Below are 122,429 nucleotides of genomic sequence, written 5' to 3' on the forward strand. Positions count from 1 at the left end.
CAGTGTTTTGTGTCGTGGTAGCATGCTTCTTTAAATGTGAGGGGAACAAGGAAAAAGAAGTCATAAGAAACACCTGCCCAGGTAGAGATCTAGCAAAGGGTAGAGAATTGAGGAGACTAAAGAAGAGGAAGCCCAATGCAGGGGGCAAATACGAGACAAGGAGATGCATAGAAAAAGGAGTGTGAATATTCTCAGAGAGCAGAAACCCACACAAGATGACAGCCAAGAGAAGGACTGGCCTGTGGCACCAAGACTATAGACACAGTTGTAAGAATAAGCTCTTTGAGTTAAAAACTACAAAATGCATAAAAAGAATGTAAGAGTGTAAGCAAACAGTAAGACACAAAAAGGTCGCTCGAGGCTGGCCTGGGTTGATAGCCTCCAAAACATTACAGAGTACCCGTGTCTCATTAAAAAAAATAGTCTAAAAAGATCTACTTTTTCCTGTGATTATCAGGGGAGCGCGCGAACGCAGTCCCCCGCTACCACAAATTATGCCGTCGAGTTTCCCGCATTTGGGGAAATCGCAGGGGTCAGCACACCCCAAGTGCAATGGGTGGGCCTCGCCCTGGGAAAACCACCTATGTGATCATGGTATCTCCCCTGCCAGGTAAGTATGCTTTTCTAAACACCACACCCGACTGAGACACACCAGCCCTGCGCTCTAAACACAGGGTCACTTCGCTGCGCGCGCTCCACGGCCTCCCCCGACGCGCGCCCGATTACTCGGCCCCAGTGCCATCCGGGAACACTAGGTCCCTCCCACGTGAACCACGCCAAATCCCTCTCGTTTCCACGGCGAGTGCAGACTCGGCAGCCCCTGCGCGCCCCTTATCTGCATAGACCACGCCCATACCTATGACCTCACGGAGGAAGTCCCTGCTCTTCCATTTGTCCCCGCCAATAAATGCACCCGCCACCTGGGAGTTTGGAACGTCACACTGCCACGCCCCCATGGAACCTAATCTGCATAGACCACGCCCCAACTTTACCCAGGTCCTCATTGGAACCTCCCTGATCTGCTACATTCCCATAAAGGTTCTAAGTATGTGATCTCTGTGTTCAAAGCCACAAGGTCTCATTGTGGTCAGAGGAATATCAACTATCGACTGAACAGCAGATAAGAGATTTCTTTAACGAGCCTGACATGGATGGCTCACTAGTTCCTGTCCAAGTCACCGGCCAACCAGCTTTGATATTGACTGAGAAGGGTGTTCAAGCCAAATTTCGACCAATTCTCCCAAAGACTTTTTAAAGAAACGGGAGAGAGGTAGAGAGATGCCTCAGTGGTTGTGGTCCAGAGAATCTATTGACTGCTATGGAGAGTTTGGGTCCCCAGCATTCATTCTGGCTGCTCACAACCCTTAATAATTCCACCTCCGGGGACTCTAGTGCTTCCGGTCTTCCATGGGAGCCTGCGCTCGTGTCCACACATAATTTAGAAAGCGAGTGTGGTGTGTGAGAGAGGTTCTCTCATTGCTGTTAGGCTGAGAAAGCCTAGCGCTCTGGGCGTCTGGGTAAGCACACCAAAGCCCAGGCTAAACAGTGAGAGCTGACTGTGCATGTCAGAAATCCCAGTGCGCTGGTGGCTAAGGAAGGAAGACTGGGAGGTAGAAGCTAGCTCGGCTTTTATGCGTTTGCCTAGCTCCAAATCAAACAGTTCAGACCAGATATAAACAAAACCAGAGACTTTACCAATCATAAAGGACTCACTAGGTAGATTCCACTCTGACCAGTCAAACGTAACTTTGTTTCCTTTTGTTTCCCATGATCTATTTATGGATTCCTCTCCTTCCTATCCCTCAAAAGTGTAAAATTGCTTTCATTCTGCCAGAATTATAAATAAGAGAGTGATCAAAGAATTTTTAATTAAAACCGAAATGAACACTGACTTATCTTTAACAACTCAAGGCTGACTGGAGACTGTTCCTGCAATATGCACACATTACTATTTTGAGATAGAATATTGATTTTTATCTATGTGTTTTATGAGGCCTTGGGTACATATAACCTATGGTCCTCCTGTAAGTGATTTGGATACCTTTGGATAGTATCAACTTTAAGGAATGAAAATTTTTAGTTATGATAAGGGAATTGGAATGGAACCAATGGCCAACTATCAGAAAATACTTTTTAAATGTCAGAGCCCTGTCTTCTGTCTTGGCCAGAGCAAATGGATTTCAGGGAAACACGATCTAGTTTGAGTGGCTTATAACCATACACATCTCTCTCTGATCCTTATTTTGTTCAATAAATATGCATGATGTTTGTTTGTTTTTGCAGGAAAAGCTTAACCAAAACGAAGCACACACGTGTAATATGAAGAAATGCATGATGGTCCCTCCAGACATTCCTATCGTAGGCTTACATTTGTACATTAGAGATGGGTGGTGTGGCCCCCGAGTCTGGGCTGCATTCCTCTAATTGGGACTCGGAATCCGGGCTATTTCTGGTGTTGGAGGGGCTCCAAGAAGGCCATCGCAAGGATGCATCATGGTGTGAAACATCATAGGTGCCAGTCGTCCAAGGGAGAGGAGAGGAGTCCTAGATACAACCCTTTCATCACTGAGCGTCCTTGGAGGAAGAGGGATAGTATGACGGGCAAAAGAAATAAACACCTTTGCTTTTAAAAACTTCATCTCAGGACAGAGTGTGGTAAATAAAGGGAGAATATGTTGCTTTTGACAGGGGCTCTTATTTGGTTTCATGCCCATAGGAGATTTAACTTTAGTTTCTCAATTCCTGAGACACAGATAAAAACACAAAACAAATAAGAAAAATGGATAAATACTCTCTTACAGAACCAACAGGATGATCCATAGGCAGGAAGTGTATGGGTTCCATGGTGTAATGGTTAGCACTCTGGACTCTGAATCCAGCGATCCGAGTTCAAATCTCGGTGGGACCTTTCCTCTTTAGGCGCAGTGCTCATTTTCTTTCCATTTCTTTGCTGTGGTCACCCAAGACTAGGTTCAGCTGCTCCTTCCAGGCGAAGATCTACGTTCACTTCGGTGAGCTGGGGCCGGGTGGTCCAAGGTCAGTGGACACCGAGACAGCTGCCGCACATCAGCTCCATCCCTCATCGAGGTTTGAGAGCGGTCTTACCTTTTGCTCCTGTGGCTTCGGCGCTGGGGAGGGTGAGGTTGCTTGGCAGCGCGCTGGCAGAAACTCCTGTTGCTGGCGGGGCTGCAGAACGTCGGGTGGAAAACGGGAAATCCAGTAACAGCAGTGAAACGACTGCAGGAGCGGGATGAGATTTCAAAGCAAGAACTAGAACCTGAGGAATGCAGGCATCCCGGCTCCGGAACAGGCTCGCAGGCACTGGGAGAGAATCGCAAATTGTAAAAAGTCAAAAGAAATATGAATCGTTTAAAAAGACTGAATGCAAAACCAAGTGACAAGTATAAAACTCTCCCAGATCCCCTCATGATCCACCTGCCTACTCAGTAGGATTTATCTCAACAACTGCGCTCCCAACATTTTCATTTCAAACAAAGTTCTTTCTGGATCTGTGCTCTCAATAAACGTTCCTCTCACTTGTCCCACATCCATCTCGTACCCCCACCCCAACCCCAGGGCCACTCAATTAAAAAAATACATTTGACAAGTACACAAAGAACACCCGTATTCCCACAATTTACTATGGATACCTTGACATCTTTCTCGTCTGATCTAGTTTTAAACCACCCAGACTATTGGCTTCGATCATCAATTTGACTGGATTATTTAGAAACCTAGGAGTGCTGAGATGCGTCTGTCTACCAGTGGGACCATTTCCAGAAAAGGCTGCGTCTTAGTTAGGTCCCAATAAAATTTGAGTATTCAATATCAGGCAGAAACCACGTTTATGAAACGAGTTGGGTGAACTGGAAAACCAGCCATTCTTATAGGTTTTTTTTGTTTGTTTATTGATTTATTTTACAGAGACAGATATTTTTCTAATATCACAAATCCCACAGGGTTTTCTTTGCTGTTTTTATTTTTTAAATGCGAGAATATGTTGTCCCAGAAGAGTAAACCGGACAACTGTCATTGATAGTGATGGATTTTGTCATCCCTTCAATCACCATCATCAGACGTCCATGATTATCATGTGCTATGTTATGCATCCTGCAAAGACAGATTCTTCACATTTGACAGAAAATACCTGGGTGAAAATGTCCGCGAAATGTTTAATGGATGACTTTTAGTGTGTAGAAGACAACTTCGCACAGAAAAATAGGTCAATTGTGCCCTAGGAAGCGGCAACTCCTTTCGCAACGACTCACCTGGGACCGGGGGGGGGGGGGGCGGGAACATTCAGGAAGAAGGCGGGTGGGCAGGATCTCTTGGTGCAAGGCCCTCCGGTCCTCCTCTTGGAGACGGGAGCGAGCTGATGGCTTTCTAGATTCAAGTCTCTGACTGACGCTCAGTTGGAATTGAGCTCCTAGGACACTCTGCAGTCCCCGGCGCTCATGTGGTCTCAGAATGGTCTGACTCTGTTGCGGTTCACGGACTGAAGCGGCTTTGTGTTCATACTCGATCTCATCAACTTTTACATGACCATCGCTTGGTGGACATTTGGAAACTGTGGCTGAAGGCGATCCCTGAGACACCGGAAGGGCAGAGGGCCATGAAGCTTGGTCCCCGCTGTCTGAAGGCTGCAGTTGTTTGCAGATCATACCTTCTGGAATGACATACTCTGTGGGCACTGACCAACAACGCGTCTCAACTAATTTGGTAGTAGGCGATTATTTTCCCACATTTTCTTCATCTTCCTGATGTTACGACTTTTGACATTACTCCCACAGGTTCCAAAGTTTTATTAACGTTTAGAAAAGTTGCCCCACGTCACACCCCTTCCGCGCCACGTGTGTCATTTCTATTTCTCTCTTCAAGTGCACTAACTTTCTGTCATTTCCATCACGTAATCAAATTGATTGTAACTGTTTCTGGAATATTTCTACAGACCCAGCATTTAGTTCCTCGTTGTTCCTATCGCCAAGATTCTCTATTTTAAAATTGATTACAGCTATAGTTCCCTTTATATTCTCTTTCGTTGTGTAGGACTGAACCCAGAGCCTTGTGGATGCTAGCCAAGCTGTGATAGGCTGAATGGGGGCAGCGGAGAGAGGGCAGACACAGAGAAGGGATGCTCAGTGTCAGGGCAAACAAGCTTAGGGTTTTAGCTGGTACCCTGGGAGACAGAAAGGGGAGGGGGCCAGTTAGGCTTCTTGAATTAGAACTCAGAAACGGGAAAGGTTTAACAGAATATCAGGGCCCTGGAGAGTCTGAAGTAAGGGCATCCCAGGGAATAGGCCAATTTCTCCTTTCCTGAAAGATGTTAGTATCCTGATTGTCTAAACTTTGAACTCTTCCATGGTTGAGTTTACAAAACACATTTTCCTGACCAGGAACCAAACGTGAGCCACAGCAGCGAAAGTGCCAAATCCTAGCCACTAGACCAGGGAACAGACTTTGTTTTTTCCTTTTAACCAGACACTTTTAAATAGAGCTGTTCAGGGACTGTTCTGGGTGATCAAACCCTTCCTTTGTCACTCACCTTCCTGAAGTGACCTTGTCTGTGACTGGAGCTTGTTGGCATTCTAACACCATTAGTCACCAGCACATTATCATCACAAAATCGTTTATGCCTGCAAAACTCCATTCAAGTACACTGTAGATTCTTACTTGCAGTAGTTCACAAAGACAAAACACTTGAGTCATATCTCTCTCTCTCTCTCTCTCTCTCTCTCTCTCTCTCTCTCTCTCTCTCTCCTGAAAATGGACTTGTCACTTTCCAGAATTCAGTTAATTTTAGTTTCTCTGTATTTCAAGCGATGGCAACACGCTTTTGATCCCAGCACTTAGAGGTTGGTGTGAGTGTGAGGTCAGCCTGGTCTACAAAGTGAGCTATAGCACAGAGAAACCCTGTCTCTGAAAACCAAAAGGAAAACAGAAAAAAAAAGGGTATGAAAGAGCATTGTAAACAGTAGGCCAGTATAAGAGACCTAAAAACTAGTAGCTGAGGATATTGAATAGACTGAAGGAGAAGAAAAAAATTTTAAGGACCAGTGATTGAAAATTTTCCAAATGTAATGAGGGTTATTATTATTATTTTGGCTTTTCGAGACAGGGTTTGGTTTCTCTGTATTGTCTTGGAGGCTGTCCTGGAACTCGCTCAGTAGACCAGGCAGAGGCAGATCCACCTGCCTCTGCCTCCCAAGTGCTGGGATTAAAGGTGTGCGCCACCAACGCCCGGCTTGTAATGAGGATTATTAATTCACCTAAGGATTTAAACAACCCCACTCACTAGACGGGGAAAACCACATCTGGGCACATAGAATTATATGGCTAAACCCTATTGGTAAGGAAAACAAATCTCAAAATGAGTGGAGGGATAAGTGGTGGTACACACACAAAACACAGAGATCAGCGGCCTGCCTGCCTTTAGAGGACACAGAGATCAGCGGCCTGCCTGCCTTTAGAGGACACAGAGATCAGCGGCCTGCCTGCCTTTAGAGGACACAGAGAGAGAACAGCGGCCTTTAGAGGACACAGAGAGAGAACAGCGGCCTGCCTGCCTTTAGAGGACAGAGAGAGAGATCAGCGGCCTTTAGAGGACACAGAGAGAGATCAGCAGCCTGCCTGCCTTTAGAGGACACAGAGATCAGCGGCCTGCTTGCCTTTTGAGGGCTGGGGAGGGGCGTCAAGGCGGGGCCTCTCTCTGCAGATGCCAGAAGAGCCAGCAGCCCCTCTGCACCACACACGGACAGGATCGGAGTGACGGTGACACCGACACGCTCCTAGACGTGAATCTGTATGCATACTAAGAATGAGGAGCATTGTAAACGGTGTCCGTGCTGGACATCAATGCAAATAAAATGGCAAGCATGGCGTCTCCATTCTTGCTATTTCCACTCCCTTAAAAAATGTCCGACTTTAAACAAAAGTAATAAAGGTGGATTGCAAATCCTTAAAGAAAAAATACATATGCATAATGCAATAACTACTAAGTCGTTTGAGTCACTAAGGACTCAATAAAAACAGGGAAAGAATTACAACTAATAAGCAAAAGAGACAATTGATTTTGTTGTTTTTAATTTAATCGCTAGCATTGAACACTTGTTCTTCAGGACTCTGTCCTATAGAAGCGCTTGCACAAGCGACCGCAGACGTGTGCACAAGAATAACTGTTATTATTTTTAACTATGAAACACGAGACCAAATGTCAAAAGTCTATGTAAGACAGACAGATATTAGCAGGAAGGAAGTCTTACCAAATACTATTTTTGGTTTTACCTGCTCACACAACTTAGTTAAGGACCTGAAGAGAAATTTGCTTAACCTTATTCTGTTCGGAAAACAAGGCCATGAACGCTCTGTTCCAAGAGCAGAACAGATTTTAGGAATTCACAGTGGAAAAAGAGGAGCTAACTCTCAGTGAGAGCTTGCACGTCCCCGGGTGGGCTCGAACCACCAACCTTTCGGTTAACAGCCGAACGCGCTGACCGATTGCGCCACGGAGACACTGGCCACTGGAGCCTACTCATCTCTATAAGAAACAAGTCACCTGCCTCCGGCTAGGCGCCGCGTTTCCTCCCTGCGCATGCTCCGCCGCTCTCGCCAGGATCTCGGCGGGAGGTAAGGCTGCTTCTGACCGCCTGGATTAAAAGGAAACCCAAAGATCCTCCTGGAGTTAGTCCCAGTGGGTCCAGGCGAGGGCATCGCGCTACCAGGTCTCAGATCCGGACCGACGTAACCATGGACACACACTGAAACACCACTAGGCAGCCTAAGTCACTTTGGGTGGCTTTTTTTTTTTTAACAGTTTTAAATCTACTTTGCTGTGGAACAGCTGCAGAGCCTCGTTCCCCCCCCCCCGGTGTCTTCCTTTTCTTCTTCCCGTCCGAACACATTTCTCTGGGCCTGGCCGGGGCCTCCGACCCACTTTTCCCTCTTCTTTTCACGACTTCCCCTTAACCCTCTCTCCCTCTCCCAGCTCCCACCACCCTACCGGCCGCAGCCGAGTCTGGCTGGAGGGCGACAGGAGGGGAGTGAGGGTGGGGGTAGGGACGGACGGACGGACGGACGGCACCGTGTCAGGGTGCTGGTCAGGAGAAACCTTGGATTTTCTGTGCGTCTTCCTTAAGCAGAAAGTAGCACACACTGTGCCAGCTCTCCGGGCTCCTGAATGAAGAGCAGGGAGAGGGGAGCGCTCCTGAGAGACTGCGCATGCTTCGCTCTTCCGCTTCAAAAGGAAGAGCGGTTGAGGGTGAGGTGATGATAAAAAAGGAAGAAAAAAGTCTCACTACATGGTATTGGTCTTGAGTTCGGGAGACTATAGGAACATCGAGAGAGACGTGGGGAGAAAGCTGACATGCCCAGCATAGATTTTTGTTGTTTTGTCTTTTCTTTTGACTGGTTTTGAACTCACCGACCTGTCTCCCGAGTGCTGGAATTAAGGGAATGAGCCACTACGTCCACACTAGCGGCTCGTCAGCTTCTGGCTCTGGCGCAGAGCCCGCCGGGTGGAGGCTCGCACTGGGTGAGTGCCTCGGCTGGACCAGACTACAGACCTCGTCGTTGGGCTTGACCCTGGGACTGAGCTCACTCGCCCGGCGCCGCATTCTTTCGAAGGGAACTGGCAGATGATGCTGCACCCAGATTTTCCCAGGCAGCGCTCTGCCCTGGAGCCGAGCTGGAGAGACTGACCCGGCAGAAGCCTGCCGAGCAGCGCCCCTCCCCGAGCCAGACAGACACACAGACCTAGCTCCACCTGACCGCTGGGTGGGGCAGCCAGAGAGGACCCTAACAGTGTGTGGCTGCAGTCCGCCGATGCCTTGAATTGCGCCGCGGAAATGCCCGCGTTTGGAGAACCCGCGGGGTCAGCGTCTCGGGAGTGCAGCGGTGTGAGTCTCACCCAGGAGCAACACCTTGCCGGTCGCTGGTGTCTCCAAAGCCAGCAGAAAAGCTGTGGTGGTGGCTTTCAAAGCCGCTTCTGTCGTCACGCTCCCTGAAGACCACGGCCCTCCGCCCACCCCAGACGTCGTCATAACTCCACGTTGCTCTGCGCGGAGACTGCCGTGACCGTCGAGCCCATCTCCTTTTAGGTGGGGCTCGGGACGCAAAGCTCCGTCCTGCGCCGTGTCCGCACACGCCGACCTCGGCACCTCCTCCCTCTAGACCCATCCTAACGCCTCTCACCGGACTGAAGTCCGCTAAGGACCCGAACTTCCCGCAGTGCTGGGCCAGCGGAGTTTCAGCTCAGGCTGCCATAGCAAAACATCAAAGCTTACACTTTAAACGGATGGAACGGCTTCTTGTACACCAGCTGTGGTTCCCATTCCCAGCCCGCCCCGAGGAGGGAGGGACAGATCCCTGGGCAGCCTTGGGGGCGAAGGGGAGCCAGGCCTTTCGCAAATGCATTTGGGTCCATAAAACCTGCAGTAGGAAGAGGAGAGAGAGGGAGAGAGGGAGAGAGGGAGAGAGGGAGAGAGGGAGAGAGGGAGAGAGAGAGAGAGAGAGAGAGAGAGAGAGAGAGAGAGAGAGAGAGAGAGAGAGAGAGACGGCTTTACCTTAGCGTGTAATTTCAGTTAAAAATAACTATTTGTTTCCGCCCGGTTTCGAACCGGGGACCTTTCGCGTGTGAGGCGAACGTGATAACCACTACACTACGGAAACCACACGCCTGGACAGTCTTTGAGAAACTTTGGGAAAACTGCACCTCCGATCTGCGTCAGTTTCTAACAGATGAAATCCAAAGGCATTTTAAATCGTAACACAAGCGAGCCCCGGGGCACACCAGCGACCCTTCAGGCAGGCGGCGGCGTCCTGTCTTCCAAGTCTGCCCAGGTGAACGCGCAGGCCCCGGGGCGGCCGCAGGGTGACTACTCACTCCCCAACGTTCTTGACCCTGGAACTAAGTGCGCCCGTTCCACCCAGAGGCCCCGCTCGCTCCTCTGCTCCTGGGCCCTGGCCTCTCAAGCCCTTATCTAGCTTTTAGTGTCTCCACCAGGGGGGCCACTCGGGTTTCGGCTGCGGTCTGAGTCTGTGCAACTCAAAATCCAGTACTTAATCACCTTACAAGTTATTTATTTTATTTTTAACACCAAATATCAAGCCAGCCCAAGTCCCGCGCCCGCAGCCTGGATTGTACTGGTTTGAGGACCCCGCCGCCAGGTCAGGTATAAATCCCTGGGAGACTTTGGGATCCCTAACGCGCACTTCAGAGCTTCTTTGGTTTGAGGTTCTTTTTCAACAGCCTTAGTTTATTCCTTACAAAATCGGAAGCACCTTTGTTGTTGTTATTTTCCTGTTCAACAGGTTATAAATGAAGCGCGAATTTTAACCCAGTACAGTTCACCTTACAGCAATTACTGCCAGAAGGGGGAAAGGTGCTGAGGAGGCTGAGTGGATTAATCATCTGATGATGAGTTTCTCGTTCCAGTTTCTCCAATCCTGTTTTCCGGGGTGGGGGGCGCCTTGTCCTCCTCTGTAGCCAAAGAGACTTCCTGGTAGTTTAAATGGAGAATGTTGAGGGACTTTTCTCTCCTACCCTTTGTAGAGAGTGTCTCTCCACGTCCGCACCCACCTAGAGAGGTCTCATCTTCAGTCGCACCTAGATCCTTTTGGGTTCAACAAAGACAAAGCAGGTGGCAGATGTCTAGCCAGGCAACTGAGCGGGAAGGGTAGTAGCCCCGAAGACCAGACTGTCAAGGGCGTCCCCTTGGCGCCGTCTCTGCTGGCTGGAACCGCAGCGGCGTGCAGTTCTGCTCCAGAGAGGAGCGGCTTTATGAACCTCTGCCCTTCTCTTGCTGGTTCTAGGCAACAGAGCCAGCAAATCAAAGAAAACGGTAACGACAGACCAATGCAACGACTTCCAGGCTAAATGTAGACTCTGGTTAAACTGATCTCTAGTGCCTTTTCCAGCCTTTGCTCAAAATTAGAGTTCACAAAAGGAGGTCTACACACTTGATTGGAAACACTCTGAGGAAAACAGAGGCGCCTAGTACTGTCACAGAAACTCAAGAAGAAGGGGCGGGGCGTCCAGGACTGGAAGAGTGGTGAAGCTTGGAGATCGGTTCAGGGTCCTGCAGCTTTGCAAACCTCGATGCAGCTTTCTATCCTGGCTGTCTCAGCCCTGCTTCCTCCAGACTCCTTCAAGATGTAGGAGGTTCCTGAGGTCTGCAAGGCCCGCCCCTTCTCACTTTGGTTAATGCTCTTGCTCCTCTCGCTGCCCCCATCCTTAGTGACCTTGCAGAGGCAGGCGGAGTTCCAGGTCAGTTGTGAGATGTGTCCCGGACAAAGCAACACCCTCTGGCCAGTGTGGACACTCCCAATCTAATGTATCAGACGGACTGTCTCAGAAGCAGGGGAATTTGAAAACTGTCTTACCCAAACTTGGCAAAGTTCATCAATCTCTTTAAGTTTATCTCCTGCTAGTCCGGTTAAGGATAACACGTCCAAGATCAGCGGTTGAGGTGGGGGCAGTACTTTGCCCAAGAGGCCAGTAGCCTAGGAGAGAACCAACTCCACATGGAGCCTGATCAGTGCCATCATACTCTCGGGAATAGCTCAGTGCTGTCAAGAGCAATTGTATCTCACGTCAACAGAGTACTAAATTATTAAAACATTTAAATGCCATATTCTGCAGGTCTTTGAAGTGTTTGAAGATCAAATATCTATGACCAACCTCATAGGTATAAGAAGCATGGGTAACTATAATCTGTAATTCTCAGAAACATAATTGTTCAATGGCTGAAGCTTTTCAAAAAACAATTAAAAATGATGTGTAGCAAGGACAATGGCTTCAAAATGTAACTATACCTGTCTATCTCTAACTATCTCAACAACAGAGGCAGAACTGAAAAGTCTTGACTAGAGGTAGAACTGTATAGTGTAACATGATAAAATATCCTAAATTGTATCAATATGCAAAATATCTTAAGCATATGTAGAAGCATACGTACAAAGAATGTGATAAAGATAGTTTTATATGTGTGCAAAACATTGTAAACAGAAAGAGGACCCTACACAGTATGACAAAAATAATATACAAGTTATCTAAGACAGGAATATGAGGTTAATTTCACATAAGTTTCAACATACAAGGATCTAACAATATAAGTTATCTATTGCTAATAGTTGCTAAAAATAGTTCACAAGAAGATGCGTTAATCTACCTATATGCCATCCCATCCATATGCTTCCTATCCAAACCCTTAAACTTCTCTAAAAGAGATGCTGGAGTCTGACCATCACCTTCCATACAACCCTATGAAGGTGATAATTATCCCTTTTTTCAGAGACAAAGAAAAATTCCCTTAAAGCCAACAGTAGGGAAATGGGGCACTGTTTTCTTAAAATTACTTCCTGCTGCAATGGAGCAATCGTGACTCTATGGGATCCTGTAGGAAAAAAAGCAAAAAACTAAAGCGATGGTTAAGTCTCAGGAGGACGAGCTGTAACGTTTGTAGTTGGTCTCTGAGTGGCAGGTGATACTTGTCTGAAGTTCTAATGTGGCCAGAGTGTTATAAGAAGGCATACCATCTCAGATAACTAATCCGGAATTGTCTAGAGCAGTTCTAGTCCCAAACCCATCCTTGAGTGGTGTTTACTAGTTCAACGACATCAAGTTGAATCAAGTGGAATAGATAGATGTAGTGGGGCCCCATCTTCTTTCCGGAGATTTCAAAGACTGCTGTTAGGAAAATTTATTGTTCACTGTGGAAGACTTAAACACTAATATCTGTTGGGGAAGTCTTATGTCAATAAAGTACTGTTGAGCCTATAGGGAACCAAGATGGGAGGGACTAGGAGTCCAGGAGAACTCTGGGTAGGAGAAACACAAGAGAGTCGACATGTGACGCCATGGGGGTAGGAAGCCGGGAACTATTCTCTGGTAAGAAACATACTTAGATTAACAATTATGGGGTAATTACTTAAGGCAGAGCTAGCCAGTAAGGGACAAGCAAGGCCAACAGCTTCATAATTAATATAGCCTCCTGTGTGTTTATTTGGGACTCATGCGGATCTCGAAACAGGCTCGCGAGGCAGAGCCCAGGTGACTGGCGGGGGATAAACCAAAGCGGCTAGCAAGGAAAAAGCTTCTCTTAACATAATGGTTGTCAGGAGTGGGATTGAATTTCCACGCAAAACAACAAAAGCTTTAAAGGAATTTTAGAAACAGAAGAACGGAGAGAAGCATAGATTTTGGTAGCAGCATTTTCTCAGGTGTGCTCTGTTTTGCTAGCAACAAGCCGAGATTCACGTGGCTCGCTTACCGGAGTCTTCCTGACTCGGCATAAAAAGAAAAAGAAAAAAAAAAACCAACAAGGTTGTTTTAAGAGACTCTGCTAACAATTAAAAGGTGTGTACGTACAGCTGGAAGTGGCAGCTTTTGCTGGATGTCAGCATGGACTGAGGCGGTAAGCTGGAGTCATGCTTACGCCCGCCATCTTGACGGAAAAACCGGCAGTTTAAACTGCCGCGGTTTTAACAGATAAGACACGTGGCCAGAAAAACATAAAGATTTACAGTAAAGTCAGACTTGGATAAAGAAAAATCTCTAAAGGTTTACAGTGTGTTTAAAAATATACGTGAGATTGAGAGAGAAAATGAAACGACAAAGTGGTATATAAATACAAAAGCCGGCATTGTGGTGGCGCACGCCAGTAGGATTTACTCCAGAGGCAGAGGCAGGCAGATTTCCAAAGAGAAATCCTGTCTCAAAGAAAAATAAATAAAAGTAAAATAAATAAAGTAATAATAGATAAATAAATAAGCCACGTAAAGATGGAAAATACACAGAGAGTCTGGATACTGTACGCTATTGTGTTTTTCAGTTTTTTGCTTGCTCAGGAAGGAACTGCTACTAAAGTACACTTGATTATAAATGCTGCTAAATTAATACAACTTATATCTTTTGAAAATACCTTGACTTCAAAATTTAAGCATAAGGATATGTTACTCGGAAAAGGAGTTTTTATTTATGTTTCTACAGAAAATGAAAAGCTAAGGATTCCTTCCAGGCTTTTGTGGTTTGATGAACCAAGACCCCCGGAAGCAGTGGACCAGGTGTTCCAACAATCGAAACAGCTGAAGATGATGCAGTCTTACAGACCCTGAAAATATGGACTTATACTGGTTTCTGAGTTTTGTCATGATCCCCATGGTGTGAACAGCGCCCCCTTCCAGCAGGAAGCAGTTTGGAATGAGCGACGTCCCAATTCCCATCTTGTTTATAAATCTTTGTTTTCATTTAAATGGGATTGTTTATAATTGGCTAATGATCACAGCCAATCTTTTTAATGGTAAAAAGGGGAATTATGGTATGGGTATTGTTTTTCATTTATTGATACAAATTCAAGGTCAATTTTGTGATGCTTATATTTCTCCTCTTGATTAAGTATTGTGCTTATACTGATCTTTTAAAATGTAATGCATAATTGAATACAGACTATAGATAGTTACTTATAATAGAATTTATAGTTAGGTAAGTTAGGTGTTCTAGATATACAGAAATATATTTGAGATAGATAGACAGTCTTCAAACCTCTCAAAGACCTTCAGAACATGGCATTTAAAATGGTTTAGGGTTTTTCTTGACAATGAGAAATGTCTGCTCCTGGCAGCACCAATTACGTCTGAGAGGAAGATGGGCATCGAAGAAACTTGTTATGGAGTTTGCTTTCAACATGGCAAGATTAGCCATTTGGGCAAGAAACTGCTCTTGCCTAGACTGTTTGACTATTGTTGTATAATCTGGACATGCAGGACCCATAGGAATGTGACTGCTGAACTAAGTCTTACAGGGTTCCTGCTGCATGAAAGAGTCTACGGGACTTTCTGCAGGACACAGAAAAATGACTGACAGACTGCTGATGCAGATGGACAGTTTGAAATTTCCTGCTTTGCTGAGAAGTGTTCCAGATACATTGTGGCCTATGGGCTGAAGATGGATGCCCCAACGTTACAGAGGAACTTCGGGTGACTGTCCAGGCAGTAAGATATCTCTGTCAATCCTAGTGTTTATATATTATCCTTCTGTGGTCTTTGATAGAGTTGAAGACAGATAGCTATAATTATAGTTTTCCTTAGTTATGATAAGAGATAAGCTACATATAGAACTTTAGACTCACAAGGATGGGATGGATGATATTTTCTTTAGATCTTGCTAAATGTTAATAGACAAAATGTTGTAACTGTGTTCTTACTTGATAACTGTTCTGTCATATACAATTTGACTATGTTAAAGTTAAGACCTTTCTTTTTGTTTAAACAGAAAAGAGGAGATGTTGGGGAAGTCTTATGTCAATAAAGTACTGTTGAGCCTATAGGGAACCAAGATGGGAGGGACTAGGAGTCCAGGAGAACTCTGGGTAGGAGAAACACAAGAGAGTCGACATGTGACGCCATGGGGGTAGGAAGCCGGGAACTATTCTCTGGTAAGAAACATACTTAGATTAACAATTATGGGGTAATTACTTAAGGCAGAGCTAGCCAGTAAGGGACAAGCAAGGCCAACAGCTTCATAATTAATATAGCCTCCTGTGTGTTTATTTGGGACTCATGCGGATCTCGAAACAGGCTCGCGAGGCAGAGCCCAGGTGACTGGCGGGGGATAAACCAAAGCGGCTAGCAAGGAAAAAGCTTCTCTTAACAAATATCAGCACAGAAAGTTTAACTTATATAGGTATGGATACTGGGAAAGACAACAACAAGTATGAAAATAAGTATGAGGGAAATTAGGATTTTTGACAGATAACAAGAGTTTTGACAATACTAGCCCCTAGATTTTGTTCTCTTCTGTTTTACACCAGTTGTCTTTTTGATATGAGACAGAAACTGAACTTTCTTTTAACAACATGATTGAATTTAGAGAAGGAGAGTCAAATCCAACTCCAAAGCCAGCTTTGATTTTTATGTAAATTGGGACTATGACTGGGAAGTAAGGAGATATAGGTGTTTAGGTAAAGAGATTCTACCCTGAATAGATATTGGTACCATAAGTCAGATTCTTCTTTGTTGAAGATTCTTTCTGGATAGCTGTCCTTTCTTCTTTAGGCATCTACATGTCTGATGTCCTTTGGCTTCTTGAAGATATGTGTTTTCTGTTTTCCTGTAAAGACAAGAACAAAACATTCCTGATGGGGGGTGTCCTTCTGTTTATTTGTTTCTCTTATTGGTTTATGAATAAAACACTGTTTGGTCAATAGCCAGCAGAGGCAGGAAGACAGGCAGGACTAGCAGACAAAAAGAATTCTGGGAGAATAGGCAGAGAGGGCACCGAAGGAGACTCCAAGTAGAGACTGGGAGGATAGGATGTGCCAGGCATTCTCCAGTAAGATAAGGCCATGCAGAAATACATAGATTAGCAGTTATGGGTTAATAATTAAGATAATGCAGTGTCCTTCCTGCATGTAGAGCAGGGGAAGGGCTGGTCCAGCAGGCCTATTCCCAGGGGCTGAGCAGGATGGTGAGTATCGACGACTCAGACCCTCCCCCCATTAGTTACTGGAGAGAAAAACACACACTGAGTCAGGAGTCTGTCAAAGCAGGATCTCGATTTACTCCAACAGGCTTATATAGGACTGAGGTAGGGGATGGGAATCTTAGGATAGGGTAAGGTGATGTGAGGAGTTAAGGGCCAATAGTATTCCACCAAGCAGGCAGGTAGCTAGGCAGGGGGCAATCTTGCATCAGATCTGGCTGAGTCAGCCCCACGTGGAGGTTACAGGTTAGAGACAGGTCGCTAAACTCAAGTCAGGCTCAGGAGCTTACACTGGGCCTCACACCCAAGCCTTTCTTAGGCCCCACAGATAAAGCTAGAGCTAGCCAATAAGAAGTCCTGTCTGTGTCTATTTTTCTTATTTTCATTTATATGTTTGTCTAAGGATTGTACCTTATCAATCCACTTTTCATATTAGGCACAAAAAAAGCACTTTGGCTGTTAAGGATAAAATATGAATCACCAGACTGATAGTAATTATAATTGATATTAGGTCACTTTCAGTTATGTCATTTATCTTTTCATTTTCTGCTTCTATTTTCAAGCCATCTAAAGTAATACTCTACAGAGTCCCTAACCCCTGTATTATATTTCTCATCCTTAACCTGGGAAAGATTTTTCCTTTTAATATTACTTAACTCCTTGAGGACATCCTAGGAGTCTTATCAAATCTGATGTCTTCTCTGTTTGATATTGGCATGGTTTCTCTATCTGTGTGGTCGTGCCACACATTGGAGCACCAAAATTTTATTTACTAAATCTCAATCATTCAATTACCAGTAAAGACTAGGGAGCCAGATGCTGAGGTGAAAACCTGCAAGCTCAGAGAGGCAGAGAAAGTACCCAGCTGACCTTCCTCTTCATCTGACATTCCAGCCAGAGAGCTTTCTCCTCTGCTGTCTCAAACAAAACTGCAACTGGCGGTCCCTCCCTCCTATTTCCTGTACATCTCTCTCTCCATCCTCTGACTTCCTCTCCTCTCTGTGGCTTTTTCCTGTGGTTGACTTTATTTAACCCTATTTACAGTATTCAAGCAGAAAGCTCTTGGGTTAAAGATGTGTGCTAGGGCTGAGCCACAGCACAGGGGGCTCTCCAGGAAATAACCCAATCTCGGGGTTCCCAGTGTCATCAAATATCCTGCAGCATTAGGTCAGTCTTTAGCTGAGGAGCCTTTGTTCCCACCTGTGCTGGTAGTGAGAGTGTTGAGACTTTAGGATCAGTTCTCTCTAAACACAGAAGGATGGATCAAGTCGGCTTCTGAGGACCTTCATGTGGTCGGAACTGAGGCATTCCTTGGTTGGAATTGTCTTTGCCTGACTTCTTTTGTTACTCCTGAGTCTTTTGTTACTCCACAGTCTTTGAGCTTCCAGGCTCAGGAGCAGGAGGACTGAGGGCGGTCTCAGGTTGGGTCACTGGGTCATGGCTCTGCTAAGTGGCCGCCCAGCTCCAGCCCTGCATCTTTGGAGGCCAGCCTTCTCACTGTCCTCCACCCCTGCTTTATGTCTCATATCCACTTAGGAGGGAGTGCATACCATGCTTGTCTTTCTGGGTCTGGGTTACCTCACTCAGGATGATTTTTTTCTAGTGTTATCATTTGCCTGCAAATTTCAAGATGTCATTTTTTTAACCACTAAGTAGTACTCCACTGTGTAAGTGTACCACATTTTCTTTATCCATTCTTCAGTTGAGGGGCATCTAGGTTGTTTCCAGGCTCTGGTTATTATGAACAAAGCTGCTATGAACATAGCTGAGCAAGGTCCTTGTGATATGATTGAGCATCCTTTGGGCATAAGCTCAAGAGAGGTAACGCAGATGCAGAGACAGCTAAGCACCAAGCCGAGCTCCTGGAGTGGCCAGGGGTTGGCACTGAGACACTGTTCCTAAAGATTAGCGGTGGATTCAGTGTCTTCCACGGCTTCCCACATCTTCCCACCCCTGACATCCACGACCACACAGAGAAACCCCTGACATCCATGACCACACAGAGAAACCCCTGACATCCATGACCACACAGAGAAACCCCTGACATCCATGACCACACAGAGAAACCCCTGACATCCATGACCACACAGAGAAACCCCTGACATCCATGACCACACAGAGAAACCCCTGACATCCATGACCACACAGAGAAACCCCTGACATCCATGACCACACAGAGAAACCCCTGACATCCATGACCACACAGAGAAACCCCTGACATCCATGACCACACAGAGAAACCCCTGACATCCATGACCACACAGAGAAACCCCTGACATCCATGACCACACAGAGAAACCCCTGACATCCATGACCACACAGAGAAACCCCTGACATCCATGACCACACAGAGAAACCCCTGACATCCATGACCACACAGAGAAACCCCTGAAATCCTGTTGGGCCTAAGAAAGGCTCAGATGTGAGGCCCACTGTAACCTCCTAAACTGGCTAGAGTTTATTGACCTGTCTCTAACTTGTAACCTCCAGGTGGGAGTGACTCAGCCAGACCTGATGCAAGATTTCCCCCTGCCTAGCTACCTGCCTGCTTGGTCGAATACTATTGGCCCTTAACTCCTCACATCACCTTACCCTATCCCAAGATTCCCATCCCCTACAGTCCTATATAAGTTCCTGTCTGGCTAACTGACCAGCCAGGCTATAACTAGAAGGCACTTGCTCAGCTTGGAAGGGAGGGAGAGAGAGATTGAGAGAGAGAGAGAGAGAGAGAGAGAGAGAGAGAGAGAGAGAGAGAGAGAGAGAGAGAGAGAGAGAGAATGTGTGTGTCTAGGTTAATGCATGCCAAGGCAACCATGAAAAAGTCACAGGACAGTATTTGGGAGCTGGTTTTGGCCTACCCCCTTTTGAGGCAGGGTCTCTCTTATCTGTTTTTTTTTTTTTTTTACTGTGCACTCCAGGCTAGCTGGCTTATGGGCTTCTAAGTGATTCTCCTGTCAGCTTTGATTACAGATGCTTGCTACCCCATGTAGCAGTTTTTTTTACTTGGATTCTGGATCAAGCATGGCGACTGCTTTCACGTGATGGGCCATCTTATTGGCCCACACTCTCAACTACTGTGCATCCGTTTTCATCTACTCCAGTACAAGGGCCTTTGACACTCACAAATCCACAAAAAATAATTTATTAATAAATGCTAGCAGATCACTCTGCGCCTTCAGCGTCCTTGACTTCTTCACTCTCTTCTGCATCAGTGGCCGATGCTTTCCGGGCTGGCGCCACCACCGCGACCACGTCTTCCATGACCTCCCTGGAAGAAGCACTTTCCACACAAATGTAAAGTTCAGACTTTAAAGTTATAATTCTCAGGGCCTAGGGAAACTCCAGCCTGGCACGCTGGTGTGGCAGCTACCTGTAATTCCCACTCCCACAGGCAGATATAGGATTGCCCGAGGACAAGCTGCATAATGAGGCTAGTCTTATTACTGAGCTCTGGATTTGATTAATCCTGATTCAGGGAATGAGATAGAAGAACTATCTAGATATCTGACATCATCCTCCAGTCTCCATAATCATTCACACACGTACATGTACCCTTACACATGCAAACATACATATCCACCACATGTAAACACACAGCACACACTCAAGACACACATGGAAGTAGGAAAAAGGTTAAATTTAATAAAATGGCATGGCATTTACAGCTCTACTTTATTTGACAATTAATAAATACCTTTATAACATGCCTTACTGCTGTCACTGTTATTGTCACCTCCTCCTCTTCCTCCTCCTCCTCCTCCTCCTCCTTCTCTTTGGTATTAAACACAGGCCTTGTACTCTGCCACTGAGATATATCCCTAAGCTTTGGCTGTTGTTTTAGTTTGGTTTTTGTTTTTAGACAGAGACTCACTCTATAACCTAGACTGACTTGTCATTTCTCTTAATATTCTCCAGAAGAATTGCAGTTTTAATCAGAGATTTTGCTCATTCTAAATTGCATTTATTCTGAGATACTGTCCATCTCCATTGCTATTATAAGTGGGAACTTGCTTAGTTTGTATTGGAGATAGATGAGAAATTCACTGGGCTTGGTATCCTGATCTCTTTTACTATGTGACTAGTGTTGGGTCCTCTTATTCTAGTGAAATATTAGTTGATTGTCTTGGACTTTTTTGGTGTTCACTGTTTCAGATACTAAAAATAATAGTTGTGTTCCGCCGGGTGTTGGTGGCGCACACCTTTAATCCCAGCACTCGGGAGGCAGAGGCAGGCGGATCTCTGTGAGTTTGAGGCCAGCCTGGTCTACAGAGTGAGTTCCAGGACAGCCTCCAAAGCCACAGAGAAACCCTGTCTCGAAAAACCAGAAAAAAAAATAGTTGTGTTCCTTTCTCCTCAGTAGCGTGTTTATTTTCCTTATCACATTTCAGGACCTCACCAAGAGACAAATGCTTTGTAGCTGTGGTAAGAGCATTCTGTTCTTGCTCTTCTGGTAGATACTTTGATGAAGTCAAAGATACTTCTTCCTTTGACTTTTAAGAGTTTCTATCAGGATTTGTTGGATGTTATGTAAAACAGTGAATACACAGTATTAGGTACCAGCTACCTGAGAGACCCTAAGGAGTTACAGAAGAGAATAATAGCAGGTAGATGTCAACTAGGAAAAGGATTGCATATAGATGAGACAGAAGCCACTGTGATAATCAGGATCATGTTTTCTTCCAAAACAGATTCATTCTCACAGAGCAGCAAGAAAGCGAGATGAAGAAAAGTCCACAGGGTAAATACAAAATTAGCAATTGTTCAAGGAGAACCCGAGGGCTAGCAGAGATCTTGGGCTTCATTGGGAAAACTCAGAAAGAATGTTATTTCCCCTGATGTCTTGCCTGACTCCCCAAAGAGGCAGATGTATCCAGGCCTAGCAAGGGGGCCTCCAAGTGCCACCATTTCGTTAAGGAGAGAAGGTTAGGCCATGCCTGTTCTGCTGTTGGTAGCATCAGGGCCACTATGTAGCCAAGGCTGGCCCCAAACTCTTGTTTCAGTCTCCCGAGTACGGAATCATATGATCCACCATGTCCTGCCAGTGGAGCCCTTTAAACGTCTCACAACTCACTCATCAGAGGCAGTCTGCAGGGTGCAATCCGTGAGTCTGTGCGCTGTGCTGTGCCCTTGGAGGATGAAGCAGCTAAGCAAGCAGGGGTGGCCCCTCCTCTCCTCAGCAAGACTGCATGTGAGAGTTGTTCTGAAGGACAGCAAAATGCTCCCGCCCAGGGTGGCTTCTTCAAAGGGATAAGTTTGTTCAGTGGAATAAGCGGGGTTATTGTCATGTCCACACTTTGCTATTCTCTAGGACAAGCCACATACAAAGATCTCCCCAGGGGCATCGTGGGGCCCTTAAAGCAGACGTGGAAAATTCCTGGAAGCCAGGCATGCATGGAATTGTTCTTAAGTCCCAGTGCTAGGGTGATTTTTGCTATGGGGAGAGCCAAGATGTCCTCCAGAGAGACACACAAAACAATGACACAGTCACTAACTGTCTTCTGCAGGTGTTTTCCTCCAAGGGGTAAGAAATGCTACAAGGACAGTGAGAGTTGGGTAAGCCTGAGACTCAGGGCTGCGGCTGGAGAAGGGGGTGGGGTGTTAGCATATCTAATGTCTCCTTTTCTGTTTCCTCGGAAGGGTTTTTCTTGCTAAGGTGGCCATTATGGCTTAGGGATATGTACAGGCCTCTTCGAGACACAGCAAGAAAAACATGACCCAGGATCTACAGGACAAGGAGTCCTCTGGCGAGGAGGAGATCTTCAGTAAGGATGTACCAGGGTAAACATCTGGCACAAATGAGGAGCTAAGGGCAACTTGCTCAGTTCTAAGTGTGAAAGTATCTTTGACTTCATCAAAGTATCTACCAGAAGAGCAAGAACAGAATGCCTCTTACCACAGCTACAAAGCATTTGTCTCTTGGTGAGGTCCTGAAATGTGATAAGGAAAATAAACACGCTACTGAGGAGAAAGGAACACAACTATTATTTTTAGTATCTGAAACAGTGAACACCAAAAAAGTCCAAGACAATCAACTAATATTTCACTAGAATAAGAGGACCCAACACTAGTCACATAGTAAAAGAGATCAGGATACCAAGCCCAGTGAATTTCTCATCTATCTCCAATACAAACTAAGCAAGTTCCCACTTATAATAGCAATGGAGATGGACAGTATCTCAGAATAAATGCAATTTAGAATGAGCAAAATCTCTGATTAAAACTGCAATTCTTCTGGAGAATATTAAGAGAAATGACAAGTCAGTCTAGGTTATAGAGTGAGTCTCTGTCTAAAAACAAAAACCAAACTAAAACAACAGCCAAAGCTTAGGGATATATCTCAGTGGCAGAGTACAAGGCCTGTGTTTAATACCAAAGAGAAGGAGGAGGAGGAGGAGGAGGAGGAAGAGGAGGAGGTGACAATAACAGTGACAGCAGTAAGGCATGTTATAAAGGTATTTATTAATTGTCAAATAAAGTAGAGCTGTAAATGCCATGCCATTTTATTAAATTTAACCTTTTTCCTACTTCCATGTGTGTCTTGAGTGTGTGCTGTGTGTTTACATGTGGTGGATATGTATGTTTGCATGTGTAAGGGTACATGTACGTGTGTGAATGATTATGGAGACTGGAGGATGATGTCAGATATCTAGATAGTTCTTCTATCTCATTCCCTGAATCAGGATTAATCAAATCCAGAGCTCAGTAATAAGACTAGCCTCATTATGCAGCTTGTCCTCGGGCAATCCTATATCTGCCTGTGGGAGTGGGAATTACAGGTAGCTGCCACACCAGCGTGCCAGGCTGGAGTTTCCCTAGGCCCTGAGAATTATAACTTTAAAGTCTGAACTTTACATTTGTGTGGAAAGTGCTTTAACCACTGACCCATCTCCTCAGTCCTAATATCTAATGTCTTCTTTCTGTTTCCTTCCTTCCTCCCTTCCTCCCTTCCTCCCTTCCTCCCTTCCTCCCTTCCTCCCTTCCTCCCTTCCTTCCTTCCTTCCTTCCTTCCTTCCTTCCTTCCTTCCTTCCTTCCTTCCTTCCTTCCTTCCTGTCTCTCTCTGAGAGACATTTGGTAGGGAAACTTTAAGGATAGTTACACAACATAAGGAAAAACAGATCAGCGATCAGGAGCTTGCCCTACCAAACCAATGGGAGTTATCCAGCAATGTGGGGTTCAGTTAATGGTGTGATTCTTGTGCTGGTACAGGAACAACAGTAGAATCAGGATAAAGCATCCAGATGGAGATAAATGTATCTTAGACAAGTGAAGAAAGAGTCAATCATCCACTATAAATTGTTTCAAATCTAGATATTCTTGTGGGGGAAGAATACTCCCTAATTCAACCATATCACCCCAAAATGAAATAAATTCTAGACAGAATAAGAGACTGGAGAGATGGCTTAGAAGTTAAAAGCACCGACTGCCCTTCCAGAAGACCTGTGGAATATTTCTATACATTGTATGAATATATGTGGATGTAAGTGGTTTAATAAAGATACTAGCTGGCGGTGGGCCAGTGGTGCAATGGATAACGCGTCTGACTACGGATCAGAAGATTCTAGGTTCGACTCCTGGCTGGCTCGACCTGAAAATTTTGCCGGGCGTTGGTGGCGCGAGTTTGAGGCCAGCCTGGTCTACAGCACGAGTTCCAGGAGAAAAAAAAAAAAAAAAGAAGCCAGCTGGCCAATAGTTGAACAGAATAAAGTTAGGCAGGAGAGCCTAACTGAGAATACAGGGAAGAAGGACAGAGTTAGTAACAGGGAAGGACAGAGTTAGTAGCTTCCATATTTATAAAAGATCATACTGGACCCAGTGTGTTACATGCTTTATTATTGTGCATTTTATTATTATATTCAGTGTTTTAGGTCTGCTTCAGTCTCTAAACTTAGAAACACAATGGAAGCTAGGTATGGTAGCAAACATATTTAATCCCAGTACTGGGAAGCAGGGACTGCGAGTTCCGGGCCAGGCTGGTTTGCTTGGGAATTGCAGGAATCCAAGGCTACATAGGAAAACAAAACAACACAACACAACAAAATACACACAAACGCAGTGGGAATCGCTATCTTGGCTGGGTTAAAGTTATAGATCTGGAGTGGGAGCCCCTGGTCTTTCTGCTTAAATGACCGAGAAGGTGGGGTCCCCACGTTCCGGCACTGTCCTCACCTGATTTGGTTCCGGACCCTTCTGTTCGCCTGGGGCTTCTGTGCTACCACTGATGTAGTTCTCAGTTTTTCACGGGTCTGTATCCCAGTCAGTCCTTGAATTCTTGCTCGCTGAGAAGCTTCACAGGAGGCTGTTCTGGAGATAAGATTGGTACAGGACAGTTGCACACTGGGGTTAGAGCAGTGCATCTTCAAAGTCCGGATAAAACGTGAGAGATAAGCCTTCTCACGCTGTTGCTGGGGATGAGGGGCCACAGCTGCTGGCTTACCTGAGATTCAAAGTATTAACCCTGTGACATCAGCAGTGGGTAAGCAAATTCTCTGAAGTGGTCGTGTGAGTCAGACCCCAAGATGAAGTCTAACTGTGGCTTTCTGGTTTTTTGAACAGTTGGAATTAAATCAGATGGAGGCACATTAGATTCTACAGCAGGATTCTCAGGGGGGTGTATTTTCTGATGCAGTTTCTTCAGGTACAATGATAGTTGGTTTGAGGATGTTTTCTTCACTATTATCTGTTGCATCTGGTTTTCTTCAAGAGGTTTTTCTGCAGGAGGTTCTGAAGCAGCATATGATTCTGGAAAAGGCTTTTCTATGTAACTCATGTCTCCTGCAGATGAAAAGACCTCTCATGCAGGGGAATTTACCAGGCTTCTCACAGCAGAGGATGGTGGACTCTTCGTAATCAACTGGAAATGAGATTTTTTTCTTCTTAAGGTTTTAATGTCTCTTTTCAGACTAGGGTTAGACCCCATCATTCTTTTCACATTGGCATTTGCCCTTTCTAAAACAAAAATGGTGTAAGACAAGTCTTTTCGTCTGTCTATGAACTCAGGTAGGGAATTTGTAGTGGGAGCTTTGTCCACCAGGGATGGTTCTGGGGAAGAAGACATTGCCTCCCCGGGTTCCTTTGGGAGCACCGGCTCTGACTGGAAGGAACTTGCCCCTAACTTGCTGGGCTTCTGCTCCATACTGAACTGCTGCAGCTCTGTGATGGGTGGGCCCCTGAGCTGCCCATCTTTGGTGATGTTCTCCACAGATGTCTGGATGCTCTGCTTACTCCACAGGCTCTTGCCACTCACTTCCTTGAAGTGCCTTTTCTGTATGCTTCCTGTCCCCTTGAGCACTGTCCATCCTGTGGAGCCCTTTCTCTGCTTCTCAGCCTCTGCAAGACTGTCTTCCTCTGTGTGGGCAGCTCCCATCTCTTTTCAACTCTTCACCATTTAAATTCGGGGAGCCAAGCAGTTAGACTGCTGCATAAGCATGACAGTTTTCTTTCTTTCTAATCGCATCCATTTCTGCATCTAACAAACTCTCTAGAAAACAAAGCTTATTCGGTTTATTTTTGTAAGCCAATTTACTCACCTTTGGTACAGGGTTAAGAACAAGTCTCCTTGAATCATTTTTGTAGGGTCCCAGTGAATTATCTGCATTTTGTACACTAGAAAACAGCAGTTTAATGAACGGTATGTTGATATTACATCTTCCAGATTTCCCCCTGAGAAATATGGCAGTATGTAATTTAGGGCACTAATAACATCGTTTTTATCGTTAAAGTCGAATTGTTCATTCATGAAAGCCTGAAGAACTAAGATCATCTTTTTCTGAATGGCCCCTTTCTGGTTCAATATTGAGATTGATGATTGGTACTGGTGCTCTCCTGGGCCTGCAACACCTTCATGAATGGTCCTTCTGGGTCCTCTATAGATGCTTCAACTGTCAAAGATGAATAGATTGCTTTGGATCAGAGGATACTGGCAGCTCTTCCCCAGTCCACAGCCTACCAAATAAATTAGGGGCCAGCAAATACTCGATGGAGTGCCCATTAGTGGAGAGAAAAATAAACCCAGATTTAAACCCATGAAATGGCAATGACAACTAGAGAGGACAGTGCCAGCTAAGTGGCTGCTCAGAACATTCTACAGCAAGCACACAGGGTGTCTATGGAGAGCTGCTCATGTTCAGGCCTCAGTGCAAGCTCAAGGCTGAAATACAGGGTCTCACTAAGTTGCCCATTGGCCTTGGAATGGGTTCTGCATTTGTCTCAGCCTCCTGAATGCTGGCATTACCACCATGGTCACCACACTCAACTTAGAAAAACACTTTAAAAATCATATGATACCAGACATGGTGGCATTCACCTTTGATCCCGACCAAAAAAATTTTTTCCAGTGACAGGCAGATCTGTGTGAGTTCAAGGCCAGCCTGGAATATCCAGCAAGTACTGGACCAGCCAAGCCAACATAATGAGACCCCCGCCTCAACAAACATTAATTAAAATCATACAAGTGATCTGTGGATAGAAAAATTTGAGGCTGAGCACAAATACAGAGATGGCCAATCTAGGCATGTTCCATTAGGAAAGCCAGGTGGCCCTCGCTGCTTCTAGAACCAGAAGTTCTTGGATTCTAAATAAAAGGGCATCACAATGTTAAAAACATCACAGAAGAGAACCAAACAAAGCTAGCTGCACCTGCTTTATTGGTCAGGGGTGCTTGAGACCACACGCATAAAGCCATCTATGGATGGCAGTGCCATAGATAAGTGACCACTGAACTGAGGTACCAAGCACAGTGGATATAGTTCACAGAGGGTGAACATTTATGTCACCCTCCTGTTTCACTCCATCTCTTGCTCTTTTGTGTATGGCACACTTTTTATATGTATATGCTTTTGTTTCTTCAAGACAGGGTTTTACTGTGTGGCCCTGGCTGTCCTAGAACTCACTTTGTAGACCAGGCTGGCCTTGAACACACAGAGATCCCCTTGCCTCTGCCTCCCCAATGCTGGGATTAAAGGCATGCACCACCATCACCACCTGGCTAATATGCACATACCTTTAAAGGATTCATTTTACGTGTGTTTGAGTGTTTTGCCTGTGTTTACGTATGTGTACCTCATGTGTGCCTAGCCCTCAGAGGTTTAGTTAGTGAATGGTAGGGGATTTCTGATATGCTCAATTACAATACATGTTTTCAGATGTATCTTTACTTTTCTAGTCTGGGTTTCACTGTGTAGTCCTGGTTGGCCTGGAACTAACTAAGAATACCTCTTAAGCATCATTTGAAATATCTGTTTCTGACATGGGCATGTTGCAATATTTATAGGTGTCAAATATTTTTAAAAATATGTCTGGAAAGATATAGACCAAATTCACAGTAGTGGTTACCTGTCCTAGTTAGTTTTTTTTCAACTTGACACAAACTAGGGTCATCTGTAAAGAGGGGATTTCAGTTGAGAAAATGTCCCCACTGTGGGCAGCTGGGACACGTTCTTGATTATTGATGTGTGAGGCCCAGCCTGCTTTGGGTGGTGCCTCCCTGGGCAGGTGGTGCTGGAATGTGTGGGAGGCAAAGCAGCCAAGCCAGGCGGAGCCACCAGTAAGCAGGGTTCTTCCAAGGCTTCTGCCTCGGTTCCTGCCTCTGGGTTCCTGTCTTACGTCCCTGTCCCGACTCCTCTTCATGATGAATTACAGCTGTAAGATGAAATAAAGTCTTCCTTCCCTCTCTCAGTTGCTTTTGTTCATCATAGCAAAACAAAACTAATACATTACCTCACAGGTGAAAAATTAGAACACAAGAAAGGTTTCTCTAGACCCGAATATTTAATTTATATCCATTAAGAATGTAATTGTAGGCCAGGTGTAGTTCGGAAATATTAAGCTGCACAAAATAGGCATGTCCTACGATATTTCACTGAGGAAGAAATCACTTACATGAGAAGCCAAGAAAGCTGAAAACCAAAGGTCCCCACACTGCTCTCCAGGGTGAAACTGGAACTAAAAGAGTCTCCTCTTCCTAGCTCTTTTGTCCCCTGTACGTTCTACATACCTGTGACCACACCCAAATGGGCGTGGTCAGTGCTAAGGGTACACGGATCTCTCCCTACACAGGTGCGATGTATGTAAACTTAAGTCAAATCACAATTCATCCCTCACACCCAAAGTTTTCCATAACTGCACAGCCTGCTACAATGGTTAAATGTTCATCACCAGTTCAGCCTACAGAGTCACCTAAGGAGACTATAGCTCAATCGTCAGTACATTTTTTTTTTTTTTTGGTTTTTCGAGACAGGGTTTCTCTGTGCTTTGGAGGCTGTCCTGGAACTAGCTCTTATAGACCAGGCTGGTCTCGAACTCACAAAGATCCGCCTGTCTCTGCCTCCTGAGTGCTGGGATTAAAGGCGTGCACCACCAACGCCCAGCTCTTCAGTACATTTTGAAGTGAGAGATCTAGTTCATGATCCATCCCAGCATCCAAACTACACATTTCACCATCCCAACAGTTATTCAACTGGAGATTACACATTCCACCATCCCAACAACTCCTAAGAGACTACATGTTCCACTGTCCCAACAACTACTCAACCAGAGACTACACGTTCCACCATCCCAACAACTACTCAACCAAAGACTACACATTCTACAGTCCCAAATAAACACACAGGAGGCTATATTATGAAGCTGTTGGCCTTGCTTGTTTCTTACTGGCTAGCTCTGACTTAAGAATTACCCCATAATTGTTAATCTAAGTATTTCTCTTACTGGAGAAGTTTCCGGCATTCTTATCCCTGTGGCAGTTACATCTTGACTCTCTGTGTTTCTCCTACCCAGAGTCCTCCTGGACTCCTAGTCCCACCTATTGCTTTCCTATTGGCCAATAGGGCTTTATTCAACAACCAATAAGAGACAGATATCAGAATGACATCTCCCATCAGAGGATTCTGGAGTTGGAACTTGTAGTCTCTTGCTCAATGGAGCACTGACTTCTTCATAGGGCTTTGTAAGTAGGGCCGGAACTTCTAGCTGGCTCCCAGAAGTTCCAAGCTCTTCAGGAAGTTCTGCAATCTCAACTGGGGCCTCTTGTTGTGTTGATGAAGTTTCCAGCTCCTCAGAGAGCTCTGGGGTTGGAAATCAGGACTCTGGCTTCCTTGTGGAGTCATTTTTGTTGGTCATATGCTAATGTAGAATAGTGGACTGCTGACTCTAGGTGCATGCTCAGAGGTGTCTTTGAAAGAAAGAAAACTGTCCGTCACTCCCGAGGTGGGGAGAACATTTGGGAGGGAGTGGAGGACCCCAGGTAAACAAAGCCCCTGTATCTTCCTGGGATTTACGAGCTTGGGGAGGTTTGGGCGGGTTGAGTGTTGCCAAGACCAGAGCTCGTGGGCATCCAAGGCTCTGAGGGCAACCGAACTGGGCTCTGGACCTGCTTCCCAATGGGATCCGCCTGGGTCATCACCAGCAAAAGTCGTCCAGTGAGGAGAAGACTTGGGGCGCAGAAGCAGAAGCTCAGTGGAGTCATGACCTGTAAGGACATGGCATGCAGGATGGAGGCGACTCACAGTGCTGCAGTGCACTGGCGGGGAGAAACTGGAGGAAAGGCCTCTGACCTCAGGGAGCCTTGGCAACTAACTGGGCGCCTTGCCCCGCCCGGCGGCCTTGCCCCGCCCTTTATGACAGAATTCCTTTGTTACTAAAGCGTCATTGAGTGGATTCTGCACTATGAAGAGAACCTCCTACATGACAGGACCTAAGTTTCCCTTACTCAGGCTGAAAAGAACACCGATTTCTTCGGGGTCTACCCTAACCCCGGATTTAGGTCTCAGTCCTGGGTGGTCCTTACCCAGCAGCCCTTTGTTTTTGTGAGACAGAGCTTCCAAAGACAGTCCAGGCAGGGCCGGGCGTGGACTCAAAAGTGCCTGCCCAGGTCCAGGCTCTTTATCTCTTTTTTCAATCACAAACAATCCCACGGTATTAACATTAAAGTAGACCAAAAGTTTGTTGGTGTTTTGGAATGAAGAATAAATTTGTTCACTTGATGAAGTTGTGATTCTTTGCTTGTCTAAAACACCTGATGGTCTAGTAAGGAGCTGAATGATATGAAGAAACCGGTCTAGATCTAGCTACCTAAAACTAGTTGAAATAACATTAACTTGATAAGTGAGGTTATCAGAAGAGATTGCCGCAGGTTCGTATGACCACATGAACAGAATCCAGAAGAAAGAAAAGGTCTCTCCACTCCCTGGAGAAAGGAGATGCCACTGCAGGAGGGAAAGGAAGGCCCACGCTCGTTCTAAAGCAGAGTCAGCTGTCAAGCATAGTGGCTCGAGCCTACAAGCCCACACAGGCAGGTCTACTTAGAGAGTACCTGTACCAAAATAAACAAATCATAGAAGGCAAGGAAATGAACACAAATGAGTAGTCAAGTAAAACCGTGAGTTTTAGAGTTGTTACTCTCAGAAGAATGTTTATAGGGAAGTACGTTTTGAAAGTCAGTGATAAAACGATTGCTATTCTTGGCTCGCTATATTTTATAAAGGTAGAAAGAAATCCTGAAATGAAAGCATTAGTTATCTAGTAACCCTTACTGTGAGCTTTAAAAAACACACTCATCTGTATTGCAAGTTTCAGGTGGAACTAGAGTACCTTCAGCGAAAATGTCTATCTTTGCCACAGCAAATATCAGGGGAGAGCGCGAACGCAGTCCCCCACTACCACAAATTATGCAGTCGAGTTTCCCGCATTTGGGGAAATCGCAGGGGTCAGCACACCCCAAGTGCAATGGGTGGGCCTCGCCCTGGGAAAACCACCTACATGATCATGGTATCTCCCCTGCCAGGTAAGTATGCTTTCCCCAACACCACACCCGACTCAGACACACCGGCCCTGCGCTCTCAACACACGGTCACTTCCACGCGCGCGCTACACGGCCTCCACCCACGCGCGCCCCAGCCTTGCGCTACGCCCACACCCGCCGCCCCGCGCTCCCTCCCACGCCGCGCGCGAAAGCCCTCGAGTTCCCGCAGCGAGTGCGGACTCAGCAGCCCCTGCGCGACCGTCATCTGCATAGACCACGCCTCCGACTCGCACCCCTCCCTTGGTCCAGTTGGTTCAGTGAACTTTCTTGCTCAAGGAGAGTTGCAGGACCAGAGACAAATCATCCCGAATTATCTAGAACCCCTAAAGGGCCGATGGTTGCCCACCCCTATTGCCTAACAGCCTTGTCACTGGAGTTGGTGTGAACGGACAGACCCGTCTTCCGCAGTCGTCGGGCAGCTCGGGAGCCAGCCCTAAGCAGAGAGGGATCTCCTCGCTTCTCTTCGCTTCGCTACATCCTCACTACCGCATGTCGCCACCACTGCACTTTAAGGGCTCCTGGAGTATGGTTTTCTCTGTTCTCTTCTACAGAAAGACCACGCAACTGACACCAAGTCGGGCAGGGTATTTGGGGTGACCCAGTCTGGGATCCACTATGCCCTCTCTGGACCTCCCCAGGCTCCTTTGCCCTCTCTGGACCTCCCCAGGCTCCTGCATGTATGTCGTGCACACACACACACACATACGCATACACTCAGGCACAAACACATATTCACAAAATAAATAAGCATTCTCTTTTCTGTGTTGTGTCTGGGGGGGAGGGGCAGGTGTATGCGCCACGACTCCAAAGTGGAGGCCAGCAGACGGTTTGTGACAGATCTCTTTCTACCTCGGACTCCATGGAATCTCAGAGCTGATGGCAACTGCCCTTACCTTTATGTCATCTCTCTGACCCCTTAAAATCTTTGTCTGTCTGACTTTGTCTGTCTCTCTGAAACAGGGTCTCTCAACACAACCCTGGCTGTGCTGTGCCTTGAACTCACAGAGATCCTCCTACCTCTGCCTCCTCCCCAGTGCTGCAATTAAAGGTGCGCACCACCACACCATGTTTTTTTTTTTAAAGCATTTTAATTTTTTAAAATTCAGAGTCTTGCTGGGCTGTGGTGATTCATGCCTTTAATCCCAGCACTCAGGAGGCAGAGACAGAAGGATTTCTGTGAGTTTGAAGCCAGCCTGGACTACAGAGAGAGTTTCAGGACAGCTAGGTCTACACAAAGAAACCCTGTCCCGGAAAGCAACAACAAAAGTTACAAATTTGTCTGTCTCTGTGGGTGTGTGAATGCCGGTGAGTCAATGCTAGAAGTGTGTCTGGGATTAGAGGTGTGCACCACCATGCAGGGCTCCCAGTGAGCTAGCTTTCACGTCTTAACCAGTAAAGGGCAACTTCACTTAGACAACTTTGCTATTGCTTGGTGAGGTAACACTTGAGTTGCTTTATTTGTTATTTAGAGAAAAAAAAGAGCAAGAGAGCTATTAAGTTCTACTTTAGAATTAGCTAGGGCTAAAGAGGTGGCTGAGTTGTTAGGAGTGCTTGCTGTTTTTGCAGAGGACCAGAGTTTGGTCCAGTGTCCAACATATCCATCTGCTCACACGCACCAGTACCTGAAGCTACAGAGCATCCAACACCTTCTGACCTCTGCGGGATCCTGCATGCACACACAAATTTTTTTATTTTATTTTTTTGGTTTTTCGAGACAGGGTTTCTCTGTATTGTTTTGGAGGCTGTCCTGGAACTCACTCTGTAGACCAGGCTGGCCTCGAACTCACGGAGTTCAGCCTGCCTCTGCCTCCCGAGTGCTGGGATAAAAGGTGTGCGCCACCAACGCCCGGCGCACACACAAATATTAAAGAGGATTATGAATGAGAGCAGAAAATATCCTCAGACAGTAAAAGCTGGTGAAGTCAAGAATCCTGGACGGAGGCGAGTGTGGGGCACAGGACTCCCCAGTACTCCAGAGGCAGAAGCAGGCAGATCTCTGAGATCAGCTTGCTCTACTAATGCAATCTGCACTGCTTTGTGATTGGATGAAGAAATGACAGACACACATACAGAAAAGTTGGGATCAGATGGGTAGGCACTGACGGATGAAGGCAGAGTTTAACTGAGTTCACCAGACCCAAGATAAATGACAAATAGGTGTTTATCTGGGGAGCAACTTACACAGATAAGAGTAAATAACCTCCATGGCCTTCCTGCTCCTGAAGATGCAGTCTGTGTCCTTCCAATGCTCTCATGACCCAAGAGAGAGCCAGCCCCCAGCTCCTCTACCTTAAAGGGGTCATGTCCACACCTGAAACCACGCCCAAAGGGTGTGGCCACTACTACAAGTTCACCGGCAAGGCAAGATGCCACTACGGATGGAAACAAGCCCGAAGCCTGGCGACTCAGCCCACTGTTATACACAGTAGAAGGAGGACTCAGGCTTGTTATATACAACTGAAAAGGCGGGTTAGTTTGTGTCAGTAGGGGATCTCTGTAGGGAGCAATGTCAGGCTGCAGTCATCAGGGAGGAGGAAGCGGTGGTTGAGAGAGTTCCTACACACACTCTCAGCATCCCCACTCTGACCATGTGAAAGCCTTGTTATTTCCGTGGATTTGAAGCACTGGAGTACTTGACACGGCTGCGACCATGACTTCATCTGCTCCCCACAGTCTACAAGTCAAGTTGGAGGTCAGCCAGGGTTACATTGACACTCTGTATCAATGTATCCTGCCCATGGTGGCATACACCTTTGACCCCAGTGCTTGGGAGGCAGAGGCAGGTGGATCTCTGAATTTGAGGTCAGCCTGGTCTACAGAGTGAGTTCCAGGGCTACAGAGAGAAACCCTGTCTTGAAAAACGGAAAAAAAAATATTGTGGATGGGTTCCTTATTGTGACAGTTAGGGTTTTGTTTGTTTTAGACAAGAGCTCCCTCTGTAGCTCAGGTTGTCTGTCCTTGGGCCTGCAGTCCTCCTGCCTCAGACTCCTAAGTGCTTGGATAATAGGTAGTACTCAGCTTATAGGTGTGTGCCACACCCCAGCCCGTGTTAGGTTCTGAAAAGAAGCCAGGCATGGTGGCACACCCCTCTATTCCCAGTACTCTGAAAGTGGAGGCAGGAGGATCACGGATTTGAGGTTGCCTGCATCCTAAAGTGAGATGGCTTTTTTTTGGAGTGGGGGTGGGGGAGTTGGGTAGAGTCCTTGCCTGTTCTGTACATGCTTTGGATTTAATCCCCAGCATAGCAAGAAAGAAAAACTTCTTTGTATTTTAGAAATTAGAATAGGCAGGTGTCTGTGTCCATGGTCCAGGTGACTCCTGGTTCTGTGAGCATCAGGAAGTCATTTGATTACTCATGATAGAGCTTGAATCGTAAGTGTCTCTCAAAAGCCCTGTTTAAAAGCCTTAGTCCCAGCTTTGTGTTACAGGAGACTTGAGGGTCCATGGTCATTGGATATGTACTTTTGGTGGGGCTATTGGAATCTCAACCCCATTCTCGCCTCTCTTTTTTGCTTCCAGATCATGAGATAAGGTTTTGTTCAAACACACCCTTCCACTAAGGTGTGCCTCTGCCCCACCATGGAAAACTTGAGAGCAATAGGTCTACCAGATCATAAACAAACTTTCCAAACCTGTGAGTCAGACTAAACTTTCTTCCCTCAAAAACTAATTTATATTCCTCCAGTGGAAAAAAGCAAAATTAATGGATACTCTGAGAGAACTAAATGTATACTAATAACTAAGCCTTCATTCAAATTGTAATTGTTACACAAAAGATTGTTAATTCTTCACTTCCATACTGCCCAAAGGCTTCATTTTATTCTCTGGAGACCCCTGTGTCAGACCACATATTCACTGCCACGTAATGGCAGAATATCTCTTCCTCCTTTCTGCAGCCCATTTAAGCAATTGTAAAAAATCATCTAACCCTGAGACCTTCACTGTAAGGGAGCCAGGGACACTTAACCTTTCTGCTAGAGTTCTTAGGAAGAAGGTTGTGAATGGCACCCGCTCGTGTTATGGATCTGTACTGACACCTACTGGCCCAAAGGATTTTTATCCAATATTAGATAAAATGTGAAACATTTTCAACACAGCAGAGCCAAACACCAAAAATAAAACGTAACAAATACCTCAGAACGAATCAACTACCAAACAAAACAGACCCATAGACTGCAGTTAGCTGCCATGTGTCTGTCACCTAGCAGAAAATGGAACACTGCTAACCACTGCACAGCAGAGAGCATCCCTGATGCTCATTCCACAAAATAAAACCAGAAGTCCACATGCACTCCACTGATGGGAGATGAAGAATTGACAGTGTACACATAGAGATAAAAAGTTGTTTCTGGGTGGAGGTGGTGGTGCACACCTTTAATCCCAGCACTCAGGGAGCAGAGGCAGGTGGATCTCTGTGAGTTCGAGGCCAGCCTGGTCTACTGAGCAAGTTCCAGGACAGCCAGGGCTGCACAGAGAAACCCTGTCTCGAATAAATAAATGAATAAGTAAATACATATATAAATGCAAAAAATAATAAACCTGTAGAGCTGGAGTGAACAGCTAAAGGAATGGACCCTGTGGAGCTGTTTCTGTACCAGCTGTCAAAGGTGTGGGCTTCTATTGACGGTCCATGCCTCAGATGGACAATTCACACAGAAAAAACACTTTATGTTTCCCTAGGACAGTATCCGCTTTATGTGCCAACCTGGCTAGGTCACAGTACATAGATATTTGGTCTAACAAGATGCTGGATGTTTTTGACAAAGGTATATTTAGCTAACTTACTTTTTTCTTACTTTTGTTGTTGTTATTTTGTTTGTTTGTTTTGAGACAGGGTCCCGCTACATGGTCCTGGCTTGTCTAAGCTCACTATGTAGACCAGGCAAAGGTGTGTTTTTAAATGAGATTAATTTTTAAATTAGTAAATGCTGAATGAAGCCGTTGGGATGTTCTTTGGCCCGCCATCCAGCTCCCAAATAAAGGCACAGAGACTTACTGTGGATGCTCAGCCTTAGCTTAGACTTATAAAACTTAATTTAACTGTTTCAATCCACCTACTTTTTGCCTCAGGGCCTTTAACTTTCTTTCACTCCGTGTGTCCTGCTTTCCTGCTTCCTCTGTGTCTGGCTGGCTGTCCCTAGCATCTCTTTTTCTTTCTACCTTGGGTCTAAATTTCTCCTCCTACTTACTCTCCCTGCCTGGAAATCCCACCTATACCTTCTCCCTTGCTATTGGCCATTCAGCTTTTCATTAGACCAGTCAGGTGCCTTTGACAGGCAAGCCAAAACAACAACATATCTTTACACAATTAAACAAATATTCTGCAACATTCATCCAATCACTTGAAGGCCATGAAAAAAGAGGGAATATATATTTAACATTACATTACTAGTCCTAGAAGATGCATTTAAACCAAAACTCGGGCTGGAGAGATGGCTCAGAGGTTAAGAGCACTGACTGTTCTTCCAGAGGTCCTGAGTTCAATTCCCAGCAACCACATAGTGGCTCACAACCACCTTGAATGAGATCTGGTGCTCTCCGCTGGCCTGTAGGCAGAAGAATGTATACACAATAAATAAATAAAATATTTAAAAAAAAAATAAACCAAAACTCTTCTGGAGCTCACTTGCCAGATCACACACAGCCAATTTGGGACTTGCTGAGCTTGCACAATTATGTGAACCAATCTCTTAAAAATAAATATTGAAGCCGGGCGTTGGTGGTGCACGCCTTTAATCCCAGCACTCGGGAGGCAGAGGCAGGCGGATCTCTGTGAGTTCAAGACCAGCCTGGACTACCAAGCGAGTTCCAGGACAGCCTCCAAAGCCACAGAGAAACCCTGTCTTGAAAAACCAAAAATAAATAAATAAATAAATATTGATTGATGATCGTGTAGATAGATAGAGGCTGCTTCTGCTCCTCTGTTATACTGATTCACTCTTGTCATCGGCAGGAGAGAGAGGAGGCACAAACACCAGGGGTCAGTGACCACATACCTTGAAGATGTAGCCGATGGGCAGGCAGGGAGATACCCTACTCAGTTCTCGTAGTGTGCTGTGCCTTCCCCCACTTCAAAGAAGAGTGACACTGTCGTAGAAGACCGACACTGTCGTAGAACGCCATTCCTAGATGCATAGGAAGCAGGTTGCTGGCCTAGAAGGAGTCACAGATTTTTTTTTTGATTTAACAAAAAAAAAAATGGAATACAAAGTGACACCACATCGATGGAAAAATAAATGTATAAGGTTTGTTACTGAGAAGTACATATGCTATAATCCCTGTGGCATAGCATTTGCAAGCCTAGGGCTCCGTCTCCTAGAAACACTGTACAATTGGCAGGCAGTATTAGTACAAGAATGGCTGCTGTAGCACTGTGTATGAGCCTAAAATGACGGAAATAGCTTAATTTTAAAAGCAACGTGTATAGGAATAGATAACAGCATGACAGAGGAAGAAGAGACACAGAGCTACCAGTCTTTAAAAGCCATTTGTGTGTGTGCACAGATGTCCATAGGGGACAGGCACTGGTGGGCTTTCTGGATAATAGCATAGTAAACTGTTTGGCATAGATGCTGGGATCCAAACTTGGGTCCTCTGCAAGAGCAACACACATCCTTACCCATTCGGCCATAACTCAAGTCTTCAAGTGACTTACGTCAAGTGCAGGGGTCAGCCATGGGCTCAGGAATATTAGTCAAGCATGATAATGATGAACTTTGCCTTTCCTGGTAGCATTATAGGATGGAGCAGTTATTAAAGTCCTGTAGATAATGTAGTATGTATTATTATATTCACATTACAGTTGACAGAAAAACCAAAAACAAAATATTACTGGTACAGAACATTTAATCTTTTTGGAGACTGAAAAGGGTTCCCTCAGAAGAGAGCTCAGTTTACAGCAATCTCGTTTTCCAGAACATTTTTTCTTAGAATAAGAAAGAGGCCACAAAATCAGGCAAGTAAATTAATAGGGAAATTTTAACCATTATAGACTTTAACATAAAAGCCACATATCGTCCCTGGGTGGGCTTGAACCACCAACCTTTCGGTTAACAGCCGAACGCGCTAACCGATTGCGCCACAGAGACACGGTTGCATCCTGGATTACATTCTGTTGGAGAGTGAGCTATCCGCTAGCCAATAACGCACAGCTATTGCAAAACTCCTTGGTTGGTTCCAGCTCCTTGAAAACCTGGAGTATTAGGAGTGGTGAATTCAGTTATTCTTGTCCTTTGAAGCCTGCGCTGTGAATCCTGAACAGCAGCCGAATTGCTTTTTTAAAAAGCGTTCCCAAGCTCAGAAGCCCCGCCCTGCGACAAATTTGACACTCGGTTCTGCCCAGTTGGGACTGTGAGGCTCACCCCCCTAGAGCTCCAGTAGAACTTGCTGAATCGCTACTATTCTTTTTTTTTTTTTTCTCTTTTAAATAGTTCTTAGTTGAGATTGTAATGAAGTTTCGTCTTTTCCCCCTCCCTTTCCTCCCTCCAAACCTTCCCATATACCCCTCCTTGCTCTCTTTCAAATTCACGGTCTATTTTTTCATTAATTGTTGTTACACACATAGATTCATTGCATTGCACATGTATATGTATTTCTAAATACGTAAATACAATCTGCTCATTTCGGTGTAATGTTGCTTGTATATATGTTTTCAGGGCCGATCATTGGGTACTGGATAACCAATTGGTATACTCTTCTCTGGGAAAGGACCCCCACTCCACCCCCACTCCCACACCCACACCCACTCCCACCCCCAGCATTCCTTAGTTGCCTGTCCTTCTTTGTGTAGGGTTGAGGCCTCTCTGTCCACTTTGGCAAGTGTATTGTTGTACTTGTTCAGCTCATGTTTAGGCAGTCCTGTTGGTGAGACATTACGGTGTAGCTTCAGGCACCACTAACAGACACAGTCTCACAGCAAACTCCCTGATCTCTGCCTCCTCTTCTGAACCTTAGGTGTGGGAGTGTTTTGTAGATGCATCCACTGGGACTCAGCTCCACAATTCTGCATTTTGATTAGTCCTATTTTCATGTATCGGTCGCCATCTGTTGCAAAGAGAAGTTCCATTGATCAGGGGAGAGGACTAATCTGCAGTTGTAAGGACAAGCATTTAGAAAGTAGTTAGGGATCATGCTGGTTTAGTAAAGTGATGGTTGTAGGTTCTCCTCCAACGTCTATGCTCTCACTAGCCTGGGCAGCTGGCTAGGTCTCTAGGTGGGATTCCCTCTTAAGTCCAATTAGAAACCTGTTGGTTATTTCCCATGTAAGACTGTTTGTTGTTTTCTTCCCTTGGAAGCTTGGTGTCGCCTTCTACTACCATGGAAACTACTCCTCAGGTAGGGGGCTGTCAGGTCACTTCCAGCTCAGAGGCCTCTGCGTCCTGTGCCTGAAGTACACAGCATCTTCAGCAGTGGGGACTTCTCTTCTGCCTCTGGGGACAACCAAGGACAATCAATAGCCTCTAATGTTTTAACAGTCTCTGGGGCAACTCAACAGAGGGCTTCTCAGGGCTAGTGTTGTTTTCTGTTGCTGGTGGTTTCTCTCTCTCTCTCTCTCTCTCTCTCTCTCTCTCTCTCTCTGCTAGATGGTCTTTGACTCTTGGAGGGGTCATTGTCAGACCAGATGGGAAAATTTCATGTAAATTACACACACACACACACACACACACACACACACAGATGAGTTTTCCCCCCTTTAGGTAGATAGTTAATAACACATTATTTTGTTATTTGTTATGACCTTTTCACACACCCTTCCTGTTATTTGACCCCTCCTCTTTCCTTCTTTGGAGTTTATCTCTGCCCCCAATTAGAGTCTCTTGCATTTTTCCATTTCCCCCATCAGCTCATTCGTATCCTTATTCGCCTCTCTGTTGCTCCTCCATCCCCGAACCCTGGCAAAGGTCCTTTTTGTTTCCCTGGTGTCTGCAGTTACTCCAGGATGTGCACTCACATCTGAGGATTTGGAGCTAGGAACCTCTGGTGAGAGAGAACATGCAGCATTTGTCTTCCTGGGTCTGGGTTACCTCATTCAATATGATCTTTTGTAGTTTCATCTACCTTTGAAGTTCAGTTTTCTTTACAGCTGAGTAGTGTTCCGTCGTGTGTGTGCACTGCGTTTTCATTTTCATTGGTTGGCTGAAGGGCATTCAGGTAGTTTCCGTTTCCTAGCTATTGTGAATCGAGCACTATGAACATGGGTGCTGAGCAAGCCCCTGTGGGGAGGGAGGTCAAGTCCTTTGCGTGTACGTTAAGGGCTGGGATAGCTGGTCATGTGATATGGTAGACTTACTTTTAACTTTTTGTGAATCTCTACACTGATTTCAGAGTGCTTAGAACAGTCGAAATCTCATCAGCCGAGAATTAAGTTTCCCTTTTCTCCACATCCTCTTCAGGATTTTTAAAAAATCCTTATCATTCTTACTGGGGTAAGATGAAATGTTAAAGCTTCTCTAATTTCTAAGTATTATGAACATTTGCTGAAACGTTTCCCAGCTGCTCTCTCCTCCTCCCACCCTTCTCTTCTGTCGGGGTGTGGATGGCAGAGTCCTCTCCTGCTCTGTGGCCTTCTGCTTTACCAGACTGACCGTTTCTTTAGATGTAAAGAAGCATTTCCGTTTCGTGATGTCCCACTTGTCAGTTGCTGGCCTTAATTCTTGGGCAAATCAAGTCCTGTTCAGAAAATCCTTTCCTATGCCTGTATCATGTAGGATACTGCCTGTGGTTTTCCGAGCAACACTCGTGTTGCAGGTTTAATGTTACCAACTGACCCTTTTCCCAGAAGATAAATGTGAAGAACATGACGCTTGGCAAGGAAGTACTTGTTGGAGTGTGAAGGCAGTATTCTGCCAAAACTCTGCAAGCATCCTCTTGTTTTCAAGGGTCATCTGGCAAGTGCTTTGTCCTGCCTGATGTTAGTTCAGCAAATCTTTCCCCCTTCTTGTTTAACCGCATCTTGTACAGTTGCTCATTTCTTGATGTTGGGTTCTTTCTTGCTTGTTTTCTTTCTTTATTTCTCTTTCTCCCTCCTTCTCTCCCTCCCTCCCCCTCCTCTCTCACTCTTTCTCTCTCTCTGTCTCTCTCTTTTTGTTTTTTGAGACAAGATTTCTGTGTGTGGCCCTGCCTGTCCCGGAACTCCCTTTGTATACCAGGCTGGTCTCGAACGTAGAGATCCACCTGTCTCTGCCTCCCAAGTGCTGGGATTAAAGGCACATTCGTGAGGCAGAGGCAGCCAGAACTCTATGAGTTCGAGACCAGCCTGGTCTACCGAGCGAGTTCCAGGACAGGTTCCAAAACAATAACAAAACAAGCAAACAAGCAATATAAATATTACAGCATAGGAGGAGCTTGCTATTTTAAATTGATTAAATGGATTCAACTTCCCCAAGACACCAGCAATACCCTCCAATAATTTATCACCAGATAATCCATGCAATTTTTCTGCAAATATGTGAGTAATATAAGATTGTAATTCCAGTATTTCCTAATTCACATTACCATGATTTAATAAATGTTTTCTAACCTCAGCCCAAGGGAACAAGATCTCATACCAATGCACAGTAGTAAGTGAGTCAGATCCCAAACACATCTTAATGATATTTGTAAGATAACAATTGGTCACCTAGCATAATCTCAGCCAATGCTAACTCAGTGATTCCAGCATGCTGTGAGGGGCCACTGCAAACACCAGGGGCAGCAGAGAGAACTTGCATCCCTGGTCCTCTATGCCATTCCCAAAGTATCTACTCATTTAAACAACGGGAGTGTGGCAAGGGGGGAAATGAACCAGAATGAAAGAATCACTAGGAATATTTCCTCGTGAAAGGGCCTCCTCCTCTTTTTGTGTTCCATTATTAGCTTTCAAACAATGACCTTCTTACCCAATACAAGTAGAAAGTCCTGCCTCTCCATCATGTCTTTTTCTGAGATGCTCTGTTTTGTTCTCTCTTTCTGCCGTAGAGTCAAATGGCCATTTGACTCAGGACAGAGATTTGAGGAAACTTTAAACAAGCATGCTTGGATTGGGAGAGGATGGACTGTAACTCAACTCCTGAGCCAGCTTTTAATAGTGCAGAACAGCAAAACATGACATTTTCCATGTCCAAAAGACATCTGAATCCTGGCAAAATTATGTCAAGTGACCAGGGGGAGAGCCCAGAGTGAAAAGAGAATGAAGAAAGATACAAACAGAGACCAGAGATTTTTGTGGCACATAAACAGCCGGCTTCACAATAAGGACAGAGACTGAGTAAACTCCAGGATGAAGCTGGAAGACTGAACCGCAACAAAACTTGTACAGATGGACAAACACCAACAAAACTTATACAGACAGACAAACACAAGACAAGATGACCTCTGTGTCCAGGGATTTACCTCACCTGCAACAAAACTTATACAAACAGACAAGCACAAGACAAGATGACCTCTGTGTCCAGGGATTTACCTCACTCTGCAACAAAACTTATACAGAAAGACAAATACCAACAAAACTTATACAGACAGACAAGCATAAGACAAGATGACCGTTGTGTCCAGGGATTTACCTCACCTGCAACAAAACTTATACAGACAGACACAAGACAAGATGACCGTTGTGTTCAGGGATTTACCTCACCTGCAACAAAACTTATACAGACAGACAAACACAAGACAAGATGACCGTTGTGTTCAGGGATTTACCTCACCTGCAACAAAACTTATACAGACAGACAAACACAAGACAAGATGACCGTTGTGTTCAGGGATTTACCTCACCTGCAACAAAACTTATACAGACAGACAAACACAAGACAAGATGACCGTTGTGTCCAGGGATTTACCTCACCTGGACCAGCACAAACAGTAGTGAGAGTCAGATAAGCAATGGCCGGCTGTCACGTTCTCACTCACCCAGCACAGCACCCTGATAACCGAGGGTGTTCCGGGGTGGGGAGTCACCCACATGAACGACAGCATGGTGACCCCTGATCGGTATTAAGAGCAGACTTATTTCCTGATTTTTTTCTAGTCATAATACTAGCTTCATCTTGCAACCATGTTCTGGAATGTAAATAAGCCTGGCTTTTAGAATGGCCCTCCTTAAGCCTTCCAGTCATATGGGTTAACCACTATTCAGTAACCAGCCCTTGTAAAGTTCTTTTAGTGGAAGTAGAATTCTTTGCATAAGTAACTACTGCTTGTTTTAGGTCCTTGATTGTTTTAAAGGTAATAGGAGTCTGAGTAAAATTGAAGTTTCTTGTGAGAATTCCTCATTAAATCCAACTTGAGTTATAGTTACAGGGAGTTAAAACAAATTATATCTAGGCCATTGTCTGCAGGCACTTTGAAAATCCTGTCTTGGTTGAGGCTCTTATTACTTCCTTCCTTGATTAAAAGTCTTAGACAACTTGGGATTATAGACTGTGGGTCATCAAAATCAGAAAGAATATAAGGGGACTCCTCACCATCGGAGTAGCTAGTTTAAAGTTTTCTTTTAATAATTCTTACACTGACTTTTGGAAATAAGGATCTCTTCTACTACAGAGGAATCATGAGGAATACTTCTTTTTACTCCCCTTCCTTCTGTTCTTCATATAAGACTAAATTACTCCAAGTTTTAATATGCTGAGTGAGTTTAGACAGAGGTTTAAGAGCCGGTAAGTCATCAGCTGTTAAATACCTGGATTTGTTTTGGTCTTTTGTTTCAATAGCCTTTTTCTCTCCTAACTCGTAGCTTTGTAGGACAACCTTTCAGAATCAGTCCGTGAGGGTTGGAAAGCAGTGGGAAGTAAAGAGCAAAGGGACCAAATGGCAACAGGAGTGCTCCCCCTGAGGAGCCCTCTCCAGGGGCTCCATTACGTACATCTGTCCCACAAGGTTAAACAGTCCTCCCTCTTGGCTGGAACCAACAACAATGCTTCCTAACTTGCTTAAACATCGGTGAAAAGGTTTCATTTTTACATGTACCCTGCCGCCCTGTATATTGCTCTTCTGTGTATTTTCTTCTATACACTCTCTTCTATACACTCTCTTCTATACACTCTCTTCTATACACTCTCTTCTATACACTCTCTTCTGTAAACTCTCTTCTATACACTCTCTTCTGTGTACTCTCTTCTATATACAGCTATACTACTGTGTTTAGCCATGTTTCATATGATCTTAACATCTATTTTCCTGATAACTAGTGTTTTGAATTCCCTTGTATATGTCATGGGTCCTTACTCTTCAGCTCTTATCCATTTTTAAAACAGAGGTACCTCAGTTTTTATTAATGTTTTGGGGAGACTCATCATCTAACCTGGACAGAGGTCCCTTGTTAGCATGGTTTGTGAATGTGTCATCCCAGACTGGGGCTTGCTCCCCCCCCCACCCCCGCTGGTTCTTGGAAAGCATGAGGAGTGATGATCACCATTCAAGTCCAGGTGCTGTCCAGCTGTCCCATACTCACTGAAAGTCAGGCCTGGGAGATAGGATTCCAGCTCAACAGAGATTGGGAGCTTCTCGTTTCTGAGGAGGCCAACGTGGGCTCGATGGTGCCTTTGCTGAGAACACACTGTGGGGTTCATGCCCTTAGTGTCTTTGCATCTCTCTGCCAGCCTGCTCTGGTACACCACCAGGGTTACTTGTCCAGGGTAACATTGCTCCCAGTGATCTAGTCTCTCATCAATCGCTAATCAGGACAGGCCCCATAGACTTGCCTCTAGGCCAGTCTGATGGAGGTGTTGTCTCCACCGAGGGCTCCTCTTCCTAGATGACTTCAGCAGTGAAAAGCTGACAAAACTAACCAACACGCTCTCCTGGGTTATTCTCCTTAAAACCTGCCCCCTGTGCAGAGAGAAGTGTTAGAAGCAAGCAAACGCCAGTCATGTAGCATGTGACAGTTTTTATTCAGAGATTTCCAAACAAGCCAAAACAAAATAGAAAAACAAGCAAAACTTCAAAACAACAACTGATATTTTTAGCACAGTATGGTCAGATGAGAGCATTGAAAGCTCACTACCAATCTAGTAACAAAACCCAGGAAGGCATAGTAGCAAAAGAAAGAAACTTGCATGCAAATAAGTACATACATTATTTTATTTTGGTTTTTCAAGACAGGATGTGTGTGTGTGTGTGTGTGTGTGTGTGTGTGTGTAAAGCTCTGGCTTTGTAGGCCGGCCTCCAACTCACAGAGATCCATCCGCCTGCCTCTGCCTCCCCAAGTGCTGGTATTAAAGGCGTGCACCACCATGCCCAGATGTACATGCATTATTGAAAAAAGAAATATTGGGGGAGGGCACGGGAGGAAGGGAGGGAATGGGAGAGGGACCTGGAACTGACTTGTGAAGCAACCTTGATTCTTATCTAAATTTAAACTGGAAAATAAAATAAAAAAAAATTAAAAAAAATAAAAAGTTTGTGCCTGGAAAAAAAAAAAAAAGAAAAAAGAAATATTGAGCCATGAGTTGGAGGTCAGCCTGGTCTACAGAGTGAGTTCTGGGAAAGCCAAGGCTACACAGAAAGAAACTCTGTCTTGAAAAATAAACACACACACACACACACACACAGAGAGAGAGAGAGAGAGAGAGAGAGAGAGAGAGAGAGAGAGAGAGAGAGAGAGAGAGAGAGAGAGAGAGAGAGAGAGAGAGATGGATTCCTTCCTTTTTCGAACTCCAAAGGGCCTGTGGAACACACGGAGAGCACAGTGTCTAGCGGTGGTGACAAACTGGGCTCCTACATCCGGGGCATCCGGGTCCTCTGGTGTTGTGGTTCGCCAACCCCGGCCTGCCTGCTTCCGAATCTGGGTTTCCAGGGCAATGGATCCGCCCAGGGCCTGCCTCGGTGAATCTCTCCTTTCATTGTAGGGAACCGCACCCAGTGGTCAGCAGAAATAGGGGACGACCTTGTCTTTTGGAGTTTCTTTGGTTCTAAGAAAACAAGCCTGCAACTCCACCATTTTCAAAGCTTAAGCCTCGGATGCGGTCGGAGAACGGCAAGACTGTGAATCTAATGGGTAATTAGGTAGAAATATAAAACTGAAGCTTGAAAACACTGCATTGGCCGGGAATCGAACCCGGGTCTCCCGCGTGGGAGGCGAGAATTCTACCACTGAACCACCAATGCCTTCCATGCGGACCACGTTGAAGGACAGAAGGACATAATTTCTTCAGCAAGGGTGTGTGTTTTGATTTGGCACCAGAGTTGGCTAAAATATAGCTAACGCATCCAAACCAGTTGCTTTGAAACAAGCATTGTACTAGAGGAAACCATCAGTGTCTGATTTGCCTGGCCCAACACAACCAGAAAAGTAGCTTTTAGGCTTCAGGAACCTCTTATTTCTGATTCCCACGCTTCAATTTTTAATTTCGGATTGAAGAGTTAGTTTTGTGGTTGATCATATTATCTATGTTTTTTGAGTTGATCAGCCTCTCCTAATTATTGTAACAATAGTACGTGCCTTCTTTTTCTGTTCTGACAGAATTTAAATGTTGGAGAGATCTGTTTCCTCAATCCCTCAGGAGGGAACTAAATTAATTAGAATAGCTGCCTCGGTGCCAGGAGTCCTCCTAACTTTTTTAAAGACAAGAGTCACCCTGCATAATTGTGCTACTGTTACTGACAAGTCAAGGCATCAGGTTCTGGACTCAGGTGCTGACCAAATCATAAACCTGAGCTCTGCAAGAAACTCCAGCTCCATGCTTACCTTGCAGCGACTGCTTCTAGCTGCCCTTTGCCCAACCCCTAAGGCACAGATAACTTTGACAAATCCACCTTCTAAGGGCCACATGCATCAACTGAACTGCAAGCATTCCCAGTCTGCAAACTTGCACTCACTGCTCCCAACTCCTAAACTTACAGGAAACCTCAGACGCATCTTAGACTCACGAATTCTGCAGCGCCGCACACCAGTGAATCCTAGGTTGGTATGCCATGGCACCCTCCATGTCAGCACCGTGATCTTTGTATGAGTAGTGCTGTTCTGAGAGTTTCAGTCCGTCACAGAAACTTGTCCCTGTCCCTGCCTGGTCCATGTACCCTCATTCACAATAATCTTACTGCCCCACCCACAATTTGCCCTTTCCCTTAGACAAAGACTCCCAGTCTCTCAATACTACAATGTGTTCCTAGTTTAGTTGTTTAGATTTACTGACCTCTCTCCAAACTCAAGGCCCTATCTTCAACTGCACTCCTTCTTACATTACTTCTTATATCCATTAAATATAAATGGCTCAAAAACTGCCTTCCCTACAGCCACTCTAGCCTACTCTGGTCCATTTGCAACATTGTATCCCAAGGGACCATTTTGCATTATAAATCTGGACGCATCTATATTCAAAACAAAAGTGTATCTATTGATATAGCGTGTGCTACTCATCTTCTAACGCTATAACAAACACTGAAGAAAAGTCAACATAAGGAGTCCATGTTACTTTAACTCATAGTTTCAGAAGTTGTCTCAGGTTCCTGCTACTGTGATAGTGATACTGTAAACACCATGATAAAAACCTGGGGAGAAGGGGGCTTATCTTATTTTACAGTGTCTAGTCCTTCATGAAGGGTAGTCTGGGAAAGAATCTAGAGACAGGACTGAAGTAGAGACCATGGAGGCTGCTGCTGATTGGCTTGCTCAGCCTGCCCAGGGGTGACTGGGCCCTCCCACCTCAATCATTAGTCAGGAAAACTCCCCATAGACTCATCTACAGGCCGCCTGTGGAGGCGTTTTCTCACTCCCCTCTTCCCAAATAACTCTAGCTGTGTCGGGTTGACAAAGAAACTATCACAGAAATCTTAGACCACTTTTGATTGACTCTGCTGCTTTTGGAGCTGTGGCGAGGCTAGATATCATGGTCTATGCAACTATGGAACAAAATCCTTTACCAAACAACCAGGGAAAGAGAAAGAGGAAGCCGCTGGGGCCCCACTATCCGGGTCAAAGGCATGTCTCAATGATCTGAAGACCTGTCACTAGGAACTGCTTCTTAAAGGTTTCAGAGTCTCTGGGTGCTGTTGGTTCAGTGACGAGGGAGGCAGGCTGCATAAAGAAGCCGTATCTATGAGCACTGGGTCTATGGTAGGAGGGAGACAGAAGAGCTGGTAAGCACTGAGCAACAGAAGGCTACGTGTTTGGACATGTTGTGGTTTCAACATGAAATACCCTTCCCCACCCCAGCTCGTGTGTTTCTGATGGTGACACTACTTTGGGTGGTGTTGAAATGTTTAGAAGACGAGGCCTAACAGGGAAAAGTTACGGGGATGTGTCCTGAAGGAGTGTCTTAGCACTGGGCTCTCTTCCTGTCTGCAGAGAGGTGACCCATGTCAGGCCACAGCAACAAGCCCTCTGGCCATGGACAGACATTGTGAGCCCAAAGAAACCTGGCCTCCTCAAAACTGTTTCTCTCTGGGATTGTCATAATGACAAAAAGTCTCGCATGCACTGTCACCCATCCTTGTGCCAGAAGGGTGTCATCCTGAGGTCTCCCTCACGGATCCCACCAGGTGGTTACAAACATGGGCTCTGGGGTGATTGTTTGGTGGCACATGCCTAGTGGTGGCATCACACCACTAGGAAGGCAGAAGATAATGATCGAGAGTCCAAGGCTGTCTAAACAACACACAACCCACCCTTCCTGCCTAGCTACTGGCCACTCAGCTTTTCATTAGAGCAATCAGGTGCCTTAGGCAGACAAGGTGAACCAGCAATCCGTCTTTACATAGTAAAACAAACATGCTACCCCACAACGTGGGTCCAAAGAAGCAAGACTAAGTAACTACAGATGGAAGCCTCTCAAACCCTGAGCCAAAATAATCTTTTCTTCCTTACTAGTTGTTTATCTCAGGTATTTTGTCGCAGTGATGAAGGCTAACACACCAGAAAATTATTCCCGTATTTCTATGTGCTGGATAGTTTTATGTCAACTTCACACAAGTTAAAGTCATCTGAGAGAATGAGCAATTGAGGGATTAAGAAAATGTCCCATAAGATCCGGCTGCAGGAAGACTTGTAGAACATTTCATTAATTTGTGACTGATGGGGAGGGCCCAGCCCATTGTGAGTAGTGCCATCCCTGGGCTGGTGGTCCTGGGTTCTGAGCAGGCCATGAGGAGCTAGCCAGTAAGCAGCACCCCTCCATGGCCTCTGCATCAACTCCTGCCTCCAAGTTCCTGTCCTGCTTTAGTTCCTGTCCTGACTTCCTTTGATGACAGTGATATGGAAATGTAAACCAAATTAACCCTCTCCTCCCCAACTAGCTTTTGGTCATGGCGTTTCATCACAGCAATAGAAAGCCTAACAAAGATATAATACTGTGTAGATTTTACCACATGGGTCTCTATCTTGTCCAACACTTCATTCCGAGTCTTTATCTTTCCGTGTGAGACCATTTCCCTTTTTTTGCGAGAAGCAGAATCGAAGCTTTTTCTTAATGTTGATCTGTTGTCTGCTGGTGATGAATTGTTGTCTTTGGTTTTCTAAAGTTTTCCTGTGTTGGGCAGAGTTATCAATTTCTCTCTATCTTGTTTGATGGGTTAACCTTGTGAAATCTGTTGACTTACATTTCCATTAAGTTTTAAATTTGTTATAACATGCACGTGTGCGTGCGCGTGCGTGCATGCGTGCGTGAGTGCATGCGTGTGTGTGTGTGTGTGTGTGTGTGTGTGTGTGTGTGTGTGTGTGTGTGTGTAGAGGTGGGAGGCAGACAATGGTGTGGGGTCAGTTCTTTCCTTCAGCTTTCACGGGGATTCTAGGGATTGAACTCAGATGGGCATGTGAAGGGAGAGATCTAGGTACCTGTGGCACTGACCACACCAGTGTGGAATAAAAGGCTGGGGGGAGGGGCACTCACTCGTTTTCGGGATTCTGGTCAGGTCTCAAAAGGCTGCAGAGACTAGCCTGGGTTATGGGTTTCTCATGTAAGTAATTTCCCTCAATAAATAACCAATGACACCCATGCCCTGTGCGCCATCACATTTCCTCTACGCTTGCCAAAACACCCTTCCTCAGGCAGCCACTTGTCTGTCCCACACACTCTGGTATTGCTGAAAAGCCGAGACCCTGTCTGTCTTCAAACCCCTCCGTGTTCTTGCCTGGTTCTCACCATTTGCTGCGTCTCAGGGTGTGTTTAGTGAGTCTTGCTTTGCTCTGTGTCTTGGGTTTCTTTTTCCTTCCTTATCCTGCACTGACTCTCGGGAGTGACTGCTGTTTTGTTAAACTCCCACTGAGTTGTTGATTTTGTTACTTTTATTTCATTTAGTAATTCCTATTTGACCCCCAAATCTGTTTTTTATCGTTTCCAATAATTTGTGTGTACAAATTATTGATGTGTTAACAGAACCCTTTCCTTTCTCTACATGATAATCAGAACTTTGACTTTCCAGTGTTAAATCCCAAAGATCTGAGGAGAAAGACCACTGACCCAAATCACTATGGCCAAATTAATTAAAGCAAGCTATTAATTATAATTAAAGCAAGCAATTAATTAAAGCAAGGTTTTTCTATTCGTGTGCACAGGCTGCCTTGCCTCTCCCTAAGGTGGAGTTCAAGAGGTCAGCATTGGATGTGAGGAAGACAAGGTTTTTAAGCTCAGGGTAGGGGTTTCCAAAGGGGGAATTTGGTGGGCAAAACAGGTGGGGTTACAGGAGCAGAGCGTAAACATGACAAGTTATTCCTAATGACCTCCTGAAACAAAGACATGATTGCAAGGTGGTCAGAACAAGGTAGTCATAACAACCTTTAGAAACAAAGGTAGGGTTGGAAGATGGTTACAACAACTTTTTGAAACAAAGACAAGGTTACTGTTTCCTGGAACAGGCAGCACAGAACCATTTGAGCTAAGGTTACAGGCGGCACATAACCTAATCCTTGAGAAACAGAGGTTTGATCTGGTTTGTCTTTACTATAAAATGGCTTTCAGACCTACGAGGGGAGGCAGGCTGGTTCAGCAACAGTCGGATTTATTGGCACCTTGGCTCCTGACTGATGGGCTGCGCCTGGCTCAGGGGAAAAGGCCCAGCTCCCCCGATCAGAGGGTATGGTTAGAGTTTCTGAGTATGCGATGCAGGCAAGCTACGAACACCTGTGTAGACATCGGAACCCACTCTAGTAAGTCCCTTCGAGGGGAATTTCTAAACCAGCTTCTGAGCAAGCATACCAGTGTCCACCCCTCGCACACACCCTACCCCTGCATGTGGCAGTGAGGGATGGATGAGCCCCTCCCCCACCGTCGCCACCTGGAAAGCAGTTCCTGTTGCAAACTGTGGTTCTTTAAAGAGAGCTGTGGTTCTTCTGCTGGGTCCTCCTAATTGACTGGTATCCAGTGTGGTCCCTGAGCCTCTTGTAACCCTGAATGTTTATCTGACACTAAAAAGAAAAAAACCTTTCTAGGTAAAACCCTTCCAGTTGCTTGTTTACTGAGCAATTTTAGGCGGGATATTATAAAATAAATTTTCTGTATCACTGACATATTGAGGATCTAGTACCCAGTACCCTAGTGCTTATTATCATTGAGTATGCATTGCTAAAATAAATAAATAAAGCAAAAGCGAGGCTTCCCGTCAGGTGCTCATCTTTCCCAGGGCAGGGTTAGCGGCTGAACCAGCACTGCTGCTCTAGGAATCACTCGAGGACATCAGCGAACTGACAGCAATTCTGGATCATTGTGTCCTCCAGATGCTCTGGGTTAGGACTGTACGGTGTCACAATCCTGGGATCATTTCCAACTGTAAGGAGCACCCCAGCCATCATGGAGTCTATGCTACAGGTTCATGCATAATTTAATGCTGGGTCTGGCAACGGTCATTGTGACTGTTCCTGTTTGCCTTTTTCTTGCTATGTAGCCCACATTCTTGATCCTTCTATTCTGTTTTAACCTTTTGAGTGCTGAGATTACAGGCACATACATTTTGAGGGAATAATTAATTTTATTTTTAGTTATGTGTAGGCATATGCACATGAGTGCAGGTGCCCACGGAGGCCAGAGGCATCAGATCCCTCTGGAACCACAGGTGGTTGTGAGCTGCCCAAGGTGGGCACTGGGAACTGAACCTGGGTCCTCTGCAAGAGCAGGAAGTGCTCGTAACCCTGAGCCAGCTCTCCAGCTCCTTGCACTCTTATCTTTTAAGTAGCAGGCTGTCTTCAGAGATCAGATATTTAAAAATATTGTTTTCTGTAGAGCCTGTAATGTTTAAGGCAAGCTGAGTCTGGGCTACAAGCCTAGGAAGAGTCCTTGGATGGTGAATTACATCATGAAGATGTATTCTTGAAACTTAGAACAATGGAAGTAAGGAGCAATTGAAATGATTTGATCCATGAGGTGATATATTATTTATGATTTATTAAAGCTCATCTGAGGGTTCAGAAAGCAAAGCCAGCCACAAGCCATAGAGGTCAGGCAGTGGTGATACATACACACCTTTAATCCCAACAGTCATACTAGCAAACCGTAGTGCCAGGCAATGGTGGCCACACCTTTAATCCCAGGACTCATGAGACAGGCAGATGGATCTCTCTGAGTTCAAGGCTACCCTGGCCTACACAGCAGGGAAGAGTAACAGAGCTCACACCTTTGATGCCAGCACTTGGGTTCAAATGATTTTAATCCCAGCACTAGGGAGGTGGAGACAGGAATGGTATGGCAGAGAAAGAAAGGTAAGGCAGGAGGAGACCGAACTCAGAGCTTTTTGTTTCTGAGTATTCATGGAGACAGCACAGCCCTTTCAGCCTGAGGTAGAGGCAAGAGCTAGTGGATTGGCTGTTTTGCTTCTCTGATCTTCACCTTGAAGCTTGAACCCAGATATCTGACTTTGGGTTTTTATTTTTCCTGTTACAGATCCATTCCTCATACGGTAAGTGGAAGGAAATTTTCTGATCTCCCTAACCAGTAGTTAACAGAAAGCCTCTAGCAATGGAGTTATTAAAATGAAAAATGAATTATAGCCTGCTCAATCCCTTTCTGACCTATAAACTCTTGAAACTAAAAGCAGTTAGCTCTTCTTAATTTTATTGTGAATATTATTTTTGAAAAATAAAAATATACTAAATGGCATTTTCTAGAGCAGCAGTATTCAACTCATAGGTCACAACCCCCAAGATCATTGAAAAACAAATATTTACATTATGAGTCATAGCAGTAGCAAAATTATAGTTATGAAGCAGCAAAGAAAATAATTTATGGTTGGGGGGGTCACCACAACATTAGGAACTGTATTAAAGAGTTGTAGCACCATTGTTCTAGAAAGATACAGTTTAAATCTTAGGTTGGACGAGTTTCTGTTCCTAGGTCTCAAGTCTCCTCTATCCATGGATAATGGACCTGGGAATTCCTGTGAAATATCTGTAGTATGTCCATAATACGTGTTAACTTTTGGCATCTGCTACCCTCATGTGATCGATTAATTAATGATACTTCTGGATGACTCCTTTATGTTTAGCATGGCTTTTCACCCCCCCAAAAATACAATATATGTTAAAATGTATACACACACACACACACACACACACACACACACACACACATATGTTTGACTTCTGCTTCTTTGAAACAGAGGCTCATAAAGCCCAGGCTGATCTTGAACTCCTGATCTTCCTGCTTCCATCTCCCAAGTGCTGGGATTACAGCACCTTAGTCAGGCTTACATGAGTCCTGAACACTGCTTTGCATGTATGTGTCAAACAAAGGAATTACATGACAATACTGTCTTCAGGTATCAATTCACCATGCATGATCATTATCACAGGGCTCTAGAGAGCCTCCTTGTGGTTATTTTTAATTTGAGGATTAAAGGCGTGCGCCACCACCGCCTGGCTTGAGGGAAGTCTTAGGGAAAGGGAAATGTTAATCACATTTAAATGTGATGTCAAATGCCTGTGTGACACGGAGTCTCTATTCTCTCCTCCACTGACCATGGTCTACACAAAATCTTTTCTTTCTCCTTGGTAAATATAAGAAATCTTTCTGTAAAGAAAAAATACTTAAGTCTATTTAAGCTATATTTTTTGTTTATGTTGGGTATTGAGTTACTTTTTTCTATTAAATAATAGAATCACTGGGCGGTGGTGGCACACCACACGTTTAACTCCAGCACTCAGGAGGCAGAGGTAGGGAGATATCTGTGAGTGTGAGGACAGCCCAGTCTACAAAGGGAGTTCCAGGACAGTCGGGGCTACTACAATATCTCAAAAACAAAACAAAACAAAATAATAGAATCAAAGTTACACTTAATTTATTTTAGGCTAGTGGTAGGGTTTTAAAATGTATCATTAAGTAAATATTTGTAACCAGAAACTGACAAAAATGCCATATTTCTAATTTTGGATCCAAATTGTCCTCTGCGTTGACAAGGACAGAAGGAAGCACTGCTCATACATGCTGACATTTGGATTCGTCACCAAGCATTTTGATGATATCATCTGAGAGTCCTTACGAAGCAAGACACAAACGAGTCAGGGAATCGACTCTGTTTATGAATGTGTAGACTCCAATACAGAAGTGAAAAACGCTGACTATGTAACCAACGCACGCTCACGCACGCACATTGAGGTCTGCACTCCGTGTGAACACAGCAAAGAGTAATCTTCCTATTCTGAAAAACAAGCCAGGGTGTCTTCTCAAACCACACCATGAAGAAATTTTTGAAAAAGAGCTGGCCCTGGAAATGGGGAAACATGTGATTCAATTAAGCAACAGAAGCACATGCCTTTCTGTCAACTTCACTATTTCTCCTAAACACCCCACAGACATATTTTTTTGTGTGTGTGCTTGTTGTTTTTTCGTGTCTTTTAAATGTTGGGCTTTTACTCAAATCTGGTAGAGAATAAAGAGGATCTGAATGATTGACCGGTCTGTTAGAACTCATCTCAGAAGTCTTGACAAAGCCCCTCGTTTGGCCATGGAAAGGAAAAAAACAGTGTGACTGTATGCGCACGAGAGAGAAATCACCCACCGTAAACCCAGACGCCCGAGGAGGTGGGCATGGAAGGTCCTACAGTCAGGAAATAGCTTAGAGCCGCGTGTTGCTGTGATTAGCGTGTGGGGACAGGACGTACTTCAGTTTACAGTTACAGCCCATCATGAAGAGAGGCCAAGGCCGGAACCAGGAGGCAGGAACTGAAGCCGAAGCCGCGGAGGAACGCTTACTGGCGTGGCCCTCATGGTGTGTTCTGCCTGCTTTCTTAGTCCACCAGGGCCACGTGACCAGGGGTGGCCCTGCCCTGCCCACGTCAATCAGTCATAAGATGCCCTATGGGCTTCCTTATAGGCAATCTGATGGAGCTATTTTCTCACCTGAGGTGCCTCTCCTCAGACAATTCTGGCTTGTGTCAAATTGAGAAGAAAAAAATAACTAATCAGGAGTAGTGTTTCACTTTGACATTAGCTGTGTGGTGAGGGGACTCTTCTCTGAGGATTTCATGCTGATGGCTATCACCATTCTTATATAAAACATCCATGTGCACTTCTGGCAAAATAATCATAGAGTAGTGTATAACATTTTAAATACTGAGAAAAGGAAATGGAAACAGGAAAAGCAAACAGCGAAAGGAAGTTTTAAGTATTTATTTAAAAAAAAAGTTGTTAAGGGATCCTAAGTAATCAGGTGGGGGTGGAGCACCCCTTTAATCCCAGCACTTGGGAGGCGGAGACAGGCAGATCTGAGTTCAATGCCAGCCTGGTCTACAGAGTGAGTTCCAGGACAGCCAGGACTACAGAGAAAGCCTGCCTCAAACACACACACACACACACACACACACACACACACACACACACACTACAAAACAATAACAAGAAAAGAGACCATAAATATGAGTTATAGGATTGGATGAAGCTGAAACGGTAGTTAGGATGAAAAGGAAACCCACTACTACATTAGAAGTGGTTAAAATGAGCCCTGTTAGCAAGGGACTGACGTGGTCAGAAAAAGAACAGGCAGGCGTGGGGTTGTGTGCCGTCATCCAGCCACTCAAGCAGCTGGGGGATTATGAGTTTGAGGCCAGCAAGACCCTGTCACAAACCTAACACAACAAAGGGATGGGACAGAACCACAGTAAGAAGCAGGGACAGCACAATAAAGATAAAAGCCAGACCAATAAAAGCAGGCCATAAAAGTAGGAAGAGGATTGCCGGGCACTCAGGTAGGTGTCCAGTTAAGGGGGGGGAGGAGAAGAGATAGAACGCATGTAGTTTGGGAGAGAAGTGGGGGCTGCTGGAGGGAGGGGCCCAGCAGGAGGAGGAGGGGGGGTTATTGAGGGGAAAGAGAGCCTTGTGGAAACAGGATGAAGCCTATCACTCTGTGTGCTAATTAAAACTCCAGGCATTTAGAAATAGCCTTGAAGGAAGTAATGAAACAATATGTGAGAAAATGATCAAAACACCAAAAGAAAAACCAGAATTGGACAAACATGGACACATTGTCATGTACTTAATAACACAACTTATCACAAAGTTGACATTTTGCATTTTAAGAAATTGTGGAGCTAAAGCAAATGATATTTAATGGGGACCCCCAATTTCATAGAAATTTTACTATCTAATAAAGACAGACTTGAAAACAAGAAAACAAAATAGAAAAGCCAAAATACAATAAATAGAGCCTACAGCCCACAGAATGGGAAAAGATATTCACTAACCCCATATCTGACAGAGGGCTAATCTCCAAAATTTACAAAGAATTCAAGAAGCAAGTCTCCAAAACACCAAAGGAGCCGATTAAAAAGTGGGCTACAGAGCTAAATAGAGAATTCTCAATAGAGGAGTCTAAAATGGCTGAGAGACACTTGAGAAAGTGCTCAACATCCCTAGCCATCTGGGAAATGCAAATCAAAACAACTCTGAGATATTATCTTACTCCTGCCAGAATGGCTAAAATAAAAAAAAAAACAATGACAGTTTATGCTGGAAAGGTTGTGGAGAAAGGGGAACACTCCTCCACTGCTGGTGGGAGTGCCAACTTGTATAGCCACTTTGGAAATCAGTATGGAGATTCCTCAGGAAAATGGAAATCAGTCTACCACAAGACCCAGCAATTCCACTCTTAGGCATATATCCAAAAGATGCACATTCATACAACAAGGACATCTATTCCATTATGTTCATAGCAGCATTATTTGTAATAGCCAGGACTTGGAAGCAACCTAGATGCCCCTCAACTGAAGAGTGGATAGAGAAAATATGGTACATTTACACAATGGAGTAGTATTCAGCAGAAAAAAAAAAACAATGGAATCCTGAAATTTGTAGGCAAATGGATGGCACTAGAAGAAACCATCCTGAGTGAGGTAACCCAGTGACAAAAAGGGAAACATGGCATGTACTCCCTCTTATATGGATTTTAGACATAGATCTGGGGAGTGCCAGCCTACAATCCCATGGCCAGAGAGTCTGGGGAACAGAACCTTCATCCAATGGCTGATGGAAGCAGAGGCAGATTCCCACAGCTAAACACTGAGCTGAACTCAAGGAACCCAGTGACAGAGAGGGAGGACTGATGAGCAAAGGGGTTAAAACTGGGCTGGTTTAACCCCTAGAAACAGCTAACCTGACAAGGGTTAGCTCTTGAATCCCAGATTGATGGCTGGGAATCCAGCATGGGACTGATCAAGACCCCCTGAATGTGGGTGTCAGTGAGGAGGCCTAGGCAATCTACTGGGCCTTGGGTAGTAGATTAGTATTTATTCCTGGCATACAAATGGACTTTGGACTCCCATCCAACAATGTGAGATGCACTCTCAGCCTGGACTCTTGGGGGAGGGTCTAGGCCCTGCCCTGGATGAAATGACAGACTATGGACACCCCCATGGAGGGCCTCACCCTCCCTGGGGAAATGAGGGGCTATGGGGGGATTGGAGGGAGGGCATGGGAGGAAGGAAAGGGAGAGGGACCTAGGATTGATATGTGAAGCAACCTTGTTTCTAATTTAAATTTAAAAATAAATAAATAGAGCCTATAAAATTCCCATTTTGCCTATAAAAGGAGGCCTGAAAAGTTAACCCACACCGTACTCTCCAGCCCCACTTAGGAGAGCCAGTCCTATGCAGAGTAAATATGCCTGCTTCATTGGTTTTAATTTGGATGATGATTTCCATTCTTACTTGGTAGGATCAACACTGCCAAGACAGGTGTGACTGTTGTGGGGAGGCAGGGGAGGCCTGAGAGTCACCTAAGCAAACTCAAAATGGAGTCAGAATAAGATGAAGTTGGCTTAGTCATTTCAAAGAGACTGGAGTTATCAGTCCCAAGGCCACTGTGGGCTCTGTCTGGGACATACTTGAAATCCTTTGTGGGAAGAATCTGTGGCCAACCTCTTATGTCCCTTCTCGTCACCTCTACTCCTTCTGTCTACAGGGCCCTCCTGTTCTGTTGCTATGATTTTCAAGATGTTGCTGGAGGGGCAAGGAAGACTGGGGCATTAAGCTCTATGACCCAGCAGCCTCATTGTGGACAGGACTCAGCGAAGGTCTTTGACTAGAGCCTCCGCATCTGCTCCTGCCCGGAATCATCAGAAGGTTAAAAGCCAGAGGGGAGATTTGTGCGAAGTTCCTGTTTCCCGACAAAGCAAACAAGGCACAGTGACCACATCTCTCTAGGAATAATGGAAAATGTGTGTGTAATAGCAAACAGTAAGACGAAATGAATCATTATGCAGATTCCAGGGGTGCATAGGAATAGGAGGCAAACGGATTGATGAAGTAAGTGTTCATGGTGACCAAGGGTGGAATCAGAAGAAACAGCCTGCTCATCTAGAATTGAAACAGCCTAGAAAGGAAATCACAGAACCACAAACTCCAAAGGCTGCCACAAAAGCACGCGTGAAGACATATTTCTAACGTTGCTCTCATTTGAAGATGCCTAAACCAGGAAAGATAGGTAGGTATAGCAGAATTAGGACATCAGTGGTTTCTGGTGGGGACTTTGTGTTAACAGGAATGGTAGGTGAAGGCAAATGCCATGTCTGCTTCATGTGAATCTCCGGTAAAGCTCTTCTCACATTAGTCAACACGCCAAAGCTGCCTATTTCACCTGGTGGAAAACTATTATAGGACTTGGAGTATAGTTAGTTGCAGAGCACTGAACTTGGTTCCACTCTCAGCAACATTAAAATATAAAGCCATATACAATGTTTATTAAGCATATTTGTAATTTTGATAATTATGTATAATTTCTTTTTCCTTTTTCATGTTGTGTGCAGGTGTATGTACAAATGTTTTTGCACGTCTATGGCTGAGTGTGCTGTGTATATACACGCATGTGAATTCCGGCCAGAGTTAATCATCTATTACTCTGTCATCTTATTCACGAAGTCAGAGTCTCTCAATCAAACACAGTGCCTGCTGATTCAGCTCTTCTTGCTAGCTAGTTTCCCTTGAGGCATCTAGGTGTGTGCATTCTGAGGCTGGAATTAAAGGCAGCCACACCCATCCACAACATACTTAGATTTCTGGGGATTCAAACTCCAGGCTTCGAGCTTGCCTGGCAAGTGCTATAACTGCAGAGCCATGTACCTCCCTCCAGCCCAATTATGTACAATTTCCATTAAATTGTGGGGTTGGGGATGTGACCGCTGGCAGAGCTTGCCTGGCATTCATGACCCCTGGGTTCCATCTTTGGCTCTGTATAAAAGGCATGGTGGGCAGATGGTATTTGTCCTCCTCGTACTCTTGAGGTGGAAGCAAGAGGATTAGAAGTTTAAGATCATCTTCAGCCGGGGATGCATGAGACCCTGTATAAAATCAGACACACACACACACACACACACACACACAATTGAGTAAGCATTACTGGCTGCTTTGTCATTAAATGTGTGAAGCAGTTGTAGTCAGTTCTTTGCGAGGTTTAAAGTATCTTAATTTAGAGATGTATCAAACAATTGACCATAGGTAATTTTCCACGGTAGGGACGACACCACCAAATAACTCTTTGCATTCACTCTAGAGAAGTGTCCTGGAGCAACTTTAAAACCGCAAAGCATGTGAGAGTGAGGCTATGGGAAACAGATCATCTGTATGTGACATGTCCATGTCACACACGCGTGTGGGTTCTTTCATGATCCCTGTGGCCATTGTAATTTTCATTGGCCATTAAATGTTAGACACTACTGTCTGGTTAATTATGAAATGTGTCCCATGTCCCTAGCTCTCTCTTACAGACTCAGATTTATGACAGTGGGTATTTCATTTGGAAACTACAGATATTTATTAGAAAAAAAAGGATCGTGGGTGCTCATCCCTCTACCTCAGCAGTCCTTACTCCCAGTGTCATCCACGCTGACACTGGGATTTCCAGAGGTGAGGGAGCCAGGGTTATATTCTGTTCATGAGGATGTAAAGGAGATCAAACTGTCTGGTTTTGAAAACTACTTCTCCAATATATATGTACATACTACATATATAATTTATATGTCACTTCTCATCCCCTCCACACACTCCACAAGTAATTGAATTGATTTTTTCACTTTTAAATGGAGGTAACAACAGCACCCACGTCTAGGCTAGCATGAGGAAAAAGTGAGAAAATATATAAGAAGAGTGATCGCCTGGATATTAGCAACATACAAATATAAGTTAGGGTCATAAAAAAGTTATGGTCATAATGGTTAGAAATTAGCAGTAACCTGCATGTGCCTGAAGAGAAGCTGGTGAAATAAATTATGGTGCATTCATGCAGCAGAAAACCATGGTAAGAAAATAGTGTAAGAATTATGAAAGCAGTATTTGATGGAATCTCAGTAAATTGAGGCTTACCTGTCTCCCTCAGGACACCCAGAATTCTTTCCAGATCTTTCTTCTTGGCATTCATGTGTGTCAGCCAGCTACCCCACTGTAGCGATCTTTAAATCTCAGTGGACTAGCTGGGTGGTGGTGGCGCACGCTTTTAATCCCAGAGGCAGAGGCAGGAGGATCTCGGTGAGTTCGAGGCTGGGCTGGACTGACAGCCTTCAAAACAATACAGAGAAACCTTGTCTCATAAAAACAAAAAACAAACAAAAATCTCAGTGGACTACATCAGTGAGCATCCATTTCTCATGCAGGCTTGCAGGCAACCGGTCCAGCTCTGTTCCAGACTACATGGCTAGCACAGTTGGCTCCGTGCTGTGGATGTCTAGCCAGAGAAGGCTCTAGCCTGCTCATCACAGAAGCAGCCGCGTGGGAGAGACGATGTTATGCTTTCAGCTCAGATTCAGTTCAGATTTAGCATGAGGTTCCCATCCACCTTTCTTTGGCCAATGGAAACCAAGTGGATTAGTCGCAGTAGAGAGTCAACATGGCATCTTTACCTGCTCGTGATGCCGCAGGAGCAGCATGGGGCCAAGGCACTTAGCAGCTCTCACCATTATTCTCCGCCTGCCAGTGAGACTGCTGTTCAAGGTGATCACCCCGCTTTCTGTTTAACTGTCTTTCTCTCCTAACAGAATCCCTAGAATCAGTAGATCTTACAACCACTCTGACTGAGGGCACATATCCTGACTTGAACTGGGAGCCCCTTTCCTAGGGATATTCTTGTCCACTGGTCTAAGTTAATTTTCTTTGTAGTGATATTGACAGTAAGCATTTATTTTCCTTGGATTTAGCCTAAGTGCTGTAAATCCAGAGTATCTTTCAGGAAGATGGTTTATTTACTGCACTTTTCACTGCTGTGGATGGTTGATTCTTCCTGTGTGCCCCGAGGAACAGAGGCTGGTTTGTGTTAGGGGGACTCTTCCCATATCTCTCAGAGGCTGATGTAAGAAGTTTCTGGACCCAAATGATAAAAATATCCAGTCCGTGAACCAATCTTAAAATGGAGCTTCGCCAGAGTCATTTCTTAAGAAATAAAATACTGCAGGAAGAAAATAATCAGAATGGAGTGTCAGTAAATTTGGAGTCCTCCCAGTGATTCTGAGCATTCACGAAACCAAGTGAGCAAACAAACTCAGGACAGAGTTTAAGACACAGAGCGGTGGGTTCTGGGCTTTGAGAATGGAGAAAGCTTACTTTAAAAATCAGGGATGGAAAGCCAGGAGCCTCGGTTCACAGTTTTAATCTTACCACTTGGGAGGCAAAGGCAGGTGGAGCTCTGGAAATTCAAGGCTAGCCTGATCTATGGATGAGCCTCAGGCTCTCAGGGCTACAGTGAGACCCTGGAGAGCTGTGAGAGGGATACGTAGCTGTGCTTGGTGGCAGCCGGCTATAATCCTAGCACTTGGGAGGTAGAGGCAGGAGGATTAGGGGTCAAGGTCATCCTTGGCTACATAGTAAATTTGAGGACAACCTGGGCTACAGGAAACCCTGTTACCGAGGGGAAAACAACAACTAAGGATGTATTTTCCAGAAAAAGGAACGCAACCGTAATGCGAGTGGGCGGAAGTGGCATTTCCTTCCTCTTTTCTAACCCTGGTTCCTAGCCTCTGGTAGAACCTCTTCAATGCCTTACACATTACAGACTTCTGCCAGCTGGAGGTGACATGTGGCTCCTAACAACCCTGCTCCTTTGGGGTAAGTTGGGCTCAGGGCGGCTTGCTCGGGGACTTGGCTTCTGGCCAGGTCAAGACTTTTTGTCATCATTTGGTTTGTTAGCCTAGAACTCAAGTCAGGCTGCTATATCAATGATCCAATAGCTTGTTGGTGCTTATTTCCAAAGGCTGGGAAGGTGAACATCCCAGCATTAAGCTGGCAAGCCTCCTTCAGTTTAAATAGAGACAGCATCATGAATAGCCGTCCCTTCGGCTGGCCCTTGATTTTGGGAAAGAGGATGGAGAGTCTCTCAGGAGACTGGGTCCTCCTCAGAGTTGTCATGAATTCTCTTCCCATTCTCCCTTCATCATCATTGTCTTCTAGTCACCAACTGATATCTGTGTCTCTGATCTCTTGCAGTTCCAGTCGGCGGACAAGTGGGTGAGTGACATCTCCATCAACTTCCCATCTTCTGTTGCTGTCCCGCATTCAAAGGGTGGGCTCTGTGAGCCTGGAGGGAGAGCACAGCAAGACCATTTCTGTATTTAGAGTGGGGTTTCTGAGTGAACCCTGGCTGCTGAACTAAATACCTAGATCAGTGGTTTTCAACCTTCCTAATGCTGTGACCCTTTAATACAGTTCCTCATGCTGTGGTGACCTCCGGTCATAAAATTATTTTCATTGTTACTGCATAACCGTAACTTTGCTACTGTTAGGAATCATAATGTAAATGTCTGCGATCTCTGCTGGTCTTAGTTGACCTGTGAAAGGGCCATTTGACTTCCAGAGGGGTCACGGCTCACAGGTTGAGAAACAATGGCCGAGTGAGCTCAGAAAAGCACAGATTTGTGGAAACCCAGAAGTCACCCTGCCAGGCTGACTTTTCTGCTGGCTCCCTAAACCTGTCCCTTTCCTAAGAACACAGAGATAGGTTTTCCACCTCAGACAGGAAGGCTTCAAGGGCTTGAGCCTCAGTTTCCAATGAAGGAGTGTGCCCCACCCCAAAAAGACAACCTAGCACTGAGTGTAGGGAAACCGGCTCAAAGCAGTTTGCTCTGGTTTGAAACCCGACTGATTTCATCACCAGCAACCAGATCCTAACACCTGGACTGGGGTCAAATAACCCAGAACTCCCACAGCAGAGTCCAGGTGCTTAAAGGCTGGCTGGTTTCCTGGGTTTCCACTTGCTAATTTTTTTCAAATATACATTTTCCCCCTTGTGCTAGAAATACTTTACCAATCACTCACAGTTCTTGCTTTAGCTCCACTTAGGGTTTTCTCTGCTGTTGTTGCCCTCTTTTCCCTACAGTAAATGTCACAAAGGCTGTGGTCACCTTGCAGCCTCCTTGGGTGAGTATTTTCCTGAAGGAAAATGTCACTTTATGGTGTGAGGGGCTCCACCCACCAGGAGACAGAACCACCCGGTGGTTTATCAACAGCACAGCCCTTCAGATCTCCACGCCTAGCTACAGTATCACCGAGGCCACGCTCAAGGACAGTGGTGAATACAGGTGCCAGACTGGTCTCTCCATGCCAAGTGACCCTGTACAGTTAGAAATCCACAGAGGTAAGCATGGCTCGGGGCAGGAGGGCTGGGCATCCCAAGGTCCTGCTCTGTGTGGGTGCCAAAGTACTCTCTGTGTATCTCTTTCTCTTTGAGAATATGTGTGATATTCTATTGATCTGAGTGAACATGTGAGCTCTAAGGACCTACCAGGTCAAATCTAGTCAGTATAATTAAAACACCACATTAAGGTCCTGTGCATCCATAGCATCCCAGGTGGGCCAGTTTTGGATACAATGTCTCAAGGAAAATCTCAGACTCTAATACTTTGTCCAAAATTGATGCCAACTCACCTCTGACTTCATCAACAGCAGCTCTTCTGAGTCCTTTTTACTGTGTCGTTCTGACCTTGTATAGTGGCTTCACACTGTGGTCTTAATTTATATTTCTTTTGTGATTGTGGTATTAACCGCTTTTAATGTGTTTAAGTACCTGGTACATCTTGTGGCCAATGTTTCTTTTAAAAAGATTTGCGTACGTGTGTGTGTGTGTGTGTGTGTGTGTGTCTGTCTGTCTGTCTGCCTGTCTGTCTGCATGTCATATGTGCAGGTACGTACCCTTGATGGTCACAAGAGAGTGCTGGACCTCCCAGAACTGGAGTCTCTGGCAGTGGGAAGTGAACTCAGGTCCTCCAGAGCAGTGGTTCTCAGCCTTCCTAAGACTGTGACCTTTGATACACCTCTTCATGTTGTGGTGACCCCCCAAACATAGAATTGTTTTTGTTGCTACTTCATAACTGTAATTTTGCCACTGCTATGAATCCCAATGTAAATATCTGTTGGGAGATAGAGCTTTGCCAAAGGGTGGCGACCCACGGGTTGAGAACAGCAAGCACTCACGCTTAATGGCTGCCCCATCTCACTGCTTCTCCCTCTGGCTGGCCGCATTAGCTCAGAGGAGTTCTTTATAAATTCTGGGTTCCTCCAGTGTGGTGAATTTCTCTATGGCGTGCCTTTTCAATGGTCCCCCAGCCCCACAAAAGGAACAAAAGTTCTTAACTGTCATCTAACACATCAGATTTTCCGGTTACTGCTCTCTCTATCCTATTTATAAAACGTGTTGCCATGGTTATGCGACAGTGGAAGACTCCATCATGGTTACACGGATGCTTAGTCACTTTCAGTCAGTCTGGGGATGCTAAAAATCTAAGACATAGTCTGTCTGGTAGGTGGACAGGGAGAGGGCCACCTAGGGGATGAAGCTGGCAAACTTCCAAGATGTTTGGCTTCTTCCTCATCCTCTTGGTCTGAGACAAAGGCCAGGCAGCTTTAGAAAGATCGGGTCTGGGGGCTTTGTTTGTTTTCTTCCATCAGTTGGGCCTCTGCAGATGGAGCAGCCTAGGAGTTCAACAGGATCTGAATATGCTAACATAATGGTTGTGAGCCAAGCAGCTACCAATCCTAAATTAGGGGAGAAAGACTCATCAAAGGCTTAAAAACCCCTGGCCATTGAGACTGGATTTATTTTATTTCATTTTATTTTGGGACAGGATTTGTCTGTGTAGCCCTGGCTCTCCTGGAACTTGATCTGTAGACCAGGCTGGCCTTTAACTCATAGAGACCCACCTGCCTCTGCCTCCTGAGTTCTAGGACTAAAGGTGTGGGCCACCACCACCTGGAGACTGGATTTTTATTTTAGTTCTCTGCCCCCCTCTGCTTTGGAGAGGGTCTCTGTGGGCTTGCTGTGTGCAGAGGGTCTCTGTGGGCTTGCTGTGTGTGCATTTTTGCACCTCGGGTAAAAAGTCTTTTTCACCAGCTAATACTGTCTGATGTGTTAAAAACTCTCCCTGCTGTTATCTGTTGCCCTCAAGAATTTTTCCTGCCTTTTAACTGGTAGAGGAAAAAAAAAAAAAAACAAAAACGAAAAACAATAGAGACCCCGGGACCAAGAAACTGCAGCTGGTCTGTGGGTTCAAGTTCTAGTCATGTGACTCAGAATGAGGGTCACTTTCCTTCAGAGGCAGTGAAGATGGGGACGAGCAATGTTTGAACAGGAAATTAGTAAACTATGTCTGTATCATGTTTTGATATGAAATACCCCCAGTTAGGGTAAGAAAAAAAAAACATGCACATTTTCTCTAATGGGTAGAATCTAACCAAAACATATGTAAACAAATATACATTTGGGTACAGTATAACACAAGGAAAGAGAACAGGAAAGAGGTCGTTGGGCTGGAGAGATGGCTCAGCTGTTAAAGGCTCACAACTAAAAATACAAGAGAACAAGAAAGGTAATATTAGAGGACAAGGAAGTACGGACTACCGGTGAAAGACACACACCATGAAAGAGGACAGAAAGCTAACTTTTTCTAGGTCTATCTCTGTTATGGAGTTTTCATTTTTGGTGATAGATAAGTACATAAAAATATACTCTGGCTGGGCGTTGGTGGCGCACGCCTTTAATCCCAGCACTTGGGAGGCAGAGGCAGGTGGATCTCTGTGAGTTCGAGGCCAGCATGGTCTACAGAGTGAGTTCCAGGACAGTCTCCAAAACAATACAGAGAAACCCTGTCTTGAAAAACCAAAAAAAAAAAAAATATATATATATATATATATATATATATACTCTGTAGTGACAGCATAAAACCCACAGCTTCCTTTCTGAATGGCTATTTTAACAAATATATAAAAGTCTATTGAGATATACATACCTGAGTCTGCTAATTCAGTGTGTAATTTTTTTCATATTTGTGTTTTGACAATTTCATATGGAGATATATCAAAATATACTGTGTTTCTGACATAAAGCAAAGACACTGGTCTGTCTGGGCAGTGTGAGGCTGAGTTTCAGGTCTTAACTGCATTTAGGAGAAACCTGGCAGTGTCTGAGACCACGGGCACCGCCACCCACTGCAGCGCACTGCCCATTCACTATCCCGCCTTCCCAGACTCCTCACCTCCATACGCCAGTAGTTAGATACAATCCCTTTCTACTGCAGCACAGTAGACGGCCACAATCCTACAGCCTCAAACACATCTATTATGCTTCAGTCTCCACAGGCTCTCAGCAGTCAGGGTGTTGACTAGACTGTGTTCCTTCGGGTCCCACTTCAAATTCACAAGTCACTGACAGAATTCAATTCCTTGTGGTTATAGGACTAGCATCCTCATTTTCTAACTGGCTGTCCATGGGGCGGGGGTGGTATGGACACTCAGCTCCCAGAAGCCTCTTACCATGTAAACCTCACAAGCTATATGTCATATCATGGTGGCTTACTGCTTCAAGGCCACCAGGAGCATCTCTATTCAACTTGCTAAGAAAGAGCCAGATATGGCAAATGTGTGTCATATTCTCTTGCCTATAGAAGCTGGACATAGCGGTACATACATCACATTCAAGAGGCTTTGCATATATGATTCATTGGGGTCATCTAAGAATTCTTTCTACCATGAAAAGTAAACTTTGTCTCAACTCATTTCTGAGTCCTGAGAAGGGATGATAAGAGGGGGCTAGTGTGCACAGATTCTAGGGAAGGTTGCTTTTCTTTCTGTCAAAGCTGAAGAGATTTGAAAGTAGAACTCAGGTGTGGGCCACAGCAGAGACCCGGGTTAGAATGTTGCAAATAGTAAAAGGTATACAAGCCTCCAAGACGTGTCCTCCTTGTACTTCCTCTGTTGCATGCAAACACTGTGGCCCTCCCTTTTCAGACTGGCTGCTGCTCCAGGCCTCTGACAGAGTCCTCACAGAAGGAAAGCCTCTGACTTTGAGGTGTCACGGCTGGCAGAGTAAGATGGTGTACAACGTGGTTTTCTATCGAGATGGAAAATACTTTCACTCTTCTCAAGACTCTGAGGTCACCATTCTGCAAACCAACCTGACTCACTCTGGTGTCTACCACTGCGCAGGCATAGGGAGACATTACCACCGCTACACCTCCGCAGGAATGTCTGTCACCGTGAAAGGTAGTCGGCCACCCCATGACCACTGGCTGGGCCAGAACCAGTACTGAGGTCTCCAAGTCCCTACCCATTGCTCTTTTTGGCATCCACAAAGGCCCGTCAGTGATCACAGGAGTGCATGTCCACATCAGGGCATGGCGACTATACACTTGGTCTATTCATTTTATCTGCTAAGGCCAGAGACTCACTCACTCCAGGTAGCCAGAGTTACCAGAAAATAATCCAGTCCAACCTCGTGACATTTCCACAGACGTCCCATAGAAACCAGGAAGACGTCAGGAATTGGTTTTACTTTCCATCTGCGTGTCAGGGATCATGTAGCCTCCCTGAACTCACTTCTCTTTGAGCTTCTGTAAATCAAACACTTTTCTCCATCCACTTTGCACAAGGTCTTTGTTTTAACTCTTTCCATGACTTACCTTCTTAGTGCTCAAACTCACTGGCAAGGTATTCCTGTGAGAAAAGTAGTTCATTTCTGTGGGGGAAGAAATTACTGTCCCAGCCTCTCTTTTGAATAGCAGAAGTAATGAAAGACTTGGTTGGCAAGTGTGTGTTAGTGTAGACTCTGGTTACTGCCATGGGGGTGGGTGTTTCATAATAAACACAGCCACACACAGAAGAGTGCCAGTGTAACGAGAAGCACCTCAGCTGGGGGCCAGTCGTGTCTATTAGAAACTATGCCTCTGTTGGAAGTGGGGGAAGCTCATTCTCCTGGGGAAGATTCACAAAGGGGAGTCTCATGGAAAGGCCAGACGCTGAACGGAACCACCTTGTCTCCCGATGACTTTCTCTTTAGAGCTGTTTGCAACCCCAGTGCTGACAGCGTCCTTGTCATCTCCCTTCCCGGAGGGGAGTCCGGTCACCCTGAGCTGTGTGACAAAACTGCCCCCGCAGAGTCCTGGCTTGCAGCTTTACTTCTCCTTCTACGTGGGCAGCGAGACCCTGGAGGACAGGAAAACATCTGCCGAGTACCACATCCCAAGTGCTAAGAGAGAAGACTCTGGACTATACTGGTGTGAGGCAGCCACAGAGGACGGCAGCGTCCGAAAGCGCAGCCCTGAGTTGGAGCTTAGGACACCTGGTGAGTGCGGGGCAGTGGGGGCTCCCTTTCCTCCCCCATCGGAACGGGAGCCCCTGGTGAGTAGGGCTCCACACTTCGTTCGGTGCTGCCGTTTTCCTCCAGCTTCCCCTGAATTTCCTTCCCTTTCTTTCCCTGTCACTTTCCTTTTTCTTCTTTCCTTTATCCCATTCCTCCTCCTGCTTCCACTATCTGTCTCCCTCCCGCAGCTCCTTCTCAACTTCCCCTTCCCACCGCCCTCACCCGTCTCCTACAGAAAGCACTGACCGCCCTCACCCGTCTCCTACAGAAAGCACTATTAGGGCTGTCCTAGTTGGCTTTCTATGGCTGTGACGAAACACCATGGCCAAAAGCAAGCTGGGGAGGAGAGGCTTTACTTGGCTTACATTTCCACGGCACTGTTCATCATGACGGAAGTCAGGACAGGAGGTCAAGGGGGCAGGAACCTGGAGGCAGACGCCATGGAGGGGGCTGCTTACATGCTCCGCATGGCTTGCCCAGCCTGCTTTCTTACAGAACCCAGGACCAGCAGCCCAGGGGTGGCGCCGCCCACATGGGCTGGGCCCTCCCCCACCACTCACTAATTAAAAAAAAATCTCATGTAGCTGGATCTTAATGGAGGCAATTCCTCAGTTGAGGTTCCCTCCCTTCAGGTAACTGGTAACTTGACACAGCCAGACAAGGATGTGTGCTTTGATGATGGATTTACATGATGGCTTTACAGTTTGCCCTCATAGACGACGACACACTCTCGCGTCTGTATCTAACTGAATTGGAGGGTTCAAACATTAAAGATGCAGAAACAGCAATTGTCTCTGACTTTCAGGACAGTGTTAATATTCTCAGGGAGCCTGCGCCACCTGGAGGGCACATCTGGAATTGCTGGAAAGTTTCTTGTCCCTGAATTTACCTGCGGGGACACAGAGCCTTTCCCGGTCCTCCGCTGAGGAATTTTTTCTTTTCTCCTCCAGGTCCTCAGTCATCAGGCCCTGTCTGGTTTCACATCCTTTTCTATCTGTCAATGGGAATAATATTTTTGGTGGACACAGTTCTCTGTGCGAAAATACGTAAGAAGTTGCAAAGAAAGAAAAACTACAATTTAGAAGTCCTTTTGGTTTCTGATCAGGGGAAGAAAGAAACTTCCTCTTAGTAAGTCTGAAGCAATGATGTGTCCGAAGAAGAAAGACATTGCAAGACAGACCACACCAGCAGAGCCGGGCAGCTCAGTGGGTAGCTGCGGACCTGCCGCAGTGCTGGGGTACAAGCCTCCAAAAGCTGACTGACACTGAAACTGTGGCTCCGCGGCCTGTGACTCTTAAATAAAGGAAATATGCAAGCTGGCTTCAGTTGAGAGCAAGCTGGCGATCAGACGTTTGAAAGGAGACCTAAGCTGAAGGACTCCTGCTGTTTGGCCTCACAGAGCAGGGAAGCGGGAGTAGCAGGAAGTGAACCTCACAGGAAAAGCAACCCCCACCCAGCCCCTGCTCACAGGAACCAGCTCTGAAGGCTCCAGTCTGAGGAGTGGGGAGCTAGAGCGGTTGTGACATTCCAGAAGGAAGGGCTGTGCCTCTCCTCACGGGGTGGATGGTTTCAGGGCTCCCCAGGGAAAACCCGCGTGTGAGGGGAGCGGACACAGATACGGACTAGCACCATAGCCTAGGGTGACGCTGGGCTAAGGCTGGGCACCAGGAGAGCATCGCAGTTTGTGTTCTCTTTCCCACCGGCTCCTTTCATGCTTCCCCCCAGAGCCGCTGCCACGGGGCCTGGGGCAACAGCTAGACAGCGAGGTTGGCGGTGTGGGAGGTTGGGTCCATCCATCTAACCTCTCTCAGGTCCAGACATCGTTCCAGGCGGCCCACATGTGGGGCCTTAGCGGAGCTGTGGTTGAAGGCTTTGGGGCTAGATGCATGATCGTCTGATAAGCAGTCATCACCCTCCAGTGCCCTCATGGGGCTGCTCCAGTGTTCTCCTTCCAGGACTGCCCTGAAGCCGAGAACAGCGCCGCAACACTGACTGAAGGATGCCTCTTGGAAGGCACGGCTCACATGCGTAGGAAGACCGAATCCTAGGAACAAGGCGTAGATCGTACCCCACTTACTGTCGTCACTGCTGAGGAGCCACTGGAGGTCTCATGCCTCACATCTCTGGAACTCTAGGCTCTGCTAGGCTAGAGGTCCCCTCATGTCCCCAGAGAGGGTGTGGCATAGCATGAGTCTCATTGGGTGAGAACCATCAGTGGATACCAAGGGTACTTTAGAACTTTTATAGCCAGGGACCAATAGGCCCGAGAGGGACAGGGATAGTAGCCCACTGGAGGAGATACGCTGTTGCAGAATGCATGCGCAAATTGTCGGTATGAAAAACAATCTTAGAGTGGAGAGATGGCTCAGGGGTTAAGAGCACTTCCTGCTCTTCCGGAGGACTTGAATTCAATTTCTGTAACTGCTTATAACTCCAGCTCTAGGGGGTCCTGGTGCCGGCTTCTGGCCTCTTTCAAGCACTTACGCATGCGTGGCATAGAGACACAGACATATGAACAAAAACAATTGAAAAAAATCAATCTTAAAAAAACAAAACAAGCCGGGCGTGGTGGAGCACATCTTTGATGCCTGCACTCAGGAGGCAGAGGCAGACTGACGAGTTTGAGGCTGATTTGAGGCCAGCCTGGTCTACAGAGAGATTCCAGGACAGTCAGGGCTACACAGAGGAACCCTATCTCAATACAAACAAACAAAACCCCCAAAACACCACAGTTCTTACCCCAAAGAGATTAAGAGATATACATGTGAAAATACACCATAGCTCTTACCCCAAAGAGACTAAGAGATAAAATGTAAAAATAATATGAATAAGTCCCTAAAAGATTAAAGATGGCTCAGTAGCTAAAGAACATATGCTGCTAAAGAACATCATGGCCAAAGCAACTTACAAAAGAGAGCATTTAACTGGGGACTTGCTTCCAGTTCCCAGTATGAGGCCACGACCATCGTGGCAGGAGAAATGGTAGCAGGCAGGGAGGCAGGAACAGCACTGGAGCAGAAGCTTGTGGTCTTATTGGCACATTGGAGGCAGAGAGAGACAGAGACACAGAGAGAGAGACACACACACACACACACGAGAGGGAAGGAGGGGGAGAGAGACAACCATTTGTTTTAATGATAACAAAAATAAACAAAAGATAAACAATGGTAATAGCATATATATGTGTGTGTGTGTGTGTGTGTGTGTGTGTGTGTGTGTGTGTGTATAGTACCAGAAAGCAAGCTCGATACTCCTGAAAGATGCACTTTAATCACTTGCCATATCAGTGTTTTTTGTACATAGTTTATAAAGAAAACTATTCTTTGTCCTCTAACTGGGCAAGGGGACATCTTTGTTTTTTATTGTATTTTTGTGAACTATGTGTTACTGCTAAAGGGTCTGGATCAAGTTGTTTTGCTGTGAATTAAAGAATAAAAAGGCAGAAGAGATCTCTAGTACAACAAGTAGCTGCAAAGAGAATCTCAAACACAACAGCGAAAGCCATGGAGGAAAATATCACACACACACACCCCACATACCCCACACCACACCACACCACCCCACCCCACACCACACCACACCACACCTCACTTCACCACCCCACCCCACACCACACCTCACACCACACCTCACCACACCACACACCTCACCACACCTCACCACACCACACCACACACACCTCACCTCACCACACCACACACCTCACCACACCTCACCACACCTCACCACACCACACACCTCACCACACCACACCTCACCACACCACACACCTCACCACACCACACACCTCACCACACCTCACCACACCACACACCTCACCACACACCTCACCACACCACACACCACACCTCACCACACCACACACCTCACCACACACCTCACCACACACACACCTCACCACACCTCACCACACCTCACCACACCACACACCTCACCACACCTCACCACACCTCACCACACCACACACCTCACCACACCACACACCTACACCACACCTCACCACACCTCACCACACCTCACCACACCACACACCTCACCACACCTCACCACACCACACCTCACCACACCACACACCTCACCACACCTCACCACACCTCACCACACCTCACCACACCACACCTCACCACACCTCACCATACCTCACCACACCACACCTCACCATACCACCACACCTCACCACACCACACACCTCACCACACCACACACCTCACCACACCTCACCACACCACACACCTCACCACACCTCACCAGCCTGGCAGCAAGGAGAATCTCAAACACAGCAGCGAAAGCCATGGAGGAAAATATCTCTCTCTCGCACACACACACACACACACACACACACACACACACACACACACACACACACACACACACGCGCGCGCACACACACACACAAACGCGCGCACACACACACAAACGCGCGCGCACACACACACACACACACACACACACACACACACACACACACACACACCACACTAGCCTGGCAGCAAGCACTCACACAAAGACCTCCTGCAAAGCAGAGGGGGCACTTCCTCTCCTGGAGGACTAGGAACTCTCAGGGTCTTTGGTGGGAATGGGGGCTCCCTTTCCCTATTTAGGGTTGCTCAGTTTAGACAAAGAAAGGAAAGCTGATAAGCCCACAGCTTTGGGTAAATATGTCCAGGTCAGGCCTTGAGTTTACCTGACCAACATATGGTGGTGGGGGCAGCTACTGCGGGAGGAAAACCCGCCAGCCTTTCGTTTCAAGTAGCCAGGTCTATGTCTCTGGTCGGAGGGATGAAAAAGAAGCCGGGAGTTCCCCCGTTTTGTTTTTGCTTTTGCTCTGTTTTTGCTGCTAGTCTTCCACACGACCTGCATCTTAAATCAGAAGAGCTGACAAATGACAAGTGACTTCACCGGGCAACTTCCCTGACTTTTCAGCAAAGGGAGAGTTGGTAGTTACCTCATTTACCCATTATACCATCTATTTCTCTATTGCCTGCGGCTGCGTCCAGCCTCTTGACATTGTGGCACCTCCCAATCAGGTTACAAAACAGAAAGGCAATAAAGGTCTAGGGTTTAGATCCTTGATCGGCAGACACATAGGGGAGGTAACAGGTGATAAATATGGCAAACTACTTGCTTTTTTCACATACTCCTGACGGGGGTCAGACACCTAATGACCGGGTGGGCCTTTTCCTCCTGCCAGCTGGGCCCCGCAGTGCGGTCCAAGTTAAGGCTCAACTAGCACATGTTTATCTAGAACGGTGGGCCTACCGGTTTCTGATATTGACCAACCCTAAATTAGAGGAAGACCTCGTCAAAGATCCTCAAACCCCCATCCCTCCATGAGAAGCCAACTTCCTGAGACCACCCCCAGTCTTTCTGTGTGCCCTGCTGTGTTTTTCTTCTACCTAATAAAAACCTTTCTTCACCGGCTGATTCTGTCTGCTGTGTCTGGGATTTATTCTTTTGCTACCTGTCCCACAACATTTTTCCTGCCTTTAAATCCCTTAAGGTGGCAGAGAAAATAAACTCAGTCAAGAGTCTTAGATAGTAACAGAAAGAAGAGAAAGAAACAAAACAAAACCAAAAAAACCTCAGGGGCGACATGAGTCGCTGGCGCCATCCAGTGGTCATCTGTATACACTGCAGTCAGCGCGCTGTTGGGTTGCCATTAGGGTCCCACGTGACCCCAACTAGTGAATAGCTGCTTTTCCCCAGGTGGCAGAGGGTCGTGCGTTTCCGATTCCCCCTAATATGGGGAAAGGCACCCACTCGTTGGCGGACCAGCGTACGGTGATGACTCACTTCGCCTCTGCGCGAGCGCAGTAGCACGAGAGGGTGGCAGTCTCGGGGAGCGCGCAGCCGCAGAACTACGCAGCCCCGCGGGCCAGGCAGATCAGACCCACACGCGGCGCCCCCTGGTGGCCACCTTTGGGGCTCGCAGCCGCCGCCGTCTGGGAGAAGACGCAGTGAGCCCGCCTAGCCCGCTCCAAGACTTGGCGGGGAGATGCCAGCGAGCCTGCGGGAGGAGACTGCGACCTCCGGCTCCCCGTGTCCCGCATATATGGCCTCCTCTCTGGTTCCAGCATTGTCGGAAGGAAGGAAACCTGGGCCAGCTACGCCAGCGAGCGTGCAGGCAGGGACCCCAGTGAATCTCTGAGAAGTTTCCAGAACAGAATGAGGCGACCCGCATGGATAGGATGCAGCTGGTGGGGAGGAGAGTGGATCCATCTGCCTTTGGGGGGAGGTGTGGTTTGGTGATGGGGGTCTTCATTGCTAGAGGGTCTTGAGTTAACCTTGCAATTAATTACCACGCCTTTTCGTGATTGTGTACAAAACAGGCAATTAGGAGGATGCATCGTCAGGTCTTGTCATTTTCTGGGCTTGCTATGGAGAACCACAGACTCGTTCGGGGGGAGGGGGATCTAGGCCCATTTCAGAACGCTCAGAAGTTTCTAGGCTTCTTTGGGGACAAAACAGGAGTAGCCGAATCCATTCAGGGCCTTCCATTACTCGGTACCTTCAGAATTTACAGGTTATCCTCTGGGAAAAAGAATGGAGATATTGCCCTGGGGGTGAGACCTTCACTGCCACCGACTTGGAGACTAAGTCAGGTATTGTGAGAAACCGGGGTGGGAGGGGCAACTTGAGCGACCGAGAGGGAACTACTGAGAGATGGTCACATAGACAAAACTCTGGAGGAAGGGTCAACACAACTTTCTGATTCATTAGCAGGAAGTGGCGAGCAGAGGAGCCAGGCGGTAGAACAGGGCAGGAGGGTATAGGGAGCAGCAAGACTTTTAGATAATGTTTTATTTAAGGTTATTTTTAGGCATAGTCTCAAGTATCCCTGACTGATCTGGAACTTGTTCTAGACAGACTACTTACCTAGTGCTGGGATCACGGGTGTGCGCCGCCATGTAATGGGTGCTGATGACTGAACCCGGAACTTGCTGCGGCCGAGGCAAGTACACTCCACACCGAGCTGCACCCCTCATCCCCTTATGTAAGACTCGTATTAACCCTACGTGTTACCCTTTAAGCAGTAGTTTGAGTCTAGAATGCTGAACTCCAGAGTGTGTGGCATTATCAGTGTAAGTGGACAAGTGCATATTTTTGATCAGAGGCTGGGCAGGATGCCAGTGAAGGCTTTGATGAGAGGCTGGGTGTGGTGGCACACACTTTTAATTCCAGCACTTGGGAATGATCTCAGTGAGTTCAAGGCCAGTCTGGTGTACAGGACAGACAGAGCCATATATTATAGGGAGATCCTGCCATCAAAAACAAAACACACACCGGGTGGTGGTGGTGCACGCCTTTAATCCCAGCACTCAGGAGGCAGAGGCAGTCGGATCTCTGTGAGTTCCAGGCTGGGCTGGATCGATAGCCTCCAAAACAATACAGAGAAACCCTGTCTCGTAAAAACCAAAAAGAAAAAAAGAAAAAAGAAAAAGAAAAAAAGAGTTCATCAAGTGTGGCGTAGACTTATTAGTGTACAGTTGGAACAACTCCAATAAAATTGCTTGCTCTTCTGCATCTTGCCATCCCCTCAAATCCCTGCTACATTGAGGACATCCTTAACCATTACAAAGGTTTAAAAAAAGAGAGTAACATATGGAGAGGGAACATATATGTTCAAGGGAAAGGCTGGCATCCATGATAGGGGAGCTAACGGAGAAGGAAAATCACTGAAGGCCAGAAATAGTTGGCTGAGGTATTCTGGGAAAATAGACATAAAATCTTCAAATGTAGTGTTTGCTGGCAAGCTAATTTTGAGGATACAATGCCTGGTCTCAGCTTGGCTATGACTTTGAGGGCCCGCTGGGAAGACAAAGAAAGAGTTAAATGAATAAACATTTTCATAGCTTACAATTGCCACTCTTATTTTTAAAAAAATAATTTCTAACTTTAGTGGAGTCATATCCTGAGATTTCCCAAGTTTTGGTCACAATGAGGTAGAATTCAGATTTTAGTTCTAGATTTCATAGCTCTTTCACTGCCACTTCCTGTCACAATTCTTTCATTCTGCTGGAATTATAAGAAAGTAGATATTTGACTATCTTTTCAGCTTCTCCAACATATTTGATTGAAAGGCTTATTTCTTTAATTTTATGTGTATGGGAGTTTGGCCTGCATGTGTATGTGCCCCATGGGTGTGCAGTATCTGAGGAGACCAGAAGAAGGAGTCAGAGCCCCTGGAGCTAGAAACACCAACAGTTGTGAGCTGCCATATGGGTGCTAGGAATCTAAAATCTATGTCCTCTGGAAGAGCAGCCAATGCTTTTAACTGCTGAGTCATCTCTCCAGCCCTAGTTTCTTTCTTTTAATTCAAACAGTCTCCTTTTCATGGAGCTACTTAAGGCATGGTGCCACAGACCTGTAATCCTGCACTTAAGAGGATAAGGCAGGAAGATTGAGATTAGTCTGAGTGACTTATTTTAATATTGTAAATATGGGTTTAAGCCAAGAGGAAGTCTTTATTATACTGGTTGGTGGGTATCCCAATTTAATACCTTTCTAGGGTGAGCTTTTAAGAACAAAGATCATATTTTCTGTTGATATACTTCAGTTTACAATAACAGCCAGAAGCAGAACTATAGAAGCTAAAAAGCAAGGTTTGTAAATTTTGAGACTTCCCCAAAACTATGGAGTTTGATGGATTAGGTCTGTTTTCATTTTGACATACAGTACTGTCTATGAGTTGAGTTTCATGACCAGAAAGGTGCTTTTATCATGGAGTCAGTTGTGGTAAGGTGTGGGGACCAGTTATCAAACAAAACACCAGTTAACTGGACAAATGACTCAGTGATTAAGAGCACGTGGCAGCTCTTACAGAGGACCTGAGTTAAGTTCTCAGTAACCACTTAATGGTTCACAGTCTGTAACTCTGGTTCCAGGGGATTTGGTGCCGTCTTCTAAACTCTCTGGGCATCAGGTATGCATGTATGTATGTATATACATTAATACATACATATATACATACATACATACATACATGTCAAACACTCATACACATAATAAAGACAACAAGAAATCTGAACTCAAGCCCCAAGTGTATAGCATTTGCAGTATCTTCTGTATCTAACATTAACTATGTACCTTATTTGAGCTTAAGAGAGCATTGCCTGGGAACAGTCTTTGGTTTTATTAGTTAATTTGGTCTTGGTAGCTAAGGAAGTCTTTGATATCCTATAGATTTTGCTTTTACTCAGATCTGTTCTTTCAACCTTCCTTTGAGTTAAAAGCTTACCTCGTTCTTACTTTCCCTTAAGTCTATTCTCTTTGCCTGCCTCCGTCTCTGCCTCCTGAGCACTGGGGATAAAGGCCTGCACCACCACACTTGTCTTCCTTCAATCCTGTAAACCTATGAGCTACCCTACCCTCAGCGTACCTGCAGAGGCTCCTCCACACAGTGACCACACTGCTATTCTAAAGACTGTGCAAGTTTGATTTTGAAATCCATTTGACCTGTGACTTTTTCTGTAGAGTAGCGATTGTAGGGATGGTCTTATTTTATTGTTTTGTTATCAACAAGTGTGTCCTTTATAGTTTTAGTTTCCCAAAGTGGTGCCCGGTTTTGATCGATGTTCTGTGTGAATTTGAAGATAATGTAAACTTTGAATACAATATAGTGTAGGTATGAGCTATGATTTAGTCTTGTGAGATGTTTTCCAAAATCCTTATATCAATTTGGTAACTTCCTGAGGCTTGTATGAATGTTACTATTTTAATTTTAAGATGAGGAAATACTCCCAATCAGACCTCAGAGTGAGTCATGCAGCAGCTGGCCTGTCACAGTATGGCACACCTGAGATTTTAGGGATTGCCTTCCCACGCCTCTACCATCTTCCTACACTTTAGGGATGGTCTACGCATGCGGCTTTGTCAACATCTGCATGCGACCCCCCGGGAAAGGGACCCCCGACCCGCGGGGGTGAGGTGATGAGGGTCGCTACTAATTTAGTGGGCCTTCACGAGCAGATCCGATCTGGAAATTGAACTTCAAGAGGTTAATGGAAACAGGCTCAAGACAACGTTCGCTGATCAAGAGCCTTTATTTTTTTGGGGCGCGCTGGAACTTATAGAGGAAGGACCTCAGGGGGTGGTACAAGCATGTCAATCAAGTCTCAATTCAAATATACACCAAATACGGTAAAGACAAAGCTGTAATTTTCCATCAGTCATTAGTTGCATTCCACAAATGCTTGTCAGCGTAAGTCAGGTGCAGGAATTAGGGAGGGGTAGGGAGTGTACAACAGAACGCTATAATCTTTTGTTTAACAAAGACAATTACTCTGTAAGGGTACTTCCCCCTGGCTAGGCGGGTGGGCTGCCCTGTGTAAATTTAACTTTAATGGTTAGCCTTTTCCTTTGTCTCAAGGGCATGTGTGCTCGCAGTCACGTAGGCAGAAGGCCAAGAAACGGTTGACAGACTCCATTTTGTTCAAGGTTCTAGCAGTCCCCAACATCTGCAAGTTGTACATGATTTATCAATCTGAGGGACTCTGTCAATGCTTACAATCTCAAATTTGTTTTTGAGGTAGGGATGCCACTATGTAGCCTTGTCTGGTTTAGAAGACCCTATATAGACCAGGATGGCCTTGAACTCAGAGATTCACCTGCCTCTGCCAGGAATGCTGAGTTTAAATGTGTGCACCACCACGTTCAGCCAATATCATTTCTTCATGCTAGGAAGAATTGTTACAGTTTCTTAGTTTTGCTTTGTCTTTATAATCTATGCAACTTGACTTTCTCCTCAGAATGAACTAAGCCATAAAAAAACTTCTCAGTTATGAGCCTTTATAAACCACACTCCAACCATAACAATAAGATAAACTTGGCTAGACAAAGGGAACAAATTATCTTTTTTTTCCTGTAGGCAAATGATTAGAATTTAAGTTTTAATGTGATGAACTCTCCTACTAACATCCTAGAAATCCTATGTATTTATTGCATTTCTATGTGTTTGAACTCAGAGTTCAGAGGTGATTTTTCTGAGATCCACTTCTCTCCTTCAGTGGCGTTTGTCCTCACCATCAAACTCAGGTCACTGGGCAAGCACTTTTCCATGCTGAGCCATCCTTGTCAGCACTAAAATTGTGCCCTGAACACACACACACACTCACTCACTCACTCACACACATATATACACACACACTCACACACACTCACTCACACATGCATACACACATGCACACACACACTCACTCACATACACATACATACACACTCACTCACACACATACATACACACACACACACACACACACACACACATATATATATATATATTAGCAGGGGCCTAGGAGTAGGGAATGGTCATTTAGAACGATTTCCATCACTTAGTGTTTGGAAACCAGTATGAAAATATGGCCACCAGGGATTATTTAAAATGACTCAGAAAAAAATCCCTACAACAGAATTGAGGAGCAAATCCTTCAGATTTTCATAGTGTAGACACCTCAGAAAACTAGGTTATTCCCTTGGATGGCCTAACCCCATTGTTCATATGTGCACACACTAATTAGCACACCTTTTTTTCCTGTTTATTTTTCTTCATGAGTCTTGACTAAACAGCCAAGCTGGATGAAATACAGTATTAGAGAGAAAATAGGGGAGATGAGTTGTAGGTAATTTCTTTTCCCTTGGCTCCCCTCCTGTGAAATCATCAGGATTCGGAGCTGTCAACTAAACGCTGGGAAAGGAGTGTTTAATAGAAGCACTTTTCCCTCTGAGGGCACTGACATGAAAAACACCACGGGTTTTTGTTTTGTTTTTCAAGACAGGGTTTCCTGGCTGCCCTGAACCACCTCTGCAGGTCAGGCTGGCCTTGAACTCACAGAAATCCGCCTGTGCCACTGCCCAGCTTACACCGTCATTTGATTGTAAGTTATTACCAAAAACTTGCCAAAGAACCTGTGGGCAGTGTCTCACTGTGACTGGCCCAGATATGAATCTATCTGCCCTCCAGAGAGCTGGGACTAAGGGCGTGGGCCACCATCAGTTTTAAGTCCCACTTTCCCCTATGGGGTCACATAGAGGATACTTTCCTTGAAGTTTCTACAGAATCAAGTCCTGAAAGAGGTCTAGATGCCTTCCTGGAAAGATGATGTCTTATACAGTAAGGAGTTTAATGCAAGATGCTTAGGGAATGGCTTTAGAGTGTTGTCTCCGAGCGAACTTTGGGATAGGGAAGGGCTGGCGGGGCAATCCCTACCCCACTGATAGCGTGCTTAAAGCTGGAACCATGTAAATCGTTCTTATTTAACCCTGAACAGCCTAGAAAGGGCTTCATCATGTTTCATCTTGACAGGAAGAGAATCAGAGAAAAGAACCTTCCTCTAGAGCATCCAATTCTTGGTGAGGGTTAGGACTCAAGAGTCTCGTTCCCGCCGTGTGCAACGCCTAAGTCAGAAAGGAGTCACTGCTGTGAAAATTGCACCTAGAGCTCATGCTGTGAAAACACGCGTGGAGTCGGGCGGCGAAATGGCGCAGGAGGCAGGGCTTGGCCACAAGCCATCCTCACTCACCCACCCCGCCGACCGGACCACGGAGGGGTGGACGAAACTCCACACACGCCTAACTAGTCCGTGGGATACTCACCGAGCAACCTACAGTAACCTAAACTGGATAGGGCCCTTAACTGTTGAGTCTTTTAGGACCATCCTCCTCAGCGGCAACGAGGGACAACTGATTGCCCCCACATCATGCTCCAGACAGATCTAATTATTCTCGGATGCCTCAAGGCAGTTTCAAGTCTCAAATGGAGAGGTTAAGACTCCGGCAGCAGTATCTAAGCTAAGCAGGGAGTACACTAACATCCCACCCTAGCGTGTACAAAACGCTCTGCCGCGCCCTGACGGCACAGCATTCTAGGAAACGCTCGGTCTTTCACCAGAGCCCCGCAGAGAGAAACTCTACCTTACCTAAACAAGGCGTCATAGGCCTTTAGTGGTTACAGCTCTCTCTTGAGAACTGAAGTGGCTCTGAAAAGAGCCTTTGGGGTAAAGTCGATCAGTCAGGTCTCGGCTGCGCCTCACTTGGAGCTGGTGTACTTGGTGACCGCCTTGGTGCCCTCCGAAACGGCGTGTTTAGCCAGCTCCCCGGGCAGCAGCAGGCGCACGGCCGTCTGGATCTCCCGGGACGTGATGGTCGAACGCTTGTTGTAATGCGCCAGGCGGGAAGCCTCGCCTGCGATGCGCTCGAAGATGTCGTTCACGAAGGAGTTCATGATGCCCATGGCCTTGGAGGAGATGCCGGTGTCGGGGTGCACCTGCTTCAGCACCTTGTACACGTACACGGAGTAGCTCTCCTTGCGGCTGCGCTTGCGCTTCTTGCCGTCCTTCTTCTGCACTTTTGTGACGGCTTTCTTCGAGCCCTTCTTCGGAGCAGGGGCAGACTTCGCCGGATCCGGCATTTTCCTCCGCGTTCAAAGCCGAAGCACAAAATGGACGAGGCGAGTGCGAACTGCTGTAGTGCGGCTGGTTATGCGCTACTTATAGAGCTCGTATGCAAATGAAGGCTCTCCCAGCACTACACTCTTATTGGCTAACTTACACTAGAGTTAGCGTCAAGAAGGCGGAGTCTACGCGCCCTGGTGGAGGGTGGCTACAGGGAAGTCTCTCAGCCAATCGCAGCCCTCCATTTCCTGTTAGCCGATGAATGAGCGCCGCAGTCCTCCCCCTTCACCTGTCCTTTTATCTTCCTTGCACTCTTAAGCACCAGGTTGAAACAAATTCTTTTCCTTCTTTGGCCTATCATACTTGGTGGCTGGATTGAAATAAACACAGGGTCATGTTTCTACCCGGGAACTCATCTTTACTAGGATCCCTCCAGGGCTTGAGACACTGAAGCGGATCGAGTTCTCCCTATTTGTGGCTAATCATAATTGTTATGGCTGACACACTTGGGGAAAATTGGGAATCAAGTTCAGGTGTTGCTGATACTCGGGGCGAAGCTGACACAGCTGCTCTTATGACAACATAGGTGGCTCTGAAAAGAGCCTTTGGTGAGAGGGAATGGGGACCGAGAGCTCAGGCGCGCTCCCCGCGGATGCGGCGGGCCAGCTGGATGTCCTTGGGCATGATGGTGACGCGCTTGGCGTGGATGGCGCACAGGTTGGTGTCCTCGAACAGCCCCACCAGGTAGGCCTCGCTCGCCTCCTGCAGCGCCATGACGGCCGAGCTCTGGAAGCGCAGGTCGGTCTTGAAGTCCTGCGCGATCTCGCGCACCAGGCGCTGGAACGGCAGCTTGCGGATCAGCAGCTCGGTGGACTTCTGGTAGCGCCGGATCTCGCGCAGCGCCACGGTGCCGGGCCGGTAGCGGTGCGGCTTCTTCACGCCGCCCGTGGCCGGCGCGCTCTTGCGGGCAGCCTTGGTGGCCAGCTGCTTGCGCGGGGCCTTGCCGCCGGTGGACTTGCGAGCGGTCTGCTTTGTACGGGCCATGGTTTTGTGACTTTGCCTTCCTGGCGCCTAGAGGCCATATTTATAGACTTACCTTTGTTATGATTGGACTAGAAAAACAGGGACTTTCTGGATTTGCAGTCTGATTGGGTAGAATTCGATCCTCTTTGCCGGGTGACGAGATGGTTACACTGCGCCTGATCCTTTTCCTTCTTCCTGTATTTATGGACCACGGAGCGTTTGATGAAAGGATGGTTCTTTTCAGTTGATGTAACTTTTCTGAAAGCAGTGTATAGTGTTTTACACACTGTGCGCCCTAACAGGTTCCTTCGGAAATAAGCTCACCCCTTTCCCGTTCTGCGATTGGTTTGTTGCCACAGCGTTTATTTAGCCTCAGGCACTGTGTCCCGAGGTTTGGAAGCTTATAGCCATAGCTGAAGAATGACAAAGCAATGTATAGTGAAAGGACTAAATTAAACTTAACATTTTATCTACTTCTGAACCCGACCAAAATTGCTCTACATTAGCTGCCCACTGACCCACGTTTTGTTTGAGGCCCCTGCCCCCTTTCCCCTTAGTGTACATTCCCCACTCACTCCTACACTGAAGACCAATTAAATCCTGCAGATGAAATGCTTGTTTGTCAAAGGATAAGACTAGAAGTATTAATACCTCCTTTCCAGCAGAGCATAGTCACTAAATAACCAAACCCTTATCATCCAGGTGACACATTAAAATACCTTTCAAAGCAAGCCAGTCATTTATTGATGACTAAGGTGCTAACACAGTTTTTTCCACAAAGATTAAATTGAACGTCTAATATCTTCTATATTATCCCAAGAACAGTGAAGTTTTTTTTTAACCTTTTAGCTATTTGGCATGTTTTGGAAAATGCATGTTATAATGGTTATATACAGTTGTGCTAACTAATATAAAACTCTTAATAGCATGTCTGATCTTTTTCTTTTTTTTTTTGAAAAAGCATTACCTACAACCCTTCAAAAAGTCAAACCTAAAACCAAAGAGGCCTCAGATGTCTAAACCTTGTTTTGATGGCGCCAGAAAGCATTATCCTCTTCCTGAAATCCAAGTGAAATGAAATTGATCTTAAAGGGATTCTCAAAGACTAATCACATGTACAAGCTTGCTAGTTTAACTAACCTCTTTAAGAATCCCTCAGGAGCAGAAGCCATCTCCAAAACGGGGCACGGAAGCATCGCTGATGTGAGCTCTTACCCTTCCTGTGGTACTCTTCTGGCAATGTTTTAAGCATGGACAGCAGCTCTCTGTTTAAGGTAGTCCTAGGGTCAGTTGGTAAAACTTTGCAACACAGAAACATTCTCCTATTCTGCACTAAACCCTCTAGAACATCTCAAACTTCTCCCATGAACTCCCATCAGAAGGGGAAATTGCCTGGTGGAATCTGGATGGTGCCCACACAACTGTCATGTTTCCTTGTAAGATTTTCTTTGTAACGTATGCCCTCGAGCATAACGTATGGGTGGATTCATTTAAATCAGATTCTCAAACTCCATATCTCATTTCTGCCCTCAACAGTGTTTAGACAATATTACGTGAAAAAAATCCAGGATAAAAGTCAGAAGCTTTACATTGCATGCCTATTCCTAGTACAGTGATGGAATGTCATGCCTTCTCACCCAGGACATAAATCACCTCCTTGTCCACCATATCCCTGCTAATCACAAATTAATCATGTTGTAGCAATCTCCATTGTCAGAGTATCTGCCAAGGCATTGAGCGCCTGTGTTCAGGTACCAGTGATCTTGGGTAATCCTAAGTGCAAACTCTACTAAAGAATGTGATCATTCTTCTGTTTTACTATTGTTGCTTTTGCTCTTTTTAACTGAGCCTAACTTATAAGTTAAACTTTACAATAAGCATATCTACATATACTATAGGAAACACATAGTGCTGCATATGTAATGTACAGCATTATCTGTATGCTCAGATATTGTTCCTGGGTCTTGGACTACATCCTCTGGGGGTAAGAGAAACCTGCTGTGTTCAAATGTAGAATCTAAGAGCTGTGGCGTTTAGTTTACTTAATAGACAATAAGAAAATCCCAAGTCTTCCTGTTGTCTAACTTTTAAAATTATGCTTGTAAGTTTTCTATTTTTCAGAAATAGGGGTGCCACTGTGAATATGAATCCTAAGGCAAGAAATTAGAAATAAAAAAGGAAACTTCCAAGGGGTACCAGGACTACTTCCTGAAATACAATATCCCTGATGCCTCAGTGAGCTTAGCTTTTATTCTTTCCACTATGCATTGACTTTAATAACAATTCAGAGTTATATTAGTTCAATTGTGCTTGGTTCTCACATTTGGACACTAGAATAAGGTTCATGTGAAGTTTTGGATCCAATCTCACCAGTAGGGGTTATGATACAGAAGAAACTGTTTCTCTGCAGAGGAACTATTTCTCAGAAAAGCCCTGAATTTTTCATTAAAATATACCCAAAAAAGGGACAAGCAGGTGAAAAGTTTCTGCACCAGGATAAGCCTCTTCACTGATGAGATGGTCCAAATGAGACCAAATCAAACCAAATTAGAAAAATCCCATGTTTAATGCATACAACGCTCCCGGATGGCCTTCTAGCTCCTGGGAAAACCATATGTCTATTTTCTGGGGGGCAGTTTAAATATCCTGTGGGAGTGGTCTTGAGCATCTCTAGGGGAGGGCTTTCTGAGATGCATCATTTTGCCATTCATAGGCTGTGTGGTGTTCTCCAAAGCTCTCCACCTCTCTGAACCACATTGAGATTTATTACGGAGATCTTGATGTCTCAGGTGACTGGAGATGAGACGGACTCTGGTGCTGAAAACGGAGCTGGGAGCTAACCTCAACACAGGAGCTGAAAATTTCAAAGGACCGACCAACCCAGCTGGGAGCTAACCTCAACATAGGAGCTGAAAATTTCAAAGGACCGACCAACCCAGCTGGGAGCTAACCTCAACATAGGAGCTGAAAATGTCAAAGGACCGACTGAAAAGGGGGCTTGTGTGGAATCCACCATAACATTCCAGACTCTTTGGGTATATGGCTGCCAAGGGCTGGGATGAAGCTTCCAACGTAGCAGCAGGGTGTAAGGGCATGCACCTTTAATCCCAGCACAGGGGAGGCAGAGGCAGGTGGGTCTCTGTGAGTTCCAGGCCAACCTGGCCTACATAGTGAGTTAATTCTGGGACAGCCAGAGCTACACAGTGAGACCCTATCTCAAAACAAGACAAATTACAAGGGCCTGGAGTTTAAAGACTGAGAACTGGAATTTCATAAATTGGGATGAGTACAAGAAACTTAAAAATTTCCATACAAACAAGTAAGCAAACAGGAAATTTAAATAAATGAACTATTGGGACACAGTATTTTGTGTGTGCTTGTGTTTGTTCTTAATACAAAAGTATGGACTAAGTTTTCTGTTTGGATTCAAGTACCTCCAGAGTTACATTGGAACAGCAACTGTGACCATTTGAGTTTTTGGTCTGTGGGCTGACAAAGAGGTGTGAAGTAACGTATCTTCCAGGAGCTGCCACGGAATTCAGAAAACAGCAATCTCAGCCAGGAAACTCCTGGACTGGAGAAGTTCTGTGAATGCTGGTTTGGGCGTGTAGGTTTGTCCGTGCTGTGACCACAGTGTCAATCAAGCGACTTGTACGATTGTCCAGGTTTAAGGGGGTTAGGGGATGAGTGCCCTACCTCCTCAGAAACACATTTCACAGGCCTTAGGTTTAAAGCATTTGAGGTTTATTTGTGGGGCGGGGAGATTGTTTTCTGAGCCCTGAGCCTAACAGGGCTCAAAGCCTCCCAAGTCCACCTTCAAGCCTGGAGCCAGAAAATCCCGATGGATGGGGTAAAATCAAGGGTTCGTCAGTACATACAAGACAAGGCATATAGGAGTACTTTTTTTAGACTTTTTTTTTTCAGAAAACAAAAAGAAACCACCCACCACAAATTTTTCTGCTGCAGAAAGAAATGTCTCATGATTTTCGATGGTGGGCCCTGGGAACGATGAATTTGCTAGCAGCCCAGGGCGTCACTTCTATGAAGCAGATACAGACTTGCAAAAGCGAATTTATCCAGCTGCATGTGGGCCCAGTTTGGGAACCATTCCCAGGCTGAAAACACCGGCAAACCTCAAAGGACTGGTCGAAACGATTGTGGCAGCTTTCCCAGGCTCTGCTAGCCAGCAGGTCTTTGGGGAGAGGTCCGTGGAGACCCACTGATCTCAGCGAGAAAGCTCCGCAGACGAATTTTCCTAGGACCTAGTTTCTGCTTATGCTGAAAACTGTCAACTAAGCAGCGACTGTACTCAGAACCGCCCGCGAACATCCCCTTGCACACAGATTCCTGGCTGCGCAGCTTTCGATTACGTTACCCTGGCTACTGGAGCTTCTTTAGTAGCGGTTCTATCTAACTGTAGCTCGGGATCCATCGATGCAGCGCTCTCCCCTTCACGTCTCCGAATTCCCTTTCTCTTTCTCCAGTCTTTTGTCCTTTTAGCTTTCATACGGTCCAGAAGCCCACAGGCTGGAAGAAACAGAGCTGTAAATTACAGACCGCGGTATCTCTCAAGTTTTTTGGGGGAGATCTGAATTTTCCCAGAGACTATGGCATTACAATTTAAGAAAATTAAAAATAAAAATAAAAAAGAAAGGCAAGGCACTATGAAGCCACCGGTAGAGGGCAGAGAAGAGAAGAAAAACAGGAAAATGACGCAACGTCAAGAGCCGGGACGATTTACAAAGATTCCCGCCCGCGCGCTTTCGGTTTTCAATCTGGTCCGATCTCCTCCTATATCTGAGGGAAGCCACCGTCCGTGCTTCACAGTCCGGCGTTTCGACTGCACTGACCATGTCTGGAAGAGGCAAGGGTGGAAAGGGCCTCGGCAAAGGGGGTGCCAAGCGCCACCGTAAGGTTCTGCGCGACAACATCCAGGGCATCACCAAGCCCGCCATCCGCCGCTTGGCTCGACGTGGTGGTGTCAAGCGCATCTCTGGCCTCATCTACGAGGAGACCCGCGGTGTGCTGAAGGTGTTCCTGGAGAACGTGATCCGCGACGCCGTCACCTACACCGAGCACGCTAAGCGCAAGACCGTCACCGCCATGGACGTAGTCTACGCGCTCAAGCGCCAGGGCCGCACCCTGTATGGCTTCGGAGGCTAGACTGCACAGCCGCCGCTTCATCCCTCATCCCTAACGGCCCTTTTTAGGGCCAACCACAAGCCCACCAGAAGAGCTGGCACTCTGACTAGGTCTGACCAGGTTACAGTCGTTGATCTAAACAATGTAAGGTGAAGGCGCGTCCCCAATGGAGTCGCTGGGTCTGGGTTCAGTGCCATCCAGTAAGCTTCTTTTCCTTAGCGGCCAGCATCCATGGCAGCGACTGCTCACAGGCAACTGGTTTGTTTCCAGTGTCGACGGTATAGCTATGGGTGGTTGGTTAAAAGGTTTGGGCTTATGTGGCCAGCACTGCCTTAGGAAGACTCCAGTTTAGGCAATAGTGTAGGAAACAGTGGGCTGAAAGCGGCTTTGCAATGTAATACTAGAATAACGACGTTTTAATCTGGTCACAGGCAAGCCAGGTGTATGGATAACTGAACACTGGCTTGTTTCTATGACTTGCTCAGCCTGTCTGCTTCCTGGTTTGAGGTTTCCTTTTTCTTTTTTTTTGTTCTTTTTGTGGGGCGGAGGAGGGGGTGTTTCTCTGTAGCCTTGGCAGTCCTGGGAATCTCCCTGAAGGCCAGGCTGGCCTTGAATTTACAACAGATCCACCTACCTGTCTGCCTCCTGAGTGCTGAGGTTAAAGGCTTGTCCCGCCCCACCCCCCCGACTTTGCACAGATTTGAGGGAAGCCTGCACCACAAGTTCCTCTCACAAAGAAAACCATGAACAAGTTGAGAAAAAATCAGTGGAAGCCATTTAGGTATGTGGCATGCTGGGACATGTTTAGAAAGAGACTTGCCAAAACATGCCCATCCCCCATCAGCACCCGAGGCGATGTTTAATGTTGATAAGACAAAAGCAGATTCTCAAGAATACAGCATGCCATTCTCTGCTTCACTCTTCCCTACTGTGCAAATTGTTAGAAGTTGTAGGCTTTTATTTTTATTGTACATTAATTCTTTTATTTTGAAATATTGTGCAATCTTCATATTCAGTTACATGACCTTATATAAAGATTCAACTTCCAATTCAAGAAGCTGAATTCTAGTGTAGACCACCTCAGGATCATGGCAATGTATTTGTATTGATCCATCTGTAGTTGTCATATTTAAAAATATGCATTTTAGGTAACCATGCATGCATGCTCCACGTACATACACCCAACAGGTCAAGGTAGTCCAATAAGATGAGGAATAAAGATAATTTTCAGAATCTCAAAACTACAGAAATCATTATGTTTTGGGATTGGGGGAAGCTTGGTAGGGTTGGAGTTTATGGGCCTTCCTTCCTAATGAGGTATTCAGTAACCTTGAGGGCTGGGGGAGATAGCAAGAATGGCATCTGTGACCATCTGTGCTGAGAAAGAAATGGGCTTTCCTTTACAACCTCACCCACAATTTACATTACATCAGCTGATGCTGGTTCCCACCTTTGAGGGCCCTCCGAATGAGAACATCTGATTCTCACCGAAGAATTCTAAAAGGCTTACAAAGGTTTACAGAGAACTAACTCAGCAAATAAAGGAAGCAGGAAATATTTCTAGGCCGAAGTCTGCTTCTGAAAGTGAGATTTCCAGTCCATCAGCACTGATTACCTTAGCCTCACTGCAGACCAACTGAGTTGGAGACGCTGGGCCCAGCAACTTGTGGCTTAATGCCAAGCTCTCCAGGTGGTTCTGACACACATTTAACAACCATGGACCCAGGTGACATGCTTTGGTTGTTATGGTGATGGTGCTGGGCATCACATGCAGGACATTCTGGCAAGTTCTCTTATCACTAAACTATAATCCCATCCCTAGTTTTCCCCTAAAGGACACAAGTGACACCCTGCTTGACATAATACTATATCTTGGAGATCCACCTGCCTCTGCCTCCCCAGGGCTGGGATTAAAGGTGTGTGCCACCACCTCCCAGTTTATACTTTAGACTATATAAATAGAATTATTTTTCACGTTAATCTCATTCCATCAGTTCTTCCTTCTCCATAAGTGGTCTAAGCTTTTCTATGTGGACCAAGCTTTAATTGAATCTGTAATCCTCCTGCCTTAGTTTCCAGAGCACTGGGGTTACAATTGGGTACCACTACATTTGGTACAGAACTGTTTTTGGTTTTTTGTTTGTTCGTTTGTTTTTTTATCCAGGAAAATCAGGGCAGGAACTCAAGTTGGGCAGGTATCTGGAGGAAGGAGGGGCTCAAGCAGAGGCCATGGAAGCTTACTGGCTTGCTCCCCAAGGCTTTCTCAGCCTGCATTTTTTTTTTTAAGATTTATTTATTGTGAGTACAATGTTCTGTCCACATGTATCCTTTTGGCCAGAAGAGGGCACCAGATCTCATTACAGATGGTTGTGACCATTATGTGGTTGCTGGAAATTGAACTTAGGACCTCTGGAAACAGATAATATTCTTAACCATCCCCATCAGCCTATTTATTATAACCCCAGGACCACCTGCCAGGCACAGCATTACCTACAACTGGTTGGGTCATCAATCAAGAAAACACCCTACAGACTTACCTACGGGCCAGTGGGATGGAGGCATTTTCTTGATTAAGATTCTTTCTTCCCAGATGACCTAGCTTGTGTGAAGTTGACATAAAACCTAGACAGAACAGGAGACAATTAAGTCATGAGAGCAGAACCTTCACCAATGATATTAATGAGTCAACTGTGCACTTCTCCCACTGTGTTGAGAACACTTTGAAGAGCCATCTCTGAGAAATGCCCTCACCAGACACAAATCTGCCGGCACCTGGTCCTCCCAGCCTCCGGAACTGTCAACAATGCATTTCTGTTCATAAACTACCTAGTCCAAAATATTTTAACATTGCAGCCCAGATGGAAGAGAGTGAATCTGTATTGTATATGTTCTTTCTCTTGGTGAGGAACACCCACATTGCCTCCAGTGCCTCAGCACCCTTGTTGTAGCTTCTGATAAACTGGCATGAGAACTTCTTCAGGACAAATAGCTAGGAACAGAACTTCTGGTTCCTTGATGTATGTAAACTTGCATTGAGTAGTGGCTACCTTAGCCCCACATGCTACCAGAGCAGCACAAAGCACCTCATCCTCAGTCATGACCATCCCTAGACATGATTCAGCTTTGCAATTTTAAAGTGATACCTGTTACTGTTTTAACTTGCCTTTGCATGACTACTAGTTTTTTTTAAGGTCAATTTTATTACTTGTGTGTGTGTGAGTGGTGTGGGAGGGACCTATGGAGGGCAGAAGATGGTGTTGGGTCCCCTGGAACTGGAGTCACAGGTGGTTGTAAGCCTCTCCATGTGGGTGTTGGGGACACAGATGCTCCTCCTTTAGGAGCAGAAAGCATGCTAAACAGCCAAGTCATCTCTCCAGCCCCATGGCGTTATATTTTTACCTCCTTTTTATAACCAATCTTCCATTCCTGCTGGCAGAAGAAAGCCAGTCCCAGTTAGCCCTCAGGATCTTAAATGGTCTGGGCTAAAAGCCTCCACCACTGACAGTTCATTTCTTATTACTGCCCTCACACCACTCTGTACCCTGGTCTCCACCTGCAGTCTCTCTTTTTAGTTTCTGCTGCTTCTGCCTGCATCAGACAGCTCCTATCCCAAGGTTTGTTGTGGAAAGAATTGCTCTTCCCCTCTGAATCAGGTAGTTCAGTCTGTCCTTCCTCTATACTTACAAAAGATGTCATTCCTTCTCCAACCTCATGTGCTGCCTCCAACCAGGTGGATGTGAAACCATGCTGGTATTCCTACTAAATAAATTAGTAACGAGTGCTTATTTATATGAATGGTGATTACACAATGTTCTTGGTAAGTTTCTCTGTTAATATTGATACCATCAGTAACTTCAAGACAATTTTTAAAAACTTTTCTGTGTGGGCATACATGCTGTAGCCCAGTACAGGGATGGAGATGAGATGGTGGCTTGCTGGAGTTGGTTCTCTCTGTCCACAACGTGGAAACTCAGGTCACAAGGCTTGGCAGGAAGTGCCAAGTGCCATCTTGGCAGCCCAATTTACGACCACACGTGAAACCCTGTCTTAAGGATTTGATGCAATTGTAATTTATAACTCTTGCTTGATTGTAACCCATTAGTCATGGTAACATCTACTTAGATGGGAGGCAGTAGCATTTTAAAATTTTGATCTCACGAAATAGACTGGGATTGAAAATATTGCTTTGTGCAATTAGTATCCATTTTAGATATATTTGGATATGTATACTAGGTAGCAAAATGAATATTTTCCTATAGTTTTAAGTCATGAGAAATTAGTTATAGCTGATTCCAAGTTGCACTAAGATACACTATACCATAAGTCATATAATTGTTCATGTCTAGTTCTGTTGGACAGTGAATTGGTACAAAAAGAAAAGCAAAACACAAGACCCAGGCTCCACTGGCTGCAAAGGCATAGTTTCTGTATGTGTTCAACAGAAATAAAACAGTCTTTCTGTCTCAGAGCCTTTGTGAATACTGAGTTTAGTGAAAGGCCAGCTGTACAATACTCAGGAACACAGGTGTGTTCAGGTTTAGAGCACCTGTCTGGAAACTGGTCATGTATTTCAAATTGTCTGCCAATTTACTTGGTATCATTTTTTTTTCCAAGACAGTCATAATCAAGATTCACAACTATCCTATGGTGGTTAATCTTTACCGTCAAGTTGACTGGAATTCAAATGTCCTAGGAGACCATACTCCATGGTGTTTGTGAGGGTGACTCCAGGCAAACTTACCTGAGGAGGAAAGACGACTTCTGAATGTAGAACCACCCAGTGGACTGGGGCCCCAAGCTAACACAGTGGGCAGAGAGCACCAACGACTGTTTCCTGACTAATGCTGCAATGTGATCAACTGCCCCCTCTCACTGCCATTCTGTCACCATACCCCTTCTGTGTTGGGGACCAGGTCACCGAATCTACTTCTTACGCCAGGGCACATCCCAAACTCAGGCGTCTTCCCACAGATGGCCTGGTGCCACAGGGACAACCCATTGCTTAACAATGCTAACACCTACACTCCCTGGTGAGATCTCCTGCTCTCTTGCTTATGAAACGCTCCCTGCTCCTAACAGCCCCCTGTCTCACTTCTGGTCTAACAACCTCTGCCCCATGGCCAAAGCCACATTCCCCTATGTAAGCCTGTACAGAACTTTCATTAAACGGCAGCTTCATCAGCCATGTTGTCTTGCTGTCCATATCCCCCTTGTCTCTTGTCTCATTCATTCCAGGTTTCCTGGGCTCAAACCCGTTGAGCCCTGCTGGCCAGGGCACTTCTGGGGTTTTTTGTTTGTTTTGGGGTTTTCAGACATAGCATCTGTAGCCCTGGGTGTCCTTGAATTCACTATGTAAATCAGACTGGCCTCAAATTCAGGGTGCTCCAGAGTGCTAGGATTAAGAGTGTGTGTCACCACGACTGGCTTCCCTATCCCTTCTTAAACCAAAATAACTCCGTCTTCAATTGGATTGCTTCTGTTGGGTGTTTCTCATAGCAACAAGTAAAAGTTAGTAATACAATTCTGAAGTCATTAATGTTAACAATACCATTAGTGCCCATTGCTGTAATCGAAGGGAAACCACCATGCTGAATCACTCCTGGGCAGAAAGGCTTATTAAGGATCAAACCGCAAGGCTGTCTTTCTCTTGCAGGGGGTGGGCAGAGGCGGGCAAAGTGGCCCAAAGGGAAGCAGGTTGTACGACAGTCGGTAGGTTGTACGACAGCTGGCAGGTTGGATCTCTTTGGATTAATTGGGAACGAGATGTCTTTGCCTGAGGTAAACTGACCTTTGGGGTGGATTAAGGGAGGATCTCAGCAGATTAAGGGAGGTTCCTGGCAAACAGAAACCTGCTTTTGTGCCTCTTCACCCCGTAACAATCCTGGTTTCCTGACCTTCTGTTTAGGAAGGCACCAGAACTGCCATTTTGCGGGGCCCATTTTGGACCTAACAATCACCACATGTGAGCCTTCAGCATTCTGTGTAAATTGTAAATTATCTTCATTCTTACAGCAAGCAGTGTGGATACAATTCTATTCAGGACAAAGGAACTGAGGCCCACATCTTTTCTTGAGGCGCTTCTCCAGGTACGAGTCTGGAGTCTGGTCCTACCTTCCCATGGGCTTTATGTTCCAGTTCATAGCAGCGAGGCTCTTAGCTCATTTCCCTCTCCCTGTCTCTGTCCTGTTCATCTTGCCTCCTCTCCCAGCCACTATTGGCTGATACTTTTGACAGGTCCCATGCCCAGCTCCACCCACATCCCAAAGAAATCTCAGCAGGACTGAGTCCTTAGAGGAACCTTTCCCTTGGCCATCAATCTTCAGAGGGTGCTCATGGTGTTGGGGGTGGGCTAGCAGAAGCACAGCCATCTAGATTATCTTAATTATATCTGGAGGCAGCCTAAAGCTAGAAGTGAGGTCACTCTGGGGCAAAGGGCACCTCAGGCTTCTCAGACATTGCTTATGAGAAGTGCTCTGCTCCCTTGATTTGGGACCTGCCTCAAGGACCTTAAAAGTTCTTGCCATAATTCCAAGGTTGATCTTAACATTAAAACACCTGGCCCTGTGGGCCCAGTGCCACTGTATAAAGCAAAGATGGATCAGACAAATCAGGTCCATCAGTAAACATTTCCTGTGGTGTCCCAGACACCAGCTAGGAGTTACTCCATGAGGAGTATTGCTGGCCCCATGCTGAGGGTTGAGAAACAAGAGGTATGAGAGGAGGAAGAAGACCCAAAGAGAAGTCAAAGAGGGAAAAGGGAGAGGAGACGGGCGTGGGATGAATCCTGACGAATGAGGGACTCTCTGAATTGGCAAAAGGGAAGGCATTTTGTATATAAGAAACAGAATGTATGAAGACACTGTACTTGTGAGTTGCAGATGCTGTATGATACTAGAACATATTTGTTGAGCTGCAAGAGTACTTGGAAACAACAGAAAACCCTAGGAATTAGATGTGTATCAAACTTTTAGTGGGATTAAAAAATAGTGCTGTAGCCAGGTGGTGGTGGCCCACACCTTTAATTCCAGCACTCTAGGCAGAGGCAGGGGGTTTTCTATGAGTTGGTGGTCAGCCTGGTCTACAGAGCAAATTCCAGGACAAGGCTACAAAGAGAAACCCTGTCTCAAAAACCAAAAGACAACCAAGCAACCACAAAGTTACTGCGACTGAAAAGATGGCTCAGCAGTTAAGAACTCTGGTGGCCCTTGCGGAAGAGCCTGATTGAGGTCCCAGCAGCCACATGGTGTCTATGCCTGTTCCAGGGGATCCATCAGCCTCTTTTGGCCTTCTCAGGCACCACGAAGGCTCACAGTGCAGCGCGCGGACACACACACACACACACACACACACACACACACACACACACACACACACACGGTAAAACACTCATACATACGAATACATCTATATTTAAAAACTTTAAATGGGCCGGGTGGTGGTGGCACATGCCTTTAACCCCAGCACTCGGGAGGCAGAGGCAGGCGGATCTCTGTGAGTTTGAGGCCGGGCTGGACCAATAGCCTCCAAAACAATACAGAGAAACCCTGTCTCGTAAAAACAAAAATAAAAACAAAAACCTTTAAATGAATTTTTATAGAATGCTCCTGTTAACTTGGCAGAAAGAAAAACCATCCTGACTATTTAAGTTGCTTAGATCATGGCTGCTGAGGGTGTCAATTAAGGCAAGGGTCCCAGATAGATGAGTAGTGATAGTACTGAAAACATTTGGAAATATTTGGTGATTTGCAAGTTTGGGGCAAAGGAGCTTAGATGAGAGGGATCGATCAGTAAAGTGGAGGCACCTGAAAAGAATAAATTCGGAAAGCTGTTTGGTTTATAGTGATCTGGAAACAGTGAGTTTGATGTATCACTGTCTGAAGGAAGGACCTGGAAATACTGGTGTGTGCAGCTCTCAAGCTGGGACTTGGAGAACAAGGACTAGGGTAGAGGACCCAAGGGTAAGTTCTCTTTGTAGTAGCCAGCCTTTTAATACGTAGTTTCCCTCTACAGACACCCTGTATCCTTTGTACTAATAATTAAATCAGAACACAATATACTTCACCTGCAAGTAGATAATAGCTTAGGTTTAAAAAAACTAAATGGTAAAAATCCTGACTTGTAATGATACGCATGATCTCCCAAGCAAACAAAACCTTACAAGAAGGGGAAAAAAAAAATCTTGAAACATGGCTGTGAAAGTCTTATTCCAACAGCACAAAAATGTTAATTCTGTTAGGTATGTACCATTATTTTCGTTTTGAGACCGGAGTAAACAATGCATGTTACAGTAGAGTATACCAATTTCCAGAGGCCAAGACAAGCACCCTGGCAGAGTAGCCAACATGAGCAGGCATGGAACCAATGTCCCATAGGTCTGATCACTCATTACTATTAATAGCTAAAAGGGCTCCTCATTAACTTGGTAATTGACGGTAATCTTAGAACCGAAAAACAAAGAACCGATAGGAAACAGAAGGCTGAGTTGTAACTAGTGGGGCGGCTTGAAATAGGAATTGGGCGATAAGGTAGGGCTACTTTAAAAACACCATGTTCTGAAAAGCCTCCTGAAAAGTAACCCTTAGGAGACTACAGTTGCAACACCCAGGGAATTCCAAACAGCTAATTTGCTGCTCCGCAACTTCCCCGAAAGACTCATCTATCCTTATAGGATAAAGAACAAGCAAGGACAACAGACGCGAACAGCTCCTTCCGGGCGCACGTGGTGGCTCTGAAAAGAGCCTTTGGTGGGAGGGAACGGGGACCGAGAGCTCAGGCGCGCTCCCCGCGGATGCGGCGGGCCAGCTGGATGTCCTTGGGCATGATGGTGACGCGCTTGGCGTGGATGGCGCACAGGTTGGTGTCCTCGAACAGCCCCACCAGGTAGGCCTCGCTCGCCTCCTGCAGCGCCATGACGGCCGAGCTCTGGAAGCGCAGGTCGGTCTTGAAGTCCTGCGCGATCTCGCGCACCAGGCGCTGGAACGGCAGCTTGCGGATCAGCAGCTCGGTGGACTTCTGGTAGCGCCGGATCTCGCGCAGCGCCACGGTGCCGGGCCGGTAGCGGTGCGGCTTCTTCACGCCGCCCGTGGCCGGCGCGCTCTTGCGGGCAGCCTTGGTGGCCAGCTGCTTGCGCGGGGCCTTGCCGCCGGTGGACTTGCGAGCGGTCTGCTTCGTGCGGGCCATGGCAGAGAAGGGAGACACCGAGACCAGGAGGGACGGCGGAGACCTGCCCGGGACCGGAGTCCGCCGTCTTTATAGACGCAGTCCCCCCTGGGCGGGGCGGGGCAAGCGGCTTGAAAGTCCCGCGCTGCCGGACCATTGGCCGCGGCGTCACGGGCCCCGGGCGCTCCCATTGGCTCGGACATGCCCCGCCCCCAGCCAACCCGCCCCTGGTCCCGCCCTGCGGCTGGCTGACTCGCCCGGGCTCTCCGCGGGTGGGGCGGTGTCTGCTGGCTCCCGGTAGACGGCCAGTGCCCGCTCCGCCCAGCTCTGCCGGAAAGGAGCGCGCACGCCGGTCCGCTCGCCCACCCGGCGTCCAAAGTCACAGAGCTAAGGTTGCTCGGTGCCGCCCAGGCACCCACGGTCCCCAGATGTGGCCGCGCCCCCTCCTCTCAGACTTTGCCGAAGGACCGGGTGAGAGCGGCAGCCGGACGCCCGGCCTCACTCGCCGTCCTGGCCGAGTCCCAGCCGAGTCCCAGTCTCCGGGAAAGGGCAGGAAGCTTCCGGGAGGGTAGGCTTGAAAGACCTTAAGTAAACGGGCTTCAGGCTGAATACCTCGGTGAAGTCCCGAGCTCAATAACCAGACGGTTGGATGCAACCGCAAGAGGTTTTTAGTTTTTTTACATAGGGGCCTGTGGGCGATTCAGCAGCTCGGGTAACTGAACGTTTGCAGGCCCTAGGACAGCTTTCTTTTTATATACATAAGTTTGGCAAGCAAAGTAATAGGGTATTGTAAGGAGTGGAGCTACTGCAGGTGCAGATCTGGGCAAGCAATAAATCGTCAGAAGCGCGGGCATAACTCCTCCCTGAAGAAACCACAATGTCAGAATTACATTTATCTCTACAGCCTGCCGGTTTCCTTCCTTAACACTCTGGACCCGATGTTCTTTCTAATCAGACCTGGTTCCCTGCCTAGGGGGAAAGGACCTTGGGGAAATTTCCACTGAGGCAACCTTCTGAGTCTCAAAAAAAAAGGGGTGGAGTGTGTATTGAGGTTTTTCAGGCTGGGAGCTAGCGGGCATTTTGGTCGTGTGGGGTGTGCACGTGGGTCGGGCCAACGACATATGGCGGCAAGTGCTTATGACTGTGACACCCTCTCGGGCGGCCGAAGACCGGCTGCACGGCATGCCCGGGAACCCTAGCGCAGACGGGAAGGGGATTGGGGACGCGGAAAGCGAGTGGCGACGCGACACCCTCCATACGCTCAAGGACGGGTCGGGACGGGAAGGCTAAAGCCGTCTACCGTGACACAACTCTTTAATCTGAACCAGTGGGTGGCTCTGAAAAGAGCCTTTGAGTTCCGGGCGTCCGAGACGCGGGCCGAGGCGAGCGGCGGCCTCACTTGCCCTTTGCCTTATGGTGGCTCTCGGTCTTCTTGGGCAGCAGCACGGCCTGGATGTTGGGCAGGACGCCGCCCTGGGCGATGGTCACTTTGCCCAGCAGCTTGTTGAGCTCCTCGTCGTTGCGGATGGCCAGCTGCAGGTGGCGCGGGATGATGCGCGTCTTCTTGTTGTCGCGGGCCGCGTTGCCCGCCAGCTCCAGGATCTCGGCCGTCAGGTACTCCAGCACGGCCGCCATGTACACGGGCGCGCCGGCGCCCACGCGCTCCGCGTAGTTGCCCTTGCGCAGCAGCCGGTGCACGCGCCCCACTGGGAACTGCAGCCCGGCGCGCGACGACCGCGACTTGGCTTTGGCGCGAGCCTTGCCTCCTTGCTTACCGCGGCCAGACATGGCGAGGAAACTCAAACACACACGCTATCGCAAACAGGAAACTGTACGCCGGCACCGCCGCCTCGCCCTTTTATAGGCAGAGCCCCGCTTGCACGCCCCACGCTCTCATTGGCTCGCTCGCCGCCCTACTCCCTGCCCAATAGGGGCACGCGCACAGAATCCGCTCATTTACATAAACCCGGCTCGCCGCCGCCAACGCGCGAATCACGACGCGCGTGGCCAGAGCCCTCATTTGCGTGCGGCCGTTCTGAGGGTCCGATCCTGGAAGCCTGTGTGCCTCCGGTCTGCCGCAGTGGGCGAGGCTCGCCGTGGGTCGGCTTCGCTTCGGGAGCGCCCCGCCTCCGAGAGGTCCGGCGGGCGGCGAGCGCGAGCGAAGCCGCGGGGGAGAGGTGCGCCCACACACGTGCGCCCCGGGAGACCCAGGCGGACCTGTATCAGGTCACCAAGTGCCGCCCGCCTTTTGACCTCCGCGAAGGCAGAAATACTGGACTAGAGTTCTGTTGTGGTAGAGGTGGGATTGTAAGTTTTGTGGAGAAATAGGCGAGAGTGAAGCCCCCAGTTTTTTGGCTTGAACAACTATCTGCATAGATAGTGTTAACAGGATGGAATATGGAGAAGCATTTTTAAGTTGAGAAGTTGAGTATCTAGCAAGCATTCTCATTAACTTTGGTAACTTGAGATTCAAGTGGATATGTGAAGTCACATTTGGGAGGTTAGTTTCCTCCCCCCCCACCCCCCCACCCCCCGCACTATGCCTTCCCTCAGCGTCTCCCACGTGGCTGCGCAGCAGAATCTCTCTCCCCAGCTGCTGCATTCTTTCCTTGGCTCCTGTCACATTGCTGCTCTGATGGTGTTGGCTGACTTTTCCTGGCACATAGTCCCTGCAGGTTGGGGCCCAGGCCACCTTGGGTACTTCTGCTCCAAGTAACCTCATGCTTCTAAAAATTCAACCAAGAGACACGCTTGAACACACTCTTGTATAATGAATTCCCAGGGAACTTCCTAAACAGGTATCTGACTCCCCAAGGGCATAGAAGTGGCGTATAGAGGGCGGTTTGACTTCAGCACGGAGAGAGCTACTTCAGGAACCTAGTCCCTAAAGAAGCAGGTGCTTGTGCTTTTGAAAAAATAAAAAGACCTCTCTCGTGGTCACAGGGTAACAGAACTGACTGAAAGCCTGCCATCTCTGCCTTATGTTGTGGTTGTGTCTGTCTCCTTTTCTTTAGCTGAAGGCACAAAGATAAGTCATTGTCCTACCTTTCTCTTGCATCATAACAGATTAGTGCAATTATCCAGGAAGACAAGGCCACACCCTAGAGCTGAAACGACCTGTTTGTATGAGTGCAAGTGATGTCCTCACATGATGACAGCTATGTGGACTGCACCTTGCAGGATCAGAACTGTAGCAATGATCTAAGACACTAGCAGAAATGCTAAATTATGCTTACCTTGCCTGCCTGCCCCAGTTCCTCCTCTGCTGAACGCTAAAGCTCATGCCAGTCAGCATCCTGAAGATAGGCGTGGTCGGTGGTACTTACTGGATTCCTATTTGTTCCTCTCCCCAAAACAGCCACCTTGACTAAGTCTCCACTTTGATTTTCTTTTGAATTTGAATGAGTGGTTGAGCTTAGCCAGGGTTTCTAGAGCCGAGGCCTACCCTAAAACCTTTGGTTACTGTAAGTCTATCTCCCAACTTGTTTGTGTTATTTCCTATTCTAAGGATACTGGCACAGTTTTATGACTTTTGGCATTGTGGAATATAGCCGAAGTGAAAGGGCATATTGACAGTATTGAATATGTTACCCTATTGGGTGAAGGAATAGACTTTGGAAATAAGTTGATGACTATGTTTAGGAAAATAACTTGGAATGGGAAATACAGTTTTTTGTTGGAGATCTTGGAAAGCTTGTGAAGAGGCTGTCAGTGGCAGAATGTGATGGCTCAGGTGGCCCTTTACACAGTGAGATGGGAGCGCCAGCTGTAGTTAGTTAGGAGTCTGCAGCTTTGCAACTGGATTTGCTTATTTTAGCAAATACAAAATGACTCCAGTGCAAGAAGAGTGTATTTCCAGAAAACATTCATGTAAGACCTTGTAGACAAGTCTCAGATGAAATGTTTAGCCACAGATACTATATGATAAGTAGCAATGAAATTAAATTGTACAGATCACCCAATGTTAATAAGGTCTTGCTACAAAGTACAACAGAAGATTGGCAATGGTAGCATGAAAGCTAGCCCTACATCGGGAAACCATAGGGATGTGTTGGAATGTAAACCGATGACCAAATAACTGACCAAATTTTATGTTTCAAATGTTTGCCAAAAACCTCATCTATAGTTCTGTGCTCTGTTTAACATAGCAGTGAACTCTAGCTTAATGATAAGCATGTTAGACATTGGTAGGGGCTTCACAGAAACCAAATTTAATCAAAAGTTTAATTCCAAAGGTTAATCATGCTATCAGTCCTCCATGGGATAGCTCTCTTGAAGTTTCTGTATTGTATAGCTATTTCCTCCAAATGAAAACATTTTCTCATGCAAAGCATGGAGGCCTAGAAGACCCAGGAGATAAAATGTATAAGGCTCAGAAAACTGCTGAAACAAAAGCCACCAGGTCTGGCTGAGTCTCACCCTCACGTGGGGGTTACAGTTCAGAGACAGGTTGCATAACTCTAGCCAGGCTCAGGAGGTTACACTGGGCCTCGCATCTGAGCCTTTCTTAGGCCCAACACTGGCTAGCTTAGCTAAGTTGGGCTGAAGTGAGTTTCATTCTGGCCTCACCCACTTTGACCTCACCCAGCCATGACACTTGCAGGGTCCCCCCCACACATCTCTCTAGGGAAAGTCACACAATACTCTGGTGGTAAGATGATGCTTTCATACTTGAATTTAATGTCGTTGAAAAAATAAAGTCTGAAGTAGAAGCTGTGGAATAATAGGAATGACAGGGTTTATGGATTTTAATAGGAATGACGGTGTTTATGGATTTCTTATATAATCTCTGCCCTTGTGGGAAGCTAGGGTTGGGACCACAGACGGATCACTGAGGCCTTCTGGCTAGCAAGTCTAGCTGAAGCTCAGCTGCAGGTTCAGTGAAAGACCCTGCATCACAGGAAGGAAAGAGAGAGCAATGCAGAGGACAGGAGGCAGACAGCTGACTACAGCTGACCTATTGCTATGGAAAGAGCACATCCATATATACACACAGCAAAATCTTACGAAACACCTTTCTCCCATCTACCAGATGTCAGTGGAAAGTAGTGTGACTTCACTAGATATGTTTAGCATATTTAGAATGTCTAAACGTGTGCTTTGAACACTAGTTTAGTAAATGTAACATTGTATCATAGTGTATTTGACCTAATATATAACTCCTATATTATTGTAATAGTTTTCTTTGCTTTCCAAGACAAGGTTTCTCTGTGAAGTGTTGACCACCATAAATTTTTGTGTAGGTTTTACTATTTTGATTTGTTTTGTTTTCCAGGATGAAACTCTTGGGAAAGCGCTGAAGAGCGCTAGCTAGCAAAGGTAGTTTTGAAATAGATGTTGTGATGGCTATTCTTGCCAACTTGACTACATCTGGAATTAGCTAAAACCCAAGTGGCTGGGTACACCTGTGAGGCATTTTCTAAATTAAATCATCTGAAGGGGGAATGACCCATCCAAGTCTTTTGAGGAGGGACGATTTCCCTTAAATCCGCCACGCCTTCTTGTGGCAGTCGTTATGAAGGACATGGAGAAGGAAACCTTGCTCTTTGCCTGCTTGTCTCAAGAGCAAGTTCATTCCTTCCCCTGCATTGCCGCCTACTTCTTCAGGGCTCTGGGACAGTGTGCGCATCTTAGATCGACTACCCTACCTCTGACCAGGGCTCTGGTGATTTAGGGCTTATTCAGATGTTAATCCAGGATAATCTCTCAGCCTTAGAATCTAACAGGCAAATCCTTTTTCCCATTCAAGAAAATATTAATAGGTTCTGAAAACTTAAAGACTATGCACAGCATACCAGAGCCATCAACTACTGATATGTTTTGAACTTTATCCACACAAAAGATATACTGAAGTCTAACTCATAGTAATTTAGTATTTTTGCCTTAGTTGAAAGCATTTGGGCAGATGTAATCAAGTTAATTACAGTAGGATTACATTCAGTGTAATTAATAACTTCATAAGAAAATAGAAACAAGGGTTAAAAGAGATAATGCCAGGTGAATATGATCAAAGTACATTACATACCTGCATGAAATTGTCAAAGAATAAAATCTAAAACTTGCCAGGGAAGGAGGGTGAGGCAGATTGGAGTTATGCTACCACAAACAAAAACATCCCTGCTTCTAAGTGCAGAAAGATGAGAAAGCATCCTAAAATAGTAAAGGGAGTCCACCAGCCCTGTCACACCTCCATTTCAGACGTCTAGCCTGTATGATTGAGAGAACAATGTGTTACCTAACTTTGGCACTTTTTTTTTTTTTTTTTTTTTTTTTTTTGGTTTTTACGAGACAGGGTTTCTCTGTATCGTTTTGGAGGCTATCGGTCCAGCCTGGCCTCAAACTCACAGAGATCCGCCTGCCTCTGCCTCCCGAGTGCTGGGATTAAAGGCGTGCGCCACCACCGCCTGGCTAACTTTGGCAGTCTTAAGAATGCAGCTGCTAAGAATTCTAATTGTAATAAACTTTTAGATGAAAAGGTTTCCATACTTTTCTGTGGTGCTAATATTAATCTTTGGCCCTCATGAAATGCTTATTTTTAACATTTGTGGATTGGGCCCAAATGTTTATTTTTCTTTATCAGTCTATTTACTTGTGTAACACCAGTCAATACAAAAGTTCAGGGCTGAGGGGATGGCTCATGGGTTTAACAGCACTCGCTGCTCTTGCAGAGGACATGGATTCCTACAGTTGCCAGGGCGACATGGTGGCTGACAGCCATCTGTAACTCCAGCTGCAGAGAATCCAATGCGCACTTCTGGTCCCTGGAGGCACCAGTCATGCATATGATGCACATAAATGTAGGTAAACACTCATATATATAAAACAATACAAAGATTCACATTCCTTTATCCCAGAAAATTGTCATTGTTATTTCAACGTTCAAACTAAGCAAGAATATGTCAGACAGGCTGGCTTAACTTTGAGTTTAAAGTTTACGTAGGGCCCCAAAGTGAGCTGAACTCTTGAGAGGCTCAGTTCTGATTCTCTCCGTTTGTCCTCTGTTGGGGCCCACAGAGATGGCTCTTACAAAGCTTCCCCGTATTCCACCATTAACACCGGCTACCCAGATAGTCGTTTAAGCTAAAAACCTGGGGGCTTCACTCTTGCCTGTTTCTCCACAAGACTTACAATTCCACCTCCACAACAGAACACTAGCCCAATATTTCTGCCTGTGTTACTCTAGAACTGTGCTCCAATTTAACATGTCTAATGTACCAGTGGTTCTCACAGACACAGCAGCATCATCCACAAGCTTGTTAACACAAATCACAGAGTGTCGAACATGCTGGCTGTGACATTTCTCTAGGTATTACTGATGCTGGTGCTAAAACCGTGCCAGCCCAGAGATGGCACTTAAGAATCACTCTAACCTCGACGCAGTAGAAGGCTAAACAGAGCTTCTGAGTAGGCACAGGACAAATGATCGGTAAAAGCACCAGTGTTATCTTTAATTTTAAAGTTATTTCGATTTTTGTACACAAAATTAAATTGCCAAAACTCAGTAATCGTAGTGAACCCACACAAAACCCTATGTTGTCTTTCTTTTCAAGGAGTTTGTTGCCATTGTATGAAAGTGACCCTTTAATCTAAAAGAGTAAAGTGAGGCTCCTATCAGTGAAACACTAAACATGTAACAGGAAGGTCTTACAATGTTTCCAGTAAGCAGGGCGGTGGCCTTTAATCCCAACACTAGGGAGGCAGAGACAGTCAAGCTCTTCTTGAGTTCAAGGCCAGCATGATCTACAGAGCCAGTTCCAGGACAGGCTCCAAAGCAGTACAGAGAAACAACAAAATACAATGTTGCAAGTAGAAGGCAAACAGGACAAAGGAATTACCAGCTATATCTAGCTAAGTCCCCATCTTCCTCAATGGAAATTCTCTGCATAGATCAGCATGTGCTTGAAGAAAGGTATCCCAAGATTTGTAGAAACTTAAAGGTTTGATTTTCTAAGCAAACATGAACGCATTCATTGTACTTAGAAAATAGGTTTGTTGACTTACATTCACTGCCATTTCCTATACATAACCAAAATACAGTTAACCAACTGCTCGGCTCAAGCCAATCAGGTTAGACAAAATGAACCCTGAAGATAACTAGAAAGCAGACGCAGGCTAAAAGACAGCCGCAGCTGTTGTGTATCAGGATCACTCTCGGGGCCTAAAACTGTGATAAGTGAGGGCTAAAGTCAGAGAGACTGCTAAAAGGGAAAAAGAGAAGGACGAGACTTGCCGAAGTTGAACCAGCATTTATCCTAGAGAAGGTGGGAGTCTCCGCAAAGAGCCTACCCGGAGGTCAATAGGCGCGGGGCACTAGATGACCTAGTCAGCTGCAGCAGGGCGGCCTGGATCTCCCGGGGCGACCGTGTGCGGGCGCAGCTCTCCCCGCCGGCTGCGTTCGCCGCCGGCCCTCTTGGAGGTGGGGCGCACCCCAAGCACAGGCTTCCAGGATCGGACCCTCAGAACGGCCGCACGCAAATGAGGGCTCTGGCCACGCGCGTCGTGATTCGCGCGTTGGCGGCGGCGAGCCGGGTTTATGTAAATGAGCGGATTCTGTGCGCGTGCCCCTATTGGGCAGGGAGTAGGGCGGCGAGCGAGCCAATGAGAGCGTGGGGCGTGCAAGCGGGGCTCTGCCTATAAAAGGGCGAGGCGGCGGTGCCGGCGTACAGTTTCCTGTTTGCGATAGCGTGTGTGTTTGAGTTTCCTCGCCATGTCTGGCCGCGGTAAGCAAGGAGGCAAGGCTCGCGCCAAAGCCAAGTCGCGGTCGTCGCGCGCCGGGCTGCAGTTCCCAGTGGGGCGCGTGCACCGGCTGCTGCGCAAGGGCAACTACGCGGAGCGCGTGGGCGCCGGCGCGCCCGTGTACATGGCGGCCGTGCTGGAGTACCTGACGGCCGAGATCCTGGAGCTGGCGGGCAACGCGGCCCGCGACAACAAGAAGACGCGCATCATCCCGCGCCACCTGCAGCTGGCCATCCGCAACGACGAGGAGCTCAACAAGCTGCTGGGCAAAGTGACCATCGCCCAGGGCGGCGTCCTGCCCAACATCCAGGCCGTGCTGCTGCCCAAGAAGACCGAGAGCCACCATAAGGCAAAGGGCAAGTGAGGCCGCCGCTCGCCTCGGCCCGCGTCTCGGACGCCCGGAACTCAAAGGCTCTTTTCAGAGCCACCCACTGGTTCAGATTAAAGAGTTGTGTCACGGTAGACGGCTTTAGCCTTCCCGTCCCGACCCGTCCTTGAGCGTATGGAGGGTGTCGCGTCGCCACTCGCTTTCCGCGTCCCCAATCCCCTTCCCGTCTGCGCTAGGGTTCCCGGGCATGCCGTGCAGCCGGTCTTCGGCCGCCCGAGAGGGTGTCACAGTCATAAGCACTTGCCGCCATATGTCGTTGGCCCGACCCACGTGCACACCCCACACGACCAAAATGCCCGCTAGCTCCCAGCCTGAAAAACCTCAATACACACTCCACCCCTTTTTTTTGAGACTCAGAAGGTTGCCTCAGTGGAAATTTCCCCAAGGTCCTTTCCCCTAGGCAGGGAACCAGGTCTGATTAGAAAGAACATCGGGTCCAGAGTGTTAAGGAAGGAAACCGGCAGGCTGTAGAGATAAATGTAATTCTGACATTGTGGTTTCTTCAGGGAGGAGTTATGCCCGCGCTTCTGACGATTTATTGCTTGCCCAGATCTGCACCTGCAGTAGCTCCACTCCTTACAATACCCTATTACTTTGCTTGCCAAACTTATGTATATAAAAAGAAAGCTGTCCTAGGGCCTGCAAACGTTCAGTTACCCGAGCTGCTGAATCGCCCACAGGCCCCTATGTAAAAAACTAAAAACCTCTTGCGGTTGCATCCAACCGTCTGGTTATTGAGCTCGGGACTTCACCGAGGTATTCAGCCTGAAGCCCGTTTACTTAAGGTCTTTCAAGCCTACCCTCCCGGAAGCTTCCTGCCCTTTCCCGGAGACTGGGACTCGGCTGGGACTCGGCCAGGACGGCGAGTGAGGCCGGGCGTCCGGCTGCCGCTCTCACCCGGTCCTTCGGCAAAGTCTGAGAGGAGGGGGCGCGGCCACATCTGGGGACCGTGGGTGCCTGGGCGGCACCGAGCAACCTTAGCTCTGTGACTTTGGACGCCGGGTGGGCGAGCGGACCGGCGTGCGCGCTCCTTTCCGGCAGAGCTGGGCGGAGCGGGCACTGGCCGTCTACCGGGAGCCAGCAGACACCGCCCCACCCGCGGAGAGCCCGGGCGAGTCAGCCAGCCGCAGGGCGGGACCAGGGGCGGGTTGGCTGGGGGCGGGGCATGTCCGAGCCAATGGGAGCGCCCGGGGCCCGTGACGCCGCGGCCAATGGTCCGGCAGCGCGGGACTTTCAAGCCGCTTGCCCCGCCCCGCCCAGGGGGGACTGCGTCTATAAAGACGGCGGACTCCGGTCCCGGGCAGGTCTCCGCCGTCCCTCCTGGTCTCGGTGTCTCCCTTCTCTGCCATGGCCCGCACGAAGCAGACCGCTCGCAAGTCCACCGGCGGCAAGGCCCCGCGCAAGCAGCTGGCCACCAAGGCTGCCCGCAAGAGCGCGCCGGCCACGGGCGGCGTGAAGAAGCCGCACCGCTACCGGCCCGGCACCGTGGCGCTGCGCGAGATCCGGCGCTACCAGAAGTCCACCGAGCTGCTGATCCGCAAGCTGCCGTTCCAGCGCCTGGTGCGCGAGATCGCGCAGGACTTCAAGACCGACCTGCGCTTCCAGAGCTCGGCCGTCATGGCGCTGCAGGAGGCGAGCGAGGCCTACCTGGTGGGGCTGTTCGAGGACACCAACCTGTGCGCCATCCACGCCAAGCGCGTCACCATCATGCCCAAGGACATCCAGCTGGCCCGCCGCATCCGCGGGGAGCGCGCCTGAGCTCTCGGTCCCCGTTCCCTCCCACCAAAGGCTCTTTTCAGAGCCACCACGTGCGCCCGGAAGGAGCTGTTCACGATTCCTCTTGGGGTGGTTTTCGCGGTGGTTGCTCATCAGCGACTATCTGGGACTCGTTGCACCCGTAGCCTTTTCTAAGAAAGTTTAGTTTCTCGTGTCTTATTTACTTCAAATAGTGTAGTTGCTATCCCGAGGTGCGATTACTGTGGCCCAGAGGCAGAGGCTTGAGAAAATCTTGCATTTCCGGCCACTGAATGGTTACTTGGAGTAATTCTCACCGGAAGTGTTCTACACTGTCAGGCCCTGCCCTGAGTAGCCAGCACCTAGGAGTGGCTGAGTGACTTGTAACTAAGCTCATCTAGATCAGTCAGCCTTTTTTTTTTTTTTTTTTCTTAGACAGGGTTTCTCTGAAGCCTTGACTGTCCTGGAACTTTCCCCGTAGACCAGGCTGGCCTTGAACTCCAGAGATCTGCTTGCCTCTGCCTCCCGAGGTCTGGGATTAAAGGCATGTGCCTCCACCGCCCGGTTTTAAATCTTTTGTTCTGTTTTTTTGTTTGTTTTAGAGCCGCCCTGTCTAAACTAGCTGAACATGCAGGAGACGTGGCTTCCAGTTATCTCATGACTGCCGCACTAAATTTCTAGACTTATGTAGATGGCTCCTTCCCCTATCTGCTAGGCAATGTCTGTGCCCATGGTCGGTGGACCACTATATCAGAAATAAATTCCAGTGACACTCACCTTCCCTCTAACACTTGGAATTATCCTTCTTGTTAGCCTCCTAGAATTCAGCAATTATTACTATGATCTGATCTTAGGCTTCTGTGGCAATGGTTAGTTTCTCTCCTTATTTCCATTTAATTTACTCTTAAATTGCCAACCCATCTGTGGATGTCTGTGTATACATACATACACATATGTATGTGTATATATGTGTGTGTAAATATATGTGCATCGTTTATCACAGACGTTTCTGTACAGAAACAGACTCTGGATGTCAAGGAGGATCTGCTATCCCTTGCCCTGAGGAGGGTCTTCTGCAGGGTTGGCTGTTAGACCTGAGACTCAAAGACCACAGTAAATAACTCAGGTCACTGTCGGGTATCTGGTACCTTCCCTCTTGTCTACTGCCTGAAATTTTGTGGATGTCTTTCTGGAAGATTTGTCTAAATATTTGACAAATTATCAGCCCAAGGCTCTTTGAATTTGGTGATACATGTGGTCAATGACCAGGGACACAACGTCATTCACCTCTGCTACCTGGGAGCCCCCAGAGCTGTGACGAGGATTTGAGATTTGTTCTGCCCCAAGTAAAGATAGGAAACAAAGATAGCCTGTTAACTGGGGTAGGGATCAGAGTCTGCATTACGTCCGACTCCTAATCCTCTTGATCATTGACACTTGCGTCACCGAGGAGTGGAGAAACTGAAGCAGAAACACTTTTTAAAATACTTCCCTTTTGAAAGGAGTGGCAGAGGGGGAAACTGAGGATGGGACTGTGGTCACTCCTGACAGTGTTCCTCCTAGTTTTCAGCCCTAGCCCCACTGGGATTTTCCCATTGTATTTTTTGGTGAACTGAATTATGCTCCTGGTCCCCCCCCCCCCAGTCATTTGTGGAAACCCTACGCCAAGTACTTCAGTGTGGAGCCTTTAAATCAGCTGTGCCTATTACAAAATGGTGTTTGTAAATGGGTATTAGAACACACGGGGGTGACAGGAAGGCAGTAGGAAGGGGGCCCATGCAAGCCAGGGAAAAGGCTCGATGTCTCTTGGTTTTGTAAGTCTAGTCTCCAGAATTGTGAGAAACTTTCTCCGGGTTAGACTACCCAATATGTGACATTTGGAGTGACCTGCTATGGTTTGAGCTGTGTTTCCTAGAGTTTTCTGGGTTCAGGATTATGCCATTCAAAAGTCTCCAGCGTGGCTATGTTGAGAGGTGAGGGGGGTCTTAAGTAGGTAGGGTCTACTGCAGTATAATTAGAAAGGACATCATTCTCAGAATTCTCCGCTCAGCTGCCTTAATTAAGCCTGGTCTTTTGTAGAAGGAAGAAAATAGTGTGTGCTTACTCTCTGAGGAAATAACATTATTTGACCAAATTCCTCAGCCTGGAACCAGGCTTCCCCAGGACATAGCCACCTTAGAGACAACACACACACAGAGAGAGAGAGAGAGAGAGAGAGAGAGAGAGAGAGAGAGAGAGAGAGAGAGAGAGAGAGAGAGAGAGAACACCCAACCCTCAAAACTTTCAGAGCAGAGGCCATATAATTTGGCTCTTAGTGTATATGCACACAAATGCATAAAGAAGACTAAGGTTTAAGTGTTCCAACCATAATTTTATGCGAGAACTCCTAAACTAGAAAGGATGGCTGTCGAGAGGTGAAGAACACGAGGGGAGAGAGAGGATGAAGGAGGCAACGGTGGTTTCATCCGGGCCACACTGTGCAATGACACTTGGAAGTGACAATATCGTGTTTCTTAAGCTCAGAGTCTGCCAATGGTTGAGGCAGAATCACAATCACCTCACAGAGCCGGCAAGGACACTCAAGTATTTTATCCAAATTCCCACAAGCACTGTGTGTCAAGGCAAAAGTATGAAAGGGCCCCAAAGTTCATAGACTTAAGGATAAAACTCAAACAGTTGACATTGGAAGCTCACAGGGGAAGTGGCAGGAAGCACGAGCGGCCCAGGGCTCAGAGTGACTCATCTGCCTCCCGGCTCAACCCCACAACATGTAGGGACAGACTCCTCCTCTCACATAACACCAATCTTTGAATTTAAGGCCTAAATTAAGGGTGATTTCATTTAAAAGCTCATGCCCAGTTACATATGTGAAAATCCTGTTTCCAAATGAAAAACAAAATACCCATGGGCATACTGCAATGGACTTTAATTGGACTGATATATTTAAGCTAAATATGAAGAAAGATTACCTGGAGTAGTTTGGTTCAAAAAAAAAAATCTTGCACTCAAGGTCAAGTGGAGGCCTTAGGGACCAAAGTTCTTGAGAAGAAGTCATCAGCACACAGAAGCTTGCCTGGGTCTGGATTGGGAAAAGAGCAGAAAGGATCTCTTGGACAAGAAAAGGAATTAAAGTTTGAGGGACCAAAAATTAAAATTAATAAAAGTTTAAAAACCCGGGTCCTAAATCTATACAGAGAATGGGAACTTCTAATGGAAGAGGAAACTCTTTAAATCAGGAGTGCCATGGCTGGCACCTGAGCCCTGCTCTCAGAGAAGGGAGGTAACGTCCACCACTCCTGCTAACATTCCTTGCTAATTGCTGGTTGTAAAGATCCCCTGCCAGCTGTAAAGATCCCCAGGCCCAGGGGATAGCTGACAGACCTGTGACCCCCATAGCCCTGCAAGCCCATGCCCTGTCTTATCTCACTCAAATGCATCTTGCTTAATATATATAGTTACTGCTTTACTCTGTACTTTGTATGACCTTAAGTAACCATGGAAACTGAAATTTGTGGCCTTAACCTTGTGGTCTGCCCCTTTAAACCTCCTTTTGGTGGGCATCTCATTTCCTCCACCGTGGAAAGAGATCTGGCTGGCTAGCTGAACAATAAATGGAACCTTTTGCTTTTGCATCAGAGTGTCAACTACTTGGGTTAATTTCTGGGATTCCGCAAACCTGGCACAACAAAGGTGACTTTGAACCTCTCTACCTGAGTTACTGGATGCCACTTTTCCCATGACAGGAGTTTGGGAGACTGACCTGAACCCACAGGGTCCTGAAACACCAAGATGCCAAGGGAGAGGACCAGAGATAAAAAGATAAAGAAGACAGAGTTTGGGAGCAGAAAGTCTTGCATGAGCTGATGGCTCATGTTCAGCAACTTTATTAAGAACTACAGTGCCGGGTTCTCCGGCAGGTAGAGCAGGGAAAGGGTCGGTCTATCGGGTCTCTTCCCTGGGCTGAGTTAGATGGCGAGTGTCCATGACTCAGACACTCCCCCCATTAGTTAGGGAGGGACACACACTGAGTCGGGAGTCCGTCAAAGCAGGATCTGGGTTTATTCCAACAGTCAGGAACTTATATAGGGCTGAGGTAGGGATGGGAATCTTAGGACAGGGTAAGGTGACGTGAGGAGTTAAGGGCCAATAGTATTCCACCAAGCAGGCAGGTAGCTAGGCAGGGGGCAATCTTACATCAGGTCTGGCTGAGTCACCCCAACGTGGAGGTTACAGATCAAAGACAGGTCGCCAAACTCTAGCCAGGCTCAGGAGGTTACACTGGGCCTCGCATCCCAGCCTTTTTTAGGCCCAACACTACAACATCTTATTACATGTTGTTTGCAGGGGAAATGGGCCAAGATCAACAGAAAGTTAAATTAGAAGAAAAATGTTGGCAAAGAGAAAACAGGATATCTTAGACACAGCAGCTCTTGGACTGATAACCAAAGAATTTCTTGTGGGGAAACCAGGAACCAAAACCTTAACTCCTTGGTGTCCCTGGCTCCAGCCCAGGCTGAACCTTGCCGAGTGTGCCCTGAGCAGGGACTCAGAACTGGGCTTCTCTTTGCGCTTTCATCGGGGGCCTCTGAGAGTCCTGGTTCAGCCTGGCTCCCAAGAGGAGACCTTGCCTGCGAGAAGTTTCAGGTTGTGCCAGAGCCCAGCTGTAAATGGCAGTGGCAAGTGGCACTGTCCTTCATGCAGCTGGCACTGTGGATCTGGAAAGAGGGCTGGAGGCTCAGCTGGTGTCTCTCAACCACCCAGAGGACATGCAGCAGGCTCTGGGAATCCCTGGGGTGAGTTTATGCCCCAGGACAGTCATCTGGGGAATACCTGCACAGCTCACGGTGCTGATGGAGGCAGGAAAGGAAGGCAGAAAATAGCATCCTGAAACCAAAGGGAAAAATAAGGAAATATAATCTGTGCATGTGTTTCTCAGCACAGCACGATTACTCTACCTTTCTGTTAAAGGCATATGTCCAACTTCCATACTTGTGTCATGGTACAAACATACCCCTCCACACAAAATGAACTGTAATAAAATTAAAAACAAATGATTAAAAATGTATGTGGGGGGAGTGGATGGAGTCCTGAGAGAATACATATTATTGACATGGGCATGGCCATGTCAAGGACCCCAATGCCTGAGACCATGGAAAAGACAAAATCTTACCCAGGTGAGGCTCAGAGGTGTGACAAATATGATCCAAATGTAAGTGCTTATGAGTGATTGACCTGTGTGTGCAGAAACTGTCAACCATTGCTTGCCCCTCTGTTGCACCTGCTGTGCAGCCTGCATCCGAGAATGTAGCGAGGTGGTCGGGATAGATGACACAGAGACCGGTCGGTTGCTTTAAGAAAACTTTATGCTTCCCAAGTCAGCTTAGGAGGAGACCCCAAGTCCGATTAGGAGAGAAGTCTCTCCAAGAAACACCCCCCCCTTCCCTTTTTAAGGACTTCTGCCATCCATCTACATACAATTCTTCCCAGACTTCTCACCCTCCTGGCTGGTGGTTTAATCTCCAGAATCGGGGAGACACAGCAGGGAGCACAGGAAGAGGCATCTAGCCTTAGGGAGTGTCAAAGTCATGGTGTTACAGTGAGCGAGCCCTTATCTGAGCCCTATCAAGAGCTTTATAGCACTGAATTGTTTTCAGTAAACATTATCTCACAGCTGCCTGCTCCCAGGCTGAAGGGGAAGTGGGTTTCTGCTCAAGGTCTGGTGTCCCCACACTCCTCCCAAAAGGAAACAGCCTGAGACCAACCCCCTACAGGGACCTGCCACGGGTACTAGCTGACCTGGCTGTCTCGTTGTTCTGTGCATAGTAAATACACCGCTTCCGGACTGTGTGGCGGGGGCCCTCCTCCAAAGTGAGTACAGCCCACCCTATCACAGCTTTCCTGTGTGTGTCTGTGGTTTCTTCATTCCCCAGTCAGGTTTCCATGACCAAGCCCTGCAGGACGAGGCTCAAGTCTTAACAGACCTGCACATTATCGTGTGCAGCCTTCTGTCCCTGTTTATTCTGTAGTCACTTATGCATTTACTTAGTTGTCTAACTGTGCTGCTGCTGGATTGAATTCAGGACCTTGACTGTATTAAAAGATACTCTACAGCCGGGCGTTGGTGGTGCACGCCTTTAATCCCAGCACTTGGGAGGCAGAGGCAGGCGGATCTCTGTGAGTTCGAGGCCTGGTCTACAGAGTGAGTTCCAGGACAGCCTCCAAAGCCACAGAGAAACCCTGTCTCAAAAAAACCAAAAAAAGAAAAGAAAAAAAAAAAGATACTCTACAATACCCTCGGTTTTTACATTTCTTTCTTTGTTTGTTTTTTGTTTTTGCTTTGTTTGTGAAGACAGGGTTCCTCTGTGAAACAATCCTGGCTGTCCTGGAATTCACTTTGTAGACCAGGCTGGCCTTAACTCACTGAGGTCCTCCTGCCTCTGCCTCCTAAATTCTGGGATTAAAGGTGTGCACCACCACTGCCCAGCTACATTTATTTCCTATGTGTGTGTGTGTGTGTGTGTGTGTGAGAGAGAGTGTGTGTGTGAGAGTGTATGTGTGTGAGTGTATGTGTGTGAGTGTATGTGTGTGAGTGTGTGTGAGCACACGTGCCACAGTGCATGTGTGTCGATCAGAGAACAACTTCCATGAGTCCATTCCCTCCTTTCATCATGTGGGGCCAGGGATTTAACTCGGCTGTCAGGCTGGGTAGCAAGTGTCACCCACTGAGTCATCTTGATAGCTCATGGCCTTTGTTTCTGAGACAGGTCCTGTTTATACAGTCTAGGCTAGACTCTAACTTATGGCTCTCCTGCCTCTGCCTCGGGTGTGCCATCACACTGGGCACGGTGTACAATCTTTAGGTAGAACTAGGAATTGAACCTTGGGGCTCCTGTATATGAGGCAAGTGCTTTACCCCTGAGCCACAGCCACTGCCCCCACATAAAACTCAAAAGCGTCAGAACACACCACCAAATCATTTCACCTGTGTCGTCATCAGCCTCTTTTATGAACTGGGATGATTTTCCTTTGGGCAGGGGCACTCTGAAACTATACAGCATGCGGAAGGAGAAGTCTAAAGTATCTGTCCTGTCTAACACTCAGGTTACTCCACTGTAAAATCACAACGTCGGCCTTCCAGGATTCATTCTGAGGAGCTGAAATGTGTTGAGAGCACTGGAACTCAGCAGGCTTCCTAGTCCTCTTTTTTTATTGTCCTTTTTTATGTTTTTTAAAAAAGTTTTACTATTTTATGTTAAAAGTAATATCAATCAAAGAAAAACAGCTGACATGAGTTGAAATATTTTCCTCTATGTTTCTATGGTAAGCAGAATTCTAAAGTGGTCTCAGTGACTGCTAGCCTCTAATATCCTTCATTTAATCCCCTTCCTTTCAGTAGAAATAGAATCTGTGACTTACTTGTATTTAAGAAAAGTATGACAGGGACTGGAGAGGTGACTCAGTGGTCAAGAGCACTGGTTACTCTTGAAGGGGACCCAAGTTCAGTTCCCAACACCCACTTGGCAGCTTAAAATAGCATTAACTGGGCTGGGTGGTGGTGGTGCACACCTTTAATCCCAGCACTAGGGAGGCAGAAGCAGGTGAATCTCAGTGAGTTCAAGTTCAGCCAAACAAAACAACTCTCTCTCTCTCTCTCTCTCTCTCTCTCTCTCTCTCTCTCTCTCTCTCTCTCTCTCTCTCTCTGTGTGTGTGTGTGTGAGAGAGAGAGACAGAGGTGTGCTCACTGGGCGGAGGTTGGGGTGGGTAGGGCTTGTTAACTGGAGAAGCTTCAAGCCCTCCCTGGGTAACTGAGTGTTGGGACTTCAGGTCTACACCACCAGAGCCAGCTTGGTATTCAGAGTTTCCTGTGACTGTATTTTTAATGAGGCTGGGGACAGCGGAGTCCCAATCCCAGACCGTAGGTCACCCTTTGCCCCAGGGATTCCTGTGCCTCTTGTTATTCTTGTTATCATTGCCCTTCATTTAAATCGGCTGCTGTTTGTGTCACTGAGAGTTTCCTCAGCTCCTTCTCAGAACTAACTGCAATACCTTGAGCGTCTACAGGTTCCTAGGTATTTTGAAATACATTCTTTCCACAGATTTGCCACGCTCCCAGCAATACTGGGATTCCACCTACCAGCTGCCACTCCTTGCTAACAATATTTGTAAGAGCATGTGCCCAGTAAACTAAAACTATAAGAGATAAGAAGAAATAAGGCAAAGCTTTCCCGTCCCCCAAATCCTTACAAGTGAGCATCATTATTGGTGTTCAGAACAGTGTTTTAAATAATAACATGCACATACATACATTTTCTTTCCTACTTATATCAAAAGGGATCCTATCACTTACCAAGAGGTGAAATGTGAACTTACACCTAATCAAACCTCTACTGACTTGCTGGAAATATAGCGGAAAGGGACTGTGATACGCCATATGATAAGGAAAACAATAAAAAAGACCTAGATGGAAAAACTGCTACAGAAATAACCCAGTTGTTTCAGCTAAGGAAATACAGGGGGGAAGCCAAGAGAACACATAGTACTGCAGCGTTAGAAAACATTACAATCAATCATAGCATGTACAGGTCTCCTCAACTCCAATTTCAAGGTTTGTTCTGTGTTTTAAAGATTGATTCATTTTTATTTTATGTGTATGTTTTTGCCTGCATGTCTGTGCACCCCAATCATGCCTGGTGCCGAAGGAGGCCAGAAGAGGGTGTCAGATTCCTGGAACTGGAGTTACAGAGGGTTGTAAAAGGATATCTAGGAGCCAGGTGTTGGTGACTCATGCCTTTAATCCCAGCACTCGAGAGGCAGGCGGATCTCTGTGAGTTCGAGGCCAGCCTGGTCTACAGATCGAGTTCCAGGACAGCATCCAAAACAATACAGAGAAACCCTGTCTGAAAAACCAAAAAAAGAAAAAGAAAAAAAAAAGGGAGGGGGGGAACCTGGGACCTAAACCCCTATGCCAGAGCAACAAGCGGTCTTAACAGCTGAGCCATCTCTCAGGCCCCAAATATTTGCTTTTGTTGTGTTTTAAAGCTTATTTGAAACAAAGTCTCAGTATGTAGTCAAGGTTGGCCTTGAACTTGAGATTCTCCTGCCCATCTGAGTGCTGAGAACATACTACCATGTTTACCAAAGATTCATTGTTCACATATAAACACAAAGCAAAAACCTCTAAGTAAAAAAATGGTAAGGTTCTTGTCCAGAGACGCTAGCTAGCAGCTTTAAAATACAAACATTTCAGTTGGGCCTGATGACACGCACCTGCAAGCCCAGCACTTGGAGCACACAGGCAGGAGGATGCTGAGAGTTTGAGGTCAGCCTGGTCTAATATAGAGAGAGAATTTCCAGACATCCAGAGCTGCTCAGTGCAAGCCTGTCTCAAAAATAAATAATACATTTTATGTTCACATGATATAACTCAACTCAGTCACCCGGGATCATTTTGAAGGAAATTCCTTCCAGACACCATATTATGTCAGAATGAAAGATTTCTTTACATATCCTTAAATGATAAAGACTGCGGGGCTAACACACATCTAAAACAAAAAGGTGCAGCTAGTGCTCAAATGTCAATTTCCTTCTTTGTGTATGGATTTGAAAACACTTTGAATGGGGGCCAATGAGATGGTTAGGGCTAAAGGCAGTTTGTTAAACTGGACAACCCCGGTCTAACCGCGGGAACTCATTTGGTGGAAGAAGAAAACTCATTCGGCTAGATATGAAGGCCTTCACACAAATGCTAAAATGCAAATACCCACACACCACGCACACCACACACCAACAAATCAGACAATTACAAAATATGCTTCCCAGCAGCCTCATGGGGCAGCTCTGTAACTCCAGCTCCATGGGATCAAACAACCCCTTCAGGCCTCCATGGACACCCACACACACACATTCAGACAGACACATACGAATATACTCATAAATTTTTAATGAAATCTTTTTTAAAAAATCTGTAGACGTGCTCCAGGGCTTGTTTCCATAGTGATTCTAAATGGTGTAGAACTGAGAATTAAAACTGACCATCATGTTTTTTTTTCCCCTGCCGCCGCCGAGTTGCGCGGAGGCGGAGGCTCGGGTGTGTTCAAGATTCGGCCTCACCCGTAATCCACCGCCATGGCCGAGGAAGGCGTTGCTGCTGGAGGTGTAATGGACGTCAATACCGCACTTCAGGAGGTGCTGAAGACCGCCCTCATCCACGATGGCCTCGCACGTGGCATCCGCGAAGCTGCCAAAGCCTTAGACAAGCGCCAAGCCCATCTCTGTGTGCTTGCATCAAATTGTGATGAGCCCATGTATGTCAAGTTGGTGGAGGCCCTTTGTGCCGAGCACCAGATCAACCTAATTAAGGTTGATGACAAGAAACTAGGGGAATGGGTAGGCCTCTGTAAAATCGATCGAGAGGGGAAACCACGGAAAGTGGTTGGTTGCAGTTGTGTAGTGGTTAAGGAGTATGACAAAGAATCTCAGGCCAAGGAGTACTTCAAGTGCAAGAAATGAATAAATAAAAAATTTTGGCTCAAAAAAAAAAACTGACCATCATTTCTAACTATTGAGTGATAAAGAATTGAGCTTCACTACCAGGCAGTCAGGTGCCACGCCCTGTGCTCTTAACGTCTAGTGAGAGACGGTAGCTACTAAATATCTAAAATTACATGTTTGGGTCCAACTGAACTTGTTTAAGAGGCCAAACTTCGGAGAAAACCAAACTACAATAAGGAAGCCACTTGCTGAAGAGACGGCTGTGCAGGACTCGGGTTCTGTCCTCTGCAGGGTCCTCCCTGCAGGTAGAGAGGGGGAAGGGCCAGTCCAGCTGGCCTCTTCCCGGGGGGCTGAGCAGGATGGTGAGTGTTGACGACTCAGACCCTCCCTCCATTAGTTATCAGGGAGAAAAAAACCACACTGAGTCGGGAGTCTGTCGAAGCAGGATCTCGATTTATTCCAACACACAGGAGGTAGGGGATGGGAATCTTGGGATAGGTAAGGTGACATGAGGAGTTAAGGACCAATAGTATTCCACCAAGCAGGCAGGTAGCTAGGCAGGGGGCAATCTTGCATCAGATCTGGCTGAGTCACCCCCACGTGGAGGTTACAGGTTAGAGACAGGTCACTAAACTCAAGTCAGGCTCAGGAGCTTACACTGGGCCTCGAATCCAAGCCTTTCTTAGGCCCAACAGTCCTCAGCATCCACACTCACAGCTGGCTGTAACTCCAGCTCCAAGGAATCCGCGGTCCTGCACACACACACATGCAGGAGAAACATTCACATACAGAAAAACCATAAAATATTGAAAGAAAGCCACTTGCAGGATGCCATGCTGTCTATTGTCAACCTGTTTAGCCTGAAGCACTGTTTTCCATTTAAAGGAAGTCCCATTGCATTGAACCGTCATTGGAGGATCAGGGTGCCGTGTGCCTTAGGACACACCACATGGTCTCTGAGAAGGTGAGCTCCCTGTTTTAATGCCTTCCAGTGCCTTTTTGTTCCTAGTCATGCTAGCCTGTGACTGAGTTCCTCCAATTCAGCTTATCTCTTCCTGAGCACCCTCTTCCCCACTCCCCTGGGGGCCCCCTCTTCCCCACTCCCCTGGGGGTTTTCACCCATGCTGCCTTCTGATTGGGACATTCTTTCCTAACCTTCCCTGCTCTTAGCCTACGGGCCTCTCTCTGGAAGAGACCTTGCCTTCCTCTGTGGTGGTTTTAATGCAAATGGCCACCACAGGCTCATATGTTTGAACGATAGGTTCCTAGTTGGCAGAACTGTTTGGAAAGGACTAAGGGGTGTGGCCTTTTTGGAAGAGGTGTGCCACTGTGAGTGGGCTTTGAAATTTCAAAACCCCTCACTGTTTCTAGTCAGCTCCTTCTCTGTGTGCTGCCTGCTAATCAGGATGCAAACCCTCAGCTACCACTCCACGTCCTTACCTATCTTCAGTCATGCTCCCCACCAAAACGGTCATGGACCCACTTTTGGAAGCCCCCAATTAAATGCTTTCTGTTTTATAAGTTACTTTGGTCACGTGTCTCTTCCCAGCTCTCTCAATCACTGTTCTATCACTGTGAAGAGACCATGACCATGACAACTCAGCTAAAGAGGTTCAGTCCATTATCGCCATGGAGGGAAGCATGGCGGTGTGCAGGCAGATATGGTGCTGGAGAGGTAGCTGAGAGTCCTACATCCAGATTCCCAGGCAGCAGGGAGAAAGAGACACTGGGCCTGGCTTGAGCATTTGAAACTTCAAAGCCCACTCCCCGTGATACACTTAATCGCTGTCAAGTAGCTCTAGTTCCTAATGACCAAGCATTCATATATATGAGCCTATGGGGGTCATTCTTATTCAAACCACAGAAAAGTAGCTAAGGCGACCTCCAGTGGTGAGTCAGAGCACCCCCCATCACTCTGCACCTGCCCTACACTTGCCAACGGTTGTTATCGCCGAGGGTTATCATCTGTCTGTCTTTCAGGGAGCCAGAAGCCGTTCTGTTCTGCTTAGCCTTATATCATCACTGCCTTAGAGACTGCCTGCCATCTAACAGACAGAATTGTGTTTATTTGCTTATTTATTTAGAGACAGGGTATATGTAGTCCAGGCTGTCCTGGAACTCGCTCTGTAGACCAGGCTGGCCTCAAACTCACAGAGATCCTCCTGCTTCTGCGTCCCGAGTGCTGGGGTTTTTAAAGGTTGGCGCCACCACACTAGCTTGGAATTATGTTTTTCTTCTACCCCAGGGACCAAATCTAGGGTCTCCCACATGAGAAACAAGCATCCTACCACTAAGATACATACTCGGTCCTCTTCTTGCTTTTTGGGACAAGAGCTCACTAAGTGTTCCAGACAGGCTTTGAATTTGTAATCCTCCTGCCTCAGCCCACAGAGAAGCCAACTTCAGTTTCAACTCCAAAAATCCTTAAATGAGTTCATGATACTACACCTAATAAAAACTTCTGTGAGGAAGAAATGGCCTACAGGGCCTTCTTAACAATGTTAACATATTTATAAAAGTATATGTTCTCAATCGTGCATATTAAATAGATGGTTGAACCTGGTCTCCCTAATAACAAGGACAACCTCTTGGTTAAATGGCAGTTTCTAAAGATAAATAAAGAGTAATTGTCAGTTCCTGAGACACGAATAAAGCTGAGATTAGGAGCTAAGACAATCTCCCTATTTGTTTGTTTGATTGATTTTTGTTTTGTTCTTGTTTGCTTCCACTTTTGTCACAGGATTACTTAATTGAAAGGAAAACACAGTCGCGTCCAACAGGCAAGGTTTCTCTCTCATTCCATCTCACACAAAGTCACCTACGTGGTCACACACAACTCTTCTTCAGCTTGTGTCACACAGGCCAGTTCTCAGCCACAGGTGTTGGGTGCTTCTCAGTTCCTAAAACCAAGAACCCTGAGGGCCTCCCCTTCAAAAGCACAGGACGTCAAGCTCACATGCGACACTGAATGTGGCGTGTTGTTTCATGTTTCACTGAGACCTACAAGCCGAGGCGGTGAATTGACAGCGAGGGTTTGAGCAAAGTGATGGGGTCCGGTTTGTACTGGAGAGGACTTGCAGAACACAGGGAGACTGGAGCACAGAGGAGAGCAGAGATAACCCTACACCCACTTCCACAGAGTAGATACTTGTGTATGTT

General features: G+C 46.5%; 7 protein-coding genes, 3 long non-coding RNA genes, 8 other non-coding genes and 1 pseudogene across 20 annotated transcripts; 8 read left to right on the forward strand and 11 right to left on the reverse strand.

Moving 5' to 3' along the window:
• Positions 1–454: 454 nt before the first annotated feature.
• Positions 455–618, reverse strand: LOC121142531. Its single transcript, XR_005879573.1, has one exon. It is a non-coding gene; the product is annotated as a U1 spliceosomal RNA (small nuclear RNA).
• A 2,218-nt stretch (positions 619–2,836) lies between these two features.
• Trnaq-cug lies at positions 2,837–2,908 on the forward strand. The gene has a single exon. It is a non-coding gene; the product is annotated as a tRNA-Gln (tRNA).
• Positions 2,909–7,435: 4,527 nt separating this feature from the next.
• Trnan-guu lies at positions 7,436–7,509 on the reverse strand. The gene has a single exon. It is a non-coding gene; the product is annotated as a tRNA-Asn (tRNA).
• A 2,081-nt stretch (positions 7,510–9,590) lies between these two features.
• Positions 9,591–9,663, reverse strand: Trnav-cac. The gene has a single exon. It is a non-coding gene; the product is annotated as a tRNA-Val (tRNA).
• Positions 9,664–23,985: 14,322 nt separating this feature from the next.
• Trnar-acg lies at positions 23,986–24,058 on the forward strand. Its single transcript has one exon. It is a non-coding gene; the product is annotated as a tRNA-Arg (tRNA).
• A 257-nt stretch (positions 24,059–24,315) lies between these two features.
• LOC121142217 lies at positions 24,316–29,216 on the reverse strand. 2 transcript variants are annotated; one of them, XR_005879194.1, is made up of 4 exons: positions 29,181–29,216; positions 26,003–26,353; positions 24,642–24,776; positions 24,316–24,477 (listed from the first exon to the last, which is right to left on the reverse strand). It is a non-coding gene; the product is annotated as an uncharacterized LOC121142217 (long non-coding RNA). The 2 variants fall into 2 exon arrangements; XR_005879193.1 differs by having other exon boundaries at positions 24,910–26,353.
• Positions 29,217–31,098: 1,882 nt separating this feature from the next.
• On the reverse strand, positions 31,099–31,262 carry LOC121142524. The gene has a single exon (XR_005879566.1). It is a non-coding gene; the product is annotated as a U1 spliceosomal RNA (small nuclear RNA).
• A 7,024-nt stretch (positions 31,263–38,286) lies between these two features.
• On the reverse strand, positions 38,287–38,360 carry Trnan-guu. The gene has a single exon. It is a non-coding gene; the product is annotated as a tRNA-Asn (tRNA).
• Positions 38,361–46,282: 7,922 nt separating this feature from the next.
• Positions 46,283–46,353, reverse strand: Trnag-ccc. The gene has a single exon. It is a non-coding gene; the product is annotated as a tRNA-Gly (tRNA).
• A 15,316-nt stretch (positions 46,354–61,669) lies between these two features.
• Fcgr1a (Fc fragment of IgG receptor Ia) lies at positions 61,670–72,658 on the forward strand. Of its 2 annotated transcripts, none has more exons than XM_013123787.3 (7): positions 61,670–62,112; positions 62,526–62,689; positions 63,068–63,088; positions 63,957–64,214; positions 67,859–68,113; positions 68,907–69,191; positions 70,160–72,658. In XM_013123787.3, the coding sequence occupies exons 2-7, from the start codon at positions 62,659–62,661 to the stop codon at positions 70,336–70,338; spliced, it is 1,029 nt and encodes a 342-aa protein (XP_012979241.1). In that variant the 5' UTR covers positions 61,670–62,112; positions 62,526–62,658; the 3' UTR covers positions 70,339–72,658. The 2 variants fall into 2 exon arrangements, with proteins under 2 accessions (XP_012979241.1, XP_040608136.1); XM_040752202.1 differs by having other exon boundaries at positions 62,637–62,689.
• Positions 72,659–82,209: 9,551 nt separating this feature from the next.
• LOC101843256 (histone H2B type 2-F) lies at positions 82,210–82,688 on the reverse strand. The gene has a single exon (XM_021235469.2). It carries the CDS (start codon positions 82,612–82,614, stop codon positions 82,234–82,236), a length of 381 nt encoding a protein of 126 aa, XP_021091128.1. The 5' UTR covers positions 82,615–82,688; the 3' UTR covers positions 82,210–82,233.
• Positions 82,689–83,180: 492 nt separating this feature from the next.
• Positions 83,181–97,998, reverse strand: LOC121142140. The gene is made up of 3 exons (XM_040751469.1): positions 97,538–97,998; positions 88,529–88,762; positions 83,181–83,668 (listed from the first exon to the last, which is right to left on the reverse strand). The coding sequence occupies exons 1-3, from the start codon at positions 97,940–97,942 to the stop codon at positions 83,231–83,233; spliced, it is 1,077 nt and encodes a 358-aa protein (XP_040607403.1). The 5' UTR covers positions 97,943–97,998; the 3' UTR covers positions 83,181–83,230.
• LOC121142397 lies at positions 87,343–91,354 on the reverse strand. The gene is made up of 2 exons (XR_005879412.1): positions 91,300–91,354; positions 87,343–88,147 (listed from the first exon to the last, which is right to left on the reverse strand). It is a non-coding gene; the product is annotated as an uncharacterized LOC121142397 (long non-coding RNA).
• LOC101843531 (histone H4) lies at positions 88,410–88,839 on the forward strand. The gene has a single exon (XM_040752206.1). It carries the CDS (start codon positions 88,472–88,474, stop codon positions 88,781–88,783), a length of 312 nt encoding a protein of 103 aa, XP_040608140.1. The 5' UTR covers positions 88,410–88,471; the 3' UTR covers positions 88,784–88,839.
• Positions 89,359–93,943, forward strand: LOC121142396. Its single transcript, XR_005879411.1, has 2 exons — positions 89,359–92,579; positions 93,377–93,943. It is a non-coding gene; the product is annotated as an uncharacterized LOC121142396 (long non-coding RNA).
• A 1,220-nt stretch (positions 97,999–99,218) lies between the features above and the next one.
• Positions 99,219–99,758, reverse strand: LOC121142393 (histone H2A type 2-A). The gene has a single exon (XM_040752203.1). It carries the CDS (start codon positions 99,707–99,709, stop codon positions 99,317–99,319), a length of 393 nt encoding a protein of 130 aa, XP_040608137.1. The 5' UTR covers positions 99,710–99,758; the 3' UTR covers positions 99,219–99,316.
• A 6,819-nt stretch (positions 99,759–106,577) lies between these two features.
• LOC121142394 (histone H2A type 2-A) lies at positions 106,578–107,119 on the forward strand. The gene has a single exon (XM_040752204.1). The coding sequence runs from the start codon at positions 106,629–106,631 to the stop codon at positions 107,019–107,021; it is 393 nt and encodes a 130-aa protein (XP_040608138.1). The 5' UTR covers positions 106,578–106,628; the 3' UTR covers positions 107,022–107,119.
• A 1,122-nt stretch (positions 107,120–108,241) lies between these two features.
• Positions 108,242–109,553, forward strand: LOC121142392 (annotated as a pseudogene).
• Positions 109,554–118,838: 9,285 nt separating this feature from the next.
• On the forward strand, positions 118,839–119,288 carry LOC121142395 (40S ribosomal protein S12-like). The gene has a single exon (XM_040752205.1). It carries the CDS (start codon positions 118,905–118,907, stop codon positions 119,286–119,288), a length of 384 nt encoding a protein of 127 aa, XP_040608139.1. The 5' UTR covers positions 118,839–118,904.
• Positions 119,289–122,429: the final 3,141 nt, after the last annotated feature.

Source organism: Mesocricetus auratus, unplaced genomic scaffold, assembly GCF_017639785.1.
Source record: "Mesocricetus auratus isolate SY011 unplaced genomic scaffold, BCM_Maur_2.0 Super-Scaffold_100009, whole genome shotgun sequence".
In the NCBI taxonomy this organism is placed as follows: domain Eukaryota; kingdom Metazoa; phylum Chordata; class Mammalia; order Rodentia; family Cricetidae; genus Mesocricetus; species Mesocricetus auratus.

Excerpts from the sequence above, each read along its gene's own strand:
- Fcgr1a (XM_013123787.3), top strand. The coding sequence starts at position 62,659 with ATGTGGCTCCTAACAACCCTGCTCCTTTGGG. Across the intron at positions 63,089-63,956 it reads TCCAGTCGGCGGACAAGTGG|TAAATGTCACAAAGGCTGTG; the intron begins GTGAGTGACATC and ends TTTTCCCTACAG. Across the intron at positions 69,192-70,159 it reads GTTGGAGCTTAGGACACCTG|GTCCTCAGTCATCAGGCCCT; the intron begins GTGAGTGCGGGG and ends TTTCTCCTCCAG.
- LOC101843256 (XM_021235469.2), bottom strand. The coding sequence starts at position 82,614 with ATGCCGGATCCGGCGAAGTCTGCCCCTGCTCCGAAGAAGGGCTCGAAG.
- LOC101843531 (XM_040752206.1), top strand. The coding sequence starts at position 88,472 with ATGTCTGGAAGAGGCAAGGGTGGAAAGGGCCTCGGCAAAGGGGGTGCC.
- LOC121142140 (XM_040751469.1), bottom strand. The coding sequence starts at position 97,942 with ATGGCCCGCACGAAGCAGACCGCTCGCAAGTCCACCGGCGGCAAGGCC. Across the intron at positions 88,763-97,537 it reads GCCGCATCCGCGGGGAGCGC|GGTGCGGCCCTGGCGCTTGA; the intron begins GCCTGAGCTCTC and ends GAAGCCATACAG. Across the intron at positions 83,669-88,528 it reads TTGTCGCGCAGAACCTTACG|GCGCCAGGAAGGCAAAGTCA; the intron begins GTGGCGCTTGGC and ends TATGGCCTCTAG.
- LOC121142393 (XM_040752203.1), bottom strand. The coding sequence starts at position 99,709 with ATGTCTGGCCGCGGTAAGCAAGGAGGCAAGGCTCGCGCCAAAGCCAAG.
- LOC121142394 (XM_040752204.1), top strand. The coding sequence starts at position 106,629 with ATGTCTGGCCGCGGTAAGCAAGGAGGCAAGGCTCGCGCCAAAGCCAAG.
- LOC121142395 (XM_040752205.1), top strand. The coding sequence starts at position 118,905 with ATGGCCGAGGAAGGCGTTGCTGCTGGAGGTGTAATGGACGTCAATACC.